At 39.4% G+C, this 144179-nt stretch overlaps 2 protein-coding genes and 3 long non-coding RNA genes across 9 annotated transcripts; 2 read left to right on the forward strand and 3 right to left on the reverse strand.

Moving 5' to 3' along the window:
• Window positions 1–9930: 9930 nt before the first annotated feature.
• Window positions 9931–27006, reverse strand: LOC109145502. The gene is made up of 6 exons (XR_002046892.3): window positions 24329–27006; window positions 23476–24005; window positions 22001–22086; window positions 20816–20949; window positions 20184–20329; window positions 9931–14868 (listed from the first exon to the last, which is right to left on the reverse strand). It is a non-coding gene; the product is annotated as an uncharacterized LOC109145502 (long non-coding RNA).
• A 4624-nt stretch (window positions 27007–31630) lies between these two features.
• On the reverse strand, window positions 31631–35407 carry LOC104693190. Its single transcript, XR_752500.4, has 2 exons — window positions 35019–35407; window positions 31631–33263 (listed from the first exon to the last, which is right to left on the reverse strand). It is a non-coding gene; the product is annotated as an uncharacterized LOC104693190 (long non-coding RNA).
• A 219-nt stretch (window positions 35408–35626) lies between these two features.
• On the forward strand, window positions 35627–94698 carry RASA1 (RAS p21 protein activator 1). The gene is made up of 25 exons (XM_039567174.1): window positions 35627–36066; window positions 51411–51560; window positions 54052–54187; window positions 54939–55009; window positions 58307–58424; window positions 59282–59313; window positions 62770–62822; window positions 63457–63607; window positions 66533–66611; window positions 71870–71990; window positions 74065–74221; window positions 75863–75950; window positions 78057–78134; window positions 79287–79444; window positions 79719–79795; window positions 83746–83918; window positions 84135–84294; window positions 84473–84615; window positions 85378–85493; window positions 87290–87376; window positions 89718–89785; window positions 91405–91493; window positions 92298–92375; window positions 93574–93708; window positions 94361–94698. The coding sequence occupies exons 1-25, from the start codon at window positions 35684–35686 to the stop codon at window positions 94442–94444; spliced, it is 2985 nt and encodes a 994-aa protein (XP_039423108.1). The 5' UTR covers window positions 35627–35683; the 3' UTR covers window positions 94445–94698.
• On the reverse strand, window positions 78361–107492 carry CCNH (cyclin H). 5 transcript variants are annotated; one of them, XR_005603846.1, is made up of 11 exons: window positions 107354–107492; window positions 107113–107235; window positions 105895–105968; window positions 105415–105625; window positions 104949–105112; window positions 103149–103219; window positions 100542–100653; window positions 99912–99972; window positions 97928–98017; window positions 80284–80465; window positions 78361–78548 (listed from the first exon to the last, which is right to left on the reverse strand). XR_005603846.1 is itself a non-coding variant. In XM_039567176.1 (10 exons), the coding sequence occupies exons 1-9, from the start codon at window positions 107468–107470 to the stop codon at window positions 97973–97975; spliced, it is 978 nt and encodes a 325-aa protein (XP_039423110.1). In that variant the 5' UTR covers window positions 107471–107492; the 3' UTR covers window positions 79844–80465; window positions 97928–97972. The 5 variants fall into 5 exon arrangements, 4 of the variants coding, with proteins under 4 accessions (XP_039423110.1, XP_039423111.1, XP_039423112.1 ...); XM_039567176.1 differs by lacking the exon at window positions 78361–78548 and having other exon boundaries at window positions 79844–80465; XM_039567177.1 differs by lacking the exons at window positions 78361–78548; window positions 80284–80465 and adding an exon at window positions 87752–89983.
• A 725-nt stretch (window positions 107493–108217) lies between these two features.
• Window positions 108218–114668, forward strand: LOC109145511. Its single transcript, XR_002046906.1, has 3 exons — window positions 108218–108319; window positions 112620–112698; window positions 113930–114668. It is a non-coding gene; the product is annotated as an uncharacterized LOC109145511 (long non-coding RNA).
• The last annotated feature ends 29511 nt before the right edge of the window (window positions 114669–144179 follow it).

Genomic DNA, 144179 nt, shown 5'->3' on the forward strand with positions numbered 1-144179 from the left:
CTGGCGACCACTGCCCAGCCCCGGCGTTTCTCTGCCACCCCTCCGAGGTTTCTTTGCTACACTGTAGCCCTTCACCCCCTGCCTGTGGGAATGCCCCGCGGTCCCAGCTACAGCTGAGGTGTTTCTGCTGCCTCTTGCTTGCTACCCTGGGTGAGCTCGTTTCTGCCGTTCCAGCTTGCTGCTTCCGAGGTGCCTTCTGGGGGTTTGTAAAGTAAGCCCTTTCCCATCTCTTCTGCCAGCTGCACCGCCAGTACCCGTGTGGAGAGGGGGCTGAACTCGCGCCGCAGCGCCCCCTGCAGGCGCGGGGGAATCACCGCACCCGCCCTGCCCGGCCCGGAGCCACCAGCGCCCCTGCCGGCGGTGACGGAACTGCACCCAAGGGGAAGGTGCCTGACAGCCGAGACAAGGCTGCTGCTGCCTTTTGGTTCTGTTTGGTGTCGCTGCGTTGCTGTTGTTTGTTTGTCTTGTCATACACATACCTACTAGTAAAGAACTGTTACTCCTTTTCCCATCTCTTTGCCAGAAAGCCCCTTAATTTCAAAGGTATAATAATTCAGAGGAAAGGGGATCATATTCTCCATTCCAAGGGAGGTTGCCACCTTCCTGAAATTACATCCCAGGTTAGAGCGGTGTTTGAGTAGATTGCCTTTCACCCATGAAGTCTGTTTTTAGGGTTAGGTTGTGCATAAATAGGTTACTTTGTTAATAAAGGCAAAGGGCTGTGACAACAGAACTGGACAGTGAGGTCAGAACAGCAGTTCCAGCAGAAAGCATGAACAGAAATTTCAAATGTGGATTCACCAGTTATCAATCTCCTAACTGGTCACTCTGTTGAAGAGTGACTGACTATATGGGTCTGTCCCTAGAAAGCTGGTTTTTGCAGGTGGACAGCTGCAGGGTCTGCTTTGAATAAATACTTCTGAAAGAAGGTAAATTTAGAGTAATTTTTGAAATCGGGCTGAGGAGACATACACCTAATGACCTTTAGCCTAATTGCTGCAAGATTTGCTTTAAATACTGATTATCATACAGTACAACCAGGCTATGTGCCTACTGAGAATGTGGGTCCTACTCTTGACATCACAAAGGATACTGTGTCTGGTACTGATATACCTATCAATCCAAGCACTATGAGGAAACTTAAGTTTTGGCTAACTAGAGACTTTTAAATAGTGAGCAAGTTATGTCTGATACCAATGTGAACTTGGGTTAAACAATCCATGTGGACACATACTAAGCCCAAATGAAAAAAAATGGCTGTGAAGAAAATCTGTCAGGAAATTGCCAGCTTTAATCAGAGGAGCAAGATGCTGGAAAACTCATTGTGAAGTTAGTGTGAGACATACAAACTTACAAAACAGAATTGGTTTTATTATTATTATTGCAATTCCTATATTTTACTTCGTTTCAAGTATTAAGCTGTTCTTACATCATCCTATGAGTTTTACCTTTTCTTACCCCCTGATTCTCCTCTCCATCCCACCATGAGAGGAATGGGGAAGTGGGCAAGGGGCTACATGGTCCTTAGTTGTTGGTTGGGTTAAACCATGACATAATGTAAAAATAAAAGTATGTGTTACAAGTGCAAATGCACCATATTCAGGTCCCTGTTTATGCCAATGTCTATTAATGCTTCAAAATTTTTTGTACATTTTTAAGTGACACTTGAATCTTTAGTGATACAAATTGATATAGTTTCACTTGTTTCAGTGAAGTCACACCAAGTTACACCAGATGAGTTAAAAATGTAATCAAACTAAATTTACCAGGAATGGTGAAATACTTGGATATCTTCTTTATCATACAACTTCCAGTACTTTTGTCAGGAGATAAACAGCTTGAAAAACTTTGGCACTCCCTTATTGAAGAACACTAGCCTCATTTCTTGTAAAAAAAATGATAATATGTGAATACACAATATTAGAAGTGAAGAGGAAATCTCCACAGAGGCTCCAACACTTGGGAAGTTTTGCAGTCATATTTATTCTGTATGGACACAGTGTCTTCCAAAAATAAAAAGGGGAAAATCCAAAGTGTCCAGCTAAGTCCTTGTCAAACCACCAGGAACAGGAGAGATTAAAGAAGATTAGAAAATAAGAAAGATGTTGTATGGATGAAAACAGAGTGGAGAAGGAAGTTGTTTTTCTATCAGAAAACAAATCCTAAAACAAATGTAAAAGCTATGGTTGTAACAGCCATGCATGTCACCATTGTTTCTCATTGAAGCTGGCAAACTTAAAATTGTTTCTCATTAAAGGTAACATGACAGCCCTGTCACAAGTGAAACCTCTACATGCACAGTTGCTGCCTCTGGCTCAAGTTTTTTTAAACCTACTGCAAACATTTCTTTGAAAAATTTAGGAATACAGTTTTGACTGTGAGGGTCAGGAGGCCATGGCACAGGTTTCCCAGAGAAGCTGTGGATTCCCTGTCCCTGGAAGCGTTCAAGGCCCAGTTGGATGGGCCTTTGAGCAATGTGGTCTAGTGGAAGGTGTCTCTGTCCACAGCAGTGGGGTTGGAGTAGGTGATCTTTAAGGTCCCTTCCAAACCAAATCATTTTTTGATTCTATGATTCTATGTTAGTACAGGAGAGAGCTAAGTCCCAGAAGCAGCAGTGCAACACCATAGAGGAGAAAGGACAGAAGATGTGAGGGGTTATCAACAGGATTTTTCCAAGAGAAGAAAGGACTAAGCTAAAATTATTTTCTTCCTTTCTTACATTTTTCTGGGATAATCTGTGGGGAATAACAAGACCTTGTTTTATTTCTTTTGAGTCTTGTGCTTTGTTGCACCTTCTCTTTAAAGTTAGCTCATTCTTTCTTTAGTACAGTTTTCACCATAGCTGTAGGCTTCAGTAGCCCTCACCTGCACCTGCTCCGCATAATATGATGGGGTGTTGCCCCTAGTCCCACTAAATACTGAAATTTGGCCTTGTAGCGGTCAAGAAAAATGCACAGTTGAATAAATAGTTTCACACATAGAACCAGGTGTATTTGTGAGCTTAATTGGATTAATAGTTCTGCAGTTCAGAGCTGCACCTGAGGCATCACTACAACTGTGTACATGCCAAAAAACCCTCCTAATTCTTGGGAATGAAACAAATGTGCCAGTGCAGAGGGACTGACATGAAACCCAAAGAGCTTTTCCTGGATGATAGTTTAATACATGTGTTTGGCCTTCATGTTTTTATATGCATGCCATGTTGCCTTGTATCTGAAAACAACCTGAAATAATTTCGCATACTATGAATTGCAGAAATGGTATAGTGTGCTCTTTCTTTACACTCTTATTCTCATGGTTCTCCTCCTTCACTTAACTTCCCCGACAGGCTGCTCCAGGATAGGCCAATGCCTGCAGTACCTCCCCATGCCAAGCACTGCTGGGATGTACAGCCAGGAGACTGTAAAGTTATTGCAAGCACTAAGATTTGCATATTTTTTTACTGTCTCACAGTTATTTCTCCTGAAAAATGCCCCCTGCCATAAGAAAATCCTTTCCTGATGTTTGGAAATTCCTCATTTAGAATCAAAGAATCATAGAATCATTCAAGTTGGAAAAGACCACCAAGATCATTGAGTCCAATCTTGAACCAAACACCACTGTGTCAGTTAAACCACAGCACTAAGTGCCACATCCAGTAATTTCATAAACAAATTAATGCGTTCATAGAAAAAAATGGATCCCTATTACTGTATCCTGCAGCTGTAGGGAGGAGGAGAGAAGATCCAACAGGCAGGAGTTGTGCAGCAAGATTGATTTATTTAATTATTTTACAAACTCTTTTATAGACTTTTTTCTTCATAGTCTAATTGGACAAAGGATCAGCCACCCCCTGGGTGGATTGGCTAGAAATCCTAAACATCCATTGTCAAAATATTTTTCTACTGTACCATAAACATAGTTCTACAAGGTCGCAGGTGTTCATAGTTTATAGAACTTCTGATAATGTCTTTGTGAGAGAGAAAAATATCCCATGGCATAGAAAACAGCAGGAAAATTCTTGCTAGCAGCAATATTGTATCCACAGATCCCTACTATAAGTAATGGAGAAGGAAGAGGTTTCCTGTCCATGTATTTTCTTTCACTTTTTTTTTTTTAGTGAGCAGTCTAATAGTTAGCTCTACATAAAAAACTTTGTCTTCTTAAGCATCCAAAATGATGCTAAAACTGTGGGGGGGGGGAAGAATGTAAACTGGGTAAACCATCAGTTCCATCTTTAAGTTTCCGGTCATTTCCTTGTACTGGGTGGTCACTGAGATGGTGGGCCCTGTTGAAGCCTGTCGAGCCAGAGCCGCCGATTCCTTATCTCACAGTGGCACCGTGTGGCTGCGCATCCTCAGCACAGCTGCGAACACCAGCATCAGGCTTGGGACGCGGGACAGCTCCAGAGCCGGCTGTTGACATGGCTTCTCCATACCACCCAGCTCAGAAAAACAGGGTGTGAGCGCTCTTGGATTTACGAAGCACATTAAGTTGGTGCCCAACTTCAGCAATGTAGTAAAAACAATTCTCTTGCACATCCTAGCAGGGTGGGGGATTCTCTCTTGCCAGGCTTCTTGCGAATGGCCTCCTCAGTGGCATCAGGTCCCAGGGTAAGTGCTGCTGGAAGCATTGGCTTCTGCATTCTCGATGCTCAGGAAGGTGCCCGAGTCTCGTTGCTGCAACCCAAGCATCAGCTCCATCAGGAGGGTTCTGTGTCAAATGGTTGCCACCCAGAGCTTGTGGGATCACCTGGAGGGCAGCCCTGTTACATGGCAGGGTCTCAATAGATTCAAAATGTGTCAAGCCGAATTATACAATATCTGGAACCAGAGGATGGTCTTCTCCATGACAAGACAGGGACTGGTACAGAGTGTGCCTAGAAGACTGGGACCCTGATCTTTCCTCAGCTCCTACTCGGGGTGGTGGAGGAAGGACAGCATGTCCTCCAGCATCTGCTCCCTCATGCAGGTACAAAGCAGCTCCATGGAGAGGAAGAATGATACTGTACAGCTTTCCTTGAGTGTTCAGCTGCAGTTGGAAGGAGTGCCCACAGCAGGGATTTAGGGGCACCAGCAGGTGGTAGACAGAGACAGCATAATCTTTACAAGGACAATGTCTTTCTTGTTGTGAGGAAACACAACAAAACAACCCAGGATTTGAGCTGCAGCCTCACCAGTGCCCTGTACAGAGGGACAATCACTTCCCTCGTTCTGCTCTCCACACTATTTCTGGTACAGGCCTGGATGCCATTGGCCTTTCTGGCCACCTCGGCACATGCTGGCTCATGTTCTGCTGGCTGTCAACCAGCACCCCCAGGTCCTTTTTTTGGGCAGCTTTCCTGACACATTTCTCCAGAACTAGAGCATTGCCTAGGGCTGCTATGAGTTGTGTCCGAGTGCCTGATAGGGCAGGCAGGGGAACCAGGCTTTTTCAGATCTTTATGTCACTGGTGGCAGGAATGCTGTCAGGACATTTAATGGGTTCTGGTCTTCAACATGCTTAGAACATCATGGGTGGCTCAGTAGCTGATAGGGCAGGTGCAGGAACCTCACCTGTGCAGGTGCTTGTGATGTCACTTGTGGCACAGTTCCTCATAGTGCATACCTGGGAGCCTGGCTTGTGCTGGTGTTTATGTCACTGGTAGATGAAATGTTAATCAGGTACTGAATAGAACCTGGTCATGCTGGTGCTTGATGTTATCACACTTGGCAGAGGAACTGATGGAGAAGGTGTGGTAACTTTGGATAGCTGCACTTCACTTCTCACCGTACTTCACTTTAGGCTCACTAGGAGCAACAAACCTCATGTCCTCATTGTATACCTGTGAACTGGAAAACCCCATCTCACATACAAGGGAGTGAAGGTGCCTTGAAAAATAATTTGAAAAGTGGTTTTGAAATCCAAAAATGCAAGATAACCAAAGTACAGGACAAGATAGCAGCACTAAAATGAAATCTGTCTTGACTGTAGTACTGATTAGCAGCCAACTACATTCTAAAAACATCACCATCAGGACAAGCCCAGTCTGAGTTGTCCCAAAACTGCAGCTGGACTGCATGCCAGCCCCACTCTTCCTTTGAGCTGGGATGCCTCTTGAGTTTAGAAACACTTTACCTGAGATGAAGAGATTGTTCCTTTACCCGTGACAAATCCCCAATAAGTGACTGATAGCATGCTGAATAATTACTATGAAAAATTACTAATTTATTTAGCTACTCTAAACTGTAATAAACTTTGTGTGGATAATTTCATCAGGCATAAATCATTGTCCAAGTCTGAGACTGATTGCACCTAGCTGCACCAAGGATCCATAAAGAGTTTAAAAAGCAAGAAGATCCACCATGAGCAAGAGGATCCCTTGTGACTCAGGGGGAGTTTACTCCTTACTTTTTCTGTCTATGGTCTCTGTGTGAATCATTCTAACTCAATTCTAGTGATTGATTTTCAAAGTTCCATACATTCTCATTTGTTTAGCTAAACAACTTAAAAATCAGACAGGTGCTTTGTCTACACTTACTGAATTCCCCTACTTCACTCCAATTAATTATTTTTCATTCTGCTCACTCCAGGAATTTTAAAACTTCATCTCTACATTGTCTCAAGGTATTCCTCTCTGCTTCTGTACTATGATCCCATTTTGGGATGGCCATCTTTGGCTGTGCTCCTGGACAGCATATCCCATCTGCAGCCCACCTTTGATTATGCTCCTGGATTCATATACACTCATCCAGAGCAAGCACTGATTCAAATAATTGTTGGGCATCCGCCCAAGTTGGATCATATGGTCTGAGAATATCCCAGAATGTCTGGACTACCTTCTTTGCAGTCATCTCTGAGCCTGAGCATTTGTTGCTGCCATCACACTAAATCATTACGGCTAAAGGGTACAGAAATAGTTCTGAGAGACAGATGTAGGAGCAGAAGAGGCCTTGACACTGTGTGCTCACTGTTCAGCTGTAGCTCAGTGTTGTGCTAGTGACACTGGTTTCATCACAAATCCAAAACTTGGGTTGTGACCCAAAGGCAGGTCCCACACTTCACCTTAATTGAACCTCATACAATTAACCTCAGCCCATCAAGCCAGAGCCCTCTGGAGAGCCTTCCCGCCCTCCAGCAGATCAACACTTCCACCCAACTTGATGGCGTCTGCTAATTTACTGAGTCCCCTCATCCAGGTTGCTGGTAAAGATATTAAACAGGACTGATTCCACTACTGAGTCCTGGGGAACACCACTAGTGACTGGCCACCAACGTGTGAAAAACGAGGTTAACTCTCCTGTGAGAATTTAAAGGGTTTAATATAAAGACAATAAGAGACACATAAAATAAAGCAAAGGGATAATGGCCGGGTGCCTTGGCGCTCTGCCAAGAGCACACCTGATGCTCGAGGTGAGTCCTTTTTATACCATTTTTACTGTCTGTTCTTTATGCATATTCAAACTTTTCCAGGAGCTGTTCTGCATGGCCACTCCTTGGTTCCGCCTTTTTAGAGCATGTATTTTCTTCTGCCTTGCAGTTTTATTTCTTTTGATTCTTGGGGCTGGGCTCGCTAGGTAAGAGTTGATGGTAGGGTGGATCTCTTAATTCTCCAGACAGTCAGGGCTGATTGCAGCTTTGGGCCTCTTTGCCCCGCCCCCCCCCCCGCCCCCGGGCAGAGCGGTGATAATGCCTCTCGGACCCTCCTGGCCGCCCGTTCTCCGGGCGGAGCAGCCTTTGGGCCCTTTTGTTCCCTGGACAAAGTGTTGATTAGCAGCTTCTCGGGCCTCATCCTCTGCTCGCTTGGAGGTTATCTCACTTGCTCACACTTGCTAACATTCTTGCTAAAAAGAAAGAAAACTACATCCACACAGCAAAAAGCATTTCTAACATTATATAATATCTACCTTTATACTTGCGAGAAGCCAATATTATAATATATGTTTATAACAAACAGGATGTCACTTCACTCACCACTACTCTCTGGGCTCAGCCATCCAGAGGCAGTGCTTTAACCAGGGAAGAGTGTAGCCATCCAAGCCATGAGCAGCCAGTCTGTCCAGGAGAATGCTGTGGGAAAGACTGTCAAAATCTTTACTGAACTCCAGGTAGAAACATCCACAATCTTTCCCTTATCCACTAGGCAGGTCACCTTGTCATAGAAGATCAGGACCTGCCTTTTCTAAACCCCTGCTGGCTGGACCTGATCCCCTGGTTGTCCTGTAGGTGCTGTGTGATCACACTCAAGATGATCAGCTCCATAACCTTACCCAGCACTGAGGTCAGGCAGACAGGCCTGTAGTTCCCCAGATTCTCCTTCCAGCCCTTTTGTAGATGGGCATCACATTTGCCAACCTTCAGTCAACTGGGAGTTCCCTGGGTAGCCCCAGGTAGCAAATGATTAAAAGGTCCTCACAGAGCACTTCTGCCTTCTCCTAAACTACCTTTGGGTAGATCCCATCAGGTCCCATAGACTTGTGTGTATCTAACTGGTAGCAGGTCACTGAGCATTTCCTCTTGGATTATATGGGCTTCATTCTGCTCCCCATCCCTGTCTTCCTGCTCAGGGGGCTGGGTACCCCCAGAACAACTGTCTTAGGAGTGAGCATATGTCTGTGTGACACCCAGTTGCCAGCTGGGGTTAAGCCCCAACAGTCCTCGTCTCCTCTTTGTAGTCGTCACAGGATTTAAAAGTTTGAGATACTGACAGATCTGTCTAGAGTGTGTTAAAACTAATTTGTAACAAGCATTCAGTGTATTGGTTTAGTAATCCCTTCACATTATGTTGATTCATTTTCTTCCAGGGTGGTCGCCCTTTTTCTCAGAGTTGTGTTATACAAGACCTTAGTTGTAGGATGTGTTCCCTCTGGTGATCTTTATCTTCCTTGGGGCCTGGGCTAAGATTATTGTTTGTTGTACTGCACAGTTATTGGCTCATTTCTCATTGAAGAGACAGCCTATCAGAAAGACATTTTTTTGCCTTTCCTTTCCTTTCCTTTCCTTTCCTTTCCTTTCCTTTCCTTTCCTTTCCTTTCCTTTCCTTTCCTTTCCTTTCCTTTCCTTTCCTTTCCTTTCCTTTCCTTTCCTTTCCTTTCCTTTCCTTTCCTTTCCTTTCCTTTCCTTTCCTTTCCTTTCCTCCTCCCCCTCCGTCTCCCCCTCCCCCTCTGCCTTCCCCTCCTCTCCCTTTTCAGCATACTCTTTGAGAAGACATCTTCAAAGGCTTGAAAACAATTCCCCATTTAGGAATTTTAAGAACACTTTTTTTTTTCTGAAATAAGTGTATTACCTGAAAGAAGGATATAAAGTTTTGATTGGTAATGTATATAACCTTTCAATTTAATATAGCAATGATGTAAAATTGCTGTCCATTCAAATTTACAACCTATTTTTAATTTAAATGGTATAATTCATCATTCTGTGACCTTCTATTGCCTTCATGGATGCTCAAATCCATTTAGATACATGTTCTTTGGGGAGGAAAAAAATCAAGAAATTGTTACTCCAGGCACATTTCCAACAACCACAGTCTATAAATAAACCATTAAAGGCATGTCAAGGTTCCGCCACAAGCATCCTAAGAAACTATATACCTATTACAAAATGGCTGGCTATGAACTAAAACCACACTAATTGTAACAATTTTTGAATCTTAATACCAGGACAGTTGTGCCAACTCCTTATGTAAGTCCAAGACCACCTGCCTTCTCAAATAAAAGACTACAAATTGTTATTGCCACCTGATGTCCTTCTCATTGAATACCATTGTGTGCAACAGGTGCATTACAGTTAGTGATAGAATGCACCATGCCAGCACATCAGGTTTGTGTTCTTCTAAATCTGAATACTACGAACACAGAAATTTCCAAAGCAAACTCCACCAATCTTTTCTGAGACAAAACCAACAGAGCCAAAAATACTGCAATACCACACAAGAGATTATGTGTTTTTTAATAGAATTAAACAGAGGACAACACAGACTTTTTCTATTAAGGATGTACAAGAGGCTTCTCTGTAATAATTTCCACCTTTAAATAAAGTCACGGATAATAAGGAATGTCACTGGGAATAAGGAAGATGGCTATAGGCTGGCTTTAACCCTGCTCCACTCAACGTATTACTGAGGATCGCAGAACAGCTCCATCTGGAGGGAACCTCAAAAGATCACCTGGTCCAACCTTTCATGGAAAAGGGAACCTAGATCAGATTGTCTAGCACCCTTTCCACATCTGGAAAACCTCTTGTGATGGACACTCTTCAGTCTTTCCTCCTTCTCCAACCCTTTGATACATCATGTCTTAGCTCATATGCACCAAGCAGCACAGCAAAGGCAGGCTTAGCGTATATTACCACGGTGGCTGAAGGCAAGACAGTCCCGCTGGCAACACAGATGTCATCCCTTGATTGCAAGCCTGGGCATTTAGGTGGTTGATCACAGATGTTCCTTCAACTGAGATACAAATCTTTGCAAATTAAATGTAAGTAAACTGCTACCTTTTATTGCCCATAAAATTACTGAGACATCATGTATACAATGCGAACTTTTCACTTCCCCCCCCTCAAAATATGTTTCTAGAGTTGTTACCCCATGGCTCCAGGGATTCTGCTCAGTGTATGGATGTCCACAGACTGCAAACACTCAGTGCAAATCTTTTGGGCAGTAACTTTTAACAATGTAGGCATGTCCAACCTATCAACTGGTTGAGGCTTCAGAACAGGACAAGGGAAAACAAAGGAATACATTTCAGAGCTGTGTGCAGAAGATAAAACATTCGCATCCTGTTTTTTTTATGAAGCTAAGCAGATATTTATGTATTCTTTGCAGATTACTTTGTTAATTCAGCTCTTATCATGTGGGTGGATTCAATACTTACACTAGAATTGCTGCGTTCACGTAACTCTGAAAGCAAGTCCTACTGCACAGCTGTAATATTCGATATAGCATCAGGAACCACATTATTTCCTCTTCTTACATAACTACCTAAACAGAAAGAACTCCTCTCATTTTTGTAAACTTTTCCTGAGTCTTGCGAGGGAATTCAAATGTTTCCAAAAAGACCCAGTGGTCTATACTGAATTCAGACTTTAATTCTTCTTCCCTCTTAAAAACAGCTTTGTAAATTGGGAAAAATGAGATCTTCCTGCCCACATATGAAAGAAAATAAAACAAAAAATATTTCTCAATTATTGCAAATTGTAGCATCAGGAACTGAGGTTGTGAATATATACATATACATGTGAATGTATCTAACTTGAAAATTCCACTTCATTTGCAATTTACTAATAAAGCAAACAGCTGTGCTCTTATTGAGATAACAAACATGCATATAAAATGTTGCAATAACCTTTCATAGATGATAGCTTTGTCAGTTCTCAGGTAAATAAAAAGCAGCTGTAACTTTTCTTCTCTTAAAGGCCATATTGACTTCCTTCTCAGGTTCAGTAAAGAATAGGACAATAAAAACAGGCAGAAAAATCTCTCTCTTTTTTTTTTTTCCCCCCTGAGGTTTTCACAGGGTTACAGATAGAATTGAAAAAGAATGAAAAATACTACAAATTTAAAATATCCAGGTCCTTCAAGCAAGGGAAACTGTAGGTCGGGCCTTGAAAATTTACAGGTTGAATGAATAGTAATTGAAAGCATCTGCTGTTTGAGTAGAAATGTTCTGTGATAATTTGTTCAGCTTATTCCACATTAGTATTTCCTTTTCCTGATTTGAACATGAATTCAGCATCAACTTTGGATTTTTCCCATTTTAGAAAACAGATAATTTGTATTTTTTTATGGCAGTGCTAGTTTATGAAATATCACATTATATATTGGGGGTTTGAACTGGCTTTCAGATCTTAGACTTAGATTTTTCTTAATTTTCCATTGCCTTGGACCTCCAGTTCTTCAGCTATATATAAAGACCGGTAAAGCTGAATCAGGTGGATTTTCATGAAAGCTCAAAATTTTAAGTTATGAATTGTCCCTAGGTTAGCAATCAGGATGTTTTTGTAATATCATTCAACTCTGATATCAGCACCTGTGGACCCTACACAAAATTTAAATTGGATTACAACATAAAGCTGTGATTTAACTTTACACTGAATAAATTACACCTTATCCTAAACATTTCCCCTCTACCCTATTTGTGTAGTTCTTGGCATGTGTTTTCGTTTAGAGTTTTGGGGGATTTTGTGTGTGTTTTTTCTTTAAAATAATACATTACTTCTAGCTTACGTTGAAGTAAGATAATTAACTTTGCAAGCATCCTCTTGCAAAAATAACGAACTTGCTTTGCAATTTATCCCTCCTTACTGTTAAGAAAATTGCTTTGTTTCTGAAGAAATACAGACTTTCTGAAATCTTCCACAAAGAAATATTTGTGTGGTGCCTCACACAAAGTTGATGGAACGTTTTTTCATTATTAAAAAAAAAAATTAAATGGCACATCATTAAAAAAGGAATTGTAGGGCTCTGCACAGAGTTTCCCCTTCTCCCCTATAGTAAGTGATTTTTCAGTTATTACTGATTGGACTGGGTCTGGCTGGGATGGAGATCATTATCTTCACAGCAACGCATAAAGTACTGTACTTTGGAATTCAGGCTAAAGGAGCCTTGATAGCAGACCAGTGATAGCAGTGCTCATAGGGCATTTACATTTTCTCTGTTTACTCCTCTGCCCCACAACAAACAAGCTGGGAGAGGACACAGCCAGGACAGCTGACCCAACATGACCAAAGTGATACCCCCCACCATATAACATCATAACAGCATTAAAAATGCTTTAGCTCAGGCAAGAGAGAACACTTTGTGAGATGGTTGCATATCTGAAAAGACTTAACACTCATCCCAATGATCAGCTAGCCCTACTGATCCCTTTCAAGCAAACATTTTGTAGAAAAGAAGACAGAGGGTAACAGACACTTGGGTCTACCAATTAATTATTTCACTGATTTATTTTGCTAAATATTATCCTGACTATTCTAAATTAATAAATATAAAGGGAGGAAGATAAAGACAGGCAGAGCTCTTACACTGAAAAGTGTTAAGATGTGGAGAATAATGCCCTTCAGAAGAATAACACCATGTTAACCACAAGAATTCACTTTTAGCCAGTGACTCTGATAGCTTCAGGAATACTTTCAGAGGCACCCCCAGAAGAAAAGTGTTGCATCAGAAAAATCATTACAAGAGCCAGATATTTTTTGAGGTTAATAAATAAATAGTGGAAGCCAAAGCCTGAGAAAAAAATGATTACTGAAATATTAGAAAAGCAAGGAGTGCCTAAGGAAAGAGAACTTAATAACTGCTAAATAACACTTCAGAGTGAGGAAAATGCCCAAAAGGTCAAGCACCATCTGACAAACTTGCAGAATTTTTTTCCTACCTGATTACAGAAAATGATTCCAGAGGTACTTGCATTTGAAAGGGGAGAAAAAAAAAAGGTACAATAGATCTGTAACTTGTTTTGGCAGAGCTGCATGCAAGCAGGGAATTTAAATGCCACAGTGTTGCTTCCTGCCAGTCTTGTAAAACAAATGGTATTGTAAATCAACATCAGGGTGAATATACAGTCACATGAATGTCTGCTACATTCCAACTTAAGGCTTCATATCTCGTTTTGAAAGCAGAATCCAAAAACCAGAATTATAAGGAGCAATGACAGCTGAAACTTCTTGCAGCCAGCTCCAGAAGCACTGCTGCAGTAAGCCCAATGGGGCTTACTTGCCACAGTAAAAAAAAAAAACTATCCCACAGTCCTTAACCAAAAAAATCTCTTACATAACTCAAAGTTCAGTTGACAAGAAAGTGGTAAAGTATTGATAAACCAAATTTTCAATAAGAATAGCATCACAGAGAAGAAAGAAGTCTTTCGGTTGTTGGTTTGGGTTTTTTTTATTACCACTTCCTAGTAGAGCTAGTCTAGAAATATTACTTGTACTTCGACGGCAAACAAAAATAATACAATGTCTACAGGATTGGCAGAGTTATGGCTCTGAAGAATTAGAAATAACATATGTATAAGGCTTGTATCTGGTTCACCCAGGCTGAAGAAGCAAAGGGGTAAATGAGTTATGTATATATGTTACAAATGTGCAAGGAAACAAGGTTGGATTTCATAGAATAGGTTGCATTGGAAGGGATCTTAAAGATAATTTTGTTCCAAACCATATGTCATGGTGAGGGACACCTTCCACTAGGTGTCTACTTATTTCCAGTACATATAAAACAAATCAAATTAAAATCATATAATAATTCTATATTGTGAAGGACACTGAGTATGAGAGACTGAATCTAACAGCATTACTAAAAGGTATGCAAGGCTGCATGTCATGGTTGGAGCAAACAAAACCACTTTCATTTTAGAAGAAGATGAAACAAATCTTAAGAAACTGGGCCGCATACCTATGGGATGTTAGCATCTGCTTCTTGGCTTTGGTTCTCTTTAAAATATAAATATTTCTGACATCTTTACAAAACAAATGAAGGAAGGATTACCTGCTTTACATTTATTACTGTACTGTACCCAGACAGCTCCTCAGTGACTAACAGACACATGAGTTGATTCACCCTCACCCAGAGGAACATTTCCTCATTTGCTGGAATATGACATTCTGCTGTTCAAGCAATCTCACAAGCCCCAAAACATAAAGTCTCAAAGACAAATGATTTTATGAGAAGAAGCATTCACCAATCTTGTGTAGTGAGTGCTAGTACTTGACAGTGTCAATACATCTATGCACATGATGAACTCTCCTGATAAAATCTGAAGATCCAAAGCCTGCTGAAGTCAATGTACATCTCTCCTTTTTCTGCATTTTGTTGTAGTTGTAAAATCCTGATTCATGCTTCGTTAAAAAAAAAAAGTTGCTTTTTCTCTTTTCCAGCATCAAAACATCATGGCAATAAGCAGTTTAGTGCTTCTGAATGAAAAGAAAGTTCATATTAGAGCAAATGACAGTTTATTTTAACATCACTTTCATGTTGTCCCCAGGAAATGAGATAAAACACACTTTGTCACTACATCAGTGCAACGACAATTCTAATATGTCGCTGTATCAGATGAAAAATCTGATTTCTACCAGCAAGGTAAGTCTGAGTGTGTCAAAAATAACGGTGAACTCTTTGATGGTATATTGTCAAGCTGGTGCAAATGACACATTAATTCTAATGATTCACTATTAGGCACAGGGTAAAACAGTTATCACTGAAATATGTCACAATCTGAGGAAAAACTTGGTATTTTTTGAAATTACTCAGAAATAGTAACTTCTGGACTAAAAACCAGTACTGTATCCCCTGAATTAAATGGGCTCTCAAGTTTTAGATGCATTTCTTTCTCCACTTAACTGCATTTTGTTGCTTTGCCATGAACTCTATCTCCCAGAATAATATCCAGGAGGAGTATTCAAGATAGGGTATTCACCAGATGTCAGGCAACTTCTTCCTTCTAATACAGAAACAGCCCACCCTATCCTCACATGAACACATGGCAAACAGCCATGGGTGCTTCCCCAGACTTACAGTGAAAACCAAACACATCTTAAAGACATTGACACAGAGTGCTGGGCTGTTACCATATACCTGTGTGAGTAAAACAAGGTTGTCACCTGACACCCCCTGACATGACACTGCAATTTCCTGCTGGTTTTGAGAGCAGCCATCTCCAGCCTTCATCAGCCAGACTTGCTTGTCATGACAGATGAAAGTGGAGTTTCCAGGATACCACTATAAGTGAAAAATTTGATGTGAATCCTGGCTGTTTAAACAAGAAAATGTAAACTAGGAAGGTTATGGTAACATACTTGGTGGTGGTGCACTGGAAGTTGAACACGTAGTTTACATTAGGGTGAGTGCCCTGTATTGTCACTAGATAATCTGCGAAGGGTGATTCACCCCCTCTTTAACATCTATCTCCTGACACACTGGAGGTCTTTATGTGCCTCTATTAATTTTATAAAGGATTCCCCCAACTACAATGGCCAGGATAACAGTCTTTTCTGTTATTCAATTACAATACCATCTGTATTCTTACATTTTATATATATATGTATGATGACAATCTGTGATCTTTTCTTCAGAGAACATAAGGGTGCAAAAGTTATATATATGTGAAAGTTGCACATTCTGATGTAGCATATGGGATGAACAAAACCTGGACACTGCTCGCAAGTAGTTTATGGGAATCTTGCTCTGGCCACTGTGAAGCAAATAGTTCTGCATGTTATCTTGCAAGTTTTAATTATATACTTTTAAATATTTCAGCATACAATGTGCATTTGAACTTCAATGATTTAAAATATGTAAATAGAACAGCTAAATGAAAGACATCAGAGAAACATCAACCATCAGAACTTTGTTGCATAAAAAGTATATGAAGGGCATAGACTTTTCTATTATAAATGAAATGGGTTGCTTTCAACAAATGCAAGTAGGAAAGAGTAATTACAAATTCATGAATTAAATAATGGCTTAAAAGTAAAAGTCACACAGCACTGCTGCACATGATGCCTTTCCACTACCTGGAAACTAAAAGAAGATGATTTCAGTTTTGAAAGAAATCATGAATGATACAGAGCAGTTGGCTCATTCTCATAATAAAGAGAAGTAACATCATGCACATACTGCTTCAGTCTTCAGATATTTTCTTACCAAAAGAATCTGATAGTATATTATTGCATTGCTCTAATACCACCTGATTTACTTATAAATTCTTCTTCTTAATTTATAAGCGATAGATAGGTGGATCATAACGAGCTCATGCTTACAACTGCTGTTGTTCACAATCTCTGAGTGCTAATGCCCTAATGAATATGAAGAAGCAATAAAAAGAAATTGATGCATCTTTTTGCAAAAACCAAGAAGGCATAAATAAAAGGAGACTGCCAGCAAATCTGGTCTCCCAGTAATGACTTGGAAGGCAGGTGAGGACAGAGATCATCCTTCTGTTACAACTATCTGAAATGGCTGCTGTATGGGAAATCAGAAGCTGAATGGGATGCTAGCTTGAAGATTGCATTAAACTGACAGAGGGTAGGTTTAGATTAAATATTAGGAAAAAGTTCTTCCCTGTGAGGGTGGTGAGGCCCTGGCACAGGTTGCCAAGAGAAGTTGTGGCTGCTCCATCCTTTGAAGTGCTCAAAACCAGGTTGGACAGGGCTTAGAGTAACATGGTCTAGTGGAAGGTGTCCCATGGCAGGTGGGTGGAACTGGATGATCTGTAAGGACTCTTCCAACCCAAACCAGTCCATGATTTTATGTGTCTATAAAACACTGAAACATGAGCTCTGTCAGATAACGAACTGCACTGCTGAAAGATGCTAACATAGATTCCAAGATTCAAATAAGAGGATTTCCCTTCGAGTCTGTTAGATATGGTTGTGCTCAAAGACACATCATGATAGATGTACATAAACTTGTATGTATACACACACATATAGAGCTGGATTAATCTTATTTAGCTGTAGCCATTTATGACAGGGCACGGATGTCTTGCACTAGACCAGGTTGCTCCAAACTTCATCCAACTGGTCTTGAACACTTCCAGTATAACTCAATGCACTACTGATGCAAAATACTATGTCTGTAAAATGGAGAGAGTGAAAACACCAGTTACTGTACTTTTTTCACACAGCCCATGGACATACCTAAGTGCTTTAATGTTTTTAACTATGCACTCAAAACACACAAACAGTAGCCAAAGACATGCTAATGATTACTGATGTCATGCATTATAAAAGTTTAAAGGTTTGTTAGTAAAATACTTTTGTTTCCTATGACATAGCTGAACTGAAGCTCCAAATGGGCTGAGTGTAATTAGAGCTGAAGGCATCTAATGGAAACCCTGGCAGCTGTCCAGCTCACTAGGATTTGAATAAAAGCAGCAAAACTTCCTTTCATCTGGAACAAAGAAAGAAGTACCATCACAGAGAAAAAGGGGGAAGAGGTGCCACATACAGCCCTGAAATAACAAAATACAAACAAAAAAAGCAGTACTTACAGATTATCTAATACAAAGAAAAAGGGTAAACTAACTTCAATTCAGCATAAGTGGCAGGAAGAAATTATTTCTTTGTTCTTCCTTATCTTTTCTGTTTCAGAAACCCTAAATTAACAAGTTCTTCAGGCTTCAAGCTCTAACTCATTAGCTGTAACAAAACCCCCTCAGATAATAGATAATTAAAAATAAATATATAAATAGGACCAGGTGCATGTTAGTCCTACAGATCTTGACATGGCAGTGGCAAGAAGGGGAACAATTAAATTAATTTCTTAGTTTATGTGGTATATTTGGTCCCATTACTAAAGTAGATTCATAAGAAAGGCTAAATGTGAGTGCCATAACTTATATTTATAAAAAATCTCAGACTTTACAGTGCACCACCCACTAATTTGGTATTTACTAGAATATAAGAAAAATATTCCTTCAGCCCTCCCTCCAAAGAAAAGGGGAAAAAAAAAAAAAGCACTCTTAATTTCTGGGAGTTGTTACTAAGGTTTTTTTCTTCTCTCTGAATGCCATGAATAGAGATTGAAATATGTTTTCATTGTGCAGCAGCTGTATCAGCTCTTTGTGCTTTTTCTTTTGGTATACTGTTGCTATGTTTGAGGATTGTAAGTAAAAGCACAAATGAAGTAAACAGAGTGCAATATATCAAATTCTGCTTCACAAAGAAATGAGCTGCTCTATTTAACTCTTTGGGATTGTTCCTGGAATTTGTTTTGGGGAACATACACCTCTGGAAATGGCTTCCATGGATTTTCAGCATAGGTACTGTGCCTAAGTTTAACTACTTGTGTTAAGGCATACAGTGCTATCTGTGGAGAATCATTTACTTATGGAGATCTAGCATATTTGTTTCACAGTGGAATTACCCTTTCACTCTTTAATGCACTGCACCTCAAGGTCTGCTGCCTTCAAAAGTCTATTACATTTCCAGGTCCTGACTCAAGTTTCTAGTTTTAGCTGCAGATTACTTGTCCTAAATCTGTCGTAAGATGAGTGCATGGTCACGGCATATGCGCCTCAATGTCAGCAAGTCTCTACTCATACTTCTTATAACTTTAGGCTGCAAAATTTAAAGTAATACCTTAACTATTGGAGAGTTATACTTTCAAAAATCTCTTCTTGCAATGTTATCTTGCACAGAAAATATGGCAATATAATTGTAATTACACAAACTCTGAAATAAAGAGAAAGGAAGCAATTTTTAACACCTCTTGACTGGTAGAGAGGCAGATGTTTAAGTAAAAGATGAGATAAGGATCAGATTTTAAGCAGCTGAGTTAGGTAAGAAAGTGCAAAAGACTTTCTTAGAAGAGGAAGTTATATGTCTAAATGGAAGGTTTGGCAGGAAGTTATATAAAGAGAGGATTCAAAGTCTGCACTACTTGTTTGCAGTAATTGTTTTGGACCTTTGATAAAAAGAGATAGCTAAGACACTGAACACATTATAACAGAAGGGAGAGAAGGGTTACTGGAGGAAATTAAAAGGAGTTTGGTACTTCTAAGGCACATGTCATTTTTTGTTTCTATTATTATTATTATTGTTATTGTTGTTATTATTTATAATTTATTATATAGTTGATGATGATAATGATGATGTCAGTAGTAAAGAAGTTTAACTAGTAGTGCTAATTAAATCTATTTTAAATGAAATTATGCTACCTGATTAGCTCAATAGGTTTCTTGGATTATTTAAGATTACTTTTACTCTTGCTATAGAGAAGAGCCTCCTCCTCACGAATCATTGGTGAGAAAGTCATATAACAATATGGGGAGGGAGGGGAAGAGAACAGATATCTACAATAATTCATAATATATCATATTGAATGAGGTCACATCCTGAGTATTGTGTTCACTTCTGATCTCCACAGTACAAGAAAGACAGGGAACTACTGGAGAGGGTCCAGAAGGGCCACAAAAGATGATGAGGGGTCTGAAGCATCTGTCTTGAGGAGAGACCATGGGAGCTGGGCCTATTTAGTCTAAAGAAGAGAAGACTGATAGGGAATCTTGTTAATGCATATAAATATCTTGAAGTCAGGTGCCAAGAAGAAGGTGCCAGACTTTTTTCCATGGTGCCTAGTGACAGGATGAGGAATAAGGGCCATAAAATAAAACACAAGAAGTCTCACCTCAACATAAGGAAGAACTTTACAATGGGGGTGGCAGAGTACTGGGACAGGCTGCCCAATGAAGCTGTAGAGTCTCTGTCTGGAGATATTCAAAACCCACCTGTGACCTTGCCTTGGCTGGGGGGTTGGATCAGTTGATCTTCAGAGATCCTATCCAACCCTAAATATTCTGTGATTTTATGGTATTTTGTTCCAAAATATTATCTTCTTTTTTCCTCTAGAGATGACAAGGCCATGAATCTGAAACTGAAGGAAAGCTAGTATAGATAACTCACACGTTAAGCAAACCACAAAAACAGCAACGTGGTGGAAATAGCACTCTGAGACAGACCCTCAATGACTCAGATATTCTGAATTACTTTTGAAAAGGAAGTGGTTATTTCTGTATGGGGGGAAAAGATACCAACTGTCCCATGACACTTCACCATACTTGTACTCAGGGCTCTAATGAAATCACCTATGGTTGCCAAAATATAAGCACAAAGTACTTAACACTTTTCTAAAAATTGCCATTACAGCAGTGGGAGAAAAAAACCTTAAACCTAATCTTAGTTCTCCTGCAACAAAGAAATTATATTTTCCCTTGTTTGCTTGGCACTGGCCCTCAAAATGAGAAAGTCCTGGCTTTAAAGAAGATGTGCCAGACTCTTCTGATGAGAGATTATTCTTCCCCCTAACCATTTGTTTAGAGAAAACCAGGACCAATGGATACAGCAATGGGACAGAGTTTACCTTGAATCTCCAGCCTTGTTTAAGCTCAAATGTTTAAGCTTGCAGTTTTGATATAGATGGAGGACTTGCTGAATTCTCCCTTGCACATACACTTGGAGAGGAAAAGTCAGCCATTCACCGTCTGTCATTGGACCCTGAAAGAAGACCATAGTAAGGTAACATTATAATAGAATTTTGTATGATACAAACATCTTGCTTTAACCTCAAACGTCAAGCCAGCCATTTATTAGTATCCTTGTGAGACTGTATTGTTATGCCTGACTTCTTATAAGAACAGGTAGTAACTCACTAGGCTTGCCCACCCTCAAATCATATGAAGGGAGTTAAAATCTTATCAAATGATCTGGACGGTGGTGTAAAGTGCACAATGAATTTGCTGCTGATATGACATTGTGAGGACAGGCTGATACGAGGAGGAGTAGGTAATATACCAGAGGGTTGTGCTGTTATCCAGAGGGATGGAGAAATGGGTTGACATAAAGATCGTGTAGTTCAAGAAATGCAAAATCCTGCAGCTGGGAACAACAACCCCAGGCACCAGTATATCCTGGGACCACCCAGTTGGAAAGCAGCTCTGCTCTAAACCCTAGAGGTCCTGTTGGACTAGAAGTTGACCATCAGTGACATTGTTAAAGTAAGCGCCCAAGATAAAATGATAAAATGGCAGAATGGAGAGTAATAGTCTAAACTTTTAAATTAATTTTTGGGGGGGGGGGGAGGGGTGGGTGTGGGTGTGCATATGATGTGAGGTTGATATTATCAAACACATTACACATTTTCTTCCCTACCCCTTCTGGAATTTTATAAATGAAAATTACATTGCAGCATTTTGTAAAATCAGATTTGTAAAATCTGCTGGTAACATTTGAAATAAAGAAAAGTTTTTAATAATTACTTATAAATACATAGCTCAAAATACAAGAAATTGTAGGATTGATCTTGTAAACAGAATAAATATAAGCTCCTTTAATGCTACAGCACTTGTGCATTTTTTATTCCCTTGACAGCTGTTTCCTTTTCAGGTTAATCTCCCAAAATAGTCAGACAACTGGGTTCTCCCTGTGTTCCACTAGAAGTATTAGGTTTTCCCTTGCATTTGTTAAAAGCTGGGTATATTTCACTCAGAACGACTGATTTGCTATATGTAGGAACTGATACTTCAAAACTCAAGGTTGAAACACATACTTAGGAAAGTAAATGTTATCCACATAAAAATGAACTTCAAGAGAGGAGAGAGGACCTTCTTTTCTGCTTCCTTTTTCGCTTTTCCTCTAAAAAGCAATGAGATAGATCAAACCAAACCCATGAAACACAAAAAATGGAAAGAAAAATCCCTGCGTTGTTAGATTAGTAATCAGCCATTTTCAGAAGTGTATGTGTAAACAAACCTCTCCCTTTTCTACAGTACTAGATCTTACTGAACAAATGGAACGCTAAGTAATGACAATAACCCATTACTGTAGTAAATGTAAAATACAGACAAATAAAACCGTAAAAGCTATGGTCTTTCATGTGCAAATATCAAACCTTTACAGTTGCCTTTAAAACTAAACGGGAGAGAAAACTTTGAATACAAAGAACACTAATTCTCTCATCAGTGAGATACAGTGGCATTTTTCTGTAGAATAAAAGCATAACAAGAAAAAAGTTACTGAGGTTTTCAGTGAAAAATAATGCCTTTGTTCAGTGGCATAATAGCTGATAAATGACAGCTATTAGAACATCAAGAATGCTTTGTGTTTTTACTGAGAATTACAAAGCTGATTTAAAAGCATGCCCAAATAAGGAAATGAGCTAATACAGTAGCTTTAGTGATGGTTTCCTCTACTGATGGACAGTGTGGGATATGGTTCTGTCAGACAAATGCCAGAGGGTCAGCAGAAAAAAATCTTAAAACACCTTTATATGGGTCGCTGCTATTTTTTTAGTCCACCCACCTTCTAAGTGAGTAAACCTCATATGCCTCCCCCTTTTTACTTCAACAGAGTAGTAGTTATAATGACGTGTAGCCAAGTATAAGAATATATATGAAGTGTATATATATGTATACACATATATACATGAAGTATGTATAGCCAAAAACGAAAGAGAACAGATACACTCTTCCTTTGGTGTAATGTGATTTTTCCTGAGTGAGAATGAAAACAAAATTCCAGGTGTCTGTTATCATCTATATTAAACAACTGCAGTAATGTTTTTTAATTAAAAAAATTATTCCCACCTTTCAAATGATAAAACATGAAGTATTGTTCCTTTTATGAAACCAGAATTAAGTATTTACTGCCAAAAGCAGAAAATGAACTTGATGTTAGTCATTCAAGATATATATATTTTTTTGTTGTTCTAATAGCAGCATATAGATTTAAAGCAGTTCATTCAGTCTCCTCTTCATCCTCCTCAGTTATCTCCTTTTTATGTACTTTGTCATCTCACAGCTATTCAAATAACCATCATTATTCAAAACTTATTACATATTGGTTTTAGGGAATCTAACCCACTCTTAGAGGAACATTTCAATAGGGTTTAGTGCCATGGTTCACTGCACAGGGTTTGAATGTTTTCATGTTTTCACATAAATTGTTTTGCCCTTTTTTTTTTTTTTTTTTTTGTAGTTCAGATATACCTCTATCCATAAGTGACTTAGATATATAGGTACTTACACTCAAGGAATTCAGTTTTTTAAACAAAAGGCTGCAATATGGTAGTTCAGATGGAGCATTTGTACAATTTTTTTTCCAGACAGTATTCAGGATCATTTCACTCTCTGCTCTTACAAGCATCTCTTCTGTTGTTTCTATGTAAATGCCAGTCACTTTGACGTGTAGGGAGAAGTATTAATGGCATACTACCAAGCAGTTTGCATACTCTGAATAAAAGACACACTGATCTTCATCGGAAAAAAAAAAAAACCCAAACTGAAAAGCATAATTATACATTCAGAGGTCATTAGCAATTGTGCAACACATCCTCTGTAACTATGAGTCAAATTGCATGTGGTTTTCACTACAGAGAGCCTGTAGTGTATCAGACCCCATTTGAAAACAAAGTTGTAAAAACAGCTTATATCAGAGTGAGACTATAATGGCATTTATTTGTATATTGAGTGAAAATCTGAAAAGGTTGAAATGTTTCTTAAAATACATAGAGACTTCAGCATTTGGCTTTGCTCTGAGTTACCCTCTCAAGATACCTGCAAAAGAAAATTCAAGGGACTGAATTAACTTTTTTAATTATGACAGCATACTGTATTTACTATGCAACATGAAAATCAAAACAGAACTAAACTATTTTAAATTAACACAAACATTTCTTTCCCAAAGCAACAGAATCTTAAGCAGTCAAAACAAGGGTGAGTTGATACTCCTCCTTGGTTCCAGAGCTTAAAAATGTGATGCTCCCACAAGCTTTTGAAATGGTTCAGTGTTGACCACTTTGCATTACTCTGACATTCCACTGAAATGACTTTTCTAAATTGAGTGGAACACTGTTGGCAGGCTTTGTTCCTTATCTTACCTAAACAGGTTTTAAGGAATGACACATCCCATCTGGGTTTCTTAGATTTCTTTCACCCTTCATCCTCCATTTCTATGAGTGGGGTGAATCAGTTCCTGAAAAATGAGATTGCTCAGCATAGGTAAAAAAAAAATTGATTCTCCCCCTCTGCTCTGCTCTGGTGAGATGCTGCCGGCAGTACTGTGTTCAGCTCTAGGGTCCTTATTTTAAGAAGGATGTGGATCTGTGGGAGCAAGTCCAGAGAAGGCCACAATGAGGGTCAGAAGGCTGGAGCTCCTCTGCTATTGGAAATGAGATGAGAGAATTGGGGGTGTTCAACCTGGAGAAGAGAAGGCTCTGGACAAACCTTAGAGCTCCTTCCAGTACCTAAAGGGGCTCTAAGAGCTGGAAAGGAACTACTGGCAAAGGCATGGAGTGACAGTTCAAGAGGGAATGGCTTTAAATCGTCAGAGGGCAGGGTTAGATTAAATATTAGGAAGCAATGCTTCACTGCAAGGGTGGCGAGGCCCTGGCCCAGGTTTCCCAGGGAAGCTGTGGTTGCCCCATTCCTGGCAGTGTTCAAGGCCAGGTTGAACAGGTCTTGAAGCAACCTGGGATAGTGGAAGATGTCCCTGCCTACAGTAGAGGGGTGGAATTAAATGATCTTTGAGTTCCCTTTTAACCCAAACCATTTTGTGGTTCTATGATTCCATGAATTGCTGAGTCAACTTTCCACATTCTTAACAGTTTTCAGTATTTCTATTAGCTTTTTTTATTATGCTGTTGCTTTTCCAAAACAAAATAAAGCAGTGAGCTGCAGTTAACAGCAGTGATTTTCCAGATTTGGACAACAGTCTGCAATATTAAATTTCCAAAACACTAAAGACTCTGGAGAATGTTAGTACAGCTTCTGTCTTCCCAGAATGCCACTTGGGTTGTTCAGTTCTTTTGTTTGTTTTTAAATATTCGAGGTACCTCCCTTTTTATCTCTTTCTGTGTGCTTTAAAACATGCTGTGGAACCACCCATCTCAGAGATATCTCCAATAGCAGACTACAGCCTATCTGCCATATTGGACACACTTGATTACAGATGAGCTGTCCTCATTTAAAATAAGGATACAGAAAGATGGCATAGGTTTCTTAGTGCTATCTTTGAATTAAAAAATAATTACAGCATGGCATTGAGTTAAGAGGAATTTTCCTTTTGAAGCTTGGTTAATTCATCATTCTACATGTTTCTTAATGTTGAAAGATATTTTGCTAATCTGTGCAACAAAACAGCAAAGGAAAAACGTAACTCTTAATGAAGGCTGAGGGAGATACGACGAAAAAGACAAGTGAAGGCACAAAAAATACAAGCAAATGTACAAAAATAAAATGAAGAGAACAATGGTTCCCATCTCCCTTCTTCCCCCTCCATTGGGGGGAAGTGTGATAATGGGTTTCATGACACAGCTGAGCAACCCTCCTTCCAGTTGTGGGCCTATCTTGGCCCTTCATACAAATTGCTATCATCTTGGAAGGTATTTAAGAAAGCAAGATGGAGATAGGCAGTTCCTACTGCTTTCATATGGCAATTTTTACATCTGAAACATGGTATCTTGTACCCTGTGGCTGGATTAAAGTCTGTGTTAACAGGGTTGCTGTTTTTCAATGGGCCTCAGCAATTTAAGATTTGAAGCAGTTGGTAATGTGTAAAACTCTCCATGTGACACTGATAATGAAGTTTTCATATTGCTGTTCATGGAATTGTTGGTACACTACTCTCACTATAGCACTGCAGAGAAATTCGTCTGAGATCTTTTTTCTCCACTGACATGGTACTACTCTCAAGTATGCCATATTTTCTGTGCCTGATAGAAAATTTGCTTTAATTTCTTCCTAGAGTCTGATATGATCCATGATCTTAACTTAGGTGATGAGGTATGGTAAATGTCTAACAAAAATACTGTATATTCTAGCTATTCTGGCATCCAAACTGAGGGATAGAAAAAGGCAGAATATGGCCAAACACTGGTATTCATACAAGGAGGTAATGTCAGGCATTCCTGTTGTCCAGGTACTCTATTCCCTGGGAAACAGAGGTGATGCCAATAGGTGGATTTGCTGGTTAGGACTGTAGAGTTGTTGGAAGGGTGAGAAAGCAAAGGAGGAAGGCAAATGCAGACAGTTTGGCACAGATATAGCTAAACAAATTTATGTTGATGCAAATTACTTTTCATTCCCACAAGAATAAATTATCCAGAGGAAATCTGAGTTACAGATATGCGAGTTCAGTTGTACACTGGAACAGTATCTTGTGCACTGCTGTAAATCGCATATACAAGCCTGCAACTTTTTCAATTATCTGCTTTAATTGAGGCATGGAATAACCAGGCTTTCAAAGGCAAGCCAAATTAACAGTAGCAGGTTACCACATGAAGTGATCCGTCAGTCCTCCACTCCCCTGATAATACACAAAACCTCAAAAGCACCAATATTAAGAAGCATCCTTTGTGAGTGAGAAGGGACACTGTTTTCTCTTGTGCAGATGTAACATGAGCTAATCTGCTGCTATGGAGAGATCTCTCCCTACAGGGAAAACCAGATTTTAAAAGATGAAGCACTAGGCTCAAATACCTACATAGTGAAGACCACTACCAGGTCTAAATCCATTAGAGGGTGTACTAGTTTGAAAACAAACCAGTGGGAGGCACTAAGTCAGAATAACAATTTAATGGAAATTAAAGAAAAGGAAAAAAAAAAGGTAAAAGAAAACACTGTCAAACTGACAGAGTCAAGGTACAACCTGACACCCTGTTGGGCAGGGTGGTGGTAGCAGTCTGGTAGAATGGTGGCTGCAGTCCTCCTGAAGCAGTGATCCTGTAGTAAAACAGTCTGCTCTTCCTCAGGAAGTCCAGTGGTGGCTGTGTAGCTCCTGTCCTTTGGAAATCCAGTGGGAAGGGTTGTCTCTGGTGGTCAGAGTCCCAGATTATATCCACGATGGGATGCTTGGTTCCTCCCTCTGGGTGGAGCATCTCACAATGGGGTAATGAGTCATGAGGCCAGGAGTTGATTAGGCTCATTAACAGAAGATAGTCCAGAGGGAGTTATCTCTGAGTCAGGCGGCAGGACAATGATGGGCAATTAACAGAAAGATAGTCTGGGGGGAGGAGGCAAGGAAACACTGCCCCACCTGATTTCAACGGCTCCTGAGGATGGTAATAGAATACACTGCAACCCAGGACAGAGGGTTAGGGACTGCAACCTTGTCTGAAATCTGCCAGTCTGACTTTGTTCTTCCAGGAATTGCTGACCACCATCAGGCATGAATTCAAGCAGAAACTTTATTCCCACCATGCTGCCTCTATGCTCGCCTGCTTCAGGGACTAGATGTGCCTATTCCTTGTGTATGCCAAGGCAGCTCCTTGTTTCCTTTCTGCCATGTGCACTGCAAATTCTCATTAGTTAAAAGAATACTAGTATTTGGCCTTCCCTAATTTTCCATTCACTGTGCTAAACCCTGCTACTGTTACAAACTCTATGCATATAATGCTCTTCACCGAGTACAATTACCAAAATACAGCCAAAGCCTTGTGTATTTATATTGTATACTCTGTGATTGATACACCTCTCCAAACAGCTCATTTTCTACTGTTTTACAGAAATAAAGTTAGAAAAATCAACGTGTAATTGCTCATTATGAGGAAATGGATATCCCTGCAATATCAATGAAGGTTGCAAAGCTATTCACAGGCGCTGAAAAAGCAGCAAATAAACAACTATATACCAGTACATCTTGGAAAATCTTAGATTAAATTTAAACGGTGTTAATGAGCTATCATTTAAATGTCAAATGAAACTAGTGCTATTTGTAGCTAACTGTTGCTACAATAACTGCCCCTATGTAGCAGATGCCATACATCAGATGCAATGTTTGAACCTCCCATTTTCCCAAACATCATTAATGTCATGTAAAGCACATATATTAGTCTTCTATACCTTTCAAAGCAATTTGGTTCAGCATTATCATCATTAAATCCTCAGGTATCTCTGATTTAAATAGAATAGTGAAATGACAGCTAGTTTAATTGTTTAATAATTTAAACAATTGTGTTTAAATTATTAAACACAATTATTATTGTTTAATTGTGAATTGTGGAATTCAAGCCACAGTAAGTTAAAAGTGAGTAATCACTGTGTGAATATGTTTAGGTTATTCTAGAATGAGTTACATAACTCCTTAAAAGTATAGACTACATATATTCCTGTTCCTAGTAGTTTCATGCTCTGGAACTGATTTCAAAGTCAACAACAGAAATACAGATAGCTTAAACAAATTGCTTTATACAAGTAAAAGTAAATTCTATCATAAGTAATAAACATAATAGTAATGGAAAGAGTGATAAGTAGACTATGTGAGAAGTGAATGTTAACATATTATAAGGTCAAGAAATTTAGGAGTCTGGGCTGTTGCATAATATAAACCACAGCATTTCACCTATTAAATCTTGCAGTTAGATTAATTCAGTGTCTTAAATCATAGAATCCTATAACAAAAATAGCTAAGAATTTGAGTTAGCATATTGGATTTTAACAATTGATTTCTTCTTTCTAATTAAGAAACATATCTTAATGGAAAAAATTCACCCCAGGAACTAAACTGTAAGGAGAAGAATAGGACACCTAAACTATCCCAGTGTAACATATGAAGGAACTTGTTCCATGGGAATATATACGTAAGGTAATAGCAATCTTCATATACAGAATGGATACTTTAGATGTGTAAATTTGACCTTAGACGCAGTTACTCATTTTGCAAATACATTTTGTATGTCTCACATGCAAATACTAGCTTCTGTATAATCAGCAAGTGTATACGTAAGTTTTGACAGCAGCATGTAAGCAGACATTTTAAAACACAATTGGCTTCATACAGGAAATTAGACCTGGCTACATCTTAGATAAAGAAACATTTGTTACATGAATCAGCATTTTCTCTCCTTACTTTTCAGTTTTCAACAACACAATTCATGAAGATGTTAATTTAAAAATGTAGGTAAAAAAGAATTGCCAGGTAACTGGAAACTTACATGAAATTTTAAAATTCAACATAGCTTCCACTATTATTATTAGCTTCATTATATAAACATTCCTTGAAAAGACCAATATATAGCTAACATATTACACTACATTGTATTACAGCTACATCTGGAACTTTACCCTTTGATTGTTCTATGAAGCAGGACATCAATTTCTACCATCAATGCAGAATATGAGCCTCCTGAGTAATATATGCATTAAAGATTTTTGTTGATTTTTATAGGTTATACATATAGCTATGTCTGACAGAAATATTCTTTATTTAAATAGAAGATATAAGTAGATGTTTTATTTTAAGCCATTGGAACTAATAACCACAAACTGAGAAATTATTTTATTGAAATGAGTGAGAATTATGTATTCCTCAATGGTGTTATTAAACTATTTAAAAATTGCAGAGTAAACAGCACCAAAAATTACCCAAATTTGAAATGGAAGATAGTCCTCTATGCAACAGCTGTGTTTATCCTACGCAGGTTACATCACCAGTCTCAGAGGAAGTTCTGTAGGTATTAAGAGTGTAGTTATATTTTCCTGTTTGTTCATTCTTATCATGCCTTTTTCCTTTCCTGAGCACCTATATAAACATCCAAAGGATACCTAAGCAGCTGCAAAAATACAAAGATGTTTGTCAACATGTAACTTTTGTCCATCAACAGCCAGAGATATGCTTCAGAAACCTAAGCTCTATCATTACTGAGAACCCTTATGGAAGTTAGATGTAATTAACTAAGCAGGGAAATTACTACATGCAAATATTTTCACATTTAAAACTGAAAAACAGGAAGTTGTCCTTTGCAACTCAGTTTTTCATTTCTTCTTATGGAAAAAACTCAATAACTAACGAATCAGCTTCCAAAAATGAGGATCATTTTAGTGTTGCTTAAAAAGTAACATAATTGTTCAGTGCATCTGTACATGGAGACAGTATATACAGGCTCAGGGGAGAATCCAAACGTGCTTTTTATGAAGGCCTAAATTATAAACATAGGTAAGTATCAATAGTACAGTTTCTCTTGCATTTAACAGACAATAATATAGAATTTTAATAAAAGGATCACAGCCATTAAGAAAGACTGACAGAGCAATCACATAGCACTTTTTTTGTATGCTACTGAAGTTAAAGGGGTGTTGGGTTGACAGGGTGTCACGGTTTGAAAACCCAGCCAGCAGCCAAGCTCCAGGCAGCTGCTCGCTCACTGCCTCACCAGTAGGACTGGGAAGAGAATCGGAAGGGTAAAAGCCAGAAAACTCATGGGCTGAGATATAGACAGTTCAACAAGGAAAGCAAAAACCATGCACACAAGCAAAACAAGGAATTAATCCACTGCTTCCCAAGGGAAGGCAGTTTTTCAGCCATCTCCAGGAGAGAGGGCCCCATCACGTGTAATAGTGACTTGGGAAAAAATACGCCATCACTCCAAATGCTCTCCTTCTTCCTCTTTCTTACCTCTACTTTATATAGTGAGCATGATGTCACACAGTCTGGAATATCCCTTTTGTCAGTTGGTGTCCTGGCTGTGTCTCCTCCCAGTCCCCCATGTACCCCAAACACCCTTCCCAGCATGGCAAGTGCATGAAAAGCAGAAAAGGCCTTGGCTGTGTGCAAGTCCTGATCAGCAATAACAAAAACATCTCTATATTATTAACCCTGTGTTCAGCACAAATCCAAAACACAGCCTCATATCAGCCACCATGAAGAAAATTAACTCTACCTCAGCTGAAACCAGCATCAGCATATAAACTTTAACTCTCATAGAAGAGGAAAAATGCTGCTTAACTAACTATTATATACTAAAAAAGACAGCAAATTTGTCAGAGAGGACACTGATAAGGACAAAGACATCTGTGAAAATCACATATGAAAAGAATCACAGTGTCTCAAAATAAATAAAATAAATATTCTTCAGTGTACTTCTACTTGCCTCTTGTGTGCTAAGATAATATGCCGCCACCTCTGTGACTGAAATTTATATCTTTCTTGTTTTTCTTTCTTTTAATCTCCAACATACTTAAAGATTGTGGCTGGCAACTAACAGTATCTGCCTCTTGAATGCCAGATCCATGACTTGCAGTTTGGGTTCCACTTTACTGACCAGTTTCATCCAGTCTCTAGATTAGATCTTGAATTTGGTTGGTTTGTAAATTAAAACACAACCCTAACAACTCTAAGTTAGTACCAACCCAGGGCTGTGCAAGACCATATACTTTTCCAACTGCTTAAAAGACAAAAATAAAGGTACTGATCCAGCAGTAATTTTTTAATGAATTTCAAATTCATAAACATACTGACTCTCAAGATAAAATAAAATTTCTTTAAGTATAGTCTTTTATTTGTGCTTAACTCATCTCCAGCTTAAACATTTGTTTGAAAAGATATCAAACCATGCAGGAGCAAAATCAGTAGGGACAAAAGGTCATGGAAGAGTTTGGAGTTTGAGAGTGATAATTTCTCATGTAACAAAAATTTTCTCAAGAATCAATAATAATAAAAAATTCATTAACCAAAAATACCACTTGAAAACAGTTGAACTCATAAAATGAAGGGAAATATTTAAAAAGCTGCTTAGCATTGCTGATCTAATCTCTGTCCAGTGATTCAATACAAACAAAATGGTCAATACAAACAAAAGCTTCTATTTTGTACCATGAGTATGGAAAAACGGACAACATAGACCCAAAATTAAATATGAAAGCAGTGATGATGGCTGTTTAATGACTGCCTTATGATGATCAGTCTCTGAACAGAATCAGCTGTATTCAATAAAAACAAAATATAAACATGATGAAAGTAGAGAATTTAAGTCACAGGAAATAAAAATATCAATATTCAAGTTCTTATCCAAATTCTGCCCACCTTTCCACCTCTTCAGCAATACATGTAGCATGACAGCTATGGAGGTAGGAAGAAACAGCACTCTCTGTAACTGTTTATTTTATATGTGTAAGAGTACAAGAGGAAGAACTGGAATAGCTGGAGCATTCCAGGTTCTTCATTACAGGACAGCTGCTTTCTTATCACTCTGTCCTATGACAGAAAGACTGAAAATTCCTCTGCTGCTATTAATTTCTGAAATAGGATAACACTTTGGAAAAGCTCAGGTAGAAGAGAGAAGCAGGAAATAAGGAGTGAAAGGGAAGGTTTGGTGGTATTTGTATCTCCTGTCCAAGCAATACCTTCTCTTTTAATAACTGAAATACTGTGTCACATTTTATGTGGCTTTTCACCCTAATAAGCATTAATGTTTAGCAGCTTTCAAATGTTGTAAAAACCCCTAATTGATTCTCTGACGCATCTGTGAAGTAGCTTCTTATTTTACTGATGGAGAAGGAATAACCTTGCTCAAATTACTTGCCCAATGCCATGCAAACCAGTGACAAACCCAGCCTGAATACCTGAGCTCCTAGTCAGGTACACATCTGCCTGGAACGTCTCCCCCTGTCACCGTTCTCACAATATGTATTATTACACTAGCTCAAACTAGGGAACATGCAAATGCACTTTTCAGGGAATCCAACCTGACACCATTCACACAACAGGGATGAAGGACTGACTATCCTATTGTCATTTATACCAGGGATTTCAGAAAAAGACGAATTTGCAGCAGCTCAAGAAGTATCAAGAAAAATATCATTACACTTGCCCCTTCATCCAGATACATCCATTTAAAAAAAGTCCCATGAAGGCTTGTAGCTGTAGTTTTGAGTAGTCCTGAGGGAAGCTTGGAGTTGGACTCAACGATCCTTACAGATCACTTCCAATCCGAGATATTTCATGATTCTAAAGAGGGAGTCGACTTCTAAGGCTTAAGAAGTGTCACAAGGTGATGTATATAACTTGCAGCACCAAGTAACTCGGGATGGCAACTTTGCCTGGAAAGTGAACAGAAAAGGTGTTTCAGGCGCAGACAGGTAACAGCTCAGCTGATACTACTCGGAGCTCTTTCCCTGCAGAATCCTTTTTGAATTTAAAACTGTTCTCACCAAAATAAACCTCCTGAAGGAGTGTTGTAGACACATTACCTCCTCCTGAGTGAAATTCTTAGCACAGCTGTCCTTCTAGTCCCCATGCCTCCATACACATGCTGCTGCCCTGGAAGGCACTTAGAAAAGCTTAGCTCATAAAGGGAATCTTATAAACATTTACACTGCATTTCTATATTTAGGCTTATTGCTACTACTACAGTGACAAGGCTGTGTAAAAATTATTTTGTTTAGAAATCTGTGAGGGAAAGCAAGCAGCAGTAAAGGGAAACCTAGAGAGAGAGCAGCCTACAACATTCCTTGAAATTACAATCCCTTAAAGCAGAAAACCAGCAATGAATGGATGTATTACAATGGTATAAACTGAGGGCTAGAGCCAGCTTCTCTTTTCACTGACCCTGGGCACAAACCCAGCATAATTCCACATACCTTAGTAGTGTAACTTGGAAGCAGAGCTTGCCCTTAAAAGGAAAGATATGAAACTGAATTTCAGCAGATAAAAAGAGCTTCAGAGCTGTGAAAGTGAGAGCAGTAGTTTGTTTTAGTGGCCTCAGGAAAAATTCACTTAAGACTTTTGGGTAATGCAAAGCTTTGAAAACCTGAATGTTTAGATGCCTTCTGAGACCTGTAGAGAGACATGCAAGTGTCAACGTGCTTCTACTTCTCAGCTCTTTTAAGACTGGGGGAAAAAATAAAATCTAAAGATATCTACATATTGTATTGCCTGGTAATGGCAATCACATGCTGTCTTCTTGACTCCAGAAGTACTTAGCTGTGAAGTGAAGCTGATGCATCCACTTAAGAGAGGAAAATGGTTGATGATATAGGTAGGTATAAATTTGGGGCAGGGGGTTTGAGAGCTTGCAGGCTTGAGTAACATGAAAAAAAACCAGTTTCAGGTAAGTACAGAGTAAAGCAGCAATGGAGTCACAGCTCTTACAAGGTAAACAGCACCACCAAGATGCATTTTTGAAATTTATTGTTACAGTCAGAATCCTTAAGGTTGGAAAATACCACCAAGATCATCGAGTCCAACCATTAACCCAACAGACAGGTCCACCACTAAACCAAGTCCCCAAGTGTGGACACAATATTGCTGCTAGCAAGAATTTTTCTTGCTTCTTTCCAGTCCCGTGAGATACTCTTCTCTCTCACGGAAGCTATTAGCAGAGTTCTGTAAATTATGAACACCTGCGACCATGCAGAGATTTGTTTATGGTACAGTAGAAAAATATTTTACAATGGATGTTTTAGGATTTTAGCCAATCACCCAAATAGGTGGCTGATCCTTTGACCAATTAGACTATGAAAAAAAGTCTTTTTTTTATATAAAAGAGTTTGTAAAATAATTAAATAAATCAAGATTGCTGCACAATTCCTGCCTGTTGGATCTCTCCTCTCCTCTCTACAGCTGCGGGATACCGTAATACTCAAGTACCACATCCATACAGTTTTTGAACACTTCCAGGGATGGCGAGTCCACCGCTGCCCTGGGAGCCTGTTCCAGTGCTCGACCACCCTTTCAGTGAAAATATTTTTCCTAATATCCTGTCTAATCCTCCATTGACAAAACCATATCCACTTGTTCCATCAGTACCTGAAGGGAGGATGTAGTGAGGTGGGGACTGGTCCCTTCTACTGTACCTGCAGTGGCAGGACCAGGGAAGATGGCCTCCAACTGAGACGGGGGAGATTCAGATTACACAGAATAAGCTGAGCTGGAAGGCACCTAAAAGGATCATCACGTTTCTTCACTGTTAGGGTGGTCAGGCATTGGAACACGTTGCCCAGGGAGATAGTGGAGTCATCATCCCTGGAGGTGTTCAAGAGGCGTCCAGATCTGGCGCTGGGTCATACGGGTTACACAGGGTTGCAGTGCTTCATGTTGAGTTGAAATGGTGAATCCTTCCCCAGTCCCGCGCGTTCGCAGATCTCGGCCGCGGAACAAGCTCTTTGCTTCCCTGGCCCGCACGGCCTCACGCCCCCACACCCACCGGCCCGCACAGCCCGGCCGGGGCCCCGCCGCCCGCGCACGCGCAGAGGCGCCGCGCAGGCGCCGAGTTCCCCGGGCGGGCGGGCGGCGCTTCCCTGGGGCGGCCGCAGGCCGAGGCAGCCGAACGGGGCCCTGCGGAGTGGGCTAGCCCCCGCCCAGCCGGGCATTGTTCCCGGCCCTTTTCCGCCGGGAAGTTTCGGCCGCGTCCCGGCTCCGCTTGCCTGCCGGGGCGGGGCGGGGTGGGGGCGGGGGGCCGGAGTCCCTTTGTCACCTCCTCCCCGCCGTGAGGCGGCCGGCGGAGGGGGCGAGGCTCAACATGATGGCGGCCGAGGCCGCGAGTGAGGAGGGCGGCCCGGGTACTGGGGCTGGGACGGCGGGAGCCGCCGCCGCCGGGGAGCTGGGGCACTGCCCTGCCGTGTGCCGGGGTAGGGCGCCGGGGCCGCAAGGCCCCTTCATGGTCGGCGGCGGTCCCCCAGGGGGGCCGGCTTTGTGCTCGGTTCTGGGGCTGCTGGAACTGGGCGCGGGGCCCGCCCCTCCGGCGGCGGCTGGGGCTGCCGATTCCGGTTTCCCCCCGCTGCCGCCGCCCCCGCCCCCGTTGGCCGGGGGGCTGGGGACAGTGGACGAGGGGGACTCTCTGGACGGGCCGGAGTACGAGGAAGAGGAAGTGGCCATTCCACTCAACGCGCCCCCCACCAACCAGTGAGTACCCACCGCCCCCGCCCCAGTCCTTGTGGGGAGTGGGTGCCGCGCCGCTGGGCCCCCACCTCTAGGCGGGGAAAGTGTGTGTCAAACTCGGCTGGAAGTCTCGCAGAAGTTCTGCGTCGTCCCCCCCCTTCCCCCCCCCCGCCCCCCCCCGCCTTCCGTCCCTCCGGTTCCGTTCCAGCAGGAAGGCTGCTTCACCGGGACACTGCCCGGGGTCTGCGGAGGGCAGCCCACCGCAACCCGGGAGGGTGAGCGGCGGCCGAAAGGAGGTCGGGCTCCTTCCCCTTCACCGGCAGCTGATCCTCTGGTACTGAGTGGGATCAGCTCATGGGAAAAAGGCGCTTAAGTTAGTTTTTTGCAAGTTTTCATAGCAATACTGCAGGCTGCCAGGAAGAGTGAGCTGTTCCGGCTGTGGTGTAAACTACCTGTTGGGGAGACTTTTCCAGTGACTGATAGCGCCTTCTCAGTAGAGCCATAAACTTAGTTTCTCTAAATAGATTAAAAAATCCTATCTGTACCATAAAATACTTCTTATACTACATCATCATTTTGTATTGCATTGCTTTCTGCTGGGAAAAAAAAAAAGGTAACCTATTTCTTCCATTTTTTATAGAAACATAGCCAAAGTAATGCCCACACGTTTGATCTTTTTAAAAATTCAGACAGTCTTGAACCATAGAAGTAAAATGAATTAAAATAATTTCAAATTTTAAAAGCTTTTACAGAGGGATATTTTTATAAATGTTTTAACTGCCTTGCTGCTCAGCCAATTTAAAGTTGTTTTCATTTAGATTATGCTTGGATAGAGGAGACATTTGGAATAAATTGTAAACTTATAGTTAGGTTTTATGGTGCTTGTCCATATATTAGGTTAATTTGCATTCTTGCAGTGCTGGTAATAGAAATAATCTTGCACTAGAGGCAGACTAATTTCTATGTTTATGTTGTGTGAAATATAAGATCAGATAATGTTATATAGAGTCCATGTAATTAGTAAGTACTGTAAACACAACCTTTGGATTTTATTGTAGAAAATCTGCAGGTTTATGCAAAGCACTTCCAAGATGTGTATTAGAACAGAAAATAAACCTTTTTTTCCATATCCTTTTCATATTCTCTCCAAAATGAAATTGTTTCAGAGCCCTAAATTTTTTCATTAGTATAATTTATATAAATATGTTGTTCCTGAAGTTCTGGTAAGTATAGTGGATAATTTAGGGGGCAACATACAGTTGTATTTAAAGAGAGATATATGGATAGGTCAGAAAGTTAACCTAAAAATTTACGTGAATTTTGAGTTCTTTCCTTATATTCTGTCATAATTTGACTGGCAGAGTTAAGATCTGCATTACATACTTTCAGGATTTCAGGAGCCATTGTCATTTTAAGTGGGACATAAAATTGTAACATTATGGGATTTCTTTTTAAATTAGTCTCTCTAACCTTGACAGGCTTCCTAGCAGTCCTTTTATCTTTTGGTTTCTAGACTTTGTGTGAAAGTTTGTAAACATTGAGGCCTTGTGTTCTGAAGACAGTGTTTGAATAGTCTTAAACTTGTAGAAGTTCCTAGTAAGTTGGAAATAGGATTAGGCAGTTTTGAAAGAAGTCTGGGAAACAGAAGCGCATAAAAAGCAAAGTTACTTCTTCAGGATTGCGTGCCACGCACAGGAGGTACAGGATTTTGCTTTTCTCGTTTTTCTCTCTGAAAAGTTCAGAGTGCTTCTGTCAGACCTAAGTTCCTCAGAGAACTGAGGAAAAAGCCAAAAATCAAGCTTATTTGCAGTATTTTTGGAAAGCAGGGCAATTATTTATGAGTAATCAGTTTTTAAAACTAAATTAATTGTTACCACATCTACAATTCTGAGTGGATTTTGCAGTCAAAACATTGTCTGGTGCAATACTATAACCATGTGCAAGCAGCATGGTTAACTTTTAGAAAAGGATGTTAGGTTTCTGGCAAGGAGTACAGGCTAGGGGAAGACTTCAGCCCTGATGTTGTTTTGGCAGAGAATGCTACTTACCTTATACAGGACCAGGGCATAGTTTTGTAGTTAAATGTTCTGTTGAAGAATGTAATACTGGAGCAGACAAGAAGTAAAATACATTTAGAAATTGATTCAGAAGTTTGTACTTCCAAATACTTAAGCCTTTTCTTTTTAATTTTTATCCTTGGTGTGGGACTTTTCCATAAAATATTTAAGTTGGCTGATGATTTAGAAGCTTTTTTCCCGGTCTTTAATCTCTTATTTTTGCTATGCAGCATCAGTTTTTATCATTCTCATTTAAGTCATAAAATCGGCATATGTCAGTAGTAAATCCGGTCTTTTCAGTACTGCTGTTTTATTTTGGAAATGCTCTTTCTTTGTAGTTATACCATCTGCTTCTCTAGGGTTGAGCTATTGATTTATTACTAAAACCAGAGATCAGTATTAATCTGTCATCATATATACAGGAAGCTCCAATATGAGTCTTTGAGAAGAGTAGTGGATGTTTCAGTTTAAACTTGTATTAAATTTCTCCAGTTGGATGTGATTACAGGATTGCTGTTCCATTTGTTTAAATATGATTGCCAGCTCCACCCTGTCCCACTTTCTCCTTGTTCATTCAGTTTTTATAGGAGGAATGCATGATGGCTTGATCGATAATTCCACAATTCTGTCACATGGCTTTTCCAGTCTTAATTGCTTACAATATCTGATGTGTACATGTGAGATTTGAGAGTATTCTTCACTCCTGGCCTTGCCATAATACAAAATTACTGTTCTCCTCTATAAGAATTCACATGTGTTATTTCTTTTATAATAGTAACAATTCACTAGGTTTGTTTGCCTTCCCATGGACATGCATTGCATTGTAGGATTTCCTGAGTGGTTACCTTCTCTCCAGAGAGAAGTATCTGGTAAATGTTGCTGCTGGTTTGTCCAGGTTCAAGCTCCAATCTTAGATTAGACTTCTAAGTATAAAATAAAACATTCTGCATAAACTTAGACACAACTTTATCACTTCTTCTCTGAGCTTGTTTTACGAGTTAAAAAGACAAACCCAGAGCAAACAAAACACAAACCGTGCAAAATATGACTGCATAGTCTTCCAAGTTTTAGGTTGTAAAGATGTTACAATTGCTTTTTAAAACATGAGTATGCTTTTAAATACTGTAAAGCTGACATTCTGGCTTTCACAGTAACTAATATGAAGAGATGGGAAATTAAGCAGATGCAGGTTCTGCATTTCCCATCAGGGTGTTGTAAATATAGTTTGTTCAAGGAGATTTGGGGAATATGTCTGCTCTTAGTGCGTATTCTTTAATATTCAAGCAGTGGGAGGATATTAGCGTGCAACACCTTCTCTTTATTCACAAACTCAAAATCCCCCAGTAGGGTTGATTTTTAAAATCTTTGATCTGGAGTGAAACTAACTTGAGGCTTGTCTATTCAGTTTGTGGGGGGGTTTCATTCTTCTGGAGCACAGCGGTGGTGTGTTTATGTTGCAGCTTAGTGCTAGGTGGGAGGCACAGGGTACTAAGGAATAAAGTGGGCAACTCTGTGTTTGTTTAGGTCATTTTTCCCCTTGCTTTCTGTCCCATTTGTAGAGCTGAGTGACAGAGGCTCAAATAGTGTAAGGAAATGCCCTTGGATTTAATGAATGAATGCTGATTCAGTTATGTATTTGATTTAAAATCTTAGTTGACAAAATTATTTTATATCCTAGTGTTGCATTAATGTGGCCGTAGCAGTTCCAGTATTGCAGCAAAACTGGCATTTTCGTGTGGTGTTTTTTGAGCAGTGGTTATCAGTTTGAAATGGAAATCAGTTGAAATCTGAAAATGATGAACCACACAAAATGAAGTAGGGCATCAAAATACTGTCTGGCTAAAACAAATCTTGCCCAAAGCAGCTATATTCTTACAGTCACTCTTGATGCTTGTTGAGGCAACATAATAACAAGAAAAAGCACTGAAGATAAAGACAGGTAGAGGAATATTAGGTAAGAATGGATTGTGTTAAAGTAGAACATTTTTCTGGTATCTTCATGTGAAGGTGGCAAGTTGCGAGTTCTGCGGTATTTGTTACAGCAACTCAGGAAAAGGAATTTTTTTCTGAATAATGGCAGAAGACCCTTTTCCAGACTAATGAATGAATCTATTGCACTGGAAACTGGGAGGAAATAATGTTGGTGTGTTCAGTTAGGTACTGTTTAAAAAAAAATGAAATGTGATGTTAATAGATTTTAGTGTATGAGGTTTAGTGTATGGCAGTTAATGTAGTTAGCATTTAATATTTTCTTTTTTAGATAATGAATATGTTCACCAGTTCCTGTTGTGTGTGGAAGAGAACACCTTATTTTTCTAAGTTGGTGGGTAATGTACTCCAGGCCACTTCTGGCTGGATATGTGGTGTTAGAAGTACTGTATTAAATGAGTGGTTAAGCACAGCAGAACAGCATCATACCTACCTGCTACAGGAAGTGAAGCAGTAAGTAAACTGAGTGTGTTAGTTACATAGGTAAATGAAAACTTCAGAAAAATAAAACCAGAAGTGGGACAGCATTTGAAGCTAGAAGTTTGAGGAGGACTTTTCAGTAATTAAGTCAGTATTTCTAGTTAACATCAGATAATGTCATTTTGTTTAAACAGCAACTAGAGTCTCTTGATCTGCTCTTTATTTAGTTTTTATTTTGTGTCATAGATTGACTCCCAGAATATCAGTGTGTGACTTTGGCAGTTCATCTACTAGCCTACCCCATTAAGAAGTGTAATATCATGCTGTATTTTTTCACCCTTTTTTTATCTAAGTGTTTAATGCTTGTGGAGGGAAGAGGAACACTAATTTTCTAGTTAGGGCTTAGGTCTCCTAAGTATAGCACTCCATATTTTGATTCAGGCATAAATTCTTAAGACTCCTGTAGCAGTTTTCAGTTTCTTTCATATCTTTCTCCCAGACAAAACAAGCATCTTGTTATATGTCTTGCTGGTAGGCACAGTAGAAGGGAGGAGAAGGCATCTTGTTTAAACTAAGTATTTGTGCTGCACAGAAGTATTGCAGGGTTGATTCCTCAGTGCCCCTCCAGAGTATGGTCAGTACCAGTAAAATGTTACCAGTGCTTGACAGAGTTTATATACTTGACCCGCTTTTTAGACTTTTATATGCTATTTAAAGACTGAAGGTAGTCTTCAGTAGTTTTTTGTGTAAAATACCTTGTCTATCACTCTGGATAGTAATAGAGCAGAAAAAAGTTTCTGTTATTAAATGGGTCTATCTTTAAATCATGTTCAGTGCTGAAGGTGGTGAGGAGTATTCAGCATGGATTTATAAGGGGAGAATTGTGCTTGACCAACCTAAGAGCCTTCTGTGATACAGTCATTGACTTGGGGAGAAAGGGAGAGAGTTTACTGTAACTTTAGTAAGGCTTTGGACCCTGTCTCCCATAGTCTCCTTACAGACAAACTGACAGTGTACAGGTTAGGTAAAGGGGCATGATGTACATTGAAAACTGGTTGAGTGACTGGTAACAGAGCATAATCAGCAGCTCGGAGTCCAGATAGAGGCAAGTCACTGGTGGTATTCCCTAGGGTACCACCAGGGGCCAGTACTGTGACCTGGATGCTTGGGCAGGGTGCATGCACCCTTAGCAAGTTCACAGATAATGCAAAACTGGGAGAGGAGTAGCTGAAAACACCCGGTAGCTGTGCTAACATCCAAAGTGATGTGGACAGGCTGGAGAATTGGGCTGCAGGAGATCTTGTGTAGTTAAAAAAAGTTAAAAAAAGGAAATACAAAGCTCTGGCACTGTGGAGTAGTAACCCCAAGGATGTGGTGGGGCTAAACAGGTGGAAAGTAGCTCTGCAGAGAAGGATGCGGGTGTGAGGATGTGAACAAAGCCAGAAGCGTGCCTGTGTGGTGAAGAGGGCTGACAGTATCTTGGGCGTCATTGGGAGGAGTGTTGCCAGCAGCTTGAGGGGGATGATCGTTCCACTCTGCTCAGCACTGGTGAGACTCATCTAGGGTATTCAGTGCTGGCCTTGCCAGTTCAAGACAGACATGGAGTTACTTGAGGGAGGTCTGTGCAAGGCCATCAAGGTGATGAAGGGACTGGATCATCTGTCACATAAAGAGAGGCAGAGGGAGCTGGTACTGTTGATCCTGGAGAAGAGGAAGCTTGAGTGGGTCTTAAACATGAGTATAAAGATCTTATGGGAAGGGTTGAGATGAGAATAGTAGACTGACCTCAGTGGTGTGAGGTGACAGGGCAAGAGGCAATGGAGACAAATGGAAAAACTTGAATTGCCATTTAAATACAACATGTATTTATGTATGTATAATGTTTTTGTTTATTTATTGTTTTGTTCGGGTTTTTTTATGGTGAAGGTGATCAAACAGTGACAATGATTGCTCGGAATAGTCATGAAGTCTCCATCACTGAAGATATTCCTGACCCAATGGAACACAGCCCTGAGCAACCAGATATAGCTGATCCTATCTGAGCTGGGGGCAGGAGGGGGGCAAGGTTGAACTAGATGATCCCCAGTGGTCACCTCAACTCAAGTGATTTTATCTATATGTATAGAGATACTATTTATAGGTGAGGATCCACATTACAGGACCAATTTGCTGAAAACTGTTACTGTAATTAGTTGGGAATAAAGTCATGACAGTAGCTAAAGGGAAGATTTGTAATGAAAGCACAAGGAATTTTTAGGTTGGCAAAAAAAATATTTAATTACTTTCTATGTAGATACATAACTTAATTTCTCTGGTGAAAGCTCAGGAGTTTGCCTTTAAAAGGTTTTTCTAAAGTAGCTAACAGTGACTTTTAAATATTTAATTATTTACTGCAAATACCTAGCTTTTCCATCTAGGGTATGTTTTTATTATAATTACATGTATTAATTAATGTATCCCGTGTTGCTAGATTAATTTCAAAGCTCCAGTCATATTTTGGGAATGGAGTATTGCGTTTTCCAGGACACTTGATGTACACAGTGTGTTATGGAAAGTTAGCAGTCTGATTCTTACGAATATCAGACCCAGAAAAGTAATTTTCATGTTAAAATTTCAGTATTTTCAGCTACTTTTCGGGCCAACTTCACACCATATCAATTTTTTTTGGTTGGTGTTCTGTTTTTTGCTAAACTGAAATAGCATTAGTTGTTCATCCTCAAGTTTGCAGTTTTTTGTGAATATAAAGTTTCATGAGGGTTGGAATATATAGAATCATAGAACCATAAAACAGCCCAGATTGGGACAGACGCTCGAAGTTCTTATGTCCCAGCCTTTTGGGGCAAAGGGAGTATAACTGAGATTATCTTGCAACCTGTCCAGTCACATCTTGAAAACCTCCAGTGAGGTTTTTCTTCCTACTGAGGGAGGTTGTTTCAGTGAATGATTTTTAACTACTGGAACATGGTGATGAGATGCCCCATAGCCTTTTCTTCAGAGAGGAGGGGCCTAGCTCATTCATTCCTCATGAGACAGGTTCTTCAGCCTTTTCTTCGTCTTAGTGTCCCTCCTTTGGATCCTCTCCAGTCTGTTCACATCTTTCTTGAATTGTGTGGAGCAGAACTGGACACAGTACTCCAGCTGCAGCCTCACAGCTGGGTGGAGTGGGATGATCACCATCTAGGTTTAGCCAACTTTTGATAGTCGACTCAGGAATCATATGGTAATTATGTGTAGATTTGTGTTAAGGTGTTTCTCTGAAATTTTCATCTTCTTTTTTATTGTTATTGAGTTAACTTCTTGCTTTCTGTAAAATTATATATCTCTATGTAAATATTTAGCCATATAAAGGAAATTCTGTTTATGGCCCATGAGGCTTTGTATGGTTATTTTATAGATAAATTGTATTATATTTTCTATTTATAAAATATAAGAGTGATCATTAAGTCAGTTTCTTCTCAATATTGCCATATGTTAATAGAGTTAGCATTTGAGATGTTACCAGATTCAAGGTTGGATATTTACATAATACCAAACACTAAGGAATTGCTTGCATTGTCTTATTCAAAGCACATTTTTTCCTCAGTTTTTTTCTTGCGTAGATTTTTATGCTTTCTAAGCATCTGTGGATATTTTTGTTACTTCTGTTCCTTAAAACAAGAAGGATGCTAGAGAAATGTCTTTATTCCTATGGTGGACAAACTGAGCAACATCTTAGAAATTCCTTAGTTATTGTCAAGAGTATCTGCTCATTTATGTAGCCTTATTAACTTTGTTTCAGAAGTAATAACTCAGTTCTAACAGAAAAAGGTGTATTTTTCACCTGAGGGCACAGATACCTAGCGTGTATAAATGGAAAGTTTCTTGCTAAGGCCTTTAATGAGTTCCAGAATTCATTGCCTAATCTGACTCTTTAGTAAGAAAAATGCCAGCTGTTTCAAGAGCTATTTTTCATCAAGTTTAGCTGTATTTCTCTTGCTTATTGGTGGTTTTTGGGAAAATGAGATAGGCAGCCTTCTTTTCAGTGTTGGATATTATGCTCTTGTCACACCTGTGTCTCTTTGAAAATTATGGCATTGTTTGCTACGGCTGTTGAAACTTTTAGAGCCTTTCTGTCCTTTTGGAAATTATTTGTGTTATTCTTTTTACTATATGCTTATTCTGCTATTTCATGTTTTCATAGTCTCTTTGTCAAGACATACTGAGGTTTTCAGTTGATCTATTTAGTTCTAGCTCAGACCTGACATAAACTGCTGAGAGAGTTTTAATGGCTTTCTTGTGGAGGTGTGCAAGTCCCACAGTTAGACAAAGATAGTGTGCCAAAGAGTGCTTGTGGTAGTGACTTTCCATGTTAGTTGGTGGTTCTCAGTCTTGTAGTGCAGCACAGTTCAGTCAGTCTTCCCTGTGCTATTTTTGAGGGATTTTTGGAACAAAAAAATGAGAAAAGCAGAATGAGTCTTTGTTAGGCATACATGGGTATGCTTGAGTGCCTCTTAGAAAAATGCCTAGGAAAGCAAAAGGGATGAAAATCTCTCCCTCATGTTCTTAGAACAGTATGTAACACTCAATGTCATGCACATGACACAAAGAACACTTACTTGGCTAGAAGTTAATTTCAGCTGCTGATTTTAAAGGTGCATCCATTGTAGTATATTTGGAGATCTTTTTCTGATAGCAAAGTTTTGTGATGTGGAGAACCACAAAGACTTGGTGAAAAGTTGGTAACTACTGAATAATGACTAATAAGATGGAAGGAGATGAATGTAGTAAAATCTAACTGAAATTTAATTTAGTTTAATTGCTACAAATTATGTGCGTAAAGGCAGTATCAGAGCCTACAGATAGGACAGAGATGGGGAATGAAGTCATCATAAAAGGCAGAATCTGGATAAAAGTAGTAAAACCAAGAGTGCTGTTTAGACTGGGAGAAACTATTAACACTGAAATGAAACTCAGCAGTGAATAGGAGCATTGAATCTTGTCTTGGTTTAAAATCTGCTGAGGAGAATATCTGCCAGAAAAATAATCAGGGTGGAAACCTTCCTGCAATGGAAAAACAACCATTCCTTCCAAATTATTGTGACTTCAAAAATTACGAGGCTTCCAGGCCAAAATATGGGAAAAGGAATAACATTACTAGGAAGTATATATATGAGCTATACATACATATATATATATATATATATATATATATATATATGTCTCAGAACAAACAAACAAAAAAACCCCCTGAAGTTTTCTCGCCCGTTAAGCACTTTTCCCTTGTGGTGTAGTTACGACCACAACCGGCAGGGGCGCTGATAACTCTGGTGATGCAAGAGCTGTAGTGACTGCCTTGTAGCCGACAGAGGGTGCCAGCGGGCTCCGGTGAAGCAGGCAAGGTGCAGTACCGCGCTCTTGTGGCCAGCAGGGGCACTCTGATACAAGAGTGGGACCTTCGCAGGTGATGATGGCCCTGGCCTCAGCCAGCACTCAGGCATTGGGTCTGGGCTCCCTTGCAGCAAGGAATCAGGGAAGCAAGCAGGCGGGTTTTGGTCACACTGCCGAAAATGATGAGGTAGCAATATCCTAGGCCAACCACACTCACTGTTACCCCTGTGGCTCCTCTCCTCGATTGCCTAAGGAAAGGACAGTCCTGCCCTCATGCCTCACAGGATCCCAGGCCGAGCTTACACCTCTTGTGGTATCCCCTGAACTGTGGGGGACCCAGGAGGAAACAGTGACAATTCTTGGCACAAATGACTGCAGTGATCAAATGACCACAGGTGATCATGGTGGGATATCCTCATCACGGTGATCCACCCCCAAGACAATCTTCACATGGAAGGCTTGAGAGGAGGATGGTTGAGGTTAACAGAATATGAAGACAAAAATAATAATTCAGAATATTTTGTTGGGTAATTTTTCTCCTTTGTCTTCATGAAACTCCTTGAGATTTTTGTGTGTCTTTTGAGATTGAGGATTTTTGCACTTCAAAGTAGTCTTTGCTCTCTTTTGCCTGTAATTGAAACAGAGCTCGTAGTCTGAGGTGGTAACAAGAATCTCTAATGTGTGAAAGGCACTAAGGCAGAGTCTGACCATGATTCCACAAGTTCTCCGCTGTTACTACAGGCTTGAAGCACCATGGTTTGGCTGAGAAGAGCCTTGAGTGAAGTGCATGTGGCATTTGATGACTGTTTTTCCTGTGCATCATAGCTTTTTCTAGATAGAAATAGAGAGGTCTACAGATGTTATCAACATCTATATTTGTACTAAGTTGCTGAAACTCACTTTTACTTCCCTTCAGCACTTCCTCTTGCACTCTCTTCTCCCTTACCTACTGTGTTCCTAAGCAAAAATTGCAGTGTACTGTAAGAGCAGAGTCTTTTAGTGGAGCAGCAAAGCTTCATATTTGGTTTTGCCACATGTAAAAAGGAAATATGTAAATAGAAGGATTTGGTTGTACAATGTGACATGCTTCCAGGTGCAATAGCAGCTGCCTCCTTCCATATGGTAAATTCACCATCTGCTACCTCTTTGTGAGTGGTTTATTCCTTTCATGGGCCTTGTGGTGTTGGGGCCATGTTGGGGGCCAGAAGCCATATATCTGTACTGTGAACTGGTTAAAGGGATGCAGTGTAACTGCATTCCTTCTCACAGTAGAAAGGGCTTTCTGGGCTTAATGGGGCTGGTGTGACTGGGGGTGTGATAGCCAGCATCTTTCATGGAGCATGGAAAAATACAGGGATCTCTTGTTTGCCTACGGACCAGAGGTGACAGCTCTGACTGCAGTGAGGTTCATAACTTGACTTATGGTTGTGAGCCACTCAGTGTGGAGTGGTATGGGCACCATTCTTGTGCACACCTCTATGTTACTTGTATGGATATAGGAGCTCTTTGTGATGCTGTGTCTTTGTTCTGTCTTCTTACTGTAATTAAATTTTGATAGATAGGGTTGGAGTTTTGAAGATGCTGCTTTTGATTTACACTGGCAGATGGGAGTATTTTCATGCACAATTTTGACTGGTTTCCGAAACACAGAAGCCTTTTATTGGTATTCTCTTAGGAGCAAAATAAAGAACAATTACACAAATTTCTTAAAGCAGGCAAGTTAAACAAGTGGTCACAGAAACAGCCACCTGAATCATTTCGTAACATATTTTTGCAAGGCTACTTACTCTCTTTGAATGTGTGTTATAGCAGCAACTGTATTGTTAAAGCCCTAGCTGTGATTCAGAATGTCATTGAATTATGCTTGCTCAAAACACAGTGAAAGTAGTGGGTTGTCAGCATTTAAAAACATGCAAAGGTAATGTTAGAAATACAGAAGTGTTCCTAGGTAGGATGAGACAAACAAGCAGAGGTGACTGACTAAAAATTATAGGGACCTTGTCTTCGCCAATGATGGAAGATGTACGTCTAAGTGGTAGTGAGTTAGAGTTTTGAGTGCAGGCATTTGTAAGTCACAGTCACCTGGCAACTTCTTACGTATGAACAGCTAGGCAGGTTTTTAGTGTGATACTTTTCTATCCAAACCTTAGTTCCTTTCACGAGCCTTAAACTATGCTATAAATAGTAATTGTTTTTGCGTTCATTAAGAATCTCTAAGGTTAGTGTTGCTTCTGACTGAAAACATTAAACTTGAAGATGTTTTGATTGCAAAATACTGAAGTTGTAGATCTTGACTTAGAAAACTCAGAGGGAGAGATGGTTTCTTGTGATGTATTTTTGCAGAAATACTGATATCAGGCTTCGCTCAGATACCTGATTGAAGCTTAGAACCAAAGGATCTGGGGCTTACTTTATTTAATTTCAGAAATTTTGGTAGCCTGTTTATATCCTTTTCTGCACACTATTGTCTGATGAAATTGGGAGTATGGCTAGCTCTGTAGTTTACTCATTTCTGGTGTACTTTGTTTGGATAGCATTGACTATTGGATGGATCTATCTTTGATAATACAGCATAAGAGATCTCAAAAGCTTTCGTTAGTACTTGCTAGATTAGTCAATATTCACAGAAAAATTGACCTATGGATGTATTTCAAGGCAGGAAAAAAAACCCCAACCATTTTGGAGAAATATTAAGAAAATATATAATGTCACTCCTTAACTGAGCACTTGATATCCTTAGATCAGATTGAGTACTGCAGTTTTGTAAAACAGTCTTTACTGTTTGCTATCAAAGTCCTTGAAGATAATGACGGAAAGTTGCCAAGTGTAATACTGAAAACTGGTGAGAGCAGGATGAGTTATTAGGCACGCACTTCTGACAGTGATGTCTTTCAGTGCTCCTAGATGGTATATTGCTTGAACAATCTGTTTTTATCTATTGATGAACCTCTGCTCTCTGGGAAAAATGCAGTTATTTCTTGACAACCATTTTGCATACTTTAATGGTCTCATACTAGTTTGCACTTAAGTGTGTATCCTGTTTTTTAAAAGATGAGTGCAATCTACAGAGGTTTCCTGAGGATACCACTTGAGCAGTTTTCTCTTATCATTGCTCAATATTGACTGCTTTACTGTTGTTTGTATTGAAGTTAGTATTAATATGAATTTCTGTGGCTACTACTGTAGAGTAATTTGGTACATTACACTAATGCAGAGTGAGCTGTAAAATACAATGATTTTTTTCTATCAGAAGTTAACATTTTATATATGGGCTCAGTGACACTGAATTTAATTGCACTCAGAAATTAACTTAATATTTTTATTTCAGAAAACAGACCTTTTCTTAAGTGCGTTACCAGGTAATAAATGTCTTCAGTCATGATTGATATAAAACTGTTGAGTGGGACAAAATATATATATAGGCTATTCAGTGTTAGAGAATGTGATCTCTAGTATGTGGGATATACCAATATATATATTGCTGTCACCAGCAAGGAGGGTGCCTTTTTTGTTTGAAGATTCTGGACTGAAAATTGGAGCACCTAAGTTTGTGCTGTTGTTATTAGAAATCCTGGTCCCTTACAGAAAAATGAGTTCTTTTATCTGCATATGATCCTGCCTTTCTGCTTACTCTGTAAATTTTTTATTGGTAATTTGCATTCTTATTAAGACTCCCACCTTCTCCATTTTGAAATTGTGCCTTTCTTTAAGTTTGGCATTGTAATGCAGTGTGTCTCTCAATAGAATTAATATTATTTTCCTCAAGTGGGTGTTAAATAGGAACAAATAAAAGCTCAGTGAACCTATTACTAGTCTAAAATAGATTTCATGAAATGGAATGTTGGTTTCTTCATCTGGAAAGTTTCTTGGGTTTCTGGGGAGTTCTATACTTCATGAAAGTCAGTCTATCCAGGAAAGCAAAGGAAAGTTGTGATGTGTTGGCAACAAACTCATTCAAGTTTCAGCTGTGCTGTGCACACTGACACACAGAATATTTCATCCTAGTTACTTCAAAATCAACAGTCTTGATTTTGTTTCAATTCCTAAAGGACCCTCCTGGTAGGGAAGGTGTGATCCACTTCTTTGTGAACTGTTCTTGAGCGACAGGTTTCTGTACATGAGGCTGCTTTGCTCTGGAATAGAATGACACAGGATCTTGCTAATATAACTAGGCCTGCATCAGTGTCAAATTTTAAACATTGTGCAGATACAACAGGGCTTCTACTGGTTTAACTTGTTTTGATCAGGATGAGGAAGAGAAGCAAAGGGGAGCAATATTAGCAAGCACCCAGTTTTGCCAGGTTAAACAATATCTATGCTTGTACTGCTCCTACTGGTGAAATGGTGTTTATTGGTTTAGTCGATCTAGCTTTTGTTCTGATAAAAGCTCTCAAAGCTTTTGTTTCCATTTTGTAGAAAAAAATCGTTTCTGTTCAGATTTTTATCAACAGCTCAGCTTTTTAATTTTTTAAATTTTTTTTGAAACTATGCTGTGAAATATTTGATATTTTTGCATCTATTAGTTCAAGACGTCATTTACATTATCTTTTCTAAATTGCATGTTTGTGAATCTTGCAAAATGTCTGTGAACTGTTAGAACTAAATGTTCTAATGGTACGTGATCTGAAACGGTGAAGGATTTAAATTGTCTGAAACAGTGGCTGTTTTGAAGCTGACAGTTTCTGAGTGTAAAAACTAAAGGTTTAATCAAGCAAAGTTAGGTGGAAGAGCTACTGAATTATTGCAATATATAGCTCTGGAATATGCTGTGGCTTGGTGAAGGTAATGAGAACAGTGGCTGTCTTTGAAAACTGCTCTTCATTTAAAAAAAAAGAAAGTTGTACTTGATCATTTGGAGTAGAACATGTGTTCTGATAAAGGCCGTGTAAATAAACTGAGATAAGGTGGTTGAATGCTTGAATGGTAGCCGTAGATTAAAATGTTCCTTTGTCAGATTTTGCCGTCTGTGATTTGCCATGCATCGGCACTCCCTTTTGATTGAAAGGGTGCACGTTGGGATTAGGAAAGGTGGTTTTGGGGCTGGATGGTGGCCTGGTGACTGCTGTCCAGTTCTTTACTGGTTTTGCTGCAGCAGCATCTCTGTCAGCTGAGGAACAGCCTGATACAATTCACTTCTCTGTTTGTGCTTCTGAAATACCCAGCCTGAGCTGACGCCTGTGTAGGCTTAAAATACAGGAATCTTTTAAGTCAGGTGAGTCAGCTCTGTTTCTGTTTATTTAAAGTAAACAAATTAGGGAGGAGATAAAAACTGATGATATGTATAGAGCCTCTGCCTCTTAGGGTTGTTCCTTGGGAAAAGCAGGTTGTCTGAAAAACTGCTGTGTTAAAAATACTGTTTATTGGAAATAAGTAAACTAGGAGGTTGAACTTGTAACAATTTGATAGCTTTGAAACAAAGCTTTGGAGTTATATTGGTTATGACAGAAAGATTTTCTTTATTTCATAGGTCTGTTTTGTGAGAATAAACAAAACCCTTAAGTTCTAAGGACACCCATTTTTACTCTTTTGTTTCAGGTGGTATCATGGAAAACTTGACAGAACAATTGCAGAAGAACGTCTTCGACAAGCAGGAAAACCTGGAAGTTATCTTATTCGAGAGAGTGATCGGAGACCAGGTTCATTTGTGCTTTCATTCCTTAGTAAAACAAATGTCAATCATTTTAGGTGAGAGTTAAGTGTTTTATTTTGTATACTGTGATCTATTTTTTTTTTTGTTTCAGAACGCAGTAGAGCAGAAACAATGATTGTATTACAATGCAGTATTTTTGACTCTGTACCATGAAAGCATGGAGCAAGCTTCTTACTTGTGTTTAGTTGTTTTAAAACATGCTGCTTGAAAGTTACTTTATCGGATGAAGAACAAAAGTGTGAGGGATAATATCTGGATAGAGAAGCTTGCCTAAAGTGATTTGGATAGACTTAAAGCCCCATGCAGGTTTCATTAGTCAGTCAAGGAGATTGTTTTGTGTCTGTTCCATAGTAGTCACTGTAGTTAGCACAGTTAAAGTGCTAGCAAATCTGGTTGCTTCCTTCATTTTGAGGGGAAAAAAAACCACCAAAACAAACAAACAGCCCCCCAAAACAAACAAAAAAACCCCCAAACAAACAAAAAGCCACCAAAACCAATCTCAAACCAAAGACTGCAAAGAGCTCATATGTTTAGTAATCAAACGGCTTGCTGGAAACAGCTTTCAGCATGTGTTAAAATTAGTTGTTCTAAGTACAAGTAGCTCTTCATCCCGAGTTGCAACTAGGATTACTTTACCATTGTCATATAGTGTGCATTAGTAAGTTCAGTTATTCGTTGGTGTAAATGAGATGTATTTTGAGAAAAGCTTGAACAGTCGTAAGTGGAGTGCTGTAGTTTAATGTTCCTCTTTACAAAACAGGAAAGCAAATGTTTCTTCAGCATTAAAAAAAAAAATCTTTGTCAGCTGTCTTGATGGTAACAAACAAATCCAAAGCAAATTCTTCAACTTCTGAAAGTGGGAATTATCCAGAATACCAGCTTATGATCCACTGTACACATGGTTTGCAAATGTAGGCAACTTTTGGTTGTATTTGCTCTGTGGTGGAAGTGTGATTCAGAGGTCTTGATGTACCATTGGAATGAAGGCATAGTTGTTGTAAATGCAGACAGTATGACACACAAATAGTACCTCATATTTGCATTTTGCCATCTGAACTATCAATTTCAGCTTTCAGCTGTACTCGTACTCATTTGGGAATTGGCTTCTGTGTAGCAGTAGCAGAAAAGCAAACTGTTCTAAAACTTACTTTCTAGTGTTGTTTTGAAGTTTTGGGTTATCTGTAATAACTTCTCCTTTTGAAGCCAGTGTCAGACAATTCAGTGTTGGTTCATGCACGCCATAAAAATGTCTCTGGTATCTCAGGTAGAAAATAATCTAATTATTTCCAATTCCCCAAGAAAAGGGTCCTTAAAAAATTTTCAATGCTTAAAGAATCTTTCTTTGTGTACTTTTCCTGTCCTTTGAAAGTTGTAAACAGACATACATGTTCACGCAGCATATGATTGTGTCAAAATTAAATTTTTTTTCACTTAAATGTTACCTTTTTTGGTGAGTCAGAGTGATACAATATATATTGAGAGAAAATATTTATTTTTAATCTTTTCCTTTGGAGTTCTCTGTGATTACAGAAGTCTTTCTGTATTTGCTAACTCAGTGTTCCAAAGAAATGTTTCATTTAAGCTTGATGAAATAACAATCTGAAACACTATATTTCATTTAGACTCTATTATCCATTGGATAATTTATGAAGGAATCTTAACAGAAAATATGCCAAAGGATCTAGCGTATCTCCTGAGCATTGTTTTTTGACTCCTCTTGCAGTGCTATATGCTTATGAGCATTTAATTCAGATTTAATCTCTGAAGATTCATCTTTGTATGTATTTTACATTACTTTTTGGGAGAAACAATTTAATTCAAATTAATGCATTAAAGAAGCTCTTTAAGAAAAAACACAAACCTTAAAAAAATAAACAGTTTGTAAGAAGTCTTTGTTTTGTTTAACTGCTGAAATGATTATGTAAGCTTTTTTCATTAGATACCAAATTTTTTAATTGAGTTTAAGGAGATACTTTGATTATTCCAAGGTAAATCTCTTAACTTTTAATATGGATGCTAAACTATCTGTAACAAAATGACTAAGTGTTGATGGTGTTTGTTTTCTTAATTGTGTAGTCTTGAATGTAGGAAGTTTTTGTTAAGGTACTTTGCTACTTTGTTAAATTTATGCCTATTATAAAAGATGCATGTTGTGCATGATACAGTAATAATGTAATAATGCTGTTCTGTACTAGTGCATTATTTCAGTTTTCCAGGATGTTCACATTTACTTTTTTTTTTCTTTTGATTTCATTTAGTTCTGACAAGTGTACTGTGTTTTTCTGTGAATCAGCACTTTCTTTAGATAAAGAACTGGTGGATCATACGATACATATGTGAATTTTTTGGATGAAATATTCATTAGGTTTATTTACATGTTTATAGAGAGCCTGTAATACTGCATTTTGCTGAATATAGGCACTGTTTTAAGAATAAAACATGATCCTAATCTGCTTTTCTTTAAAAAAAATAGGTAGCAAAAAAAAAATCGAATGTGAAGTTTTTGTTTTTTTTTTTTATTAACAGGATTATTGCCATGTGTGGAGACTATTACATTGGTGGGCGTCGCTTTGCTTCACTCTCAGACCTGATTGGTTATTACAGTCATGTGTCCTGCTTGCTAAAAGGGGAAAAGCTCTTATTTCCAGTAGCACCTCCAGAGGTAAGTAAAAAAAAAAAAATTCTGAAGACTAATTTACTTAAAGTTTGTAACTTTAATCACTATTCATCATTTTTGTTGGGAAAAGTATTTTAGAAAGTTTCCTGTAGCTTTGTATAGGCATATGTGGAAGTATAAGGAGTATAAAAATGCAATTTTATTGATACAAAGTAATGATTAAAAAGTTGCTGTTTAATGAAAATATATAATGAGGAAGATAGAGGTATTGCAGTTATCTCATAATGTAGTAACATTATTTTAAGTAGATAAACGAGAAAATACTGAGTTGTTGGCTAATAAAGAGCACAGTTGTAATGTAATCGTCACTGTTCTGTGACATTTTGCGTATCTCACAATGGTTTCAAATATGCATCCTTAAAGATAAGCAAGGTTTCTTTCACGTGCCCATCCTTAAAACAATAAAGTAATTAAAAATGAAACAGAACACTGCAAAATTCCCTGTAACAAACCTCAAAACCTGAATAAAGATGTTTCTGAATGTTAAAATTCTGGACATTCCTTCTGCTCTAAGTGAAAAAAAGTTTAAAATAAGTGCTCTCTTAACCAACTAATTACATGTTTCTAGCTTGCAGTGAGAGATTTTGAGCTTTGAAAATATAAAACTGGCAAGGTGGATATAAGTGATGTTAACCAGTTCTTTGCCCCAGCTATTGCATAGTGCTGGGGAGAAGGATTCTACAGTATACAGTATAGAGTATAGAGAAAAAAACCATTGCTCTCTTTTAAACTGTAGCCTGTGGAAGACAGAAGGAGAGTTCGAGCAATTCTGCCTTACACCAAAGTACCAGAAACTGATGAAATAAGGTATGTTTGAATGATGGTAGTAGCTGTGAAATTCTCAAGAGTATTTATAAATAGTGATAATTTAAGTAGGTGTACATATGCAAATACCTTCCAGTTGCATCTTAAACTTGACACAGATTAAAGGGTGATACCTCTCTGTTCTTCTGTTGGAAATAAGACTTTTTGTTGTTATTATAGTTGTTTGTATTGATTGTAAGGGAAGGTACATTAGGTACATAGAATTAAAATTAGTAATGTTATAATTTTGAAGTATGTTTTATAAAGCCATAGATTTTTACCCGAAGGAAAAATTCATGTGTCAAAGAATCCTATATGGAAATGCCTTATCTGAGTGTGCGAAAGAAATGAGCTAGGCCTTTTTCATGAACTGCAACAAAACTATTAGTAGATGTATAGCTAAGGGAAGCAATTCAGATTAATAGAGAAAATGAGCCTTGACTACTTAAAAATTCAAGAATGGAGGAAGTGAGTCTTTCAATAGAAGACCATTTTCTGGTAACTTGGAATTGATACTGCTTTCTTGAGATAGTTTTTGTTTCCAGATAAAAAGTTAGGAGGATTTGAAAGTGATTTGTGGTGATTTCTAATCTCTATAATGAGACAGGTTTTGTAAGTTGCTGTAATATACCAGATGAATTGGGAATTTTCTTAGGTTTAGGACTATTATTTTAAAATGTAGAGAATGATATTAGAGCTTTATATCCTCATTTGGGTGGAAATTTATTCCAAGACTCACAGTCTAGTCTGATCCTTTAAAGGATGATAGGAAGATATTTGTTTCTGTAATTATGTGTTTTAGTGAGGGTTGGACTGGGAAGGGGCTCTGTAATGGCACATTGCAACTAAGGCTTCCTGCTATGTGTAAGAATAAAAAAAAATTGAGTTCTTTACGTGCCTTATTGTACCTATCAGCTTAAGAGGAAATAGCATTTTGTTGTTTTGCTATCATAACAAAAAGTAAGCAATTAAACCTTTTCTTCCTCTTAGGATAGAGCTGAGGTTTTGAGGTCTACATGGCTAAAATAGTTCTGTTCATGGCATAGCTGAGACCAAAATTCTCAGTTTGTTCTAGATTGAATTAATATGCTCTTGAAGACGTTGCGTATTTCAGAGAATCTTGACTTAGAATTTTAATATCATAGTTAATATTGAGCAAGTTTGAAGTGTTACTGAGTTAATTTCAGCTTGTTTTCCATTCAGTAACTATACAGTGATGGAGGGTGCTCTTGTTGTCTGTCACCTGTTAAAGTTGAATAGCAGTTGAATTTATTCCTGGTTTTCAATAGTGGTTTGTTGCTTTTTGTTTTTTCTGTTAGCCTACTTCAGATGAGAGCCACACTACATAGACATTTGCTATGAAATTTTGAATGGAAATAGTAGTTAATGAGCTTCAGTGCTTTATTGTTTTTGCTGTACCCTGATGCATCATGAAATATCATTGAAAATTCTGTGCTGCAGTGAAAGGTTTTCATATGACCTGAGTTTGTGCCCATAACGTTTAAGGAGTAACTTACACTAGTATACCAGGAATGAAAACTCCCTTAGACCAGGTGCTGGGTCCTGCACTTTGGCCACAGTAACCCTCTGCAGAGCTACAGACTGGAGGAAGAGTGGCTAGAAAGCTGCCCAATGGAAAAGGACCTGGGGGTGCTGGTCAGCAGCAGCTGAAGATGGAGCCAGCTGTGCCCAGGTAGCCAAGAGAGTCAATGGCGTCCTGTCTTGGATGAGCAGTAGTGTAGCCAGTAGGACTAAGAAAGTGATTCTTCCCCTGTACTCAGCACTGGTGAGGCCACACCTTGTGTACTATGTCCACTTCTAGGCCACTCAATTCAGGAAGGCCATTGAGGTCCTGGTCTGTGTCCAGAGAAGGGTAATGGAACTGCTAAAGTGTCTGGAGTACAAGCCCTATTAGGAGTGGCTGAGGGAGCTGTGGGGCCTCAGCCTGGAGAAAAGGAGTGTCAAGGGAGATCTCTTTGTTCACTACAACTCCCTGAAGGAAGCGTGTAGCCAGGTAGGGTTCAGTCTCTTCTGCCAGACAACCAGTGGCAGGATGAGAGGACATAATCTTAAACTCTCCTTAAGACTCAAGGGCAGCTTTAGGTTGGACATAGGGGGAAAGTTTTCACAGACAGGGTGATTAGACATTGAAGTGCTGCCCATGGAGGTGGTGGAATTACTGTCTCTGAAGGTGTTTAAGGAAAGACTGGATGTCGCACTTAGTGCTGTTGTCTGGCTGACATGTGGTATTTGGTCATAGGCTCAATAATCTCAGAGGTCTTTTCCAACTTAATTGATTGTGATTCTCTGATTCTGAATGTTAATGCTTCTTACGCTTTTCCTCTACCTAACTGCATTGCATCTCTGGTAACTGCTCTGTATTCTCTTTGTATCACTTGTCTTCAGATGTGAGAACATAATGAATAGGTATTCAACTGATGCCTTTTCCTGGTCTTAAAATCAAGAGCCAAACACGGGTAGAAGGGGAAAAGGGATTTTACCTTGGTATTTATTTTAAGGATCCTTAGGTGCACATGTCCAGGTCAAACCGACATGCACACCACAGTGGACCCCTCCAAAAGATCTGGTATAACATTATGGGTTTTACTAATTAGCATATTTATCAAAAATTCCCCAATGAGAGGCTCAAGTGAGCCCTCTTCCAGAGCCTTCCCCTGGATGGTTCTATCTTAGTTTACAGAATGTGTTCTAGAGAGGACCCTGGGGTCTGGGGCACACTGATCCCTAACTATGAAGCTTCTAAAATGTTTAGTCTGTCAGCTTGACAAACAAGCCAAGAACATAGGGAAAAAGCACTAAGGATACAGAAGTTGTAAAAAAGGTATATAACAGGGGTGTAAAAGAAAAGGCAAAAAATCTTCATGGCATCAAACAACTTATATTATGCAAGATAATCTTTCAATGAAAGGAATATTATTTTCTTATAGCCTACTAAGGGTTATTTTTCTTCTATTTCATATTTGATCTCTCTTGATAAAAGAACAATATTACGGTATTTTAGTATTGCTGTGTTATTTTTGTTTTATACATCAGCACACTTTGAAGTTGACAGCACTGAAGTATGTGTTAGATACTAGATGTAATTGAGAAGTATAAAAACTTGTATATCCTTAACTGTGAGGAAAAATACACATGTGCTTGGAATATCAATTCCTGCATTTTTCACAAATAGGTTTTCCCAAATATTTTATGGTAAATATACTCAAGAATTCATTGTGTTCATTAAAATTTATATTATGATCGTATGTCTGATTTAAATCTTGCTGTAACCCTCTTCAGTTTCCTTAAAGGAGACATGTTTATTGTCCATAACGAATTGGAAGATGGCTGGATGTGGGTTACAAACCTACGGACAGATGAACAAGGTCTTATTGTGGAAGACCTGGTAGAGGAAGTGGTAAGTAGTTTTTGTATTCAAATTTCTTAAATGAACGGGATTTTTTGATAAAATATTATTGAACAAAAACTAGTGATATTTAATTGCTTGTTTTCTAATTATGTACTTTTCTAAACCTAGTAATTTGATCTACTAGTTCTAAAACTAAAACAAACCTTTAAGCCTAATTCATTATCAAAAAAATGCTTATTCATGTGTTGTCTAAAGTGAAGTACAAATAAATGGTGCTGTAAATTTACTAGGCACTTCGCTAAAATCAACTGTCCCGGTGAAGAATCATTAAATTGCATTTCTTTCTTGCAATTGCCATGAAATGTTCACTACCTCAACAGAATGTAATTTTGCATTGTGGTAGGTCTTTATTCAAGGATGAAATTTGGGTTCAAAATTTATTGGTGAGAGGGAAAAAAGGAAAAAAATAGATTTTTTAATAATACCGTCTTACACAGTATATATGTTTTGCTAATAGCAATGTTACTTGAGATGCTTTTCATAGACCTGTGTCAGGATGTGAATAGCTAAATTGAAATGGCAGTACTAGACTATTGATCTATAGACTGATAGGTCAGTGGTAATTTAACCTTAGGAAAGTTGAGATTTTAGGAAGTTACCACCTCTAAAGAACTTGGATCATGACAGAAGTAATCATCAGAAATAACGTATTTTTGCTGAATTTTCACCTAATGAATGAAGAAGAGGAAAACTTTTCATAGAGCCGCAGTAAGCCCTCTGGTTAAAAAATGCCTCAGACTTCTAAATGTAATTTTTTTCTACAGAAGGTCTTAACTTACGGCTTTTTTTTTTTTGAAATTGAGTTGTACTGTTGTCATTCACTTGATATGTTAATTTTCTCATAGGGAAGAGAAGAAGATCCCCATGAAGGCAAAATGTAAGGATTTTTGTTTTGTTGTTTAAAAGCAATCATAACTGTTCGTAAACTTCCACTATGAGATTTCTAAGTTTTTGGAAAAGTGACCAAAGAGATTTATTTTTTTAATCTCAATACTTTTTTATATAGTAGCTGCTGCAGATGCAGCGGTAATTAACATGAAAAAGTCCTGTAAGGTATGTCTCTTGCTAATGGGTATTGCAGTGCTAAAATCTTAGATGAGGCCGTGTATGATCACTTTCAGCCAAAATATGCACCATGGAGTATTTCTTGAACACAGTTGCCTTGGACATAACAACTCTAGATATTGTAGCAAAGCACTATTAGAAAGTGCCTGTGTTTGCCTCATGGCTGGGAGTGTTGATCTGCCAGAGGGTAGGGGGCTCTGCAGAGAGATCTGGAGAGGCTGAGTGAGTGAGGCCGATGGTATGAGATTCCACAAGGACAAGTGATGGTTCCTGCACTTGGTTCACAACAACCCCTGCAGTGCTACAGGTTGGGGCAGTGGCTGGAAAGCTGCTCAGCAGAAAGGACCTGGGGTGCTAGTCAGCAATGGCTGAACATGAGCCAGTGTGGGCCCTGGGGGCCAAAAAGACCAATGTCATCCTGGCTTTCGTCAGCAGTAGTGTGGTCAGCAGGACCAGGGCAGTGACCATCACCTGTACTCAGGACTGGTGAGGCCACATCTTGAGTTGTAGGTTCAGTTCTGGGCTCCTCACAGTAAGCAAGATACTGAGGTGCGGCAGTGAATACAGAGAAGGGAAATGGAGCTGGGGAAGGGTCTGGAGCGCAAGTCTGATGAGAAACGCCTGAGGGAGCTGGTGGGACTCAGCCTGGAGAAAAGGAGGCTCAGGGACAATCTCATCACTCTCTGCAGATGCCTGAAAGGAGATGGTAGCCAGAAGAGGTCTCTTCTTCCATGTAACAAGTGATGGGACAAGAGGACACTCACTCAAGTTGCACCAAGGGAGGAGGATTAGATTGGATATGAGGGAAAATCCTTCGCAGAAAGGGTTGTCAAGCCCTGGAACAGGCTGATCAGGGCAGTTGTAGAATTACTATCCCCTGGAAGGATTCAGAAGGTGTGTATATGTGACGCTTGGGGACATGGTTTAGTGATGGACTTGGCAGTGCTAGGTTAAGGATTGGACTTGATCTTAAAGGTATTTTTCGACCCAAAGGGTTCTGTGATCCTACAGTTTTGTGATTTTTATAATAACTGTCTTGGTTTGAAAGACAGGTGTCTGCTAAGGAAGGCAGGAGCCTCCCTTGGAATGGAAAATGTAACCCCCTTCCCTCTGAATTACTATAATTTTGAAATTAAGGGGCTTTCAGGTGAAGGTATGACAAAACGGAGTAACAGTTCTTTACTAGTATATATAACAATAAGTATGGCAGTAGCAGCAATCACAAACCCAGTCCATCCCGTCTCGGCTGTCGGGCCCTTTCCCCTCGGGTGCAGTTCCGCTCGCAGCCGGCAGGGGCGCTGGCGGCTCCCGGTGAGCAGGGCAGGTGCGATGGTTCCCCCGCGGCTGCAGGGGGCGCTCCGGGGCGAGCTCGGGGAGCACACGGTAATGGCAGCTTGGCCTAGACGGGAAGGGATGGAAGAAAGGCTTACTTCACAAATCCCCTGGACAGCCAATCCTGGTGCCCCAGCAGGACTCTCAGGAGCAGCAAACTGGAACGGCAGGAATGGGCACAAAATCCCGGGTGGTAGACGAGATGTAGCAATCTCCACAGCTGCAGTGGGAACCCCGGGATGTCTCGGCAGGCAGGGGGTGAAGAGCCGCAGTGAGCAAAGGCTCAGAGCAGTGGCTAAAGAACGGCGGGGTGGGGCAGCGGCAGCTGGCTCCCAGCAGGGCAGGGAAAAGTGGGCTCAGGATCCTGGGAATTTCCCCTTGAGGCACCTGAGCAGATGGTGAAAAGTCCCTTTTTTAGTGAAGGTAGGGTGTTAACAAGCTCCCAGTGCAACGGCCGCTCCCCACGAGCAGAGCTCCACTCATGATAGAAGAAAGCAGAAGCCAGAACCCTGCAGTGGTGATGAATTCTCCCCACAGTGACTGCAGCCTCTCTCTCCTCCAAATGCCCAGAGCACCAGAGAGCTAGGGGCTCCACTGAACCCCTTTTCCCCAGTCCAGATCTTGCGGCATCTCTGCCCTACACGAGAAACCTCCAGGTAAAAGAGAGGGTAGCCAGCTGGACTCCTCCCCTGAGCTGTGGCCATGTCTTTTGTCTCTCTTAAGTATCCAGTCGTTATTGTCTCCCTAACATGTATGGGGGAAAAAAACCCAAAAGGACAACTCCTAAAACCCAAACAGTAACACTTTAAAGTTTGAAGAAAAAGTCACAGTCTGTAAGTTTCATTCTATTTGCTTAAATACTTTAACATTTTTTAAAAATTGAGTGCAACTTAGAATCAACACTGTGTTGATATGTCAGTCTGTTTATAGATTACTTTCACAAGTGAAGATGAGTAGCAGATAGTTCTAAAAAATGTCTAGTGGCTTGATGACTAAATCTGATGTCCTCATTTGTTTGTCATATTGGTGCTTGCTGGTTTTTTGCTGTTTCCCACTTTCTAAGAGGCCAGTGGCAGAAGGAGGCATTTCATTGGCCTGTTTGGTTTACTGTGTTCTGCTAGTCAATTTGGCAGTATGGATGTCTTCAAATGTGGATTTTTTAATTTTTATATTTCCACAGTAGTTTGTAAGAGATGTTTGGAGCTTTGATTCTGTCTTTCAGTGGTTATCTGCCTTTCAGAGGAATCCATAAATTAAGATCTGAAGGTAGTATAGAAAGAAAGTTAGAAATTGGGGTCTTTTCTGATAAACAAAAGCGCCATATCTTTAGCTTTCCTTTAAATACAAATTACTAAGTTGTAGCATATTAGGCTTTTCTGAATAGTGGTAAATATCAGGCTGACTAGGCAGAGGCTGTGAACTTTTGTGGGATACTGCTCTGACACAGGACTCTGGGAAACTACAAAGGTGTCAGATGAAAGCTTTCATTAATCTAACAAAGCTAGGTTTTGTTACCACAGCTCTGGCAAATTTGAGTTTGAGGTTTTCTCTACATGTTTAACTTCTTGTTTGAGCTTCAGATTTCATGATTCTAGTACATTGCTGTATGACTTCAAATAATGCCTATGAAATTATCTACTTTTTGGGCGATTCATATCAATCTCTAAACACAGTTGTATTTGAACATCAGCTCCAAATGTTGGATATTTTTACTGAAAGTAATTTATTTATATATCTATTAGTGTTAGTTTTTTCATGCTGTTGGTAGAACAGAATCATTAAGCATCATAGTAATTGATTGTCTGATCTATATATATATTGGATCTTTTTAAATAAAGATTAATTCATAGGTCCCAGAGCCTTGGATGTCACCACAACCAAAAAAAAGAGAGCTGGTAGTCTTGCTTTCTAATTTTTCCTCTTCATCTTTGTTAAGATGGTTCCATGGGAAGATCTCCAAACAAGAAGCTTACAATTTGCTGATGACAGGTACATGTATTTCTGATGTGAAATACAGTGATAGTGAAATGGCACAAAGTGATCCTGTTAATATTAAACTGTGGCAAAACTTCCTGTTATGTCTGAACATATACGATTGTTGTAGATTCTCTAACCCCTCTGGTTGCTACTTCAGTAGGATACTACATTGGAAGAAAACTGTCATGGCTGTCAGTACTAAGTATGTTCTCAAGTAAAGTTAATTTAATAACTTTTGATTTAATTAATTATAAAGTTACTATATATGGAATCAATTATTTCACTTTCATAAAGCAAATATTTCTTTAAATGAAAACATTGCTTCTGACCCATTTTGTTTAATAGCCTACTTTAAATACTGGAACAGAGATTGTGTTTTTTTGAAAATGTTAGCAAACTTTTTTTTGTATGCCGTTTTAAAGAACGGCAAAGATGTGGCTAGGTTGCAGGCTACAGGTGAACCATTTTTCGTTAATTTTGGTGGTTTGGTACTAGTTCTTCTAGTCTGAGATCACTGCTGGAATTTACCTTTATAGGGTTGGTATTTCGTCAAGTGTGGAGTTCTTCCTAGTTTGTGTAGAAATAGATTTAGTAAGGGTTTACGTATATCACTAAGAAAAATAACACTATTATGATGTCTTTTCAGTTGGTCAGGTGTGCAGTTTTCTTGTGAGGCCTTCAGATAATACCCCTGGGGATTATTCACTTTATTTCCGGACCAGTGAAAATATTCAGCGTTTTAAAATATGTCCAACATCAAACAATCAGTTTATGATGGGAGGCAGATACTATAACAGGTAAGTTTTGGTGTCAAAAAACATTGTGTATATTTTAGGCTTGTATAACTTGCTCCTGATTATTATTTACTACTACGATTTTAAGACTGTAGTTTTCTTTACACTAAATATTTTCCCTGATTTCCTTAGTAGTTGCTTCTAACTGAACAAATTCTTACAGCTTAAATAACCCAAGTGTAACTTGTTTCTCTTGAAGTATTTGTGCTTCTTCTGCAAACCGGTTGCTTCACTCTGTAAATTGTGGTTCCATAATTTGTGGATCAGTAATTAAGAGAATACTCTATTTGAAGCAGCTTGGAAGCTTCTCCATGTGTTATTGTCTGTTTGAAAAGGGGAAAATAAAAATGCTAATTTTATCTGAGACAACCACAGAGTTTTCAAATAATAAAAATGGGTGTTTAGAGGAAAGGGGAAAAACACCTTGATTGTTGGAAAAAGTTACTAAATTGCATTGAAATATGTGCATGATACTTGGAACAGAAATACAGATGAGTTCATTTAGAGTGAACAAACTTAAGATGCATTTCTTTTGCCATTGGTGCAAAAATACAGTAATTTGTACAAAAGGGAAGAGAAATAATGAGGTGTTTCCCCTTCTGTGGAGAGAAACTATCAGTACACCGCCATCTTTGAGAGTATTTCTTTTAGAGTTGTTGTAGCTGGAAGACTTTTCAGTAGTGAAAACACACTTCCCTCCTTAAACAGAGATCATTGCCTGCCTTGAAAAAATCATAGTTTTTCCAGTCCTGCTCACCTAGAACCAGGGCATTCTTACCCCAGTAGATAATTTCTGTCACTCCAGCTTGGCTTCTGAGTGGGTAGAGATTCATCAGCTGTTGTGTTTGAGAAAATGTAAAGGTCTCCTAAGTAAGTTCAGTGGACTTCTTCATATGACTTCACTCGCATGATGCTTTGAGGCGAAACAATTGGACCCTTATGAAGCTATGTCCATCCCACACCCAGGCTACTTGAACAGCTTCTTCATTAATCAGTCTGGCCTCCCACCATCCTCACTGAAAACCAGGCTAGCTGCAGTGTCAGCCTTTCATGAAGGTAAATGCCCATTTCTAGTTATATGGCTTTTAGGAGAATGATAGGCCAGGAGCCCCCCCACACTTGGTGATGTCAAATTAATCAGCAAGTTAGCAGAACTCTTACTAGTCTCAAATGGTTTTTTAGCATTCAATAGTATACTTTCAGAAAGTTATCCATTGTTGTTGTTTCAGATTACTTTATAATACAGTGCTTGATTCACTTGGGGTGTAGATTACATTTATCTGAAAGAGATTCTATGCAGCTGAACAGAAAACAAGATTGTAAAGTTAAGCAGCAATAAATTACGACAAAGTGCTTTAAGAAAGTTTTTTAATATTTTGGTACCTAGTTTGCAGACATCTTCCTCAGTATGAAAGAAAACCTATTTTGTTGCATGTTTGGGACAATTACCACTATACTCTTAAGCTCACATTCAGCATCAGGTTGGTAAATTTGCTGGAAGTTCAAACATGTAATGAGGAATGTAGCCCTTAGGTGCTCCATCAAGGCATGGAGTGTTGGTCTATATGTTACTCGAAAGGAGTTTTTAAATACAACTGAGTTTATTCTTCAGCCCATATTATAAAATGCATAAATTCTGCAGGCACCTGCTCCTTACATTGAGGAACTCCTGATGTAATTTCTAATCAAGGAAGCAGAGGGTGCATTGAAGGTCAATGAGTGAGAAAAATTATACAATGCTGTTTTATGAAATGTTGGTAGTAGCTATTCAACCTGTGAAATATAATGACTGAGTCATTGCTTTCTGTAGTGTGACACAGTTGAAATTCTTAAGCAGAAAAGAGCATATGCAGACAGCATCTCAGTAAAAATTGAAATTAATTACTTTATTTCATTAAAACTGAAGGAAAAATTAATCTCATTTTACATACCTGAAAAATAAAAATACTTGTGGGAAGGTCATTTTACCAAGTTTGCACTAGTTCATAGCTTCAGAATGAGATAGAAAAGCCAACCAGGATGCCTTGATATGGCTTTATTTAGAAGTTTTTGAGATTTTTACAGTATCAGCTATTGTTCTGTGTTGAACACATGCCTTATTCATATATCTTTGCACACCCATCTGAGTATGCATGAACTGAGAAGACACACTCAGTATATTTTTCTCCTTAATTATTTAGCTCTTTTTCTATGTTGATCTTTTGCATGTAAATCATTAATTTCTGTTGATGCTTCTGTTGCTGTTCTTTTATTACAGTGTAAATTTCAGTAGCTGCAAAAATAAATTAGAGCTACTTAAATGCCTTGAATTTCAGCTTGTATCTCTCACTACTTCTCTCCTGAGCTTCGAAGTGCAATTGCAATCTGAATCTGGTGATTTGAATGAATGCTTCCCTGTAGAGGAGTGCTACTGACATAAGTATTTAAAAGGATAGCTCAGTGATGGTCAGTCATAATCTGTATAAGCTCTCCTACAAACCTTTTCTGTTTTCTATTCCTGTCCTCCTAGAAAGAGATTGCACTTCACTCAGGGTATGTATGTCCCATTCCACTTAGCTAATTACTCTAGGACTTACTTGGAAAATTATTGCCAATGAAATAACAATTTTCAGCCTCGTTGGAAAGCAGGTAATGCACATGTACTGCTTGAATGTGGAAAGTGCAGTGTCCTTGTTTGACATTTTAAGCAAGTCATTAAAATATTTTGCAGAGTTTAGAATTAGTACATTCTGAATACAGTTTTGTGAACTTTCTTGACTTTAGTATATTAGTAAATTGTCATTGCTGCAAATAAGATTATGATGATTAACACTTGATTTTATTAAAAATTTGTGGGAAACTTTTCTGTGGTTTTATGGAAAAGCAGATTCTCAAACAGGAAAAATTAATGTGTTTAACATTTCAATCTTCTTTTTCTTACTGGAACAGTATTGCTGACGTCATTGAGCACTACAGAAAAGAACAGATTGTTGAAGGATATTACTTAAAAGATCCTGTTCCAATGCAGGTAGGATTTCATCTCTGAGCCTTTGATGTTGAAGTCTCAGACTGAATCATTATCAAATCAATTTATGAAATGAATTACAGCACAGATACCAGTGGTAGTTAAAGAGTATCATCTCCAGTAGTCAGTCATCAATAGTTTCAATGTTTTCAGCTTGTCTGTTTGTTTTATCCTCAAATACATACACTTACCAAAGACTGGCTTGTAGCCAACAGAAAGTATGGTAAGTTCTGTCTGTCCTCTGAGATGTTCGACCTCTGCTGTGTGCCCTTAGCTCACCATACTTTGATTTAGTCTCATTTTAAGGGGAACCAGTCTGCCCTTCTCCCTTCTATGTCTTGGGTTTTCCTCCTGTCACAGGAAACTTGTACACACAGAAAAGCGTCAGGGATGATTGCAGGGCTAGGATTGCAGCACTTGTTCTGGAGCGCACTTGCCCCATAGCAGAAGTTGATTGTAAGAGATCACCAGTAATTAAGCACACCACATCATTTAGCTTTTCATGACCTTATAGCTAGTTATGAAATTTATGTACCTATTTTATTCCTTTTCTGTTCCCAAGCCTTCCTGTTTCAATGGAAATGAGAAATTTGCTGTCCCTGTCCTCCCTAAAGAGAGTTGCAGTCAATGCCTACCTCTTTGTGAGATCTTTCATATTAATATGAGAGCATTTCCTCTATTTACCAAGCTAAGCACACGAAAGCTGATCCTGTCTCTTTGTAACGTTTTCATAGCTGCCTTGCTGCTACCAGTTTCAGTGTGAACTCACCTTTCTTGAACATGTACCAGAACAATTCAGAGTAGTACCATGTTATGCATAATTCCCTTTCTCTCTGGTAAGCACTTAATGAACATACATGTCATTTTCTGTGGTGGGTTGACCCTGGTGAGCTGCTAAGGACCTGCACCTTTGTTTGCTCACTCCCTGTTCCTGTGGAATGGGGCAAAAGCAAAAAAACCTCCTGGGTTGAGATAAGTACTGTTTTATAAGCAAAGGAAGGGGTGATGGGGTGATGCAAAGGCATCACTCAACACCTCCCACAAGCACAGTGATGCCCACCCGCTCTCTGAGATCTCTCTGTGCAAACAGGCATATTGCTGATCGTGATGTTACATGACAGGGGATATCTCTCTGATCAAGTGCCATCAAGTCCTGGCTGTCTTTGCTCCCAGGATCTTGTCCACCAAGCCACCTCACTGAGGAAGGGGGCATAGTGGGAAATGGAGAAAGTCTTGAGGCTATGCAGGTACTGATCAACAAGAGCCAGAACACTGGTATTGTTTCAGTCACAAAATCAAAACACAGCACCTTAAGGGCTGCCATGACAGAAGTAGTTAAGTCCATCCTTGTGAGATCCATATGTTGGCATAGCCAACTTACCACAGCCCAGTCCTCCAGTGAGTGACTCAGCTGTTCATGTCTCATTTTCTGTAAGTATCAACAGGTTAACTTGTGTTTTGCACCAGGAGATCTATACTTGGTATTGTATCTTTCCTGTACTGCTAATTGTGTTGTGTCTTTGGTGCTTCCCCATTGTTTGCTGCTGTTAACTTGTGCTCAGTAATGTGATTGGGACAGAAAGCAAATAGGAATTCTGAGACTGCTCCTTGGAAAACTTCATTAGTAACTTCCTTTGTGCACCATTATTCCTCTTTAATCATGGCAGTAAGTCTTCATTTTAGCTTTTCACATATGCGAAACGTAGAGTTTCTGTATTAATAAACTCTGAACTGACTAATTTTCCATATGAGAGTACTTCAGATTCTTTTAACCTAGCCAGATACACTTGTGACTTTATTTAAAAATTTAATGGTCAGAGGTGCAGTTAATGTTCAGCTTTGTGTTACCTCCCTTCCACATACCACCATGCTCTATGTTTTTGAGGGGGAAAAAAAATTCAGAAGTTTTGCATCCTTTTAGGGTCAAGCTGATTGAATTCCTGTGTCTAATATGATACTTACTGTTGCAGTGGGGATACTGCAACACACATATATCAAAACCAGGAGTCCCGTGGAAAGGAAATATATTTGGGCAGACAGATTCTTGCTAGCTGTTTCAGAGATGTTTATTTCTCCAGCCGCATGGCCGGGGCTCTGCCGAGGAACTGTTCCAGTCACGGGACCAAGGGTCCTTCTGCCCGCGCAGGGAACACAAACCAACCCATGGGAACGAGGCTGAGCAGGGGCAGGGAAACCCCGTGTCTGTGCCCTCAGGGCCCCTCTCCCAGGGCTACACGGCAGGGGAGGGACCCCAACACCTCACCCGTTTTATTTTAATAAAAGGAGAATGAAAACAACTGGATAAACATAACAAGAACAGTTTCAAAACAAAACAGGCCACCCTCCTGAGTCTTTAAATGTCCAAACAGATTCTGTGGAACATCTTAGGGCTGACAGAAGGGAGACAGAACTCTCCGGGCATGCTTTGTGGGGAAACTGAGGCAGGAGAGGGTTTAATTTCTTCCCTCCCCCTTTTCATCCCCCACTCAGCATTGGAAAGGGATTTTTGGGGAAACAATTGGCAAAAGCATGGTTTTGTGAGGGAAACCATGGACGAAAAAACGGATTGGGAATACACTGGGGGTAATAGGACATAAGGTAAAAGGGAAAGGTGGGATTAGGAAATGGAGACTGTAGGGGGGGCTTACAATAGAGATACTGTCTAACATGAGTGCGATTTTTTGCATATATACTGCGTTTTACAGGAACACTGTCAGGCCCAGTGACCTGCAATGCTTTTAACCCTTTTCTCCCTAGTACAATTTTAAATTCCACCACCTCTCCATCTCCCAAGCTTGGGATGCATTTTTCAGGGTTATTCTTTTTAATAGCAGTTCTATGCACAAATATGTCTTGCTGGTTGTCACACCTTGTTATAAAACCATAATTTTGCTTAACATTATACCATTTTACTATCCCTAAGATCTTAGTTGCGATGATCTTTTCCTTTTTCCGAGTGGCTGCTGTTTTCTGTCTCGCTGCGTCTTTGCTCTCTCTTTCGGTCGCTCCCGTGTTGGAATTGTCGGGGCTGCTGGTGCCTGCGGGCTCTTCCCGGGGTCGCGTTCGAGGCTGCGCAGGCCGGGCCAGGCCGCACCGCTCAGTTCTCCGTGCGTCGCCTCCTCTGGTCGCAGCTTCGCTGCCAATGCCAGGCGCTGCACCCACGTCTTGGCCGGGCCCCCGAGCGACGACCCCCCCACGCCCCGCTCCAGTGCGTGTTTCGGTTCGGCGCGGCTCCGTTCCACCGCCGCCAGCCACTGCCCGCGCGCCGCCCGTCTCGGTCGGGCATTCCCGGGGCTCGCTCCACCACGCGCTGTGCGGGGCCAGGCAGGCACCACCAGGTCCTGCTGCTCCTGCTGTGCCTCTCTCTGCCACCAACACTGCAGCTCAGGTGGCTCTGCCTGGGCACAGGAACTGCCTCGCTGCTGCTCGCAGAGCGCTCGGCGCACGTGGCCTGGGCCGCACGGTCCCTGCGCCAGGCTTCCCTTCGCCAGGACACAGCTGACATTGCTCAGCAGTCTCGGTAACTAAATAATATTCACGAAAATATTCTTCCATCGGCATATATTTTGACTCCAGTATTAACTGTGTCTAAACGGTTTTCCAAAAGCCCTTGGTAAGAATTAAATTCCAAGAAACATAGAAAAAGTTCTTAAACAACCATGCCAGGAAGTGTTTCAGTTCTTTTTGAGCTTGAATCAAGCTAAAATTTACAAATCGTTGTTCAAGAATCATTTTAAGTTTAAGATAAATGTCCATATGCGGCTCTGAGAGCCAAAAGTCTTCCCACGGTTCCTCCATAGTTTAGATATGGAATAGCAAAGCAAAACCAAGAAGAGGAATCCAAAGTTTCAAGAGTTTACTCACACAAATCAGTCGCTTAGGGATCGGGGATCGTTCTGCTCCCAATTCTCCACCATTTGTTGCAGTGGGGATACTGCAACACGCATATATCAAACCAGGAGTCCCGTGGAAAGGAAATATATAGGACAGACAGATTCTTGATAGCTGTTTCAGAGAGATGTTTATTTCTCCAGCCGCATGGCCGGGGCTCTGCCGAGGAACTGTTCCAGTCACGGGACCAAGGGTCCTTCTGCCCGCGCAGGGAACACAAACCAACCCATGGGAACGAGGCTGAGCAGGGGCAGGGAAACCCCGTGTCTGTGCCCTCAGGGCCCCTCTGCCAGGGCTACACGGCAGGGGAGGGACCCCAACAACTTACTTTAAAATATTTGTCACTAGCTCTCTTCTTTTGTGCACTACTCCTTGTGTCGTTATGTTACAAACTTTATCTTGACAGATAATTATGTAATGTTACAGACATTATAATTTCATATCATCTGGATATACCTTCCACTGTAGGTCCTGTAATTCCTGTTAGTATTACCAAATATTTTTCATCTTGCTTTGGTTGTTTTGATCAAAATCATAATTCTTGTAGATACATTCACAGGAAGAAATGTAGGATATTATATAAGAACCAGTTCATGTGTCTCTTTTCATCTCAGCGATGTCCTTATTTCTTAACAGTCTTGCTTTTCTTTGTTTTTTTTATGGCTAAAGAACTTTGCTGATCAGATTACTTAGTAAGGTCAGACCTACCTTGGGCTTTGGCAGTATTTATTACTTGCATTTCTTGATCCTACCAATTTTTGTGTGAATTTGTCCTTTTTCTGTTTTCTGTTTCTGCTTGCTTCTGTTTTCTTGAGTTCTGCTCAATTACAACATGTGAGTTCTAATGAGATTAATGAGGGATGGTGCCACTTTGAGTTGGTTTTAATTATGATCTGCAACATTTTTGTTGCTTCAGAGTTTATCCATGATTTCTCAGGCCCATGAGCTTTGGTAGAAGACAGTTAGAAGCTAGGTAAATCTTTAAAGACTGGCATAAATTCTAACAGAAATCACAGTGAAAGATCATGTATTTTTACATGAAAAAGACAACTTTGAAGACTGGCATAAATTCTAACAGAAATCACAGTGAAAGATCATGTTTTTTTAGTTTTACATGAAAAAGACAACTTTGAAGTTGGTCTGTATTGAAAACTTATTTCTTTCAGTTTTGGAAATATGGAAAGAGTTACAGTACATTTCTAGCAAGTGTACAGTATGAAAAATGAGTGAGTGCTTTAGTAAAATGCATGAGAGAACAATTGTAGTGAGTTGGTAGCATTCAGTAAGATGATCCTAATTGCAGCTTCATGGGTTATGTTCTTTAATGACAATTTCTGAGCTTAAAGTATGTTTTTCTTACATGTTTCTAGCACCAAGAGCAAGTGCTTAATGATACAGTGGATGGAAAAGAAATCTACAATACAATTCGTCGGAAAACAAAGGATGCTTTTTATAAAAATATTGTCAAAAAAGGTTATCTTCTGAAAAAAAGTGAGTTATTTTTTGCCTCTATTTTTTTAAAGGAATAAAGCACATAAGGATCACAGAATCATACAGTATCTTAAACTGGAAGGAACTCAAAAAGATCATGCTCCTTGCAGGTCTACTGAAAGCTAGACCACATGACTAAGAGCATCATCTAGATGCCTCTTAAACCCTGACAGGCTGTGAGCATTTCCTTGCGTACCTTGTTCCAAGGACCAGCCACTTCCTCAGTGAAGAACTTTTTCCTAAGGTCTAATCTGAACTTTCCCTGATTCAATTTCATTCCATTTCCTTGTGCCCTGTTGTTGGTCAGCAGAGAGCGGAGATCAGCACCTCCTAGCTGAACTTAGTGAGTTTAGTGGTACTAGAAAGAACAAAATTGAAGTGGGCAGAAGGTTGCAGAAAGTGTGTAAGGCATATGAAAGACCTCTTTCCTTAAGTAGCAGATGAATAGAACAATGTGATACATGAAATTAAGTGCAGTATGAAAATTTTGGTTTGCAGTTGTTCTGAAAAAATCAGCACAGCACAAAAAGGCATCCTTGTCAAAGGTAGCGTTCAAAATCATGAAATGAAATACATTTTCATAAAGTGTCTGTACTTAATTTGGAACTCACTGAGTTCTAGCTGGTAAGAGGTTTGAGAGAGCTAGAATACTGTAAATCTGTACATTCACTGCAGAGCACAGCTATTTAATTTTGTTATTGGAAGTCAGGTTGTATGTTTTCAATCTTTAAAATGCATAGTCTGCCATGCAAAGGATATAGTCACTTCTTAGGGTTCTAACACTGACAGCATAACATACAGTAAGCACATTAAAAGCTGACAGCTTGACTCGTTTCAGTGTAACCTTTAATATAACCCTGAAGAATTGCTATTGAGCACATCTTTGAGGTTTTGAGGAAGCTAGTCCCTTGCCAAGTGTTATATTTCTACTTTTGGAAAAAATCAGCATTAATGGAGGCAGAAAAATGATACCAGTAACAAAATTTCTGCAAATGATAAGAAGGGTAAGTTACAGGTAGTAATCTGGATAGTGACCAAATGCAAGAAAGAAGGTATGAGTTTACATATAGCCTAATACAAGAGATATTAAAAAACCCTAAACCACCCCGGACTATACCTCCTGAACTGAACAAGGGAAGCATCTCATCTGTTGAGAAGGCTTATTCTGAGAGGTATAGAGAGATGTCATAGAGTAAGGAATGAAATGAGAATGAATTGGAAAAATCAGGCTAAAAGAGATACATTAAATGTGCAAATTGGAGTACTCTCTTGTAGAGAGATGCACATAGTGTGTATGGAATAAATGCAATAAAATCAGTCTTCCGTCTAAGAGTCATACTGTAATAAATAAATGTTACACTTGTATTTTTAAAACAATGTTGCTACTAGTTTATTGAGGCCCTAGTGGATTTATGATGATTAAAGTATAGAATAAAGGCTGAAAGTTTTTAAATGGTACTCTGATTTAAGCATTAATTTGTTGCAGAATGTTCCTAATCCATTGTAATTCAAAGAACCTTTCTCTGCAGCAAGTGGAACTGGCCAAATTCTTACATGTGGTTGTGCTTGGGGGTTGATTCTGATTTAAGTTTGTATATAAAATATTTCCATTTCTGTTCTTCAGACTGTTTTAAGGTATTGTAATGAAATCTGTTAAACATAGGTCAGAGTTTAGGAATAACTTCCTAATGTCAGGAGTCCATTTCTTAAAAAAATCTGACTGGGTTTCGCACTTCCATTATTTGTAGTCTGTGTAGATACAGGTATAAGACTGAGAGGAGCTCACTGTTCAGGCAGCTCATATGCACTTGCTTAATGCTGTTGAGAGCACTGAATATGTTTGAAGAACCTTGTGCAACTCTACCTGCATCTGTGAAGAGGGTCTGGTTTTAGTCACATATTCTATAAAATTGAATGAGTACACTGATGTTATAACTCAAGTGTGATTATCTGTACATTGTTCTTCTCATTGGAATTTGACAAAAACTTTACTGCCCTCTTCTGTTTTCTTAGTTTACAAAAATTACATGTTGTTTTAGACAGTATTGTAACCTTTTGCTTGACTCTCGTACAGGTAAAGGAAAGAGATGGAAAAACTTGTACTTTATATTAGAGGGAAATGACGCCCAGCTTATTTATTTTGAAAGTGAAAAACGAGCCACAAAACCCAAAGGACTAATAGACCTTAGTGTGTGTTCTGTCTATGGAGTACATGACAGTTTGTTTGGCAGGTAGGACATTGGCTTTTTTTAATCCTATTCCACCAAGAGTTAATAAGATAAAGAATTCTAGCAAGTTCTAAAAGTTCTACATTATTTTGATAGGTATTTGAAAGCTAACTTGGTTAGAAATCTGTAGGTGCTTTTCTACTTAAAAACAAGTACTTTGTAGTATACCAGTTCATGTAAGTAACATCCTCAGAGATTGTTTTTGCACAGTTACTATACTCAGAGTTACTTAGGCGTCAAATGTTATTTACTATAATATTTTGATATTCAAAATATGCTGGCCACAAGGGGATGTGATTATCAGCAAGAAAGTTGAGAATCAGAACTCTTTAGATATCACTAGTAATTAACAAGAGAGTTTATTTATTTTTTCATTGGTAGTTACAAAAACAACTCCACTGGCCTGTATTATAGTGTTTTATACTATATAACTACATTTACTTATATAGTAAATGATAGAAGTTAGAAATTCTGGCTATCCTAAGGATCTTAATATTTATTCAAAAGTTATACATAGTTGACTTCTAGTTACTTCATGAAAAAACATTTAAACAAATGTTTAAAATTAGTGGCATTTCTTGAATTGCAAAGACTGATGCTTTGTTCTGTCTGTTTGGGGGTTTTTAAAGTCTTTATAATAATTAAAAAAAAAACCAAAACAACCCAACATCAAACTACTGGAATGAGGAGCACAGATACAGATAAAGGTTATAAGAGAAATTACTGAAATGTTCCCTATGTAGTTGACAACTAGGCAGGAAGCTTTGGTGTATATTGTAATCAAGAAACATTCTGGTTTTTTCTTTTAAACAGCTTTTAAGAAACCCTGCGTTGTGGGTTGGAGCATTGTTGGGTGCTAGGTGGTACTTACTTACAGGTGTGTAGGAGGATGTGCATGGTTGCAGCAACTTAGGAAACTGTTAGTGAGGAACTGCAGCTGAGACAGACTTCCTCCTGCAGTTTAAGTAGCTGATAAAAAACTGCTTCTGCCCTTTCCTCAGTGAAGTCTATACTTCCACAACATTTAAGGTTGTAGGGGTTTGTGTCACATACTTGAATGTTTCCTGGATGATCCAGTACACATTTCACTGGTCATGAGAGCTGTGGGACACACTTGCATAGGGTATTCCTTAGGTTAATAGTGTTTCCTGAAAGAAAAATCCTTAATGTATGATTAACGGGTTGTGAACTAATGCTGAGCTTTAATGCTGCTTTTAAACTCTCTAGGATAATCATTGTTGACAGGTTTTTTCAGATGGCTGTTTTTTTGCCATGACTGTAAGCCAGTGTGTATGCCCGTTCAGTACACACCATTCTAAAAATGTGTCAATATTCTGAAGCAGGCTGCATGTACTGAAGTGTAGTTTTCTTAAAATGACACAATACATTCAAAAACAAAATTCAGTTTTTGAAGGACCTGAGAAATCTTGTTGGAGTTCTTCCTCTTTCCATGTGTGATGGTAACATGTTGATGAACAAAAATTGATGCAATTATTCAGTGCACCTTACAGACAAACAGCAGAAATCCATTAGTTCAGTGTAAACTTTGTTTTGGCACAGATCAAGTGAAGGTGTTCATTAATATGTGAAGATTAATTAAACTTAATTTTTTTTTGTTTTGTTCTTTTTTTTTTTTTTTTTAAGGCCAAACTGTTTTCAGATAGTAGTTCAGCACTTTAGTGAAGAGCATTACATCTTTTACTTTGCAGGTGAAACTCCAGAACAAGCACAGGTGAGAACTTTATTTTGCTAAGTGTAAAAAAAAAAGTAACTTTTGTCTTATGTTATTCAATGATGTTGCCCTTCTGAAACAGGAAGCAAATGTATCACAAATATTTAGTGGTTATATAAGCAGGTGTTAAAATGGACTAGTAGCAGATCTCTGAGGGGAAAGGTTGGTATTGAAAATCCAGCACCTGTATTACATGCTCTACAGGGCTTCAGTTTTGACAAATTCCAGTCAAGTCCCATGGGCAGTACTTCCATTATTTTCTATTCTCTATTTCTGGACAACATAGGTATTTTTTGACATTGTTCAATTCAGAAGAAAAATTTACATGTATTTTCCATGTTGTAAAACACAGCATAGTAAATGAGAGTTTTACTTCAGAGTGAAATAAATAAAATGCTAATGCATGTATGTGTGCCCAGTGACCAAAGTGCACTGAACTGCCTTTTCCTGTTCTTTGTCCTGTATATAAAGTGGTAGTCATGCATAGTCTTTGGCCCTGATAGTGCATAGTGTAAGGTTTTCTGGGTTTATATGGTATCTTTTAGTTACTAGCTCTCTTAACAGTTCTGTTCACTGATTAAGAATTGTGGGATAGAAGCCTACTTTGGAGAAATAATTTACCAGCAGGTTATATCTAAAATGACAGAGTGTTGTTGTTTATTAAGTTTTAAGCTCTCTAAGTCCACAGCTGTGATGTGTATATTGTGTTAGAGATTAAGCTTTGCATTTGATGTTATTTGAATGGAATGAAAGATTTTTAGAGCACTCATAACAGACTGTATTCACCAGAGCATGAAGGCTGTATAAATATAGTATTTCTTCTGTGCTGTATATAAAGGAAAGCACAGATTTTCTTGTTAAATTAATGCAAATTTGTTAAATTTGCAGAGATGACCAAGAATGATGTAATGGCATTCGTCATACAATTGTCAGTGTACTGTCTTTGGAAGCAGTGTGCTGTATTGTAATTGAGAATATATAAATTAAATTCCATGCTCCTTTATTAATTTTTGTCGTATCTGTAAAACCTTTTGTGTTCTAAAAGTAAAAGAATTAAGAATGTGTAGAAGATAGAATATCCTGTTTTGTTTCCTGAACATTGGTATAATTTGCTTTTGGTTTTGAAACTGCTTAACAAAGCTGTTCACTCCATTTATACAGAACACAGTTGTTTCAGGTTTCTTTATAATATGGCTTTGGCGCAAAAAATTTACAGATATTTCTCTTTTGAGAAAGCTCAGCTTTCTTTGCTCTATAACATTTAATAGAAAAATAGAAATTTTGTGGGGTGTAGCTGAAAGCTTTTCCTTGGAAGGATTTGAAAGCTGAAGCCTAACTCACAAAGTGATCTAGCTGAGAATAGATGCAGTACATATTCCTGTTTCTTTAAAATGTGGAGGATACTGTGAAGAACGATCGAAGCAGTGTTGTGGGGGTTTTAATGACATTGTTAAATTGTACTTTAAGAGTAGATGGCAGATCTTTGAGATTCAGACTGAAGAGGAGACTGCTGGTCAAAACCTAAATTTTGTGCTTTGCAAGAAATATACAGGATTTAATGGTTGGGAGACAGTAACTAGAGAGTGAGGCTACAATACATCTTCCACCTTCCAAAGACAAGCTGGAGAATGTTGGATATATGCTCTGTGTTTCTCTGTTAATTGTTCAGTTTTTGTGTGAAGTGTACACAATGTTATGACTTCCATACGAGAGTACTGGAGAGAATAATCAGACCAGTTTGGCTTGTTAAATGCAATTTTCTCAGAAGCAAACAAATTTTTCTTAATTTTATATACAATTTGTAATTTCTTGTAGTATCACTACACTGGAAAATTGGCAAAGGTCACGCTGTATATCCATTAGTAATGCTTGATAATTCTAAAAGAGAAAATGGTTCAGATTTGCAAATCCTTTATGAGGTTTTGCTTAGTAAAGATAATAAATTTGCTTTAATATTCAAACATTCGTACTGTGGAATTACAGAAAACTTAGGTTTTGCCAAGCTAAAGTGAAAATTCAGATACTTTTTGTATATATATCTGTTCCACTGCAAGAAGCTGTATCTGACTTGGTTTCATTACATTCTTCTGCATCCTTCTCTCTTAGGACTGGATGAAAGCTCTGCAGATGTTTTGCAGTTTAAGGAAAACCAGTCCAGGAACATCAAATAAACGTCTGCGTCAGGTGAAGCTGTTTGTGGGGTTGGAGGTGCATGTGGAGGAGTATTTTGTCTCCTCTGTGCAAAATGATATTCATAAATCTTAGAATTTTCCTTTGAACTAGCAAATCCTGAATAAAAGTCTAAAGAAGTCAGCAGCTTTTTTAATATGCCTTGCATGGGAAACTTTAAAAGTTTGTATGACACATAAACAAAAAATTTTATAAAAATTTATATAACATGTACATAAAATACTCATTATTTACATTTTATTTACATATAAGTACATACTATTTAACTGATGATATTCATTCTATGTAACAAATACATGCTGAACCACGCTTGTGGCTTGTGTCTTAGTTTCTCTTGGCCTCTTGAAAGCGCGATATATTCCAGAATTTCTTCAGAGATAGAGAACAGTCAGTCTTAAATTGCTATGTCTGTAATGAGTGGAGAATAACAGGGAAGTATTTCAGCAATTCCTGATATGATTTAATCTTAGGTACGTTGAATGTAGTTGTTACAAGCAGTAGAGAAAGGAATAAAAGGGTGAATAAAAAGGAATAAACCACAACCAGCTTGGTTGTGAACATTAAAGAAGTTTGGATACTTCTGAATAAGTGAACTAAATTAGGTGAATTTACAGATAAAGTGGCAGGTGCAGTTGGGAGCTTCAGGGTGCAAAAGCAAAGCAAAATGGGAATTCTTTTCTTCAAAAAGCAAAGACTGTTTATCTACATAAAAGAACACAATGTATTGTGTTGCACAAGAGAATTTTACTAATCTGTTAGGAAAGCACCAAACAATAAACCACTGTATTCAGAATTGTTCATGGCTCTTACTCAAAGTGCCAGTCTTCCATTTTAGTAAAATTTTCTGTGTCTGGAAAAGTTGTAATTTGCAAATCCTAATGCCTCAAAAATTATTTTAAAATAAAAAGCCAAGATGCCTTAAAAACATGGGTCTGGATATTTGTTTTCAGTAATTGAGTTACTTCTATTTTGTTGCTTGTACTTCTTAAAATGTTCCAATAGCTTTGTTCTTTGCCCTTCTAATAAGGAGTTTTTAGTTTGTATTCAGTATTCACATATTAACATTAAGCCAGAGGATAAAAAATAATTTATTCATGTGCTTTGTATTTTAGCAACAAAAAATAAATTGTGATTATTTTTTTTCAGGTCAGCAGTCTCATTTTGCATGTAGAAGAAGCTCATACGCTCCCAGTAAAGCATTTTACAAATCCATATTGTAACATCTACCTGAACAGTGTCCAGGTAGCAAAAACACACATCAGGGAAGGACAGAACCCGGTGTGGTCTGAAGAATTTGTCTTTGAGTAAGTCTTCATTTTCTTGAATTAATGAATTTCACTTTTAATTTGTATTGCATTTAAGATTTTTAACACTGTGTATTGTTCTACAATATTTAAAAAAACACTGTATATGTGTTTATACAGCAGCAACCTTTCAGACAAATTCTGCATGGGTAGAATTTTCTGTAGACACCTATCTTTGCTGATAATGATAATTTGGAATTGAAATGAAATTAGGAAAAGCTCAAATGCCAGCCAGATATCGTATTAATTGAGGCTCTCTTGTCTTTTCTCCTAGTGATCTTTCATCTGATATTAATAGATTTGAGATAAGTCTTAGTAACAAAACAAAGAAGAGTAAAGATCCAGATATATGTAAGTATTTCTTTGTAAAAGATGCTTATACATTACAGCAAAGGATACTTTGTGTGGTTATTGTAGCTTTTGTCTAGCATTGTCATGAGAGAATTTAAGTAGGTATTTAGGCTCACCATACTGCTGTGTATGTATGTTTTTGATGTCTGGTACTGGCTTTTTGTTAATGTTTTCATAATGAGAACCTCCGTTGATTTTAGTAATAAAACATGCCGTACTCCAGTCCTGTATATCTGACATAGCTCTGCTCTAGGGTAACTACTGCTAGACAATGACTGTGCTTATCAAAAAGCAAGAGGAAAGAGAAATTTTCTGTATTAGTCTGCTCCATAAAATGTTAAGTTCCATGGAGTCTGACTACATGGAATTTCTTTTCAAGTTTTTGGTTGCTTCCAGTGAGATAGGGAAAGGTACAATTCTTTATTTAAAAAATAAAAAAATCTTGGCAGTCTCTGAAGAATATTTCCCTTTTTTTCTTTCCATTTTACCTTATCTGTCTGCTTCCCTTATTATCATTCTTTGGCTTAAATCTGAAGTTACTTCAGTATAATTTTGAATGGGAAAGGATCTGCATTTTCTTCTCTTCCTGTTAGCTGGACAGTGCTTCTTTAATGTGGTTTTGTTTCTGTTCCAGCAAATCAACAGCAAGGTGGTAGAATCTTTCAGCTGCCTAGAAAAGAAAGCATTTAAAGAATGTGAATCTGAAGCTGTTAGGTAGAAAAAAAAATTTTTTTTAAAGGTCAGGTCTCCTCCCACACAATACTTTTAGTTGGTATTCTTCAAGGTATCTTGTTTCCCAATGTATTTATCCTGGAGCAGCTTCAGCCCTGTGCCCCTCTTTGCTGCTTGCAAGCAGGATGGCTCTCCCTGCCCTCTTAAAATTTGTTCCAAGATTACTTTTTTCCCCATTATATTCTGAGCTGTCTGTTCCCAGGCAGTTAGAGTATATATATATAATCTAGTGCAGTTGTTTTCAGTTTGCATGTATTGTGTTACTGGCCTGTAACTTACGCCTTGGTGCTAATTTATTGATTTTTGGTTTTCTGGGGTTTATTAAAATCCCTAGGGAAACCTTGGCCAAGGTATTAACAACTCATTTTGAATGGTCTTGCAGAATCTGAGTCAATTTCAGATCTCTTTCTCCTCCTCTCACTAGAAAAATTTCTGCATAGCAGGAGGAGTAAAGATACATTCTCTGACAGACTAAACGGCTGTAATTGCAGTTGTGACCTTGGTCTTGAATTCATAGGAGCTGAAAAACTGATTACCTATCTACACCAAAGCCTTGGTTAGGAAAAGAATCTTAAAAGGGTAATTCTTGAGTGGGATACTTCAGTAGTTTCTTTGGAAGTATTTTTGTAGTTTTTTCCTCTCTATCCAGATTAAGAAGATGCTGTTAGTTCTGGGTGCATTCAGGTGATGGAAGGCTTCCTGTTTTAGGTCAGGGGCAGGATTGACTGAATTTCTTCACTGCAGTTATCTACACTCCTACAGCACAAGCATAATCCAGTGTAACTCCTTCATTTTGAGATAAAGGTTATACCAAGTCAGCTTGAATGAACCTACACCTCTGCTTACATCCCCAGCCCTATGAAATATGTGAAGTTCGCTGGGGTAGAATGAGCTAAACCACATCTTCTCTGACATATGTTGTTTTGCACTGCCAGAATAAACCTGTAACTCTTCAAAAGCAAGATAACTGGTTCCTTTCCTTAACCACCCACCTTTCCTTTCCTTTTCAGCCACAGATGTTACCTGTGGAATGCTATGAAGTGGCAGTCCTGTACAGCTGATGCTATTCATCTTGCCAGTTAATTGGGTTAACTCACCTTTTCTGCTTGCTTTTCCTTCCATGTAAAGCAGATTGAAGGCCCAAAATTTAATTGTTGGATTCACTGCTTTGTTTCTTTCATTGTAACATGCAAAACTTAAATACCAAAATGATACGTGAATGATGGCTACCTTTTCAGTATTTTAAAATATTTCCGGAGTTCTCAGGTCTTTACATTGAAGTTTTGCCTATTAAGAACATTCCATAGTTCCTTTAGAGTTTAAGTATTCCAGATCATAAGAAATGATACTAAACAGTTCAGCATCAATTCATCCATTCTCTTCACTTTTTTTTTGTTTTTCTAACTGTAAATTGCAAAAGGAATTATTCAAATAAATATATAATATGGCTTGAAAAATCCAACGCCCTAGAATTTATTTGAAGACTTCCATCTGCTACTGTTGAATTAGTAAGTCTTGTGGGACACCACCACACAGTGTTAAACTGGAGTGGAGGTTCTGGTTTGGTTTTGCACTACAGTGATTAGTTTCAAATTAATTCATGTTGAATAGAAGTCCCTTACTGAAAGGAGCCTAGCAATTCAGTGTAATCTGATAAACAGGGAGCAGTCTTGTTACTTTAAAGTAATTTAATATAAGTTATGGTAGCAACTATTCTGCAGTCCTTCTATTGATATTCGTTATGATTTTTAAATCAAAGTAAAATTACAGTATTTATATTATAGCTATGAAGTGCTACTGCAACCACAGGGAAAAATGAAATAATCTCTTTATTCTAGGTGCTGTGTTTCATTCATCTCACTGTGGTACATGTGCCTTACATGTGCAAGCAAATAAGAAGAAAAGCACATTGCTTAGTTGTGGATACTGAGCTTTGAAGCCAGGGAGAAATACTGTAGGAAAGTCAATTTTTACATAGTCCAGTGACATCCCATCCACACTGGTGATAAGTAGCAGGTGGTGATGGATTGTTTTTCATGCTACTTGACTGATTTAAATGCATTAAATTTTATCAGTTTATCAACTCCAGAGAATATAAAATAGGCAGCAGGATTTTCCTGAATGAAGCATTATAAATTTGATCTTTTTTCCATTCCAGTGTCAAATTATATCCTGCTATGTATTGCAACACTGGGGCAATGAGAAATCTGCTGGAACTGTTGACAATTTCTGCAAGGCAGATTGGTGTATGGGCTTTGCAGAAAGGGGGGGGCGGGGGCGGTGGGGAAGCTCTTTTTATTGGCTTGTTTGTTTTCCATGTGAGGAAAGTGAAAGAAAATCTCTTGGAGAGTCATGGAAAGAGAGGGTCTTTGAGAGGTGCAGACTAATAGGCTAAATATAAAACTAATTGTGGACTCCTCTTGGAGCATGGTGGGTGTTTCATAAGCACAGTGTTGCCTCTGGAAGTGCCTGGGCCTTTTCTTTGTGGAAAAAACTCCCCCACTCAGGAGCACATGTTCCTGCTCCAGCTGAGCCTGTGCTCCCTCCCAGCTGCTGCAGCTGGCTAGCCAGCTGCTGCACCAGACTTCAGGTGCACTCCAGATCGTTGCTTGGCAATTTCAATGTACCAACATCACCAGTTAATGATTTGGCCATTCTTGAGCTGACTTCCATTATCTAGTCAGCAAGTGCTTGGGAACGCTTTTTAACTTAATACACATAAACTATTACTTAGACTGGAGTTGTTATACAAGTAATATACACGTCAGTGTTTGGGAAAACCATAGCAACACTGTAATAATAAATCGGAGCAGACCTGATGGTGGTGTCAGCCCAAGGCTGGAAAGGAAGTAGTGAATTGTAAAGATTTAACTTGTATTTTAGTTTCTGACTGCTACCTGGATTTGCAGGGTAGTGCTGTTTTATGTACTTGGGTGTTACAAGGAAAGCCATGTCAGTATTCATGTGGCATTTTTGAATGTATGTGTATACATTCTTTACAGAATGCCACATATTTCTTCTTCAGTTTACAGGACACTATTGAGCCATTGAAGAGATAATGAATCCATTAATATATTGATGAAAAACTTCTTGTTTACTCTTGCTGATATTTTTTTCTGAAATAAGAGGACGTGCTGAAAATAAAACCATTTTTTTATTCAGTAATAGCAGAGTTTTGGTGGAGATAACATACCTGAACAATGCTTTTTTTCCCTAAGTGTTTATGCGTTGCCAATTAAGCCGATTACAAAAAGGACATGCAACAGATGAGTGGTTTCAACTCAGTTCCCATGTACCATTAAAGGGTATTGAGCCAGGATCTTTGCGTGTTCGAGCACGATATTCCATGGAGAAGATCATGCCAGAAGAAGAGTACAATGAGTTTAAAGAGGTATGAACTTAAATTTAACCATCCATGGTTTATCTGTCAAAACTAATTTTGTTCCTTGCTCAAGAGGGATCTCAGTAACACTGGTTGATGTAATAAAATAATATTTTTAAGTGACAGCTATATATATAGATATATAGATATACAATACTATATTCTTCCAAAGCTGTTATATGTAAGGAGAAGCTTCTGAATATTTTAAAATTGTTTTTCTTTCAGCTTATACTCCAGAAAGAACTTCATGTAGTCTATGCCTTATCACATGTTTGTGGACAGGATAGAACACTGTTGGCTGGCATTTTACTGAAGATTTTTCTTCATGAAAAGCTTGAGTCCTTGTTGTTACGAACACTAAATGACAGGGAGATAAGCATGGAAGGTACTGCACTAAAGCACATGAAAGTTTACTGGAATTCTGGGCAGGTGGGGAGGAAAGGGTTCTGGTGCTTTTTCTTCTCCTCTTTTAGTTGCAGCTTATGTCAAGGAGTAAACGTGTTCTCCCTCTCTTTTTGAGGTCTCCTTTTCTCAGATTTTCTCTTCCCAACTTCTTTTTTTAGATGAAGCTACTACCTTGTTCCGTGCCACCACTTTAGCAAGCACACTTATGGAGCAGTATATGAAAGCCACAGCAACAAGTTTTGTTCATCATGCGCTGAAAGACTCCATATTAAAGATAATGGAGAGCAAGCAGTCCTGTGAGGTGATACCTTGAACTGTGCTTTTAAACATTTTGGTTTGTTGACACAATAATCCATTGGTTGTTAAGTGTTATATTTATATTAAATATTAGTTTTAGAGACATTTGATAATCTCTTATAACTAGACTTTTTTACATCAGAAATACAAGAACTGAATTAATTAAGAGTTGTTTTTATATTTTTCTTCCCTGGATTTTGGCTTCAAACAATATTCATAGTAGAACTTACTAAGTTCATTCATCAAAATTTCTTTTAATTATTTAGCAATTGGAGGCATTCTGTAGCTGTTACTGAATGCCCTAATCTAAGTAACTCTTATTAAACCCAAGATATTGCAGAAGTCAAGGTCTGAACTTCTGTTTTAATTTTAAAATTCCTGATATTAAATGGTTGTTACTGATCCTGAAACTCTTTTTAAAATGATCCTCCTAACTTCTGTGTTGCACTTCAACTTCACTGTGGGAAGGATGGGAGTCATCAGAAATTTGGATTGAGAGAGACAAAAAAGTCACACAGATGACAAATGGTGAATATCCAAGCTGTTAAATGCCAGAGATCTATATTAGAACCTAAAACTGTTGCTTCACAATTCCTGACAAGCCACTGAAACAGGCTTGAGAGCCTGTGAGAGAGTTCTTCTGTAAGAGACTTATACAGCAGCAGAATATTTCATTTGCTTTGAAATAGTATTCAGTGTGTAATACTAACAAACTGTATATATGTAGTTCTAGATAGAAGAAACCTAATCTTCTTTTCCGTTTTAGTTAAATCCCTCGAAGTTAGAAAAAAATGAAGATGTAAACACTAATTTGGCACATCTACTCAGTATACTTTCAGAATTGGTGGAGAAGATATTCATGGCAGCAGAGATACTGCCCCCGTAAGTCTGCACTTTTCTGTTCAGTTTTATATTTGAAAATTCCTGTTTCCATGAATTACATTGCACCTTATAATGATGTTCTTACTGATTTATCTTAGGGGCGCAGAATAGACACAGAGGAATATAGACAGGGGGAAAATAACCCTTCCGGGAATTAATAGTGTTTTACAAAAGCCTCTGGCTGGCACACTTGGGTTCCTTTTAAAGGAGAAGCTACTAGACCCAAGAGATAGGGGAAAAAATAGTAATAAAATAATTAATCTCGTATTTTTACAAAAAGGTAGAAGACAGTGCTAGTTAGCAGACAATGATATGTATTTGTCAGTCCTTCTCCTCTGAGAAAGAGATGGAATTGTTAACAGCATATTAAAAATACAGGTAGGTAGTAATAGTGATACCATGCTATGCCTGTTTTTGTCTGCTAGGGAAATACAGAGGTTGTTTTTTTCCCCCGCTTCTTTTAATTGATAAAGTAACTTGTTTTCATACCTCAGATTTGAATCATCTATTAAAAACTGGACAGTACAATTTCCTTTCATAGTGTCATTAGCTTTTAAAGTATACGAAACCCTCACTTTTGAGGCAGTGGAGTAGCATGGAGGTTCTTTGGTTTTAGTGCTGGCAAGGTTAGCATTGAAAAATTGCGCTCCTTTTTAAGTATATGATGCAGTGATCAACATTTTCTGAAATACACCATAGATTTCGTTTTTTATTTTTTTTTTTTAAATGGGAGAGGACTATTGCTGTGCTGATTAACTTTTTTAGCTTTTTTCACTATGCATCATGTAAGGAAAGAATAGTTTTTGTTTAGTTAAGAGAGAACCTAAAAGAAAAATCAACCATCAAAATGGACTTCTTTCAAAAAGGAAATACTACTCAAGGAAACAGTTACAAAACATTTAATGCACATCGGAATGATCACAGAATTGCACAGAATGGATTTTCCTTGTCATTTATAAATGTACTTTTTAAAACAAACTTTTAAAATAGAATTTTTATAAATGTGTTAACTTTAATTGAGTTAATTTATAATTTAAGGATTTCTCTAAGTTACTAATGTAAAGTTGGTAATAGTTCTGCATCAAGTAGGACGTTGGTCTAGGTCCTTTCTGCCCAGCTTTTTTGATTCTGTAAGTTTAATTGTTGCAGTGATCCAGCCCACTGTTAGGCTGGGGCAGTTGAATGCCAATCAAATCAGGGCTATCCCTTGGTGGATTTCCCCACCCAGGACAGTGAGTCGGAGGGTGGGTCGATGGGTGGCACAGAAGCCTAAGCCGCATCCCCCTGGGCAGCACCCGGGTTCAAACTGCCTCCCCCTGTTAGAGAAAGTTCTCTGTTATTCAGTTGTTCATTGGCTCCCTGTTGTAACTCCTGCCTCCCGGTTTCCCCCATTGGTTGTTGTTAATTTGTATCCTTCCCCGGCTTGTATCTCATTGGTTGCCTTCCCTTTCCCCACCATTTTCAAACCCCTACAAAACTGAAAGCGAAAGCCCCTCGGCACCTTTTTTCTGGTTGCTGGAACCTCTGACAATAAACCTGTTGGAACCCAGACCAGGGGCGCCTCTCTTTTCCTTTGCCTCTGAACTAACGCGAGCCCAGACCATCGGCCCCTGTTGTGCCTCCTTTGTGGAGGAAGCAGCACGCGTGCCCAGCCAGTGCCTTTCCTGCTACCAAAGTCAGTCCTGAAAGATGTTGCAGAAGTAATGCTGTGTTCCCCTCTGACTGAGGGCACACCAGAGCTCGTGCCAGGGACAGCGTTATTTAATGCAATGAGTAATTAACTGCTATTTCTGCAGGACGCTGAGGTATATTTATGGGTGCCTACAGAAGTCTGTTCAAAACAAATGGCCAGCTAATACTACCATGAGAACCAGAGTTGTTAGGTAAGTTACTTGTCAGCCTTATTCTGGAAATAGTTCTTCCAAGCCTTGTTGAAGACATACTTCAGTGTGCTTATCTATGTTTCTTTCAGTGACAAAACTGTATGTACTTACACAGGTTACTGCAGTGTTTAAGATATTTACGATGATGAAGCACAATGTCCCAATTAAAGACTGAGCTTGCTGGATTCTTGGTCTTGTTCTTAGAGCCTTGCCAGAATAAAATGATGTAGTATAGAGGTCAGTATAGCTTTAGTTAATGGTTTTAACTTCGAATTTGCAGTACTACAGCCCAATCATGTAGAAATGTATTCTAGAGCTCCTCTGAAAATGCTGAAGGTTACAGAACCTGGCTCTACTGAACTCACACCAGCCACCAAAAGTCCAGTCTATTTATTACTAAACCAGCGCAATACAAAAGTTTTAGCTCTGTTCATTGCCAGGGCAGGTCAAAAACCTTTGACAAAGCTCTGGTCTTGACACTTTTTCTAAATGTGGTGGGGATTTTAAGGGTATCAGAGCCACAGTTTTCCTTTTTGTGGTGTCAGGCAGTTGTGTGAGTAGCGGAGGTTAATCTCCCATGGAGGGATCTTTCAGAGGATTTGTCTTTGGCTTTTATTGATCATTTTGACACCAGAAGCCTTATATGTTCCATACTGTGAAGGAGCATTGCCTTCAAATGGAGACTGCTCCTACTCTAAAGAGTTCTTTGTACTCTGAGGGGCTAAGCTGCTGGAAGGGTGTAAAGCACCGAAGTGAATTCCGTATCTCTTACTGTTCCTCCCCAGCTCCAAAGAGGACCACGTTGCTTTCATTAGTGGACACACAGCTCACTTTCAGAGTTTTCCCAGTGGTCTCCACTGGATGCTAAAAATACTTTATCACTTGCTTTTTTGGTGTTCCATTTTCACAAGTGGATAGTAGAGATTTCTCTCTAGAGTGCAGAGTTTCTACAGCCTTCAGTGATGTTTATTACTTCACTGCACTATTTTTGGTTTAAGAATGATTAAATATTCAGATCCAGATGGACAGTTTTTTGATATCTGGGTATCTTTTCTATCGTATCAGTCAGAATGTGCTACCATTTCTCTTTGGTTTAAAACTCCATGTAGGTATTTGCTCATTCTTAATTTGGGTAGGTTGACAAAGGTAAGAAGCATCAGATCTTCCCTATCAGCAGGGTCTCCGCTAGATGCGTACCTTGTTGGTCTTCAACTTTGGGCACTTTAAAACAGGGACTGGCGTATGTGCCACGACTTCAAAATTAATTACTTCTAGCTTTAAATTCTCACCACAGGAAGTATTTTAGCTTAACCTCTGACCAAGAACTGCTTTCTTACCACCCCATAACTTGCATTTCTTAGAGATAAGACATACCTGTAACAGAACATACTAGGTGTCTTGGACTTACAGAAGGTGCATCAACCTCACTACTGTTTGTCATTTAAAAGAAATGCAGACATTTCCATAACTGTGTACTTTACAACAGGCAAGGTTCCCTTCCTCCCTTCATTAGTGGTCAGGCTCTGGTATTGCTGAGGTGAAATCCAGCCTGCTGATGGTGTCCAAGGACAAAATTACAGATGTTTCAGATTGATTTAAATTGGTTTGTATGTCACTTCATTGTACAGTAATTAGCTGGAGTTGAGGTTAACCTGAATGGGTGATTTTTTACCTCTGATATTAACAGGAAGATAGATTTTTCTCATGCTGCTGAAGCCTATTCTGGGTTCCTGTTGAACGAATTCCTAGTTCCACAGTTAGAACAGAGCACTCCTTTTCCAGCTTTTTAAATGGCAGCAATTCTTTCATGGTGTAAAGTAGCAGATCCCTTATTATTTTTCTACTGAAGTGTGCTATCATCAGGGATAATGGATCAGCTGAAGCTGACCTAAAGGTGTGTTCTGCCAAGAGAGGATCCTTTTGCCCATCCACTCCTGTGCTCCAGCTTATGATGGCTTGAGGAAGTGGGTGGCTGTGGGATGAATGACTTGCAGCAGCAGAAAGTGGAGAACTTCTGGGAGGTCAGAGACCAAGGACAGCTCCTTTTTGAGGCCAGCATGGTCTGGGATTGGCTTAATTATGACTTGGCAATCAATTTCTTCCTACACAATTTGAACAGTTCACCTTTATTGGGAAATCAATGTGCCTCTTCTTTCAGATTTCACTGCAGTTCATAGAATCGTAGCATGATGTACAATGATCTTAATTTTTATTTTTACAGAGCAAGGGCTAGTTGCTTGGTGTTTGTCTCAAGATGCCACATTAACTTTATTCCTGATACACAATTTTACATTAATTTTCTAATGGTTTTGAACGAAATACAATTTTCTTTCCATTTCAGTGGCTTTGTTTTTCTTCGACTGATTTGTCCTGCTATCCTGAACCCAAGGATGTTTAATATCATCTCAGGTGACTATGTGCTTCAGATTGAATCCATATTTTATGCAGCAGGAGACATGAAATCGCTGTAGTGTCTAATGTAGCAAAATAGGAAGCTTTTGAATGCTGTGTTCGAAGTCAAGTTACCCACATCAGTTGGCTGACTTCTTCTTGGAGCGTATGCTTTTCACCCTCAAAGGCTTGATTGTGGATATCCCCAATGTAATTCTGAAGTCCAAAAAAACATGCATTATGATATTTTAATAATAAAATTTTGAGTTAAGCCTATCATTGTTTCATTTATTTTAGCAGTGTGAAAAATATAATTATGGGAACTTCGGATGTCACTTTCAATACAGTGCAATGCTGGAGTTAACAGCTGAATGCAATGGTATCTCTGAAATGAATAAGACTTGTTAAGTTGCTGTGTGTCTGCAGAGCTTGGAATACATTTGTGCACCTTGAACAATTATTCTTGAACAATTTGTTTGACTGTCCTGCTTAAGGCTTCCAGACATTAGAGTGGTGTTTTGACTCATTAAATACAGTTGATCTTAAATATGACAGAGAGATGGCCTTCAGAAAAGGTGAAAAATACGAAATACAGGAGAAAATAAAAAATCTGGTTCAGAAAAGCTTTTTTTCTTCATTCAGAGACAGTTTTTAAGACAATGTGGCATGTTTTCTACCATCAGTCTTTAAACTGTACTAAAAGAGGACTGTGTCAAACAGAAAGTTCCTTTCTCTCACACAGTAATAATTTCTGTACATGCTTTGAAGAAAGCATTTGAGAAACATGGCCTGGAACAAGTGATAATTTCTCCGGCATTTTATTATCTTTGGGTGGTTTGCAAGTTAGGTACTTCCTAACTTGGGTTGCACTGTGACTGCAGGTGTGAAGAACTACTTAAAAATTTGAGCAATGCCTTTTAAGCTTGTACATTACAATCCTGCTGAGCTACCTCCAGCCTAGTATTCTTGACTACTGTTAAGGCAAACTTACAGACCTTACAATCCTATAACCCTGTCAGTGGAATGCTTTTAACCTGGCCATTTACTTTAACTGGAGAGAAAAGTAATTTTGTGGGATAGTGCTGGGTAACATCACTTGTTGGAAAAGGAAGTTCTAACTGACTTAAGTGGTTAATGTAAAGTGTTTATAGTGACAGTGATTACAGACTACCGTTTCATGGAAATACAGGCCAGGATTGCATGTAATGTTCACTCTGTTTTCCGGCTGCCAGTAACTTAAAAGTGTAACTCGTCAGTGCCCACTTACGTGGGTATAAGCAAATAAGGAAAACGCAAACTTTTTTTTTTTTTTTAAATTTCAGTGGTAAATGTTTTAACAAGTAATCCCCCTTTCCACAAAACTGCTCAAGTTTTGAGCAAATGGTTATTATTTCACCTAACTCTGAATAACACTTACTTATTTTGCCTTCTTGTTCTGTACGCTATTATTACAGAAAATCAGATATCAGATTAACATGGCTTTTGGATATTACAGAAGGAATATATTTTACTTTACCAAGTGATGTCTTTCACACGCAGTTGTTTTATATTAAAATTCTAGAAGAATTAATTTTCATGTGTCTGCTGTTAATTTTAAATGGAATGGCCAGTGACTCTATACTTTGCATTCCTGCCAGATTCTCCTTCCCCCACTGCTGCAAGAACACTGACGCTGGTCGCCAAGTCTGTGCAGAATTTAGCAAATCTGGTTGAATTTGGAGCTAAGGTAAATATAATTTTACACACAGAGAACAATTTAGAACTGTGTTTCCAGTACACTTTTCACACATTCCTGTGTAATGCATGCAAAAAATCTGTTGCTATTTTCTCATGCAGAACCTATGAGTTTCTCTTCCTCTACTTTGATCCTGCATTTATCACTCATTAGATTGGTGTTTTCTGTGGTAGAGCACTTCAAAGCTCTCCCGTTTATACTATCGCACTACCAGACATAATAGAAACTGTAAGTCAAGTTTACCTATTGCACTAAAAAGCCCAAGCTTTCACTAAAGTTTCTAATAAAACACTTAAGAGTGCCAGCAGTAACTGGTCTCAGTTTCCAGGCGGAAACATTACTAAAAATAAATCTGTTGACTTAAGCATAATTTTAACCTGACTTCAGGCTGGCATTAGAAAGTTGTTTCTCTGACACACAGAACTTGGAATGTAAGAGTTAATGACAAAACAGAAAAGAAGGCACTTATTCCTGATGATACCTCTGAACATAGAGCATCTGTTCACTGCAAACATGAACAGAGACATTCATCTTAATGCAAATTTGTATCTGCATGCATGTGTAAGAAAAATTCTGAATCACAGATTCTCAATCTTCCGAATACCAGAAAATACCAAGTTCTGTAGTCTATTGATTGGCTGCACACCAGACATGAGAAATTCACTTGAAAAAAGATAATATTCCAATGTACATACTTGTTTTGCAGCGTCATTTGCCTGACTGCACTATGTTTGCCTCAGATGTGACAATTATCTTGGCACTGATTTGTTAATGAATACTTTTTGAAATTACTAGGAGCCGTATATGGAAGGGGTAAATCCATTCATCAAGAGCAACAAACATCGCATGATCATGTTCTTGGATGAACTTGGGGTAAGTGGTTAAAAAAATACTTGCTGAAGTTACGTAGCAGGATTGTAAATGAAAATTCTTTACACCTCTTATTAACTAGCTCAACAATGCATGAGCTCCCACATAATTCTGAATTCTTTTATCTGAGTAAATTTTAAAATAAATATTTAAAAATTGCTGGTCTGTCATACGGAATTAAAACCATCAAGTATCTTCTTAGACTTACTAATTTAGTGTCTCTGTAAATGTGAGAAGCTGAAGTAAATTTTATAGCTATGATATTAGAAATTTTGGGCAAAAATACAAACCTTTCAAAAACATGTTTTTAAACCAGAAGTTTTTATATATAACCTGTCACATGGTTTTGACCAGAGATGGAAATGAATTTTTGTTTTAAAAAATATTAGGTTGAATTTCAGTTAGTGCTGGCAAAAGCTTCACTGCATGCATTCTATATATTGTAGTTTGAAAGTGAACCACTATCACTGTGTCCTTTCAAAGTGTGACTGTTTTGTGTCTGTAATAGCTGTAACAGGAGTTAGGTCATCATGTTTTATATCTACATATTTTAAATCCAGTAATTAATTTTAAAAAGAGAGATGAAAAAAATGTGCTAAGCATCCTGAATTAAGCCTTTGAAAGTGATCTAGAAGACATCTCAGAATACTTTGATAGAATGTAAAAACAAGTGTGGCATTTGGGTATGTTCCAGATGTCATCCTTTTCTGATTAAATCACAACTTCTGCATACTATGATACATCACTTTTCTTTAATGACAGATTTTACATGAGGTCTGTGATAACTGTTGGTTTGAAAATACCTGTTGGATTAATCTGCTGTTTTAATTGCAGCATCATTGGTTTATGATCAATTTAATGAGTTACTTGATAGGTAACAGCAGATTTTGCTGAATTTTGTTGCTCTTGCCTCATGTAGATAAAAAAATGCTCCTAAGGGATGGATTCCCCCTTTCATTTAGAGGGTTTGAGTCTCCGTATGCTGTACATTTCTGGTTAGCTCAAAGGTAGTAGAGCAATACCAGATCTTGTAGTAAGAATCCTCCTAGCACTAGAAACTGCAGCAGAATCGCAAAACACATGCCTGTTAAAAGGAGAAAATAAACAATTAATTCATAATAGAAAGATGGACTGGAGGTTTAGCTGAAAGACCAAAATTGGTCGTGGTACCCTAAATCTGCTGTCTTCTATTTTGCTGAAGAATGTTCCTGAGCTTCCAGACACGGCAGAGCACTCGCGAACTGACCTCTCCCGTGACCTGGCAGCCTTGCACGAGATCTGTGTGGCACACTCGGATGAACTCCGGACGCTCAGCAACGAGCGAGGGGTGATGCAGGTGAGTTAACATAAATCACAGGCAGGGGTGCTGCTATGTCCTGAGTTACTCCTCAATACTGGGGTTCTTTTGTAGTATTTCTGTAGCAGTATGACTGATGTTGTATTTCACCTGGAGGTTATTAGCGTGAAGGAAATACTTAATCCATAGTTTTGTTTCTTTATGCAGCAAAATGAAGTAGGTTTGGGGGGTTTTTTTACATCTGTAGAGGAAGCCTTAAACACACAAAATTACGTCTCCTGACAGACTCTCTGGGTCTTAGTTTTCAGATCTGGATTTTTTCAGTTGAGAACTAAATTCACTTTCTTTAGCTTTCTATTAATACTTCATTTCTGCTTCCTAGTTTGCCAGTACACTTGTATGCTTGGCAAACTGCTGGCAAACTTGTAGCAGTGGGTTAGCTATACACTTTCTCCGCCTTTCTGTTAACCACAAAGCAGCAAGAAGATGCATGGGAGGAGAGCCAAGGTCTGTGACACCGTTTTAAGATTACCCTTATTGACTAGGGAATCAGACATTTTCTCTTTTTAGTAATATATTTAAATTACGGAGTTGCCGGTCTGCAAGGCTGATGCTGAAAATGCTGTTCAGAGAGGACTGCTCTGTATCCAGTAGCTAACATGTAGTTTTACCAATTCACTCTCTCTTACAGCACGTTCTTAAGAAGCTTTTGGCCATTACTGAACTGCTACAACAAAAACAAAATCAGTATTCAGTGTCTAACAATGTTAGGTAGCAGCCCTACCTGAATTCTGCATGGATCCAGCATGCCCAACATGCAACTCTCACCAGTATCACTTTGTATTGGGTTGACCCTGAGTTGATGGACAGTCTTTAAGACCAATTACGCTTCTCACAATTTACATATTTAAACCGCACAGAAAGGCGGGACTTCCCCTTTATGTCGGAGCTCGCTTGCTGGAAGGTGGGGGGGCTCCGAGCCTCCCAGCCCCGCCGGGCCGGGCCGGGGCCACTGCCCCTTTCCCCCTTTCCCAACGCTGCGGCACGGACCCTGGGTCGCTGGGGGAACTGTCCCAGAGCCGCAGGCAGCTCAAACCAGCCATGGACTGCCACAGCTAAACCCATCCAGCGCGGCTTCTGGGGACAGGCAGGTCCCTCTCCTCTCCATGCGGAGCCGGCGGAGTCAACGGGAGCCGGCAGAGCCTCCTGTCTGCAGCCAGCACACTTCGTGCTGAACTGAAGAGGACACCACGCAGCCAGCGGCACAAAGGGAGCGAGGCTTTCCCCACCGTAAAGCCTGAACAAGAACACCCTTCAACATGGCGGCTTCGGAGTCAGAGAGAAAGAGAAGTGAGTCCCGTGGGACGGAGCTGGAAATGGCGACGGGAGAAAAGAGAGCGGTGCCGCGATTCTGGCGCGCAGCTTAAAAACCTTCTTGCATGCCGTGGTAAGAAACTGTAATACCACAAACTGTTTGTCTCTTTAATCTATTTGAAGAACATGGGGGGATGGAGAATCCTCGTGTGCCTGTGAAGATTGTGAAGAGTGCCTATGCCAGGCTATACAGAAGTAGTGAGAGGCTGTTAGAGACTTGTGGCGAAGAAAAGCCTTTGTGTGCAGGCCAAAATAACTTATCCTTAAAAAGATGAATAACCCCATGTGATGGCCCATGTTTTGCAGTGTGAAGGAACTGTGAGATTTTTCATGGGAGAGATGTCCTACACACAGCAGATTGTTTGTTTCCGGGCGGATCTGCTGTTAGTGGCAGTTTGGGAACCACGTGCAACTGAAGGAAAACCCTTTTTTCCTTAAGCATAAGAGAGAGACTTTTCAAGAACTGGAACACTGACTAACATCCCATGTTCTGTTATCCCTTGTGTGAGCTGGGTAAAAGGAGAGAAGTGCTGGAGGGGGGGGGATTTGCTTTAATTTTTTTTTTGTTATTTTCTCTTTACTTTTAATTCTATTAGTAATAAAACTCTTTCATTGTACTGCAGCTGTTTAAGGTTTGTGCCTGCTTTGCTTTTCTCCTAATTCTTATCTCACTGAAGGAAAATAAGTAAGTAATGAATATTTTGAACCAAAACCACTACATTTAATTGGTGTTTCCGCCCGGTTTCGAACTCAACCTGCTACACACTTTCTTCTTGCTCTTGCCAAAAATAGCACACCCTGTCACATTCCCAGTGATGTGTGAACTATGCAAAAAGAAAACAAATACCCTGTTGGTGAATGATTGTACCAGCAGCTTTTTTTTAAGCTATCTGTGCAGGACATTTGCACTTTTTTTTTTCCACTTGGAAACAGTTTTTACAACCTCTGAGCCTTGGTGTACAGTTCACCTTCCTCTGCAGAGAAAATGCTGTGACTGTGTCCACGACTTTGAAATTTTCAGCACCTGTGATTGCCAAAGTTTTTGCTGTCTGGTTGGAAAGGAATTATCAACTGACATGAGAAGAAAGGTGGTGTTCTGACAACCACCTATAACTGGATAACATTTCTTACTGTAATTTCTGACTGGTTACAATAATTATGACTTTTGACTGTTTCAACCACTTTTAACTTGTATTTACCATTTCCAGAATTTGATGTTATGGTAGGAACAACGTTTACTGTACACTTTTTATACCATGCTGTTTCTCTTGCTGGAATTATGTTGAGAGAATATGCAGAATGGGTCTTGTCAGCTTTATTTTTTTGATGTGCCACTGATTCAATCTGAAGAGTTCTTCCATCAAGAACTGTATATCCAGATAAATCACAATGCTTTTGTAAAATGTTTACAACAGTAAATAATTTGAGTTCAGTAAATTTAATTGATCATTGTATCAGACATGCATGCATTCATTAAACTGTTTTATAAAATAGGTATTGTTTGGTCTTTTTAGTGAAAAATAAGTTTTTAAAGTAAGTCAAGCTCCATATCTCTGACTCTATGGAAACCATCTAACTCTGGATGCTGTGGAAATCTTTAGTGTCTGCACTGGTGGTGTACTTTGCAGTGTTCACACTGTGTCATTGTTTGAGCATGAATCCTCAGACAGCATTACCTTGTCCATATGCCTTAAGCTGTACACTACTGGGTGAGAAAGTAGATGTTAAAACACCTTGGGTAGGCTGAGATTTAATAAAAAGAAATTATTCCCTGGGACTGGGGTGAGGCACTGGCACAGGGCCAGAGAAGCCAGGGATGCCCCAATCCCTAGAAGTGTTGAAGGTCAGGTTCGATGAGGCTTGGAGCAACCTGGTCTAGTGGAAGGTGTCCCTGCCCATTGCACTGCCACAAATTGTTTAAAAAAATGAAAAGTAAAATGTGCTGTTGATTTAGAGGGTATTTCAGCATCACCATGTGTTATGTTCTAGACAGTGATCTAATAAGAGGGAATAAAAAGATTCACTGACAAGACTGAGATAATCAGATATTTTTATCGTATGAACGAACACTGTTGTAGACTTTTATAATGCCTACACTGTTTTTCCTGTTAGAACTGCCAATTCACTGTCACATAAAATCAGACTTTACTTTTGCACCTTTGCTGTAGTATTATAGTGGCTCTTGCTGTGTTGCCCTGGTCTACAGTTGGAACAGCTTCTTGAAGCTGAGAGCTCCCAAATGTCACATGTAAGGCACTGGGCAGTCACATGTGATGCTCTGCCACAGTGACAATACACCCGTTTGCAAGACCTTGTTACTAGGAAAGTCTTTTCTTAGAAGAGTCCCATAACCCTGTCACGCCTGTATTAGACTGCATCTCAGAGGAGTAAATAATTTACCTTTCATTCTGTCCTACTTAGGTCTTTAACATATATAAAAGGGATTATTTTTGGATTTAGTTGCTTGGTTATAGGCAATACAACATGGTAAAAATACAGAGTGGAAGACAGAGCTACCTAGCTAATCTACCTGTTACACACAAAATGCAGCAAAGAGAATGAAATTGGGGAACACCCAAAGCTGCACTTAGGTGTGTATATTGTAGAACTCTAACAGGATGTACGAAAAGGAAATAAATCAGCTGCTGCTCTAACCCTACACTGGAGCCACATCAAACTTTTTCTGAACCAAAAACAACCTGTGGGCCAGTTTTTTTGAAGCAAGTAATTCTTGCTAGTGTCAGACCTGTAAAGGGTGAGGGTTTAATGGAACCATGACTCATTCTTTTAGGAAAGTAAAAAAGGCTTTACTGCCAACGTAAGAACTATCAGCACAAAGCCCTTAGGACACATAAAAAGGAACCTGTGGCAGGCAAAGTCACACCTGACACCAGAGAGTAGTTCATGCAGTGGTAGGAGTCCATCTTCTTCAAAGTAATGCTGAATCCACAAGATCATCATCAGTCCACTCTTCCTAATGGAAAGGAAAACACAACACCTTGAGCGACATCTGTGTGTGGTGTGGTGTGTGGTGTTGATGTGCTTTGTATGGTCTGGATTTAAGAACTTACAGAAAGATTCCAGGAACACAAGACTAAAAATATAGTGTAACTTGGGGCAAGTCAGGCCTTTAACCTTAAAGCTAGTTATCCATACCTATGCTTACAGTCACGGAGACAGTCATGTTAGCAGCCCCTTTTCAGCACCTGTCTGAGATAAAGAAGCATGAGCTTTATTTGGATAATGATGTAGAGATTCCAAAGTAGCTCATACTGCAACTTCTACTACTGTCTTGTGCATTTCATGGCTTTGTCACCTTGGCAGCTGAGTCATCTGTGCTCAACCATTACCTTTTTACTATCATTTCAAACCGATGAGCTTGCTGTACCAGTTCTGGCTTTCCTACTGATACTAACCTTCAGCTGCAAACAACTAAATCCAGAAACATGTTAGAAATTAGATCAGAATTGACTGTGCACTTGTAGACTACAGTCTAATATCAGCTAACTACAGGATTAATGAAGCCTCAAGGTATGAGCAGTTTGCACACTCAGTAAGCTTTCAAAAAGTTAAGCACACTTTATATCCTGGCCAGTTCAGATGTGATCTTTCCTGTGAGAATTACTCAGAAGTGAAATTACACAAGTAGAAACCCAGTTCAGATACATCAATAATGAAAAATCCTGAGTTTCAGGACCTTTGGAATTGTGCAAGAGTCTGTCATGCTGTAGGCTATGTGAATTTATCCTATCAGGTTATTGCCTATCAGGCAAAGAATTACAGATACTAATTAAAAAGAAGCTCCAAAATCAAAACTGCCTCAAACCACAGCAGAGTAACTGACACAAATTAAACTGGGGCAGGGAACAAGTGAAACTTCCAAAGCTCATATGGAGCTGTTTTCTTAAGCCATTCTGTCATAAAGTGAAAAATTTTGCAAGTGCCTGTTTTATGGAGTTGCCAGTTTCAATATACATTTTAAGACTAGCATTTGGAATAAACACTAAACACAAGTTTTTGCAGCAATAAAGTTACAAAATAAGTTTAAAGTTCCACATTTTGTTAGAACATACTTTCGATACCAATTTTATTTTAATCTTGTTTAAATAATTTTTTAGATTCTAATTTGACGCTATAGCATCAACCTACTACGATAATCTCTAATAGCAAAAGACACAAATCTTGTCTTTTATCTTCAGAGTTTGACAGGTGATCCTCTTCAGATGTCAGCACATTTTTCTAAATGCCATAGTTAGTGTGTCTTAGACTACCAGTATCCAGTGTCTTAGTATCAAGATGAGTCTAGTTAAAAAGGGTTCTTCACCTCTGCCAATGTGGAATCTCTCCAACTTCCAGTCCGTATTACAAACAAAAGCTCTGGAAGGTGTTCATCTCCGATGTAAAGGACAACCTTAGTACTGTTTTCATTTGTTGAGTCACCCTCATCAGTTTATCTCCACCTTATTTATACCTGGTCTTATATCCAAAGTACTAGCTACCCATCTGTAATTAATGCAGCCTTGTTAGCAAATTGTCTGACATAAATTTAGTCCAGCACTCTATACTGCTTTGAGCAAGAAACCAAATGAAGTAAATAAAACTTTCAAAGCACAAGAAACAGCAGGAGGGATAGTCTGCGTGTTCATTCCCCTCTCCACAAAACATGGGTGTTCAAGAACACTTTCAAGTGCAGATGAGTATTTTTTCCATTTAAAATGGAAAAAAAAAAGCTGAAAAAGGTTCAGTCTAAGCAACAATTAAAATTATATTACAGATGCATAAGTTTATCTCAGTAGCCGTGTCACTTCTGTCCTGGCAATTAAGAGTGAAAAAAACAGGAAAAAACTCATACAAGTAGGTTTACTGACCTCATCCATTTTACATTTCTTTGTGACATATTCATCATCTTCATAGCCTTTCCTCTTCTTCCTAACCCAGAAGAAAAGTGGAATGCTTATGTATTTTTACAAGTTAAGACTATCTTTATTTGACCCCAGGATTACATTGTGGACATACCTGTTCCATAAAAATACTACCAAAGCCTCAGCATGCAGCTTGCTGCAAGTTCAGAATGCATATTGAAGTGAAATGGGCAGAAAAGAAAAATCAGGAGGTCGTTTGCCATCCACATAATTCTTAAGAAAACATTAAGCCTTTATAACATTCTTGTTTTAACCACCTGATTTTAAAGCCCTTAGTTTTCATTACATACAACATAAACTGGCCACACTTTAGAAGCCACCCAGTATTCCAGTTTTGTGTTACAAAATAATCAGCTTGCAGTGCAAATCAGCACAAAAGAACCTATTTTAGGTATAACTGAAAGCACTGCTTTGAGTCTTGGATCTCAGCTTCCAGTAGATACTCATAGCAAGCAGGCAAACACTGTGTGCACGTTTAAGGGCTTCCATTTTCCATCACTCACAGAGGTAAGCAAATACTAATGTTCCTATGCCAATAAAAAAGGCCGAAGTTTAACACATCCAAGATCTACTTACAGGTTTGTATTAAATGAAAGCTCCAAACTGTGACACTTCTCTAACTTCTGTTTTAGAGCAGCAACCTCTTCAGGCCTCGGCAGTTCATATCGTTTTATGAGATTTTTCATGCCTAAAATGGCAGCAACACAGATCTAAGCACACAGATAATTTCTGCTCTGCCTTGCTGTGTTGGGTCTGTACGGCAAGATATTGTTAGTGGCGGGGGCTGCAGGGGTGGCTTCTGTGAGAAGCTGCTAGAGGCTCCCTCCAATATACAACAGAGGCAATGCCAGATGGCTCCAAGAATATACTACCACTGGCCAAGGCCAAGCCTATTGAGTGACAGTAGATATGCCCCTGTGATAACAGATTTAAAGGAAAAAAACCCAAACCCTGGTGCAACACTAAGTGCTGCTAGAAAGAGGAATGAGAATATATGAGAATGGCCCTACATCTACCAGGGTCAGTGACGAAGGAGAGAAAGGAGGTGCTCCAGGGCCTGAAAGAGATTCCCCTGCAGCTCCTGGTGCAGACCATGGTGAAGCAGCTGAGCCCCTGCATGAAGGTCAGCAGGAGTGTGGAGCATGCAGATGAACCTGCAGCCTGTAGAGGAGGCAACTTTGGAACAGCTGGATGTGCCCAAAGGAGGCTGTGGCCCCTTGGCAATACCATGCTGGAACAGGCTCCTGGTAGGAACCTGCGGACCCTTGGGAAGAGAAACCTCTATTACAAGAAGGTTTGCTGGCAAGATTTGTGACCCTGTGGGAGACTCACACTGAAGCAGCCTGTTCCTGAAGGGCTGCATCCTGTGTAATGGACCCACATTAGAGCAGTTCATGAAGAACTGCAGCACGTCAGAAGGACTCATGTTGGAAAAATTTGTAGAGGACTGTCTCTGTGGGAGGGACCACACACTGCAGCAGGGGAAGAATGTGAGGAAGAAGGAGCAGCAGAAACAACACATCATAACCTGAGTACCCCTGCACTGAAGGGAGAGAATTCAGGAGTGAAATTGAATCCAGGAAGAAGGGAGGCATGGGGGAAAGACCTTTTTAAGATTTGGTTTTCACTTCTCATTATCCTACTCTGATTTGACTGGTAATTAATTAATTTCCCCCAGCTGTGTCTGTTTTGCCCATGAGCATGACTGGCGAGTGACCTCTCCCTGCCCGTATCTCAGCCCATGAACTTGTTTTCTTTTTTCTCCCCTGCCCAGCTAGGTAGGTCAGTGATAGTGTGGCTTTGGTGGTCACCTGGCATCCAGCTAAGGTCAGCCCACTGCACTTGTGAATTACACAACCCTATCCAGTCTCCAGTGTGGCTGAGTATTGCTTACGTCTCAGTCAGGCTTGAGCCAACAGTTCACCCTTCCTTCCCTCATTGTAACTACAATCAAACAAGTCTCTAGCATCACTGACTCTGGATTTCCTTAAGGCAGAGTTCACATTACTCTGCCAACAAGCTTCAAAATACACAGGTATTTTCTGCAATCAGCATTGTACCTGCTGTCCTAAACAAATATCAGTTCCAATCTCACTAATAATGCAAGTTCCTTTTACAAGATTTTTTCTCTGCCACCAGTACTCTGCAGAAGTCATTTACAAATGCTTGAAAAATTTCCTTCCAACCATCTTAGGTTTACGGAAGAGCTGCCTTTGGGCTAAAGCTACCATCCATAACAACTGAAGAGTAGTGATCCCAGCATTCCCTTTCATCTCAGCAATGGAAGTCTAAAGATGCGATTTAGAAGAAGAGAAAGGAAAGGGCATCTTAAGTTTTATAAACTGAACGTAAATTGAATTTGTAGACTCTGGTTACTTGTATGATGCATTCACTGCTCATGTCAGGCAGCCTAGTTTCACTGCCACCACTCCCATTTTAAGTGCATGCATTAGCTTAACGCATTCAATAACTGATTACTTACTGAGAATTTCGTATCACAGCCTTTTCATTTAAATACAAAAAGGTAGTAATCAGTGTACTACATTCCCTTTTAGCTTAGCTAAACCATGGTAATATTCTTAATATTTGTTATATATACACACACACACACATTTCTCTCACTAGTGAAGCTAAGCATCTTATAGCTGAAACACCTCGTAACTGCAGAACAGATGTGCAGTATAAATCTTGGCATAACACATTAATCATTTAGCTTACAAAAGGCACCTTCTGGTGGTAGTAGTTGTTACATGCAGGCTTTGCCTGAAGCTGTAGTGTTTAAGATATGGTGAGGTGACTTGAAAAGCAATTGATTTCTGTCTTACAAAAAACATTATTTAGTTCTCGAAATAAATTTCTCACTTTTGAATCAACTGCTAGCACTTAACCGACTCTAGCACTTATGTTCTGAAAGCACCAGGGAGGTCCTTAGCCTGTTAAATTTATTTAATTTGTTCATATTCATTTGTTTAATTTATTTGTTCATTGTGTCTCAGTCTTTTTTCCCCTTCCATCGACATGCTGGGTAGTTTTCTACCTGCCTGCATTTTACTTATGCATGCCTTAAGGTGAAGAGAACCATTTGAAGCACACCCTTCTATCTAAAGCTTCTGTAATTTGGAAAAAGATGGTTTTTCCTCCTTTCCAGATATTCTTTATCATACTTTTCCAATGTTTACTTACATTTCATGTCATCTAGTAATCTGGATAAGGTTGATCTGTTTTCTTTCAGCATCAGACTTTCTGATAAATAGCTGCAAAGAGACACAGAAGAACAAATTCTTAGAAGTGTCATAATAATTTGTAGCAATTACTATGAATTAATAAAAAGTGTATTATTTATTACTCATATCTGCTAGAGCTTTATAATTAGGTAAGAAGGAACGCTTTGGTTACTTAAGTGCTATAAAGTGATAAAGAAGCAAATTTGTCACTGTAAGAATGTAACAAAAGTACTTCCCCAGCCACAGAGAAGTAACACTGCCAAATGAGACATTTCTAAGCCTCATGGAGCTAAGTCAAATTATATTTAAGATTCTATGACAACATCACACTATTGTACAGTACGCCCACAGGACAAACAAATACTACAGAAGAGTGGTTTTCAGACTGACCAACAGACAGCAGAGCTTGCAAGACAGGCCTGCTTTTTTTGGCAGCTGAAAGCTGTTACTAAACCCTGTTTTGCCTGAGCCTATGGGTCTCTTCCTCTTCCCAAGGAGATTAAACTTCTCTTTAGTAAGAACCCTAATGCACACTGCCTGGATAAAACCCCAACACACACGAGCAATGCCCTCACCAACAACCACAACAACCAAGGAGTTCTATCCCCTTCATCATGGGAGCAATAGGTCTTCCAGTTCCCAGGTGTTCTGTACCAGCTCTGCAGGTGCACCTGCTCACAGATCCACAGACTGAAGCTGCACCAGCAGCTTCTCTCATGTCTGGCAGGAAAAGCTCACATCAAACAATAAATGACAAGGCTGGAACAACTGTAGGGTGCAGACAGATAACAGAGACTTGAATTCTTCCTGAACGTGCAAACGAAGTTCAGACACCTTGAGTCACACACACTATCTACAAATTATTTTAATTCTTTTTGCAAGCTTGCCTTTCTGAGTTTTGGCACAAGCAGTACAGAATACAGATCTAGGAATAAGATCAAGTTTCAAGTTAAAGTAAGCACCTGAATGTTTTTACACAATTCTGAGAAGACAGTGAATCCTGTAGAGAATACTCCCAACACTCTTTCTTTTAGAAGAAAGATGTGAGATACATTTAGAGCAGATGGAAGATTTTATTTTAAAACAACTTCTTGGATTTAGAGGTGTTACACTCCAGATGCAAAATGCTCACAGGCTGTGGCATGGTATTACAGCAACCACCTCAGCTGTTTATCTGAAGAAAAGTGTATTTTTTGTCCATAAGAGAACTGAACCAAACAAACTACACATTTCAGCAAACATATCAAAGTGTTTGATAATGCCTGTGCAAACACCAGTGGCAAGAACACAGAAGGGAAAGAAAAAACTGATTTATAGCAACACCTTAGCCCTGCTTCATATCCATGGAAGCTGAACAGCAGCAGCAGCAGCCAAACACAGCATGTTGCAGCATGCCCATTAGCTGTCAGTTCAGTGTAGTTTCAGTTGATTCTCAGTTTTCTATCATATTTCCACTTTCTTCATGGTGTAACCCCCAAGCTGAATCTGAAAATCCTATGCTGTTCTAATTAAGGCAAAATCACCAGGGTTTTTTTTTCCCTTTTTCCAAAAGAATATAAAAACCAGACAGCAACTAACTGCTTTCCTCACCTATTTGTGAAAATGAACAGTACCACTGCATTCTAAAACATAAAGAACAGACCAGTGCTATCAATCAGTAACTACACAATTCTACTAGTTAAGAATATTAGAGCAAAACAATTTTATACATGAAGCAAAAAAACTGCTTAAATCACACCTGTAAGAAAGAAAATACTACCTCTCCATATTAATTCCTGCTCTTGAGCCACTAGATAATATGGCAGTGAGAGCTATCTGTGAGGGCGTAAAGAGCAGATACGCATCTGTCAGAGCCACTCGATTAAGGAAGTCATCAGCTGTTTTCCTCAGAACTTCAGGATTTTCCAGCACTGGATAGCGAGTCTAAAAAGTAAGGATTTAGGAAAATAAGCAGCTGTTTGTCATTCCTGTTCATGAGCTCAAAACACACAATTCAACAGTATTTTATAAAGCTGAAAGGTAGCAGACCATATTTTTATTTCAAAAATATCCTAAATAGCTTAAAGACCACAAGTAAAACAACTATCTTTTAGGTATTTGTCTATCACTTTAGAAATTAGATCTTTTAAATTACAGCCACAAAAGGAAATAGTTTTTTATGACAATGCATGACAGACTTGTATTACTTTACTATACATAGCATGTAGCATAACAGAGAGTATTACCTTAATATCAATTAGAAATCCCTCAAATGGCCTGTATGGATTGTGGATGATAAGATGGAAGTTCAGTTCCTGAATAAGTAGCAGTTCATATTCCAGTATTTGTTCAAGAGCTTTTTCCTGTCCAAGAGGACTTTCTCGAAGGTTACCAACAAACTGTGCACTGGATACATTAAATTCATCTACTTTACAGGCCAAAAATGCACATGTCAGCCTTGAGGAGGGAAAAAACAAAAGCAAAAACAATTGACATACGCAGCATCCATTCCCCTATCAAGAGTTCTGCTCAGAAAATTTGTGTATCTTTAAAACATGATGTTCTGAACACAGCAAAAGGATAGTGAAACTGAAACCTATTTTGTCTTTACTCCTACTTAAGCGCTCAGATTTTCTTTCTTGGTTTTTTTTCAGGTCTTTACAAATATAAAGATCATATTTCAATATTCCATTTGATAGAGTAACTCAAGAAGGGTTATAACTCACATTATTATCCGAGGATGATACTCCATCACTGAGTTATTGAGGTAAAAACGTTTGAAATACATGCAAGCTGTTCCCTAAATTGAAAAAAAAAACGGGGAGGGAAAAAACCAAAAATGGATTAAGAAAAAATATAAGTACATAAAAAGAAAAAAAATCACAAAACAGCCAAGTTTGAATATATACTACAGGCACACAGGATACATACACCAAGGCACTAAGACACATACACAGCCATGTCATTAAATATTTCAAAGTCTTTATTTTTGCCTGCAAGAGCCTTACAATATGACTGCCATACAAAATAATTTTCTTTATTTTTAGACATATTTTGGAAGACAATGCTTAAAAAGCCAACAGTATCTTTATGAAAAAAATTTGGTAAGGCTGCAAAAAATCATCCTGAAAGTTGTGAGCAATCCCAACCATTTGACTTTTTGGATCAGTAAATTCTGCAGCATGTTTATCAGCATGAAAGCTGATGCCTTCCAAAACGAGACTCTGCATGGGCTACTTCTCAAACATCAGTCTGGCTTCACAGAACACGCCATGGCAGTGACTGCCACCTTTCAAAGACATCCTCAAGCACGGCACTCTTCACCACACCTGCTTCGAAAAGGGAGGACTAACAGGGGACAAAATAAATCATACATCTTAATAGCTTAGTGAGAGAGAGGCACAATTTCACTCGGTTCTTCAGCTCTAAGTCCCCACTTCTCCCTTCTAAAACACGCTCTTCTGCATTCAAGACAAACCCCCGTTCACAGTAATTTTGTTTTTCCTTTGTAGGTTATTTTGTCAGTACTTGATCCAGCTGATTTTGTAGTCAGACCAGCATCAATGCTGGAGCCAACAACTGAATGACAGCCCAAATTTGGGACCGCCTCCTTTAGCTACTGGGAGATGGTTTCATTTTATCATCAAACATTACCACCAACCATCTACCGCTATTTTGTTTCTACTCTTTGTAAAGGGAAACAAAACAATTCAGTCACCCATGCAAGTTTAAGAGCCACAAGCAAAAGATCACGTTGAAAAACATCAGGTTTTGAAATGCCTGCATGTGTCAGAAAACGAAACAAAAAAGCGGCCACAGACTGTAGCGCTAGAAGAGAGAAAAGAGGCTTTAAAGATATCCGTGCTCTCAAGAACAAGCCAAGCAGGCAGCACGCGAATGAATAAGGAAGGCCGAGACTGCGGCTCCGTCCTCGTCTCGCTTACCACAACGGACCGCGGCATCGCCGGCTTGAACGCGGCGCAGAAGTCCAGCAGCCGCTTCTCGTAGTACTTGCATAGCGCCAGCTCCTCGTGCGGCTCCAGCAGCACCGGGTCGCCCTGCGGCACCTTGGGAGAAGGGAAGCCGCGCCTGAGTCCGCCGCGGTCTCACCCTGCCGGCCCCGCTCCCTCCACCCCGGCACCGCCCCGCGCCCGCAGCCCCCGCCACCCCCGCAGCCCCGCGCACCTTCCCGCTGGCCGCCGCCCTGGCCCGGGCCCGGCGGTTCCCCTCGGCGCGGCGCCGCGCCAGTTCCTCCCCGCCGCGAAAGGTCCAGTGCCGGCGCTGCGTGCTGCTGTGGAACATGGCTCCGCAACATGGCCGCACCCGCGCATGGCACGCCGGGAGCCGCCCCAGCGCGCGGGGCGCGGCGGGGTGGGTCCGGGAGAGGCCCTCGTGGTGAGAGAGGGACGTTTCCGTTTCCTTTTCCAAACTTTTCATTTTTTAGGACGACCTCTGGCGAAAAAACCGTGTCGCTGTTTTGTAAACAACGTCTGTAAATTTTTGCACAATAGCATCACTCTCTTGTTTCTCTTTCGGTTTTATTAATGTAAACTTGCAAGTTTACACTGCACTTGTGCAGGCTCACCTCGAGTGTTGGGGGCAGTTTTGGACACCGCAATATAAGAAAAACATTAAGGTATTAGAAAGCATCCAAAGGAGGGCCATGAGGATGATGAAGGGTCTGGAAGGGAAGCCATATGAGGAGTGGCTGAGGTCACTTAGTCTGTCCAGCCTGGAGAAGAGGAGGCTGAGGGGAGGCCCCATTACAGTCTACAACTTCCTTGTGAGAGGAAGAGGAGCGGCAGACGCTGATCTCTTCTCTGTGGTGCCCAGTGACGGGACTCAAGGGAATGGCATGAAGTTAAGACAGGGGAGGTTTAGGTTGCAAATCAGGAAAAGGTTCTTCATCCAGAGGGTGGCTGGGCACTGAACAGACTCCCCAAGGAAGTGGTCACAGCAACAAGCGTGACCGAGTTCAAGAAGTGTTTGGACAATGCTCTCATGCCCGTGGTGTGATTCTTGGGAGTGTCCTGTGCAGGCCCAGGAGTTGGACTTGACGATTGTGGTGGGTCCCTTCCAATTCAGCATATTCTGTGATTCTGCTCCCTTAGGTTCCTTCTCTAGTCTCCAGTAGTCTCCTGCTCTCACCAGGTAACCATTATATAAAAAATCCAATTATGCTTTTAAGGAAACAGCATTTCATAGCTTCTATGCTTCAGCCAGAAATTTTAGATACTACTGTGTAGGGTCTAATATTTGTATTTGAAGTATGTGAGGAAAGTATATAAAACATACTTTTGTGGACAGTCACAGGACTTGTAGTTGGAAGTGTTACTGACCAAGCTATGTTCTTTTAAAAGGAGTTTATGCAGCAGTGGAGGAAAATTCTTTTAACCTTAGCACAATAGTGTTTGATCCCTATCTAGGATTAATGCTGCATTTTGTATCATACAGTGCTTACTACAAATGCCAAGGATTCATGTGGCTTTGTGTTAACTCCCTACATCTGTGACTAATAAGCCTTGTGCCCGTTAGTATTGGAAATAGTATAACTTTCCTCAGAACTTTTCAAACTAATTGTTTCAATTATTCATAAGCTGTGTAATTTTCCATTCTGTCATATGCCACTGTAGCCAAAATTTAGCAAGGTTGTCATAAGCTGGTATTGTGAAAACGTGGTTATGGAAAATTACTGAAACTTTTAAGTTTTGCTAAAGCAAGTGTAATCAACACTTTGATATGTTTCAATGATCTCAGACCTAGAAGGATGTCAACAAAGCCTTGGAGAGAGATCTATTGCTGAAACTGGACACAAGTAATGCAAAATTCATAGACCACAAGGACATTTGGCAGAAACTCAAAAAAGAAACTAACAAAGTCAGTTCAGCAACTGTACTGAAACCTTCTTTGTTTGGGAAAAAGATAATAAGAAGACTGAAGAAGTGGGCTAATTAGCATAAGAAATGAGAAAAAAACAAAAAAAAGATACAATATTAATTAATGAAGAGAATTATAGAATTTATAACTAATGAACATTGATTTCTTTATTTGCTACAGTGTAGAAATAGTGAAAAGTTTTGAAAGTGGATGTGCATATTAGGTGAAGCTATCCCCATACACCCAGCATGTTGAATAAATACCAGCTTTCTAACATAACAGACTGGTTGGAGAGTTTGTTTCCTGGTTTTCAGTGACAAAGTGGTTCCTTATGAATGGACATGACAAAAGCCCTTTCCCTAAACTACACAGAAAATAATTGTATTATCTACATAGTCTAAATCCGTTAATACTTTGCCTTAAATTACAGCAATCCAACACATCCAACATGTCAACAGTTTCGAATCTGACCAAATCTGAGTTTCAAGAGCCATATGTACAAAAAATACCAAAAGGATATTGTTGTGCATCTAGTTTTAACAGTTCCACCACAAATTAGAGACTCATATATACTGCATATTATTCTAATACTCAGTTTACTGAGGGACAGTATGTTATTTCACATCATCACTCTTTGAGTAAAATGTAAGAATAGGAATGAAAATTTCTGAAAAGATCACTATAGAGGATAAAGCAGATTTTTTTCTTTTTTTAAGTCTCCATTTCTTTTATACCTTTCACTTTTCAGAATCTACTTCAAAGGTGTATGGGTTTAAGGATGACTTCACTGATTGTAGTTCTTCCTGAAGTTTAACTGGTATCATGAATTATTAGTGATTCTAAAATTCAGTCTGAAAGTGGACAAAAGCAGATTTAGGTAACACATTTGGAAATGTAATAGTAAAATACTAAGAAAAACTTTTGGTAAGTCTGTGACCAAGTGTTAAGTTCAGATTATTGAGGTTCTTTACAAATTCCTCTGCCCAAATTAAGGTGGAAGCGAGACCATATGCCAGTGACAATAGTGAGGGTTTTATTTGATAGTAAATATGAGAGAGAGAGAGAGAGAGAGAGAAAGAAATAGAAAATAGGTGGTGGGTACAGAAAGAAAATGACCAGGACAGAATAAGGAAAATATTACCACTCAATGGATCCCAACGATGTTCCATTGATCCTCTCCAGCTGGTCTTCTCAGTGGTGAAGATCCAAATCTTCACCAAGAATCCAAAGGGTGTATATGCTTAAGCTAGGTAGCAACGTCTGGGCACATCCCCCTGGGGTGGGGGGTCAGTCTCTCACAGCAGACTCTGCATCTGTTGCTTCACGTGCAGTCCTGTGGGGCCAAGCCTCTCATGTGGAAGTCCCATGGGTGTGGCCTGTGGGGTTAGGGGTTCCACAGCTGGGCCGGTTTGTGTAATGGAGGATGGGTGTTTATTGCCTCTGACCAGAGGTTGCACCATGCACCCAAAACCTCCTCCTCCCCCCTGGGTTTGGGGGAAGTCTGTGTAAACCTGGCTTCTGTGATGTTATAAACGAAGCTTGGACTTTCTTGGGTGGAATAAAAGTCTGCTCGTTTATTAAAAAGAAAACCAGGAGTGGAGACTTGAGGTAAGCCCAAGTCCCACTCAACAACCCAGAGAAACAAACAGTGCGTCGCACACGGTGTTCCCTTGGACTCAGGTTCCCCACGACAACGAGGGGCTGAGCCCTGGAGCAGTTCTTATAGTCTCTTTTGATGCTGTGATTGGTGCAGCTCAGATCCTCCCTCTGATTGTGATAAATATGTGACAAATCCAGGAACTCCATTTTGCCAAATCACAAGATTTTATTAATTAATAAGCAAGCAAGGCAAAGGCAAATACAGCGCTGGGCGGCAGGGGAGTCTCCGCTCCACCAATTGCCGCGCCTTCCGCCAGTTCCAGTTCCTTCTTATACAGTCTCTTTTCCAGTTGAAGTGTCTCTTGTATGGTATTCTGCGCATGTGTGACTTGTTGCTAGGGGGTCTCTTTTTTTCCTCCTGGTGGTCGCAGGATGAAGGCTAGTAGTCATCCTCCGGTGTCTTTTGGTTGACCCCTCCTTATATGGTCATTATGCTCAAGGTCCTGGAACTAAAAGCTGATTAAGCAAGTACAGATAGGGATTAGGCAAGCACATACTTGTCTCTGGCTCTTATCTGGATCTAGGCAGCTGGTTTCCTGCTACTTGATATTTAGTGAACAAAACATTCTGTATCCTTCACATGATGGCTCGTTGCTAGGGTCCTCATTGGTGTTCAATTCTGTCAGTCTCTGGGGCGTCGAGTGATTGGTTGTTTATATCATGATTATTGGGTTGTCTTGAGAACATTCTAGAGCATTTGCCTCCTTCCTGTGGACCCACTACTTTCCCCCCACCATTGGTTTCGCCATCTTGTGGGTACATGGCAACATTACACCCATACAGTAGCAATAACAGTTAACTCATTAACTGCATACCCCCACTCCTCTAACAAGCAACTTTTAACTTCTTCTCAACCAAAAAAAGATAACTTTTTAACCATTTATTATATGTGAGCTGTGCTCTCCCCCGACCCCAGACTCAGCTGGGGCTAGTTGCAGCTGGTGGCTTTGGCCTTTTGTGGATGCATATACCTTTCCCTCAGCCTGAGATGACTGAAGGATAGGTTTCCCTTTATCTAATCAGCAGTCTGACTTTCAGTCCTAAGTCCCACTCTTCAGGGAGGCCTCTTTGGTTGTAGCTTCTTTTTAATGAGCAAAACTTTATATCAATGTTTGAGGCATGATTTTCCATCTATGGAAAGCTATGATACCAAGCTATGAACAGAACAAAGAATTTACTGTTTCTAGTCCTCTGTTGTGTTTTTCACAATAGCACTTTTCACAATCTCTTTACCCACAATACAATTTTAATACATTACCTTGTAGCCAAAGAAGTTAATAAAAAGTAGAAATACTGCAGTGTGATTTTTGTGCAAGTAATAAGGTCTAAAAGAATGGTACAGAATACACTAATAAAGTGAAGAGTGAGTATAAAATCCTTTACTAAATTCAGAAAGATAATTACAAGAACTGAAAGGTTTTTGGGAAACTGAAAGTCTAAAGCTTTAAAACACATCAATTTTATCGTGAAATACAGAACCGTGTTGGGCCAAGTATGTACGGGCATCTTTGATATTAGAGATACAGTCTGAATTAGAGGTAGCTTTATGAGTTTTTAATCCGTTGCTCAACTCAGTCAAATGTAAGTATTTGAGGTCTGTCCTTTATGCTGGTTTTAAACATGTCATGTGTAGGGATATTTGTTCAGAATTATGCAAGTAGCAAGGTAACCAAACAAAACTTACGAGCTAATAAAAGCTCTCCAGTAGCCCAGGAATTTTAGTGTGTTCAGCAATTTCTCAGAAAAATTGCCTGAAGGTGTAAATAAGTATCTACCACCTAAATAGGAAACAGAGTATAATTTGCCTGCTTATGTCAACAACAACAAACAACAAACAGAGGTATTCCTCCTGATGTTTTTTATAACAGCCATGGCTTCTTTAAGTGTTCTTTATTTTTCTGTTTGGGGGGTATAGTGAATCAGAATCTCTCAGAAGATCTAGAGGGGACCTAAAAGGACCAAGAGCACCACACATGCCATCTAAGAAGGGAAAGGTACGTGAACCACAGAGGTTTGGTCTGTAGAATTTACTGTTGAAAATAAACATTCATAAAACCATTCAACTTTGATGTTGGTAGTGTCTTCTTAGAATAATATGAGAGGAAGGGGATTGTGAACACAAGAGTACAGCCCTTCAGCTGAGTTGTAATTACTACAACTAAATTACCATAATAAATTTCCTGATTTTTATTTTCATTATTATCATTATTATTAAGCCTAACTGCAGATACTAACTAGCCTAAAACATTCAAAGAAAAGGTTAACCTTGCTGATGGTACTGGAGAGGATTAAAAGCTTTAGAGGTGAAAACACATAGATTTATTCCCACATGATGTTAATATTTGCTATATTTAATGCTGCTGAGAATTTATCAGTAGAACTAGATTTAATGTTTTAAATACTGTATTTTAGTTCTCACTTTTTGAGTATATTAATATCACAGGGACTTCTTGATTTTACAGTGTTTGGCTATTAATTGTCCTAATAACATAGAAGCTAGTTAAAATCAGATTACTTTTGCTTTTGCTACGTAGTATTTTACTTTTGTTTGATCTCACTGGTATCAGTGAGATTATTTCATTGAAGGAACTTTATATTCTCAAAATGTGCTTGTCATTCAAAGCATTACAAAGTATGCTTAGGTTATATACAACTATAACACACATATTGAATATGCAATACAGGGACATAAACTTCAGAATCCTCAGCAGAAACGCAGACTTTAAGTAAACAAAAAAGGACCAGAAACAGCAGTTTGGAATTCCTGACTTTTGGATTTTTAAATACTAAGGAAAACCTTTTGCACTTAATAATGTACAGCTTCAAAAATATATTAAGTGTACAGTGTCAAAGAAATCACAAATCCTGGTAGCAAAACTGAAATGTGATGAAGCAGAGATGTTTGTTTATTCTTAAATTTGGGGCATTCCGTTCATTCAGCTGTGAGGGCTGAATTCCTATGGGGCAATTAGAATTGGATATTCCTTTTGAGACCATGCAGGACATGTATTGGAGTCAGCACAAGATTTGCCTAAAGCCTAAGAGCCAAAGCTGGCTTTTTTGGAGGAATGTGGTTATTTTTGCCATTCTTCACTGATGTGTTTTCAGTCATTCCTGGAGAAAGTTCTGTTGCTTCCATCCCTTGTTTCATGTTTTCCCTTTTCTGTTTCTCCTGTATTGAATTTACCTTCATGTTCTTGACCTCTGTTTTTTATTTCTCCACAGCTCCATTCTTCCCACTTCCCAATATGTCATCTCATAAGAATATAATTATTGATACTGATGCTGAAAAGTCATCACTGGATTTCTGGATGGGTTAAGAAACTGAGAATTCCCTGGAGTTATGAAGCTGAGAACGTGGACTTCTGAGCTACTCATGCAACTGCATTTATATTCAGAAAGTGCAGTTGTGGCATGTTTGCAAAGATTTCTTTGGAACTAAGTGTCCCTGAAATGTACTTTAAAAGTGAGAGCCACCCCTTTATCAACACCCCACACCCTTTCCCTCCCTTCCCCATTGCCGCTACCCAAACGTGGCCACACGAACCCAATACATAAGCATACTTTCAATACAAAGTAAGTAAATGAATTAGAATTATCTTCTTCAGAGCACCTAGATGCAGGGTCTCTCAGCTTAAAGACATGATGAGAGCAGCTCTCTGAGGGATATGGGCAGCCCAGACAACCGTCGCAGAAATTAGATGCCAAAAAAAAAGGTTTTCAACTAAGTCAGACATTCCTCCTGTTTCATGGAGGGGAGCGGCTCAGGAATGGCTCGACCTGCAGCGGAGGGGCATATCTCGTGTCTTGGGGGCTTCCCTTGAGGCAGGGCAGCTCCAGGGCAAGGGAGCCCGTGGGGAGCTGGCAACTCTGGGGGAAGCACCTGAGGAAGAATCTGGTCTACATCAAAAATGTCGGTGACAACAGAGGCAGAGAGGACCGGCTCAGGAGCCTCCTGAACCACAGGGAGCAGTCCCTGCCTGGCCAGGAGAAGAGGAGCTTGCAGTGGCTGTGGGCAGCAAGTGCAGTGGCTGAACAGGCAGTTGCTGTCCAGCTGCCTGCTCCTGGCAGTGACTCTGTGTTGGCTTCCCTACTAAAAGGGCTGCCATGCTCTAGAAACTCAAAGTCCTGCTGCAACACACCGAGTGTTTTACACTGTGCTCTTTGTTCTAGAACACATAGTTTCCAGAACACAGTTTCCTCAGAAATAGGTCTCATCTGTAAGAAATGGTAGCAGATGCTAAAACCTCTCACACTCATTGGCGCAACATGATGCTGAGTTTTCCCCACAGGTGTTGCAGTGGGGATACTGCAACACGCATATAATCAAACCAGGAGTCCCGTGGAAAGGAAATATATTTGGGCAGACAGATTCTTGATAGCTGTTTCAGAGATGTTTATTTCTCCAGCCGCATGGCCGGGGCTCTGCCGAGGAACTGTTCCAGTCACGGGACCAAGGGTCCTTCTGCCCGCGCAGGGAACACAAACCAACCCATGGGAACGAGGCTGAGCAGGGGCAGGGAAACCCTGTGTCTGTGCCCTCAGGGCCCCTCTCCCAGGGCTACACGGCGGGGGAGGGACCCCAACATTTCTCCCGTTTTATTTTAATAAAAGGAGAATGAAAACAACTGGATAAACATAACAAGAACAGTTTCAAAACAGAACAAGCCACCCTCCTGAGTCTTTAAATGTCCAATCAGATTCTGTGGAACATCTTAGGGCTGACAGAAGGGAGACAGAACTCTTTGAGCATGCTTTGTGGGGAAACTGAGGCAGGAGAGGGTTTAATTTCTTCCCTCCCCCTTTTCATCCCCCACTCGGCATTGGAAAGGGATTTTTGGGGAAACAATTGGCAAAAGCATGGTTTTGTGAGGGAAACCATGGATGAAAAAACGGATTGGGAATACACTGGGGGTAATAGGACATAGGGTAAAAGGGAAAGGTGGGATTAGGAAAGGGAGACTGTAGGGGGGACTTACAATAGAGATACTGTCTAACATGACTACGATTTTTTGCATATATACTGCCTTTTACAGGAACCCCATCAGGCCCAGTGACCTGCAATGCTTTTAACCCTTTTCTCCCTAGTACAATTTTAAATTCCACCACCTCTCCATCTCCCAAGCTTGGGATGCATTTTTCAGGTTTATTCTTTTTAATAGCAGTTCTATGCACGAATATGTCTTGCTGGTTGTCACACCTTGTTATAAAACCATAATTTTGCTTAACATTATACCATTTTACTATCCCTAAGATCTTAGTTACGATGATCTTTTCCTTTTTCCGAGTGGCTGCTGTTTTCTGTCTCGCTGCGTCTTTGCTCTCTCTTTCGGTCGCTCCCGTGTTGGAATTGTCGGGGCTGCTGGTGCCTGCGGGCTCTTCCCGGGGTCGCGTTCGAGGCTGCACAGGCCGGGCCGGGCCGTGCTGCTCAGTTCTCCGTGCGTCGCCTCCTCTGGTCGCAGCTTCGCTGCCGCTGCCAGGCGCTGCACCCACGTCTCGGCCGGGCCCCCGAGCGACGACCCCCCCACGCCCCGCTCCAGCGCGTGTTTCGGCTGGGCGCGGCTCCGTTCCACCGCTGCCAGCCGCCGCCCGCGCGCCGCCCCTCTCGGTCGGGCGTTCACAGGGCTCGCTCCACCACGTGCTGTGCGGGGCCGGGCGGGCACCACCGGGTCCCGCCGCTCCCGCCACGCCTCGCTCCGCCACCGACACTGCGGCTCGCTTGTCTCCGCCCGCACGCAGGAACTGCCTCGCTGCTGCTCGCAGAGCACTTGGTGCACGTGGCCTGGGCTGCACGGTCCCTGCGCCAGGCTTCCCTTCACCAGGACACAGCTGACATTGCTCAACAGTCTCAGTAATTAAATAATATTCACGAAAATATTCTTCCATCGGCATGTATTTCGACTCAAAAATTAACTGTGTCCAAACAGTCTTCCAAAAGTCCTTGGTAAGAATTAAATCCCAAGAAACATAGAAAAAGTTCTTAAACAACCATGCCAGGAAGTGTTTCAGTTCTTTTTGAGCTTGAATCAAGCTAAAATTTACAAATCGTTTTTCAAGAATCTTTTCAAGTTTAAGGTAAATGTCCATATGTGCTCTGAGAGCCAAGAGTCTTCCCACGGTTCCTCCATAGTTTAGATATGGAATAGCAAAGCAAAACCAAGAAGAGGAATGCAGAGTTACTCACACAAATCAGTCGCTTAGGGATCGGGGATGGTTCTTCTCTCAATTCTCCACCATTATGTTGCTGTGGGGATACTGCAACATGCATATATCAAACCAGGAGTCCCGTGGAAAGGAAATATATAGGACAGACAGATTCTTGCTAGCTGTTTCAGAGATGTTTATTTCTCCAGCCGCATGGCCGGAGCTCTGCCCAGGAACTGTTCCAGTCACGGGACCAAGGGTCCTTCTGCCCGCGCAGGGAACACAAACCAACCAATGGGAACGAGGCTGAGCAGGGACAGGGAAACCCCGTGTCTGTGCCCTCAGGGCCCCTCTCCCAGGGCTACACGGCAGGGGAGAGGAGACCCCAACACACAGGGATTAATTTTAAGAAAATCTAATAGCGAGAAACGATACATGGTCTGAATTTACTGACACTGCACCTATTCTTCCATGACTTCAGGGCATTTTGTCTTATAACACTCAGATTCCATCTGAATCAGGTATTCTAGAAAAGGATATTCCATGTAATCCAGAGACAGACACTTCTCTTCTAGGTTTATCCAGTTTGTGTTCTACATCCTCATACTGAGGCAGAATTCCTGATCTGAGACTCTGAGAAAACTTTTATTAAAAATTCTAAGTATTTCAAATGACAGATTTTGTCTCTTCATTTTCCCTGGTGTAGGTACATTGGTAAAGTGGAGATGATTTGGGAAACAGTAAAAATGAAAACCATTATTTATTATTTTATTTGGTGAATAATTAATTAATTACTTTGACCTCCAGTGAAGATCTAGATGAATTTAGATTAAAACAATGGATTAGGACTACAGAGATCTAAATTTTAGTACTATCTCTGGTGCAGAAATCCAGTTTTGACATCTTTTAGTCTTTTCAACTGTGCATCTTACTTCCCACTTGTTTACCTTCAGAAAACTAAAGAATGAGGGGATGAGCTCTTATGTTACTATGGAAATGGGTGCCACAAAAGACCCTAGAATAAATACTGGAAAAATATGCAGCAATCGCGTTATCTCCTCAAAAAATCCTACCTCTCCCATGCCATACAATGGCATTAGTGTGTTAAGGAAAGGTATACATTCTTCAAATGTTTATATAAGGCAATCCCATCATACATACACACAAGCTAATAAGAGGAACATAAAGAATTTGTGCATTTTATAGAATATTGTCAATAGGCCTTACTCTGATACAAATAACAGCAATATGTAAACATACTAATTATCCATATACAGCATTTTTTTTTCCTGAGGAAGACAAATAAATCATTTTTTTCAAAATCCACCTCAATTTTTGCTAACTCCTATGCATTCAAAAGGATTATTCAAGTTAAATAAATTCCCAATTTTTCTTAGATTGTCTCACATGGCCCTGTGCAGTGAGGTTTGTTTGAGTGAGGAAATAACCATGTGTGATTTTCAGTTTCTGTATGGTAAGAGTGGCCAATGGTTGCAGTAAACAATGTGTGAAGTCAAGGCCTGGACATGGCATTAGGAAGCAGCTATTCCTACTGCTAATCTTCTTCAATAAATTCACAGGCCTCCGGCCACATGTACTAACATATATGGGCTTTTCAATTAGACCTGTGCTTTAGAGATGTGCTGGTTTGGACAAATTTGGAGGAAAAATATCCTCTGATAGAAAGAGGGTTACAACCAGCCCTCCCCCATCAGGTTCGGGAAATAATATTCCTCAAAGGAAAATGAAAGAGATAAAAACTATTTATTTAACAAACACACAGAAAAAGGATAATAATGCTAAATAATAAAACCTCTCACTGTGGAGAGGAAACCTGGAAAAATTTTAGAATCCTTCTGTAGGTAGTATCTCTCCTCCTCCTCGGGGTGGGCCCTCCTCCGGGGCCTTGATGAAAAAAATCCTCCCGATGTGTTCTGATGTTGAAACAGTCCAGCAGAGAAAAAGGGAAAAATTGAAGTCCGAGGAAAATAAAGTTCAACTCTCCCTCTCCCTCCGGAGAAAAAAAAGCAAAAAGCTGACTGGAAAGCAAGCGGTGTGCTTCCTCTGCTCTCTACTGCAGAAAGCAGAACACAGAGGAGTCTGTGTATCTGTGTCCTTGTAAACAAACTGTAAACTGCTTTGAAAGTTTTGCTGGTTTTTTTTCCTCTCCCCCCTCTCAGGCTCAGTTTAAAGGCATAGAAAGGCACAAAATTAATTTCTGGGCATAGAACAGCGATATGGGATACAACATCGTACAAAGTCACCCCAAGACAAGAGATTAATAGAAATTAAATACTACTGCATATTTCAATGAAGACAGTGGCTAAATTATATCGGTTGCTATTGGTATAAATCTAGCTGCTCAGGTAATGAGAGTGAATTAAGCTACAGCCATCTCAGGTAATATGGCAGTGGACACATTGGGTGGTCATAGCATAGCAACTCAACTTTTTAAACAACACAAAACATTCAGTTGGTCTCAAGAGTCTAGTATTAAAGGTATGTCTTAATGTCAGTGCAATATTAATTGGATCTAGTTGAATACTATAATTATTTAAGGACCTTTCTGTGTTTCCACACATTATATGTAACTAAATATACATTTATATAACCATGAAATAGGAGACTAATTGATCAACAAAAACTTGGAGAAGAGTTACTAGTATTCTGAAGTACAATGTTTATGTATGCTTTACATTCTTGAGTAATAACAGAGGCTGGTTTCATTATAGAAAAGAGTTAACAATACTTCATTTTCCCTCTAGGGAAATGTACTCTTAATAAATGACTTTAAAAAAAACCTAAGATTTTTTTTTCAATGCTGGACATTTCTCCATCATGTACCTTCTGCTATTACTAGAACTGGTAAAAAGTTGGAGAAATAATTAAAAGTGCATCTACAGCTTCTCTGGGTTTAGATCTATGCTTAGCATTTGGAGAGCTGTAGTCCTTTTAATGATTTTATACAATAAAATCTGAATATATATAGATCACTAGTAAAACTATTTTCTATTTTGTAATGCAAAAAGGGAAAAAAGTCTTTTTGGCTCTGAATTCACACATGAGGAGGGAAAAGCCATCAAACCCTTGCTTCTGAAACAAGACCTCTGAACAGCCTAAACATCAAATACTTCAGATTAGAGAACAAGTTTCCTTTAATTTCAGTGAAATCTGAAACTGTCTTCTGTTGGATCAGAAATGTCTTAAAGAGAACCTCTTAATTATAAATCAACAATAATGAAGGTGAGTGTTCCCAGCCTTGCAAGAAGCCCCCTGGACTCCTGCCAAGTGTGCATGCAGGGTCTGGATGACTGATCCATGATCTTTCTGGTGCTGAATGGTGCATTGGAGGTTGCCATCAGCTACCAGTGCCCATCAAGGAGCCATTGCCTCTGTTTCCTCATAAATGTTTTCTCCTGGTTCAGGTAGCCAGGTACCACAGAATGCTTGTAACAGGGCAGGTGAGCTGTGAAAGGAAACGCCTCCCTGGGGCTGGCCTTGGGGTGAGTTTGAGGCTTGGGGAACCAGGAGGGTGTCACTATTGATGGTCTGGATGTTTCTTGAATTTTTTCCATCCCCAGGACAGCCTGTGACCATGAGAAAGACCATGACCCTTCTGCAATGTGTGACACCACTGAGGGGTAGCAGCTCTTCATTCTCAGTCTCCAATCTGTGTTAACAAAAAAGACCTGGAAGGAGTGCCATAATGCTCCAGATCACAGAGCTTCTGATAAAAGCACTGGGGTGATGCTTGGAGAGAAGTCATGAGCAGCAGAGAACACCAGGCAGGCCAGTATTGTTGGAGAGCCAGGCCTTGGAGGGTCACTTTGTGACGCCAGCCTCCTCAGCTCTGTGATGCCCAAGGGATGTTTGTCTCAGTGTTCCATCACACTTCTGCACACGTCTGGGGCTACTGCAGCTCAACTTTCTACTTCTCTTCCTCTCACCCATGTCTTCTGCTCACCATAGGTATTTCATACCAGTCACCAAAAGCTTTGTCTTTTCTTCCTCTCCTCAGATGCCCTTGCACTTCACTTTCACCGGTTCTGCCTCCACCGACATAAACAACTCCACCCTAATGATGCTTTTCCCTGTTGCTTCCAACATGGATTGATCTGGTCCCAGATTTGGGATTTGGGACAGCATTATTTAGGCAATGTCAAACTTAAATGATGTTTCAGATATAGCTACACTGATGCTCTTGCAAGGCTCCCCTTCCCAATGTGTCTCTAGGGCTCTTGTCCAGGTTATCTGTGCATTTTGTCCATCTCTTGGGAAACACTCCTTCATGGATTGTGAAATCCAGCCATTCCTCACTATGCCATCTGAAACTTTTCCTGGCTTCCTGAACCTCCTGTGCTGAATTTCTGATGATCAGTGATGGACCACATTTTAACCTTGCTGTTTTTCCACAGCCATGAATCCATTAACTCAGATCTCATGGTTTGGTGATGCCCTCCTTTCTGGGGTGCAGCAGGGAGTCTTGCAGAGGGCAGCCTCCAACTAGCAGTGTATTTCCAAGAGCCATAGGGGCGGATGTCACATTGTAACATCACTGGGTGGTGGGTTATGACTGTGACCTCACATCCATTGCTCTGTAAATTCAGGTGCTGTCAGAGCCTGGGCCAGCTTGTGGGAACAAGCACAGATGGCCATGGGGAAGGAGTGGAGCTGCCCCATCTGCTTCGATGCACCAGATGACGTTGCTTATGCAATGCCCTGCGGCCACCGATTCTGCCTTGGCTGCATCCTGCGTTGGGCAGAAAGAAATCCTGCCTGCCCACTCTGCAGAAGATCCATCTTGACAGTGAAGTTTTCTGACTATGGTGGAGATGACTACCTACACTGTGTCATCACACCTCCCAGAGAGTCACCAGAGACCAGCAGTCAGACAGCAGAAGCTCCTGGAGGCCCTGGCCCTGCAGAGTCCCTTGCTTCCTCTCCACAAGGAATAACAGCCCCTGCTGAGCAACAGGCTGCAGGACCAGAGGCTGTGGGTGGCATCCTGCCTGAGCTTTGGGCAGAACTCTTCCGAAGACGACGGAACCTCCTGGACCCTGTGCGGCCCTGGCTGCGCCAGGGGCTGGAGATGATATATGGGGGCGAGTGGTATGAGGTGAAGAGTGCAGAGAGTGGCATTGTGCTAGCCCTCTGTGTCTATGGTCCAGACAGGGAAGTCTTGGTCCAGAGACTGCAGCCCCGTCTTCAGCAATACACTGCATCACTGGTCCATGGCATCCTCAATATCATTGAGACCCAGTGCAGTGAGGAGGTTCAGACGCTGCGGCACTCCCACGCTGCCAGGGAGGAGGATGAGATCCCTGCTGCCAGCTCTGACCCCACAGCCTCTCAGGAGGGTGCTCCCACCCTCAGCCAGGCCCCATCCAGTGTAATCGCAAATTTCAACACAGAAGAGGAAGCCAGCACATCGGCGACTGCCCTCCGTGGACATCCCAGCCACTCCCCATCTGTGTCTGTCCCTGCAGAGCAGGACCAGTGCCAGGAAGAGCTGGGGGAGACAACAGTGGCTGTAGGTTCCTCTGCTCCTGGCGAGGGCAGTGACCACTCACCTGCGACATCCCAGCGCCGCCGAAAGAGGAGAACCCCTGGGCCCCCAGATGCCTCCCAGCCTAGCAAGAGGCAGCGCCATGATCAGCTCTAGAAAAGCCACAGCAAGCCTGTACACAAGGAAAAGAAAATAAATGGCTATTTCCTTAATGCAGCCTCAGGTTGCTTTTTCCTTCCTCTTCTCCTGAAGCATTTTTCCTTTACCCTTACACCCAAGTGTCAGCCAAAGACCCCTGGAGCCCTAGGGCCATGTTGGCAGAGCTGCTTCCGCCAGGAAATGCTGCTGCAGCCACAGTGATGGAAGAGCTTGTGAGAAAACACTGGGGTGGATGCTTAGAGAAGAGTCCTAAGTGAAAAAACTGACCAGGCATTCCTCAAGCAAGAAATGTAAAGCTGTGGGAATGCCTTGCACCATTTCTGCTCAGCACCTTAGGGAAAAATGTACAGTTTGCTGAGGTAGCTGGGGAGAATCACATTGCTTGTTCTGCTGAGCATCCTTCATTTAATACAGACCAGGGTACACAAAGGCTGCATGAGATTCAGAAGCAGTAAAATCATTTGCATCCTCATTTTTGCAGCTGTGTGTCTTGTCTGCTGATGAATGAGAGTTCTTTTGTGTGTGTTCGTTGATTATCCCTGTTAGTCTCAGGCTAGGGGGGTCCAATACATAAGATGCCATGTGGTGCTTTTGTATCTAAAAAATGAGTAAGGGTTACAAAAACTCACTGACCATATTTTCAAAACTATACTTTTTTACCAAGTAATAGTAATTTTTTATGTGTTATCTGGTCTGGCCCTTTAGACAAGCTCTTATTGTCTTGAAATTGAGAAGCTGAGGTATGAGAAGTTCATAGAATTCTTATCTATGGAAATAAACCAGAGGCTGGGCAGAGCACAAGAGGCTTTGCCCCCACAGACATAATTTCTGAGGTGGGTCAGCAGACCAGGAAGGTCAGTATTGTTGGAGAGCTAGGCTTTGGAGTGTTGCAATCTGCCCCTCTGTGACACCACCCTCCACCATTCAGTGATGCACAAGTTATATCATGCAGCAAAACCTAGTGATTTTTTTCTTTTCCTATGGGAAGGTATCTGTGATGCAGGGTACAGGTTATTGGGATATGAGTGAGTTTGTCCTTCACTGGAATTTCATAAATTTTGCAGCTGTTCTATTGTTTTGGGAAATCTGGATTTTGCAACCTAAATGTGATTCTGTGGTTGGATGAATATATGGCCTTTGGAGTATTTATCTTGTGCCCTTGTTGCCAAGCATTTAGTGAGTTCACAGAACAGTGAAGTAAGATTTTTTTCAAAGAGGGAATTGACTTTCCAAAATGGTCTTGCTGCAGAAATCTCAGCTGTTAGAGGCCTGAGGAGATATCAGCTGTTGTGTGTTATTGAAAAATCAGCAGAAACAAGTTAGATGACAGTTATGTTAGCAAATGTGTTGCAGCCTATTCACACATATTCAAAAAAATTTCTCATATTTTCTAATTGCATTAAAATTCTAATGTTTTCCATATTTTTATTATATTTTCAAAAGAAAAAATGTGAAAAATCTAGTTAGTGTCTTGCATGTAGGTGTCTATCACATGAAGGACTTAAAAAAGCTGTGTTTTGCAGTGGTATTATTATGGCATTTGTTTTACTGAGACTGTGAATAAAGCACAAGTTAATGGAATTTAAGTTCTGTATAACAAAACTGTAAGCCTGATACAAACCTAATTCAAATCAAAAAAAGTGTGATTTCTGCTGTCATGTGATGATTCTGTGTTTTTTAGAACTGCTGATGTAAGTATTCTGGTAATTAAGTATGCTAAAACCACTTTCTTTCGATACAATGAGCTCAGTTTAGCTGTGCCTGAGACTTTTTCTAGGAGCATTTTTATGACACCGTGGACTGCAGTAATTATTCCCAGACTCCCCAAATGACACAGATTTCCTTACAGATTTGCTCTACAGCATCAGATTTTATCCCTGCCCCCTCTTGAAGAGATCTCAGAAGCCCTGCTGTCCCATCCAGAGACATGAAGAATGAAATAGGCTTCCCTAGCACCTACCATCAATTTCTACCTGCTGGGCCAAGATAGCCTGCAGCATCTGAAATGGCACTGGATACCAAAGTCAGCAGATTTCAACCAATCCCCTTTCATGTAAATTTTTATTTGTTTGTTTGCTTGTGGCTTTGTTTTTGGTTTTGTTGATTTACTTTTAGATGTGTTTCAAAATTTAATTTGCACTGTCCTTCTTTCATCTGCACTAGTCCATCCCGATGCTGTCATTTGGAGTCATTGCAGTCAGGAGTATTGATATTGTTAATCACAGTCACATCTCTATTATGGTGCTGCTTGAACACAAATGAACAAAACACCCTTCAAAATCTGTAAAACAAGAAAAGGGAAGAAATTATTTTCCTCTTCAATAGTAACACTGTATAAATTGTTTTTATGGTGTTAAAGGCTGCTTTTATTGAAGCTGCTGTTCTTTACCTCCAAATTAAAATAGGTTTATATGAAATGAAAACACAGGGTTGCTTCTTGTGTGTTGAAAGACAGGATAGAAGTGCTACTGGTCATCCTTCCTCCATGTACAGTTATGTGCATGTTAAAAAATAAGTAAAATTCAGGAGATACTGTAAGGAATAACATTCTTTAATACAGAACGGTGGTACATGCCATCATTGTATTAAAATTTGTCCCTGGAATATGGAACTTTGAAGGCTCATTGTCAAAGCAGGTGGTATTCCAGATAATCCAGGAGGAGTAAATTCTAGTCTTCAAAATTCTTTTCAGTTTATTCTTGAGGAAAAAGCATGTGTCCTTAAAGTGCTGTTGGGATCCTCTCCAGCTGTTGGGATCCTCCAGCTGAAAATGACTGTGTTCCCTAATTTTTTGATGGGTTCCTACCTTACACCATTGCCTAAACATTAGCTCTTTTGTCATCACTAGCAACGGTGGTGGCAGTCAGAAAGGTTTGATTATGCTTGCCATGTTTGTCCTTCCTTCTCAAAGGACCATAAGCACTCTTCTTGCTCCATCCTTGCTGCTTTTGTCCCTTTTGATACATCATGACACTGTGAATATTTAGCAGCTAAGACACCTGGGTCATTTACTTTGGAAATTTAGGAATATTAAACACTGGCAAAATCTAAAAGTAACTTTTAAATTTATTTTGTATTCACAGTTCTCCATCCTTCTTGACTACTGCTAGAAGCAGTATTAGTGATCTCTCTAGTCTCAGTTACATAGGCCAATACTAACACTTATTTGCTATCAATTATAAACCAAATATCATCTACTATCCAGTGCCAAAATAACACATTACAGCTCAAATTTCTGTGTCCATGGAATCCAGGATCACACTCCCATTTAATCTGTTTTGTTTATGTCCCTGGAAACACTCTGTTGCTCTGAGCAACCTGGTCTAGTGGAATGAGTTTTGGAAACAGATGATCATTAAGTGTTGGAGTGAAAGGTTCTCTGGACTCAGGCCCAGAGGGAAGCCAAAGCACAGGGGTTGAATTAAAACCTTTGGATAAGCTGAGATACATGAAGTCACACCAAAGTGAAACAGAAATATAGATTTTTAACTTTTAGTAGAAATATATGCTAAGTGCCTTAAACATTGAAAAGCTGCAGCAGAGACCTTAAACACAGTTCTTACTGCAGCTGTGTTATCTTTTCATAGAATTCTTTACTTTAGACAAAATATAGATAGAACTATACTGCTCACATTTTTTAGATAGAGTGTTCACGTAAACAGTAAGAGTTGATAGAAACTGTATACACAAATCTGTATAATACCTGTGTAACACTTGTGTTAAGACTTACGACTGTTAGACCAGGATAGCTTAAGAAAAGGAAAACTAGAATCGTGTGTTAATCTTCTGTAAGAAAAGATATAAAGCATATAGAAGAAACTAGAATTAGAAGAAAAAGCTGTTTTCTGCCTGCTGTTTGCTGTTGCTGCTTGGATTTATCATGTAACCCACTTCGAACTCTGCCTTCAAGAAAGCTATGAGACTATGAAATAAAGAACTTAGCAGAACAGCAGGCTCCTCTGGTCTCTTATCCTGGTCTGAGAAAGAAGGGTATCCCATCAAAGCTCAACAACTAAGGTTGCTTCCAACCCAAGCCATTTATGATTTTTTGAAATTAACTTAGAAATCATAGAGTAACTTATGCATCTACCATGGACTTATTCTGGTATTTTAAGAGGTAAATTTGATGTGTTTTTATTCTTGACATGGCATCAATCTTACAGCATTCAAGGATACTTTCCTAAAGCATGATTTGGAATACCCATTGTCTTGTATAAAAATGGTAGCATATTTCAAACAGGACGTTTCTGTACAAAAACCTTTGATTTCATCACAGTATTTCAGTGCAGGATGAAGCTGTTATTATGGTAATGCTGTTCACATAACAATATGAGATGGTGTACATATTGTTTGCTCAGAGTATCCAATCCCTGAAGACGTTTATCCTTTCATGGCACAATTTCTTGTTCCACAAAATCCTAGCAGTCTAATTGAAAATATTTGTATCTTCCCATGATAAACTGAAATGCATGTTCCCTTAGTTTATTCGAGAAATTATTGCTTTGCTATCCTGGAGTTCCCAGTTCTAATCCCATTAAAAAGAAATCCAAGTATTTTTAGAATTTTAAAGTGAACACATAATGGTTGCAGTGCTGCCTTTGATCTATAAATGGCAGCATTTATTTGTTGGTGCCAGTAGAATTAGTAGCAGGATTGTCTGATGTTTCTGGAGTCTTGTGTGTCACATTGCTTCATTTCCAACTATATTATATGTATATCAGCGGCATCTTCATGCCAGTGGAAGCACAATTTGCACAGTAATTGGTGGCATTTTGCAATAATTCCATTTTCACATTACTGCTTAGTATACGTTTGAGACAGAGCTTTTCATAAACAAAGTTCTCACAAATCATCTCTTACCACCCTGGTGAGTTTTATATTTTTGTCTTTCTCAGTGTTTAGAAACACCTTTTCATTGATTTAGTAATCATTCGGTCAATGGCTGTGCAGCAAGCATTGTTGTAATGCCATTGCATATGTGGTTTGATGTATTTACATCCTCCAATTTTAGCTAAGTTACACTATCTAGAGCTAACTCTCCTGAGTCTTATGAAAGGGTTGGAATAGGAGCCCCAGTCCATCCTTCAGCTGTTTTCTCGCCAAGTGTTTACTGACCAAAATTTTAGGTCAAGTTATAGTGCAAGGTCTGCCCCTACTTCGGTATTATGTCTGTATAGAAGATCTCAGAAGTGTGTGCTGGTAAACCAGCATGAGAAAGGAACCCACACACAATCACCTTGAGAAAGATTTCAGGTCGGAATTGCAATTTAATAGAATGATTACAATAAATGCAATAGTACAGAAACACTGGCTTAAACCAACAGAGTACAACCTGACACCCTTTTGGTCAGGGTTGTGGTCACAGCCCGCTTAAGCAGCAGTTGCAGTCCCATTGGAGTGATGATTGTAATCTTGTTGAAAGCAGTGGTCCTGTGGAAAGGTCTGGTCTACCTGTGGAAATTCAGGTCTTCCTATGGATGTTCACACTGGTGATGGTGTCCCAAGTCCCCAAACCTCAAGATTATATGTGGTCAGATTCAAGATTATATGTGGTACCTCCCCCAGGGCAGGGAGTTTCACAATGAAATGATGTAATCCTATTAGTCATGTTTTTGGAGTCCTTGTCAACCTCAGTTTGTGATGGCCCATTTACAGGGATGACCCCCTCAGAATGGGTGTGACTGTGCTCTCCCAGAGGGAGTTATCAGGGCTGAGTCATCACCCTGCCTCTCAGGGTTGCCTCTTTTTTTCCTTATCTCAAACACCCAGCTCTAGTCTGAGGGGTGGAATGTGCACCAGGCAGCTGTTGCAAATGACCTACCATTAACAGTTCATGATGCAGATGGAAGTAGAGTACATAGACTGATTACACCCCTATTGGCACCCTTTTTCCTTGTAACCACAACAAGATGGAAATCCTTTTTCACTTGAGCTGGCTGGGTCATCAAGAGTTTTAAATTACAGGTGCCAAGTGCTGTCCCATTGTCTAGCATTTATATTTTTATAGTGTCTTGCTTTGTGTCATATATGAAATGGAGTGTTGGCCTTTGCATATTAAGTGTTTTCAACTTTTAATTGTTAATTGTTTAATTATTGTTTATTCAAATTACCCATCAACCCAGTTAAGAGTTATTAAGTTCCAAAGCTACTCCCCTGATTAGTTGATTAAAGTGTTTTACATAATTTCTCGTTAAAAATCCCTTGTTAATAAAGTTCCACAAGTTTGTTCACCTTTGTAAGTTTTGAGTGAGTTTTAAGCTTTGCCAAAGAGGAGACCTTCTAACTGACAGGGAGTTATTTTTAGAACCTGGCCATTGGTCGGCAGCTCAGCACCATGGCAACCTGGAATATTAATAAGGACTTTTCCCGCCTTTGGAGCCGATGACATCTTTCCCTTAGACAGCAGCGAGCCATTGGCAGACAGATTACTTCACCTCAAGACACCACCAATCATCCAGGACCATGGAGGCTGGACAGTGGGCAGTCATGGGTGGGACCCAGACTTTATAAAACTGCTGGACACCAGAGCAGAGGTGCCATTTTCACCTCAGATTAGCTGCTGGTGAAGCCCGATGCTGGGAGCACAGATCTCTACCTCTTTCAAAAGGCAACTTAACCGTTCAGACTTTGGGTTAGCTGAAGTCACCCCAGTGTTGTAAGGTCTCTGCTTTGGGACTTTTGACCTGGTTCGGCCACAAGGTCTCTAAATCACTGCAGACCCCTTTTTTTTTTTTTTTTGGCTTTATAATTCTTTGTACTTGCAATTTTTTTTTCCCCTGATTGTTCTTTTAATAGATTGTTCTTAATTATTTTAATTAAGAACCAAGAGTTATCTCATTCCTCACACTTTGCCACCCCATCTGGGCACCTGGAAGAGCAGCATTGGAGACTCCATAATCATTCTGCACTGGCGGCATATCTCTCAGTGGTCAAAATAAAACCTCCAAGACTGGTACTTCTACAAATGTTTTGAAAATGAGGATGTGAAATTGTGCATAGAATACCTGTCCAGGTACTTTTAGATTACATCACTCACTAGTGAGTATGGAGGTAATTTTATTGGAGAACTGTTGAGCCCCACACAGCCCCACAAAGTCTGTGTTGTACTAACACCCATCCTCTGAGATGTCTGCCTCTGAAGCTTATTCACTAGAACTGTACTCACCATAAACTGAAAGAGGACCATTGCATAGTAGGTGTTAAAAGTACTTCTGTACTAAATGTCATTAATTTAAATGTCTCTGCTTTGTAGTTAACTATTGCAGTCTTCCAAAACTACAGACTGGATACCCACAAGACCTTTCTGAAAGAACAGAACTTTTCTTTCTAATTTGACAGGTCATAGTATGTGGCAGCGCAGGTGGCTCCAGCCACTCTCTCTCCTGAAGAGAACTCAGACAACCAGCTGTGGTAGTCAGCAACCCAAGTTTAGCATGTAACTTTCAGTCATGGTGAGAACCCATGATTCCTTTGTTCTGCTGTTTGCATGTTTTCCCCTGATTGGTTAATATTTTTCCCACCTTGCTTTATGTATGACGTTGTGTATATTCATTTCCCAAGTTTAATATGTATCATTTCTAGAAAGTTCTTTATTCCTCGATGTCCTATTGGTTCCTTCCCTAAATCCCTCCTTTGTGTTACTTCCATTGGTTCCCTTGTACTCAACCCTGCCTCCTGTCAAGTATCTCATTTGCTATATCCCTTATCCCCACCTTTTCTATCCCCACTATAAAATCCCTGGACCCTTGTCAGATCCTCGGCTCTCCATCTCCTCCCCCCATTGTCTCACCTCAATAAACCTTCTGTGTAGAAATTACACGGAGAGTCCCCTCTCTCTCCCTTCTTTGCCTCTGCCTGTGTGCCTTCACACCCTGTTTAGGGACGGCCCCCTCGGGTGAGGAGCGCACCCTCGTCTGCCTGTGCTTTCATGTGTGTCTGTGCCTGCTGTAGTGCAGTCAGGTTGCGGCTAGACCTCTGGGTTCTCTTTGAGCTAGCACGCAAAAACCTGACAACAGTACTTTTCAGTGAGGACATTCATCACTAGGAAGGGTGTTACATTTGAAGACTGACAGCTGCCTTTTTGAACCATGATGAGTATGCTGATGTTGCTACTTGAGAGATTACTTTCACAAGCATACAAGAAACACAATCATTAATTGAAATGCCTGAGTGAGAAGAAAAAAGGCTCAAAAATTCTAGGACATCAGTATGGATTTTATACCTCTTAAGGGTTACAATGGTATTTTTTCTCAAAGAAACTTCGCACACTCTAGTCAAAACAAGACTTCTTCTGTGTTTCTTTTTCTTAGTTCCGCCCCAGCAGGGGATTAAGTATCCATGTTGCTTCCTAAAAATGCATAATGTAGTTTGATCTCCTTACTTAGTAAGTCCTTTCATAATTACAATATTATCAGAAAGGTGTATATATTAATCGTCTATGTTATATTACAAAATATGTTACAAAATATCACACATCTGATATAGATAGATTTGATGTTTGTATTTATTATATGCAGGAAATACCACGTAAATGTACCCAACATTCTATTCCTTGGTATCAGAGATGTTGAGTACTGTGTAACTGAAACACCGTAAGATGCTTGTATCAAATAATTGCTGTCTGAGATTTCCAGACTTGTTTGGTACAACATATTCCTCAAAGTCTTTTCAGAGAGGTCTGAAGGCTGAAGGTTCTTCTCTGGAAGAGTCTTTTGAGTGGATCCTGCTTATCACTGGGTTAACAGTAAAAACTAATTACAGTGCTCTATTCTCAGACTTAATGGCATTGAGCATTTCTGACTACAGCCTTGAGACATGAAAACTGTCATGCTGATACAGGTCCTCAGCTTCTTCCCTGAGGAATTTTTTATGCTAATGCACAGATAGCAACCCAAACCTTTACTTACATGCTTCATTATGGGCATTCTCAAATGATCTCTTTAATACACTTCTAGGAAAATGGTGATGGAGAGGTTCTTCATCTGTAAGTACATGTAGGCAAAAAAGTGTATGGCCCAGTGTTTTGGAGGGAGATGTTTGGCATCAGAAGGCAGTTATTCACTCAGTATTTTTTGGTCCTGCAGGATTATGGGTCCAACTGCCTCCCACTGTATTCTCTACATGCTAAAACAAGCTCAACAATAAAGTTTCAGAAATACTGTCACATAATAATCCTGATATTAATTTTCAAAAATCAGCACTGTGGTAGAGTGGAAAAATGTCTCTCAAAACTCTACTTTCCTATCAGTCATCTTGAGCCTAAGTTTCCTCTGTTTCTGCCTCTGGTTTGTGTGGAAAAACTCATTACTCAAAATACCCATGTTTTTAAAGGAACTCAGATTATTTGAGGTGCAAATTACAAATCCGCAGTATTCTGAAAAGTGTTGGTTTTGTTATAAAGCATTAAGGGAAAATTGCTATACAGATAAGAAAAAATATTTCCTGCTCATGCTAAATGTGTAATTCTGTAGCTGTAGTCACACACTAAGTTATATTTTGAGCTTAGGAGAAGAAATAGTGTGATTTAAAGAATGAAAAGGAGAATGATTTCATGTTATGTAACATTCAGTTAATATATTCATTAACACATATGAATATATTAACATATGAGTTAATATATTCATTAACACATTATTCATGTGTTATATTCATTTATATTGCTTAACATATATAATAGAGAGCATACAAGTTAGATATATATTTTGAAATAATATAATGTAAAATTTAAATGCCTTAGGAGGAAGTTACTACGTTTTGCATGCAAATATGTGAATATAAGAGCATCAACGTATTTGTGCTATGTGTGCTACTCAGCTGCAGAGGGCTGCATAGTTGACTTCAAATTAGAAAGGCCTTTTACGTAAATGCTCCTCCTTTAGTTGCTCAAAATGTCTGAATGAAATTAACATTTTAATCCTTGCCTGCATTTGTGTACTGAATGTGATCTTTTCTAACACTCTTCCTTTCAGAAGATGGTATATGTACCTTGATTATAGCTAGTGTAAATAGATGGGAAAAGCAGCTTTTACCTGGAAATGTTCTGGGCTTGTTGGAAAGAGTAAGATTTTTTTCAATTTTTGTAAGTTTGCAGGTGACCATTCCTGCACATTCCCTTATGTAGTTTTAAATATATATATCTTCTCTAGAAATAGCACTACCAAACCTTCCCAGGGCCTTTCTGAATGACTGAAAGGCTCACATACCTTGTTTTAGATACTTGTTCGCATATAAATGTTGAAAAATATATCTGGTCCTGGAAGTCAGAAGGTACATTTGTTTTCTATGCAAGTCTGACATGTGTCTGCACTCTTTCAACTAGGAGGCCTAGAAGGGGTATTTTATATATATATACACATAAACACACCTATACCTATATACATACATATATACATCTCTCTCTCTCTGTATATGTATCTCCCTGATTGTATTTTTAACGTCACTTTTTTACTTCTTATTCTGCTTTAATATACTCTTCTGCTTTTGATAATTTACATAAACATACACAGTATATGAATAATGCATAAGACTTATTTTAAATGCAAGGCTCCTAGCTCCCACAGTACAGTAGTGTATACAACAATTCGATTGGCTCTGCTCTGTTTTCATTACTGGCAATTTCTGAGTGCACAATAGAAGTTGAAAAGGCTGAGAGAAATGGACAGTATTTATTTTGTGAGAAATATTTGTAACCTTTTCAAGGCAATTGTATTGCAAAGTTTTGTGTGAAATTATTGCTCCTTGATTTTATTTTGTTTCCCTGGGAAGAATGCATTAAAAGGTCTGTGGCTGTTCCTTTGTGGTTTGAGTCAAATCTGTGGTTTGGTTTTTTAGGGATTTTTTTTAAGAATACTGCTGGATTTTTTCTCCGTTTGCACAAAAGTGAACATGAGCTATAAATAAGTAAAGAATCATCAGATTCTCAAGGTTTCTCAGTGAAAGTAACAAGAAAATGCCAACAAACACTTGAAGAAGTTGAAATATATTGACTTTAAAAAGTTAAAATATAGAAATTTTAGTTTAGATTTTGGTTTAGAGATTTTAGATTGTTTTGATTTTTTCCCCAGGAGAATGAAATGCCTTCTGAAATGTACATTCATCATTTTCATCCAAGTCAGCTGATGCTGTTATAGCATATAAATTATCCTTACATTAAGCACATATTTTTAATAATTTTTAGTATTTTTAAAAAGTGTTAATTAACCAAGATGCACAAATGTTTTACTTTTATTGTAGCAGTATCTTAGTCTATATGCTTATGCAGAAAGAAAATAGGGGGTATTTTTCCTATCCTTCTTCCCTCCTCAAACAACTATCATTTATTAACAAGATTGGGAAAGCTATTGCTGTTTATGATTTGAGCAATAATTTTCCAAGTTTTTCAGGAATGTTCACAAAAGTAGTATTTTTCCTGAAATAAAATTAAGGTCAGTGTACCAGCCTGACTATTCACCCATAATCATCATTCACTTTCAGCCAGATGCACAAAAAAGGTTTCTTTTAGAAATTTTTGTATCTGTAAATTACTTGAAATTTTTTTTTTCTTCTTTCTTTTGGGATTACAGGAGAGTATCTAAAGTTACTATAGCAAACAGTTTCACAACACGCTTACCTGTAGTTGTAGATTATTAGATCATGTACAAGCTCTCACAGGTTTGATTAATATTTTTAATAGCTGAGGATATTGTCATATAACCATCTGCTACTTATATAAATAATTCTGTAAATTATTCATTTTATCTGCTGATTGTACATCACATTTAAGCAACCAAAATACAGTGCTGAAATGTCTTTTTTTTAACATCAACAGATGAACTTTGTCAAGTTTCAGTATTTAGTATTTCAAGTCCTTGACAGCTCATTTCTGATAGGTTGCCTGAGCAAAACTTTGTTTTTCTTACTCCTGTCCTGACAAAGGCAAATAAAGGAATAAATGAATAAATAAACACAACTTCTGAGCTCCCCAGTGTGCAAGACAAGTGATGTTTTCTGTGTTTTCTGTATATGCTTCTGCACTTTACTATTGTGAAAACCAATTCCAAAATGTTGCTAATAAACACTTGGAAATATTTATGAGGAAGTGGTCATTTCTATTCCTCTGCAAAATTTTAGTGCACAGTTTTGTTTTGATTTTGTGATACCATCAGTTCTGTCATAAAAACAAATGTCCATAAAAACTATTTAGCCAGTTGCTAAAACATAATCTTGTTGACTCCGACGAGGGAAGACATGCAGGCAATCAATGTGATTGATAATGCAAGCTTCAGTTTATTGGAATTAGGATTCTGCTTTTATGCACTCAAATATGCATACTTGTCACTTCTCTATTGTCTGTTGATGCTGGGTAAAAAGCTACATTTTACACGTATTGCTAATGTTGCGATTCAGGGTTCCTCCTCATCTCTCATGGTCAGTACATCTTGTCAGCATGTCCTGTTGTTTATCTATAACAGGATTGTCAAGAACACTGTGTTTGTGTCCTTGCCTTTCTTTATTCTCATGATTTCTGTTCTCACGATTTCCTTTTTCTGCAGCTAGCAAGAGGCCTGCTGATTTTTGCAGTTAGCAAGAGGCCTACTTATGTCAAGCTAAAAAGGTGTTTGCTTGTACAGCTCTTCCAGGGACCCGTGTCCCTGATCCTCCAACCATTCCTCAACAACATAAAGCACCTTTCATACTTCTAATCACTGCAGAAAAGAAGCTTTTTTTCCAGAGACATGCAAATCCCAAGTCAATGAAGCTGCCAGATTGCATGGTTTGTTACCAACCAAATATCCAGATAATTTTCTGTTCACAAACTCAGGGTCTCTTTTATTAGTAAACCTTGCACTAAATCAGATTTTGATGAGATTTTTTTTGTGATTAAACTTGGTGGAAAGAGAGAAAGTTAAGTTAGCTTGTGGAATTTGTGGGGTAATGTAGGTTTTGAGGTTTGTTTTGGTTCTGGGTGTTTTTCTATTGTTGCTTGTTTTGTTTTGTTGTGGGTGTTTTTTGATTGTGGGTGTTTTTGTTGTGGGTGTTGTTTGTTTTTTGGTTTTGGGGTTATTTGGTGGTGGTGGCTGGTTGTTTTGGGGTTTTTTTCCTGGCTGAGGAGCAAGGGGAGAAAGTTCCTGTGCATTGAATCATTCTAAATATTAAAAACAAACAAACAAACAAACAAACAAAAAAAAAGAAAAAAGAGGAAACCTGTTTTGGTTCATTTGGCTCTGATCTTCCCACAAATACTGTAAATTTAATACAGTTGAATCCTAATGAAGATGCTCTGGCAGATGGCCCTTCATCTCCATTAAGAAGAATTCTTGATTAACTGAAGACACCACTTGAATAATAATTTCTTTGGGAATTTGTGGTGCCCCTCACTGAGAGGCTCTCAAGCCAGTTTCTCAATCGGTGCAAGTCATAAGGGCTCTGCTGGAGCTAGCAGAAGTGGCTGAGGCTGCGGCTGTGCTTCCCACAGTTGGAAACCAATGTGTCTGAGCACAAATGCAACTCCAGTCCTCAAAGACATTTGGATTATGGGTCCCACTGGATCCTGTTGACACAGTGAACTGCAAGTGGTTGGCCAAATCACTTGACAAATCAAGATTCTAAGTGTGATCAAATCAGCTTATCCAGAATGGTTGTGAGATGACTGTCATTGTAATCCATGATGGTGAGCTGAGCTGAAACAAACCACTGAGAGGCAGGGATGACTGTTAAACTGATTGTACACCAAAGAAGGTGAGTCAGTGAATGAAAATGCTCATCAAGAAGTTATAAAGAGGACTTTGTGAACTATGGGGACACCAAAAACACAGATACCACTGTGTCATTAGGTCATGCCCCTGATGTGAAGAGCGGTTGTATTAATTTCACAGTGATTGCTGAGAAAAAGAATTTAATTTAAACATTCTTTTGTCATAAAAAAAATATACAGTAGAGGTAAACAACCTTAGCAAGACACTTTTCCTTTAAAACCACTTTCTTCTCCTAGTATTCAGTAACTTGTGTGCAAAACATGGTTTAAATGATCAGCATCTTACAAAGGAGTTCAGTCTCATCAGAAGTGGGTCATAAAATCATCCTCATCACATCTACCTTTTGTATACCTTTTGTATACCTGACACTGATTGACTGTCATACATCAGCTCCATCCTGTCAAGATACAATCAATAATGAAACAAAAAAACTGAAAGTATCTCTTTTTCATGTTGAATACTTGAAACTGTTTTTTTCTTTCTGTAATTGCAAGGATTTTGATTCTTATGGTCCTCTCCTTTCTGAGTAGACTGTTCTGTGGGTGTCATTTCAGCATCTGTACAATTACTTCTGTTGTTGGGATATTGTGCTGGTGGTGGTGTGCTTCCTCACCATTAACTTGAATGCAAGGGCTAGAGGCTGTTGGGTCTGGAGCAGAACTGAATGCTGAAAATCTCTGTGATGTCCTGTGTTGGGGTGCAGGACAGTGGAACAGGGAAGAAACATTTTCCTTGTAGAAGAACAAGATGCATCCAAGCTTCTAGAGGCTGGGCAAACTCATGCTGTTGCAAAACTTCACAGTCAGAAACATCTTTTCAGGATGACACTGGTCCCAGTCCCACGTAGTAAAACTCTATCATTTCTAGCATGGAAGGAAAGTTAAATCAGAAGAGTCAAATGCTAATCGTGAATGTATCAGATGTGTTTTGTGAGGTCCTTGGTAAATTTTGCCGATGGTTCAGTGCTGGCATGCAGGCATTTCCTTCATGGCAATTCCCCATGACTGACATGTGCTGTTGTTAGTTTCTGAGTTTTTCTTCTGGTTTACTTGTAGGTTGACTTCCTGTAATTATTAAAATTTCGCTATCAGTAGAAGTGATTGCAACTATTTTATAGTGCATACACACATGCATGCCTTTCCTGCACCTTAAATCAAGCTAAATGGTTGTCTGAATTAGATTCAATAAAGTCAGTACCCCATAAATTCTGATCTGATATCATGCTTTGGACACTATTCTACATTATCATTGTAATTGGGATCTGAGCTGCTCAAGTACTACATTACACTGTGTGAAATGCCTTCTGAAGTTCAATTTGAATCGATGTCAGTATAAGCAGGGTTTTTAAACAGTTATTGTCTTATGCCTAGCCTGTTTCATGAAGGAATATGGATAAATCCGAAGTAGAACTTGTTCAACTGTAAGCAGTGGCACAGTGATTACATGAAAGATGCTTTGCTTCAGATCAGTTGAAGAAGACTCAACCATTGGTCATCCTGTTCACATGAGGAGGACTGCACTACTTGCTGTGAGCATGAGAAAGCTTGCGTGACCCAGCCAGGAGGACTAGCTTCTTTCTTCTGCTATGAAAAAATTGCTTTGCCACTTAGGTCAGCATCATGATGTAAATATTAAGATTATGAGATGTCTGAGCAAATCAAGGCATTTGGACACCCTGATGCTTTTTAATCTATCTCCTGGTCTTGTTTTCCCTTGTACTTTTAATTTTTGATGTAAGTAGTAGGAGGGGAAAACACAGTGTAGTTATAGAGAAGTAGCTACTACAACCAACTTAATCCTTTCCTCTCTTTCAGTTTGGGAAGAACTGGATTATTATAATCTTCATCTTGGATTATTTTTTGATGATGATGATGACATTTATCAGATTCTTGTCTAAAGCAGTACTTGTGCTCAAGGCACGAGCTCTGGCATGCCCCAGGTCAGAGAGAGTCCAACTGCATTCTTCTGTGCGTTGCTGAAGTGACTTCAGCATCAGGAAAAGAGCTGCTGGCTGAGCTAGCTAGCTGGCTTCTTTGCAGAGGGAACACAGCAGGAGCTGATGGTATCGGCTCACATTAGCTCGGAGACAGAGGAAGAGAGAGGCTGTTCTGGTCTGGCTCCTAACAGGTTTATTGTTTGAAGTTTCGCAACCCAAACAAGCTTGGAAGGGATGGAATACGATGGGAATCTTTCCCTGAGGCTTGTCCTGAGTTTTATAGGCAATTTGAAAGCCAGGGTGGAAGGGGAAAACAACCAATGAGTTACAAGCCAGGGGCAGGATACAAATTAACAAGAACCACTGGGGGAAACCGAGAGGCGGGAGTGATAACAAAGAATCAGTGAACAACCGAGTAACCGAGAATTTTCCCGAACCGCGGGAGGTGGCTTGTACCTGGGCACCGCCCAGGGGGGTGCAGCTTAGGCTTCTGAGCTGCCCATTGACCCACCCTCTGAGTCTGCCTCTTCGGGAAACTCGATCCAGGGGAGGGGCTGGGATTGATTGGCATCACACTGCCCCAGCCCCACAGTGGGCTGGGTCACACCAACACTTGTCCTTCCTGAAAATGGAGAAAAACATTAATTATTTGAAAATTATTACAATCAATTCCAATTTTAGTCTTCTAGAGCTGAGTTCTTGTCTCGGTTTAGAGACCAGTTTAGGAGAAAACCCCTCTGGAAATGAGTGTTTCCTCTAAAGAAAAGGCCTCCAACAATCCCATTCTGCCAATAAAAAAAACCAATATTAGTGGATGAAAGTGGAAAAAAAGTCAACTGTTTATTGACAAACAGAGTGCCCACATGGCACAAAAAAGAAAAATGAATAAATGCTATGTATTGAATTGTCTGACTTTACCTGTGGAGTTACTTACAGCTTTTTACCGGCTAGTGCTAGTAGTTCAATGCCTTTGAAAGCCTCGGGCAGCCTAGAGAGGTAGCACAGGCAATCCAGCATTTCAGTAGCTCTAAAAGTGGCAAAGAGTAGCTGCAAAGCTGATACCACCAGTAGAAGCAAAGAGGGAGAAGCATAGACTTCGGTTGCCAATTCCTGCAATTAGAAGCTTTCAAATAGAGACAGAGACAGGATGTTCACAGAAGGGATGCAAGCCAAAGAGGGCGGGCCCCCTCTCGTGTCCTTCTTTTATTCGGAGAAAGGGAAAGGGAAATTTCCAAGTCCTTCCTAAACGTAAAATCCCTGCACTGCCTCTGGAAATTTCACCTAAGCAGCAGTGGTAACAGTCACAGGTTATAATCAATTTCATCAGGATACTAGCATATTATTTGTCTTTTCATTGTGAAAAAAGATAGCGAGGGAGGGCTTAGGACAGAGCAAGGTACTACATCCTATAATTACCCCAGTGTTGAAGAATGGTTAGAGGATCAGGGACATGGATCATTGATAAAGCTGAAGGGTACAGATCAATAAAAGAGCTGTACAAGCAAAGGCCTGCATGAGAAAATGCCTGCGTGAGAAACAAGCCTGAGAACCAAGGGAGTTTTAAGGAGGTACAGTGCTGTGCTGATAAGATGTACTGACCATGAGAGGGGAGGAGAACTTTGATTTCTCAAGTTAAAACATAAATAGTAGAAGCTTGCCAAATGTAGTCTTTTATCTAACCCAATTATGTAGAAACAAGAATGCGCTTTCGTAAGTTTAAACCAATCAAGAACTGACAAGCATGTATACTCATACTATATAAGTGCCTCTGTATTATCAATAAACGAAGCTTGCTTTATCAATCCCATTGATTGTCTGCATGTCTTCCCCCACCGAAGTCAGCAAGTCCCCAGAATAATATATTTACTATTACAGATGTTCCTCACAACATTTGTTTAATAACTCGCCTAGTTCTAGTAAGCATATTCTTTTAAAATTATCAGCCCTACAATCCCTATAATGTGTTAAAGATCACTTTGTGTTTATGATAGCTGTAAACATTTAATGACTGGAGATTAAATGCACAGTGAACTTATTAATACCTGAAAGATTTAATTAATTCAACTTTACAGGAGATGTAAATTTAAAATTAGTTTTAATAATTCTGCATAAAGTTAATACTTTTAAAACCATGAGAGCCTTTTTTTTCCTATTTTTACATCTTAAGTTGTAGAACACTTTCTTGCTGCTTCTTCAAAATACCAGGCACTGATTTAAAGGAAAAATTAAAACAAGAATTGAAACTGGGTCAAATAATAAAACATAAGTCTGGCAGGCCCTCTGCTAGGAATCCTAAAAATATTCCTTTGATAAGAAATGGCAGAAATATTTAAAGAAATAATATTACCTCAAATGAGGAAACTAGTGACTAAACCAAACATTTTTGCTTTTTCTTCATTCCTTTTTTGGTTTTTTTAGTTTTTGTTTGCACTAGATTCATGGGAATAGTTGACAGCAGCAGTGAAAATGCTTTATTTGCTCAGCATCTTGTCATCAGAGATCACAACACAGTGGAAAACACACCAACTGGACATCATATGCCTCACATTATTCCAGGTTACCTGCAGTCAATCTAATGCATAATTTTTACAATGTGATATTGTTAAAATCCATCGGTTCAGGTTTAGAGGTTCTTTAGTCCAGACCCATGGACAGCTCAATATTCCTCATCATCATTTGTGAAACACCGGCATTGCTGTATTTGATACAGGTTAATGGATAGATTGCTGATTATGCTTTTCATTTAATATGACTTTTTCCATACATTTTATTGTGCATCATACTTCTGTTTCATTAATTTTCCTTTTCCACATGGCTATTTTTGGTATGCACATATATATTATACTTGCCTGGGACACTGGCTCCTCCAAGGACCAGCATGTGTACAAGTTTCTGGATCACAACTCTTTGTAACAAGCAAGCTTTAGATGGGATTATTTTATCCCCCATGTTGGGTCATTTCAAGAGACTCACAAAAGCTAAGTACTAAGCTAAGAATAAGGAGAAGGATGCTAATTATCTCCAGTAATTTAAATACATAAACTAGATTTGACTCTCTATGCCAAGCGCTGAGTCCTCAATTAACTCTTGCCTTCTTGCCTTTCCTTAGTTTATGAAAAGATAGCCCTCCCTCCAATCCTCCTCCCTTAAATGACATTTTAGATAGCACAAAAATCACACTAGCATCGTAAGTAACATATTTAGTGTGTAGTTATTCCTTTCCCAGATTGCATCCCAGCTTAAATAGAGGTGAGGGTAGAGCTTTCCAGTATGTGAAAGGAAGGGTGCACATTGTACACCAACAAAACTGTTTCTTATTTACATGTTGCTCCTATGGATGCAAGTTAAAGACATACACAGCTGATGCCACCTTCCTCATGAATCTCAGGCACTGGTCAAGGCTACAAACACACAATCAAGCTCAAGTTTCTCATGAAATGTGAGAAGTGCTAATAGCTGGCAGGAAAGGGAGAGAAATTAGTGCAATTCTCTTTGGAAAGACAGACAACATTTTCAGAAAACAAATACGGCACATTAGTAAAGGTTCTTTAGTGGATTTCATGTTTATAGGAATATTTGCCAGCAATGAAAATGTTGCAGAGCCAATCAAATGGTAGTGCCATACAGTCATCCACACTAGGAGCCCAGTGTTTAACCCGAATGTATTATTCATTAAGAGTCGGTGTTTATGTAAATTAGAGAAGCATGTTCCAAACCTGGTCATCTGGGGTTAATAACAACAATGAAAACGACAATAATAATAATGATAAAAAACCACATAAACATAGCTTCTCCCTGATCAAACTAGTAAGCTTTGAGTCATCCCCAGAATCTATATCATTCATAAAAACTCTCCTTCATTAAATGCATCAAAGAATTGCAAGCCTTACCTGGGTAGCTTTGTAGGGCTCTCAGAATTTCTGGATGAAATAACTGACTGTGTGCACAACCAATAAAACTGAACTGAAAAGCTGATTAAGAGCACTTACTTAAATGCAAAGCCACTGCTGAATATTCATATGTCTGTGTTTATGCAAATTAAAGCAAAAGAAAGCTCTAGAGGATTGGTTGCCATAGTCCACAAACACTATGCACAGAAGAAAAACAGAGAACAGTCACAAACAAATCTTGAAAATTATAGCTAGGAAGGAGAATGAAGAGTATAGTAAAATAACAAAAGCAATAACAATGAATTACAGATTTGAAAAGTTTTATATAGGCATGTAATTTTTAAGCCTATTTTTATACAATGTACAAATCTGCAATTGTCAGCATCCTACAAGATAGAGCCAATGCTGTTTATCAACTGTATTTATTCTGTAACTGCATAAAGAGGGTCCTTATGCATATCAAGCAGGTGAAAAATAATTACAATAAAAATTATAGTGTAATACATTAAGAACAAAACCTATGGCCTCCTGTTACATTTTTATTTTTGGGTGAGGCTTTGTTCTGAAGATAAACGGTAGTGAAAAGAAGAGTGTGCCAGTTGGAGTCAAATGTAGCTCCTTGGTATCTTCATTTTGTTGTATAGCTGCTTCCTTCCAGATGCAGGCTTTTATGTGATAGAGCTGATATTCTTGTTGCACTGGACTTTTTCCCATCCTAAAATAGTTTTTAGAGGACCATGCTGTTCTATAATTAAAAATTAAAATACATATGAAATGTATATAAAATTCTATTTCTTAAATCAGGTTCAAATATATCAGTCCAAGTTCTTAATGTGGTAATCACCAAACCTGATAAGGCTTTTTTACAAGAAGATATTTCAGAATCAGAATGATACAGCACATCAGCATGATGCCTTTTTGCTTGTCCTAAAATCATGAGCCAGACACAGTTAGGGTGTTACCTTTATAAGGATCCTTAGGTGCACAATTAGCCAGGTGGAAAATGCCGAAGATGCACACGTAGCATAATGTTTACACAAATTTTATATGTTTAGCAAATTAGCATATCTGACAAAAATCCCCAATTAGAGACATAAGTGGTGAGGTAATTCCTCCCAGGTTCAACCCTCTTTGAATTCCCCCTCTTTTAGATAGGAACTAAACTTTGTTTATGAAAATGTGTCTTGGAGAGCTAGTTTCAACCTTGGCTTCCCCGAGAATCTAACCTTGGACCCCCAGCTTGGAGCCGCTGGGGAATTTATTTTGTCTTTCTGTCTAATAGAGTAGATAAAATGCTAGCTACGAATACTATGATAGGCTACAGAGCTACAAATATATGTGTAAAGAATATAGAAAATATAGAAAAGAAAAAAAGGCAAAAATCAGTTCAGCAACAAGCATTAACATATTCTTGATAAGACAGAATACATATAAGTAGAAACACAACTTCTATGTAGTATATTAAATTGTAGTCTTTTGCATTTATTCCCATCAACAAATTACACTTTCAAGAGACGTTCCCATTTGCAGATAACAATTTATTAGCAGTGCCATTATAATTCAAGATTTAAGAATGATGAGATGAAATAATTTCATATACGACATTTTAATTATGTATCAGTAGGTACATCTGGCTTTTTTTGTGTGATTTTCACTGATGTATATCGTTTGCTGTTAGCAGATAACTCTTCATCTGAAATAAAACAACAAGCACCACAAAAAACCCCAACTGCTGCTCCATGGGCATGTTTTTATAGGAAGTTCATGGTAAGATGAGCTGAGAACAAATGAGCCTTCTCAGAAAGCAGAATGATTGTCCCACAGGAGGAAACGGAGATCCACCCTTGGCATCATCACTGCTGAGGCTTCACTGCCAGTTTTGTTTTGCTCATGAAGACCAACCATTCCATTCCACATGTTTTCACTAGTCCTAGAGGGAACTGGGGATTTTGCCATACCAGCTTATGACTTCTGAGCCCTTGCTTGTGAGATTTACGGGCTGCAAGGTGCCAGTGGGTATGTTACCACAGAATCACAAAGAGGCTCAGGTTGAAAAAGAACACGGTGGGTCATTTGGTCCAATCTCCCTGCTCATGCAGGGTCATCC

The sequence above is a fragment of the Corvus cornix genome, chromosome Z (assembly GCF_000738735.6).
Source record: "Corvus cornix cornix isolate S_Up_H32 chromosome Z, ASM73873v5, whole genome shotgun sequence".
NCBI classification, from domain to species: domain Eukaryota; kingdom Metazoa; phylum Chordata; class Aves; order Passeriformes; family Corvidae; genus Corvus; species Corvus cornix.

Excerpts from the sequence above, each read along its gene's own strand:
- RASA1 (XM_039567174.1), top strand. The coding sequence starts at position 35,684 with ATGATGGCGGCCGAGGCCGCGAGTGAGGAGGGCGGCCCGGGTACTGGG. Across the intron at positions 78,135-79,286 it reads CAAATAAACGTCTGCGTCAG|GTCAGCAGTCTCATTTTGCA; the intron begins GTGAAGCTGTTT and ends ATTTTTTTTCAG. Across the intron at positions 89,786-91,404 it reads GATGTTTAATATCATCTCAG|ATTCTCCTTCCCCCACTGCT; the intron begins GTGACTATGTGC and ends CATTCCTGCCAG.
- CCNH (XM_039567176.1), bottom strand. The coding sequence starts at position 107,470 with ATGTTCCACAGCAGCACGCAGCGCCGGCACTGGACCTTTCGCGGCGGG. Across the intron at positions 103,220-104,948 it reads GCAGGAATTAATATGGAGAG|CTATTTATCAGAAAGTCTGA; the intron begins GTAGTATTTTCT and ends GTCTCTTTGCAG. Across the intron at positions 98,018-99,911 it reads AGAAATGTAAAATGGATGAG|GAAGAGTGGACTGATGATGA; the intron begins GTCAGTAAACCT and ends CCTTTCCATTAG.